Consider the following 144,179-nt stretch of genomic DNA (forward strand, 5'->3'; position numbering starts at 1 on the left):
ACTGCCGTTCTAGTGGTTTCTGCCCCCCTTGGGGGCAGACCAGCATAAAAATAGTAGGCTGATCTGTCTCCAAGGGGTGCAGAAATGGCCTGGGTACATGTGCCCCCAAAGTGGGGGGCGACCCTTGCCCAAGGCCCCCCCCATCCACTAACACACACACACACACACACACTATCCCTGGTGTCTAAGTGGCTTCTGCCCCCCTTGGGGGCAGGTGGGCCTAACAAAATAGGCCGATCTGCCCCCAGGGAGTGTAGAAATGGCCAACAGGTCAATGCCCCACCTTGGGGGGGCGCCCCATGACCAAGGGGACGCCCCCCCACAAAAATAAACAAATAAAAAAAAAATCACTGGCGTTCTAGTGGTTTCTGCCCCCAGCCTAAAAATAATAGGCTGATCTGTCTCCAAGGGGTGCAGAAATGGCCTGGGTACATGTGCCCCCAAAGTGGGGGGCGACCCTTGCCCAAGGCCCCCCCATCCACTAACACACACACACACACACTATCCCTGGTGTCTAAGTGGCTTCTGCCCCCCTTGGGGGCAGGTGGGCCTAACAAAATAGGCCCATCTGCCCCTAGCGGGTGTAGAAATGGCCAACAGGTCAATGCCCCCCTTGGGGGGGCACCCCGTGACCAAGGGGACGCCCCCCCACAAAAATAAACAAATAAAAAAAAAACCCTGGCGTTCTAGTGGTTTCTGCCCCCCTTGGGGGCAGACCAGCCTAAAAATAATAGGCTGATCTGTCTCCAAGGGGTGCAGAAATGGCCTGCGTACATGTGCCCCCAAAGTGGGGGGCGACCCTTGCCCAAGGCCCCCCCCATCCACTAACACACACACACACAGACACACATACTATCCCTGGTGCCTAAGTGGCTTCTGCCCCCCTTGGGGGCAGGTGGGCCTAACAAAATAGGCCCATCTGCCCCCAGGGAGTGTAGAAATGGGCAACAGGTCAATGCCCCACCTTGGGGGGGCGCCCCATGACCAAGGGGACGCCCCCCCCCAAAAATAAACAAATTTTAAAAAATCACTGGCGTTCTAGTGGTTTCTGCCCCCCTTGGGGGAAGACCAGCCTAAAAATAATAGGCTGATCTGTCTCCAAGGGGTGCAGAAATGGCCTGGGTACATGTGCCCCCAAAGTGGGGGGCGACCCTTGCCCAAGTCCCCCCCATCCACTAACACACACACACACACACACACACACACACACTATCCCTGGTGTCTAAGTGGCTTCTGCCCCCCTTGGGGGCAGGTGGGCCTAACAAAATAGGCCCATCTGCCCCTAGGGGGTGTAGAAATGGCCAACAGGTCAATGCCCCCCTTGGGGGGGCACCCCGTGACCAAGGGGACGCCCCCCTCAAAAATAAACAAATTAAAAAAAAAACCTGGCGTTCTAGTGGTTTCTGCCCCCCTTGGGGGCAGACCAGCCTACAAATAATAGGCTGAGCGGTCTCCAAGGGGTGCAGAAATGGCCTGGGTACATGTGCCCCCAAAGTGGGGGGCGACCCTTGCCCAAGGCCCCCCCCATCCACTAACACACACACACACTATCCCTGGTGTCTAATTGGCTTCTGCCCCCCTTGGGGGCAGGTGGGCCTAACAAAATAGGCCCATCTGCCCCCAGGGAGTGTAGAAATGGCCAACAGGTCAATGCCCCCCTTGGGGGGGCGCCCCGTGACCAAGGGGACGCCCCCCCCCCCACAAAAATAAACAAATAAAAAAAAATCCCTGGCATTCTAGTGGTTTCTGCCCCCCTTGGGGGCAGACCAGCCTACAAATAATAGGCTGAGCGGTCTCCAAGGGGTGCAGAAATGGCCTGGGTACATGTGCCCCCAAAGTGGGGGGCGACCCTTGCCCAAGGTCCCCCCCCCCATCCACTAACACACACACACACACACTATCCCTGGTGTCTAAGTGGCTTCTGCCCCCCTTGGGGGCAGGTGGGCCTAACAAAATAGGCCCATCTGCCTCCAGGGGGTGTAGAAATGGCCAACAGGTCAATGCCCCCCTTGGGGGGCCCCCCGTGACCAAGGGGACGCCCCCCACAAAAAATAACAAATAAAAAAAAAAAACTGGCGTTATAGTGGTTTCTGCCCACCTAGGGGGCAGACCAGCCAAAAAATAATAGGCTGATCTGTCTCCAAGGGTGCAGAAATGGCCTGGGTACATGTGCCCCCAAAGTGGGGGGCGACCCTTGCCCAAGCCCCCCCCCCATCCACTGACACACACACACACACTATCCCTGGTGTCTAAGTGGCTTCTGCCCCCCTTGGGGGCAGGAGGCCTAACAAAATAGGCACATCTGCCCCCAGGGGGTGTAGAAATGGCCAACAGGTCAATGCCCCACCTTGGGGGGGGGTGCCCCATGACCAAGGGGACGCCCCCCCACAAAAATAAACAAATAAAAAAAATCACTGGCGTTCTAGTGGTTTCTGCCCCCCTTGGGGGCAGACCAGCCTAAAAATTATAGGCTGATCTGTCTCCAAGGGGTGCCGAATAGGCCTGGGTACATGTGCCCCCAAAGTGGGGGGCGACCCTTGCCCAAGCCCCTCCCCCATCCACTAACACACACACACACACACTATCCCTGGTGTCTAAGTGGCTTCTGCCCCCCTTGGGGGCAGGTGGGCCTACAAAAATAGGCCCATCTGCCCCCAGGGGGGGCAGAAATGGCCAACAGGTCAATGCACCCCTTGGGGGGGCGTCCCGTGCCCAAGGGGACGCCCCCCCCACAAAAAAAAAAAAAATCCCTGGCATTCTAGTGGTTTCTGCCCCCCTTGGGGCAGATCAGCCTAAAAATAATAGGCTGATCTGCCCTAAAGGGGGGCAGAAATGGCCTTAAAAGACCCTTGCCCAAGGGGGCACCCCCCCATCCACTACACACACAATCCCTGGCGCCTAAGTGGCTTCTGCCCCCCTTGGGGGCAGATGGACCTAAAAAAATATAGGCCGATTTGCCCCCAAGGGGGGCAGAAAAGGCCAACAGTTCTCTGCCCCCCCCACATAAATACACATAAAAATAAAAAACCCTGGTGATCTAGTGTTTTCTGCCCCCCTTGGGGGCAGATCTGGCTAAAAAGTAGCCAATCTGCCCTCAAGGGGGGCAGAAATGGCCCTAAAAGACATGCCCCCCAAAGGGGAGCGACCCTTGCCCAAGGGGGCACCCCCCCATCCACTACACACACAATCCCTGGTGCCTAAGTGGCTTCTGCCCCCTTGGGGGAAGATGGACCTAAAAAAAATAGGCCGATCTGCCCCCAAGGGGGGCAGAAAAGGCCAACAGTTTTCTGCCCCCTTGAGGGGGGCGCCCCTTGCCCAAGGGGGCACCCCCCCACACATAAATGCACATAAAAATATAAATCCCTGGTGATCTAGTGTTTTCTGCCCCCCTTGGGGGCAGATCTGGCTAAAAAGTAGCCAATCTGCCCTCAAGGGGGGCAGAAATGGCCCTAAAAGACATGCCCCCCAAAGGGGAGCGACCCTTGCCCAAGGGGGCACCCCCCCATCCACTACACACACAATCCCTGGTGCCTAAGTGGCTTCTGCCCCCTTGGGGGAAGATGGACCTAAAAAAAATAGGCCGATCTGCCCCCAAGGGGGGCAGAAAAGGCCAACAGTTTTCTGCCCCCTTGAGGGGGGCGCCCCTTGCCCAAGGGGGCACCCCCCCACACATAAATGCACATAAAAATATAAATCCCTGGTGATCTAGTGTTTTCTGCCCCCCTTGGGGGTAGATCTGGCTAAAAAGTAGCCAATCTGCCCCCAAGGGGGGCAGAAATGGCGGTAACTAATTGCCCCCCAAAGGGGAGCGACCCTTGCCCAAGGGGCCGCTCCCCGCCAACAAGAAACAGGAAAGTAAACAAAAAAAATAAATCCCTGGTGTCTAGTGGGCATTCCTGCTGCCCGATCGCAATGCGATCGGGCAGCAGGAATGCTCAAAGAGACACCGGGGGAAAGGAAAAGCCTTTCCTTTCCCCCAGTGCCTCTTTAGACCAAACCCCCCACCCACCGGGAAGAGGAACTCACCTTTTCTCCGCTCGCCGCACAGGAAGCAAATGACTTCCTGTGCGGCGAGAACCCCATAATGAAGTCAGCGCGCGATCGTGCGCTGACGTTATTATGGGGGGTGGGGGGGTCGGGGTGGAAGGGGAAGGGCTTCCCCTTCCATCCCTGACTTTGGGGGGGTGGGGGGAAGCACACAGAGAGAGTGAGAGCGCTCCCTCTGGACTGTGTGCCGAGGACGTAGTGGTTACGTCCTCGGCACAGCAGCACTGTGCCGCAGGACGTAACCACTACGTCCGCGGCACAGAAGGGGTTAAACACCCACCCCAGACATCCTTCCTAAATTCAACCAAACATTTACAATGTGTGTACCTGGACCATTGTGGTCCCCTGACACCTGATAGTGCATACAAATAAATCTTAGTCGCTGTTGACTCATGCTCCAGATATCTATGGGTTTAGCCACTATGCTCGGCTGATGCTCAAACTGTTATTAAAGATTTGCAAGTCTTTATCAGCTCATATGCAGTTGCGGCTTTCCGCTTGTACCAGGGCCCTACTTTAACCTCAAGGGCTTTCAGGGACACCATGGCTTTGTTAGGGGTCCAATTGTATTATTCATCTCTGTTAAACCTGACACCCTTAGGGTGGTTACCCTCAATATTTTGCCTGCCTCCCTCCACTTTTTGACACCGTTTTTCAGATTTTAGCACTCGTCACACTTTACCACTGCTAACCAGTGTTAAAGTGCATATGCTCTCTCCCTTAAAATATGGTGACTGTCTGGTTGGCAGTCAGGTTACGCCCTGTCCAAGCAAGGACCCTCACTCTAGTCAGGGTAAAAGAGAATCCCCCTCAGTTACCCCCCTGCCTACCCCCTTGATTGCTTGGCATGAGCAGTAGGCTTAACTTCAGAGTGCTAGGTGTAAAGTATTTGTACAAACACACAGACAGTAACGTAATGAAAACACTACAAAATGACCCAGCACTGGTTTAGAAAAATAGGAAATATTTATCTAAACAAAACAAGACCAAAACTACAAAAATCCACAATACACAAGTCAAGCTATCAATTAAAAAGCAAAAAGAGTCTTTATATAGTTTAAAACACACGCTAACACTGTTAGCATGAAAATGTACCTTGGGTGCTTCAAAAATAACCCCGCCCAGGCAAGTGTGCATCAAAAAGGGCTTGCGATGCGTAGATTTCACTCACAAGCGAGACCTGGCGTTGTTTCTCCTTTCGTCAGGTCGGGGCTCGTCATTTCTTCTCTCCGCAGGAGAACAATGCGTCAATCCGGTCAGCACTCTTGGGTCCGGGCAGGCATTGCGTTGTCTTTGCATGCCCAGTGGTACTTGCGTCGGAAATCCAGCCGCACAATGATCTGAAAACCACACAGCGCGGGTTGCGATCTCCCAGCCTCCGTCAGCGATGCTGAGTGTTGTTTCTCCAGCTCCGTGTGTCGATTCTTCGGTCACGTTTCTGGCGAGCGCCGATTTTCAGCTGTGGAGCCGGTGGCACGCCGTTTCTTCAGCCACAGATCGGAGTTGTGTCGATCTTTTCCCCACACGACGCTCTGTGCATGGATTTCCAGTCTTTGCCCTCTTACTCTGGCAGAAGCAGCAACTGCAGGATAGCTCTACAAAGCACAGTCACAGGCAGGGCAGCTCTTCTTCCTCAGCTCTTCAGCTCTTCTCCAGGCAGAGCTTCCTCTTGTTTCCAGAAGTGTTCTAAAGTCTGGGTACCCTTCTTATACCCATTTTCTCCTTTGAAGTAGGCCTGCTTCAAAGTAAAGTCTCTTTTGAATGTGAAATCCTGCCTTGCCCAGGCCCCAGACATTCACCAGAGGGTTGGAGACTGCATTGTGTGAGGGCAGACGCAACCCTTTCAGGTGTGAGTAACCACTCCTCCCCTCCCTCCTAGTACAGATGGATCATCAGGAAATGCAGACTACACCCCAGCTCCCTTTTGTCACTGTCTAGTGTGAAGTGCAACCAGCCCAACTGTCAAACTGACCCAGACAGGGAATCTGCAATCAGGCAGAGTCACAGAAATGGTATAAGCAAGAAAATGCTCACTTCCTAAAAGTGGCACTTTCAAACACATTGGGGGTCATTCTAACTCTGGCGGGCGGTGGAGGCCGCCCGCCAGAGTTCCCCCCTCCAGGATACCGCTCCGCGGTCAGGAGACCGCTGCGGTTATTCTGTGTTTCCCGCTGGGCTGGCGGGCGACCGCCAGAAGGCCGCCCGCCAGTCCAGCGGGAAACCCCCTTCCCACGAGGAAGCCGGCTCCGAATGGAGCCGGCGGAGTGGGAAGGTGCGACGGGTGCAGTTGCACCCGTCGCATATTTCAGTGTCTGCTGAGCAGACACTGAAATACTTTGTGGGGCCCTCTTACGGGGGCCCCTGCAGTGCCCATGCCATTGGCATGGGCACTGCAGGGGCCCCCAGGGGCCCCACGACACCCCATACCGCCATCCTGTTCCTGGCGGGCGAACCGCCAGGAACAGGATGGCGGTATGGGGTGTCTGAATCCCCATGGCGGCGCAGCAAGCTGCGCCGCCATGGAAGATTCAGCAGGGCAGCGGAAAACCGGCGGGAGACCGCCGGTTTTCCTGTTCTGACCGCGGCCAAACCGCCGCGGTCAGAATGCCCTGCGGGGCACCGCCAGCCTGTTGGCGGTGCTCCCGCCGACCCTGGCCCCGGCGGTCAATGACCCCCATAATCTTAAAATCAACTTTACTAAAAGATGTTTTTTTAAATTGTGAGCTCAGAGACCCCAAACTCCACATGTCCATCCACTCCCAAATGGAATCCACACTTTAATCAGATTTAAAGGTAGCCCCCATGTTAACCTATGAGAGGGACAGGCCTTGCAACCGTGAAAAACGGATTTAGCAATATTTCACTGCCAGGACATATAAAACACATTACTACATGTCCTACCTTAACCTTACTCTGCACCCTTCCCTTGGGGCTACCTAGGGCCTTCCTTAGGGGTGCCTTACATGTAAGAAAAGGGAAGGTTTAGGCCTGGCAACAAGTGGGTACACTTGCCAAGTCAAATTTAGAGCTAAAACTGCACACACAGACACTGCAGTGGCAGTTCTGAGACATGATTACAGAGCTACTAATGTGGGTGGCACATAATTTGATTTATAGGCTCTGGCACCTCTAGTGCACTTTAATAGGGACTTACTAATAAATCAAATATGCCAATCATGGATAAACCACTCAACAATACAATTTACACAGAGAGCATATGCACCTTAGCTCTGGGTAGCAGTGGTAAAGTGCTCAGAGTTCAAAAGCCAACAGCAACAGTTCAGAGAAATAGGCGGCAGGAGGTAAAAATATTGGGGATGATCCTGCATAAACTAAGCCCAACAGTGACATTGGCTCATAACCAATTGGCTTATTTAATTTACTTACAAGACCCTAGTAAAATGCTCTACACGTGCCCATGGCCTGTAGATTAAATGCAACTAGTGGCCCTGCAGCACTGATTGTGCCACCCACATAAGTAGCACCTTAACTATGCCTCAGGCCTGCCATTGCAAGGCCTGTGTGTGCAGCTTCACTGCCAATTTGACTTGACATGTAAAAGTACTTGCCAAGCTTTAACCTCCCCTTTTTTTACATATAAGTGACCCCTAAGGTAGGCCCTAGGTAACCCATAGGGCAGGGTCCTATGTAGATAAAAGGCAGGATATATACCTATGTAGTTTATATGTCCTGGTAGTGTAAAACTCCTAAATTCATTTTTCACTGCTGTGAGGCCTCCTCCTTTGATAGGCTAACATTAGGGCTACCCTCATGTACTATTTGAGTGGTAGATTCTGATCTGAAAGGAGTGACAGGGTTATTTAGTATGGCCAGAATGGTAATACAAAATTCTGCTGACTGGTGAAGTTGGATTTAATATTACTATTTTAGAAACGCCACTTTTAGAAAGTAAGCATTTCTCTGCACTTAAGTCCTTCTGTGCCTTACAATCCATGCCTGGCTGGGTTAGTTGACAGCTCCCTTGTGCTTTTCACTCAGACAACCCCAAACACAGGATGATCAGTCACACCTGCACACATCTGCATAGTGAATGGGTCTTCCTGGGCTGGGAAGGTGGAGGTCCTGACACTTACATGTCAAAGGACAGTGTCCTGCCCTCACACAATGGACTGCCAAACCCCCTACTCGGACCCTGGCAGACAGGATGGAACTGAAAGGGGACCTTGTGCACTTCTAAGCCACTCTTTGAAGTCTCCCCCACTTCAAAGGCACATTTGGGTATTTAAACTGTGTCTCTGACCCTACCAACTCAGACAATTCTTGACAAGATACTTACTGGGAACTAGAACCTGCAACCTGCTAAGAGAAGCTACCTGACTGCCCAAAGGACTCACCTGACTGCTTTGCTGTAAAGGACTGCTGCCTTGCTGTTGCCCTGCTGCCTTGCTGCCCTCTAGCACTTCTGAGAAGTGCTCTCCAATGGCTTGGATTGACCTTGCCTCCTGTTTCCTGAAGTCTCAGGGCCAAAAACACTTGGGCCCTCATTCTGACCTTGGCGGGCGGCGGAGGCCGCCCGCCAAAGTCCCGCCGTCAGGTTACCGTTCCGCGGTCGAAAGACCGCGGCGGTAATTCTGACTTTCCCGCTGGGCTGGCGGGCGGTCGCCTTCAGACCTCCCGCCAGCCCAGCGGGAAAGAGGCTTCCACGATGAAGCCGGCTCGGAATCGAGCCGGCGGAGTGGAAGCTGTGCGACGGGTGCAGTTGCACCCGTCGCGTATTTCACTGTCTGCGCAGCAGACAGTGAAATACATTTAGGGGCCCTCTTACGGGGGCCCCTGCAATGCCCATGCCAGTGGCATGGGCACTGCAGGGGCCCCCAGGGGCCCCGCGACCCCCCCTACCGCCATCCGGATCCCGGCGGTCGGACCGCCGGGATCTGGATGGCGGTAGGGGGGGTCGGAATCCCCTCGGCGGCGCAGCAAGCTGCGCCGCCTTGGAGGATTCAATGGGGCGGCGGTACACTGGCGGGAGGCCGCCAGTGGTGCCGGTCCGACCGCGGCTTTACCGCCGCGGTCGGAATCCCCATTGGAGCACCGCCGGCCTGTCGGCGGTGCTCCCGCGGTCCTCCACCCTGGCGGTCTTTGACCACCAGGGTCAGAATGACCGCCTTAATCTCTGTAAAGAACTCCTTGTGCAGCAAAAAGCAACGCACAACCTGCCAGAATCGGTACAAAGCCTGCCCTGCGGTGAGAAAATCACTGCATCGCTGAACCAGAATGATGCAGCCTGGCTCCCTGAGTGGAAATCGACGCAGCACCAGCGTTGCAACTGGAACTTCAACGCACGGCCCAGTGGATCGACGCATCACTGAACCGGAATGACGCAGCCCGACTTCCTGTGAGAGGAATTGACGCAGCTCCTACCGTGTAACAGAAATTTCCCCTCCTCGCCCACCGGATCTATGCAGCTCCTGTGACTTTGTCCTGCATGCCCAAGATTTCTCTGCATCGTTGCCAAGGCGTCCAAATACTCCCAAACCCGCAGAGGATCTAAGCCTGTGCACTGGAAATCGATGCAAAGCCCTTGTTGCGTGGAAAAGCCAACCAAAGACCCCATTTCTAACAATCTTCATTTCATTGTGAGGGAAAAAGTGTTGTGGAGAGAATAAGCCCGGATTTAAGGCAATCATAACAGCTAGAGTATTAGGCACGGGTCATAGTTGGCTTAATCACCTGCATGGAGTCCAGAGAGCACTTACTAATCTTCCCAGAAGTTCCCAGGGGATCCAGGGGCGTACCTCATATGAATGCCTGTTCAGAACACAAATGTATGGTGCAGATCTTTACGGTCCTGGCACAGAGGTGGCAGATACACCTTTTGACATGAATGAACGTGTCAATGTCTTGCAAAACTTACAACAGTTCCATGATGACAACGTATCTGTCAGTGCCGCCTCCTTGGGAATAAGGGATGTACCAATAAAACCTACTGACTAGATTTCTAAAGTTGGGGATCTAGTGCGGTAAAAGATTGCTGTGAAAAAGGAGTTTGGTCCTTCCTATCATTCACCAGTTCCAGTCTTGGGAATACATGGTACCAGAACTGTCATTCTACCACCCTTGCCTGGTTCTAAAGAAAATCGCTTTGTCTCTATTGACAATGTCAAGCTACACCATATAGCTCATCATGTACAGCAGACCTAGAGAACTCCTGGGTAGCACCTGAATCCCTCTCACTACAGATCAAGATGTTCCTCTATAGGTTTTAAGCAGCAACACTGACAACTCTCCGAGCTTGGCGAGGGTGGAAAATGATCTTTCATTAGTACCATTAACTTCTGCGACAAGTAATGTCAACAACGTTGAGCGATTCTACCCAAATTCAACACAAACAGATGGTTTAGTCTACTATGAACCACTGAGGGAGACTTCTGCCAGCTCTCTCCTTCCAAACATGGCTCGTTTTTTTCACGAACTGCTTCTGGATATTTTACCAACATCAGTGACACTTTCACCGATTCAACTGCCTCTTATGCAACAGAAGACCTAAGCTGATAATTTGGCTAAAAATTAACTATTTTATTCTTCCATGGAACTATCTGTGGCTCTTATTAACTGTACTTACCTACCACCTTTGGATTGGGTTTGTCATCAGCTTCTTTTTACTAATACATGGTCATTACCTTCCTGAACGCTCTACAGTTGAATTGGTGGATGAAGTCCTAAAACCAAATTTTTCCTCCCATAAAGTCCACAGAAACTTGTCCCTAGTGAACATTTCAGCTATACCAGTTCCTGATGGTATTTTGTGGGATAAAGTATCATTTGATTTATATGGCCCTATGGAGTTCATCCAAATTTCATATGTGTTTAAACTTTCCATGAACGATGCAGTAACACCCGGAGTTGTTTCTGATGACTGGGATGTAAAAACAGCTGATTCTATGATGTCTGAATTGCAATATCACTGTATTTGAAAGTGAGGATGTTTATCAATCAAGAGAAAATTATGGAGATATGTTCTGTTATAATTATTATGGACATCATTTCATTCACAGAGGAAGTACCCCAAAGACTATTTTTTAAATTTTACACAATGGGATCACTGTCTGACTCCGCCAGTGGGGAGTTTTAAAATGTATTCTGAAACGTTTGCATATTTTTCTGGGCACAATGTGAAAAATGCTGAGTCATATTATTTTAATTTTAAATTGCCAGTGATGGAAAGTCAACATATTTTATTAACTGATACAAAATTGATTTATTCTGATTCCTTTGTTTTTTGGTTGGCTATAGAAGGCTATGAATATTGGCTGAAGTCGATTGACTAAAAAAGTGTGCGGTGAACTAAAAATTGGCAAATAAGGGGAACGGAAGCTTTATGTAGAGCATGACCGAAACCTGTTAAATTGTTATTTTAAATGAAACTGTACAGCAGACAAGTTATTTAGGCGTGGCAACAAATTAAGGATTTTAATGCGCCTCATATCTCTGACCCTATTTCAAATGGCAAAAATACATTCATGCAACTGAAGATCAGTTTGATGACTGGGTCCAAAATGGAACGTTTAACGCATCACTTTCACATCCTGGTGGGTGGTTATTGTGGCCTGTAGACACAAGCAGTTGTCATGCATGTTTTGTAATCTCCAAGGGGGGTTTTAGAACAAATATGCCAGACCCTCGCTATGTGTCATCAGAACATTCGGGTATAGTAACAACACACAGTGTAGGGAAATTATGCCAGCAATAGCTAAAGAGGTCCTCACTAGATGCTTTTAAAGAACACCTCAGTCTCCTGTCTAACAATACAGATTTGCAGGATTTCATGTTATGCCCCAGAGGACAACGTTGAAAGGTTTTCTTATATGCAGTATATAATGAAATTTGGAAACTTTCTTGACAAGAAGCTTCTGCCAGGTTAAGGCAGATAGATCAGGAACACTTACAGAAAGCATTAGCCATTGTAGATAATGGGATTAACACCTTGTCCGACCGCACATACACTCTAAACAACATTGTTTTTTCAGCAATAGACATATTGCAAATCGACATATCATCCTTACAAGATGGATAGAGGCAGCTAAGGTCCATTATGCAGTTATGTTTGACACTACAAACACTGAAAGCAGTTTGCGTTCCCTGGCAACATGTAAGTGCAAGGGACATATTTTCAACATTAAATGTAATGCAACAACAGCAAATAATGGCTAAGAGGGAAGCGACTTATGTCAAGTTAAACATTGAAAAATTAGAAAAATTGTCTTTTACTGTGGCTGAAATGCCATCTGCTGAATGGTTACTACATGGGGTTATTAATCTGCCTACTTCAACACTTCAATTCACATCCTGCTTGAAACACTTTCCAGTAGGCAGATATGAAAGGCTGGGAGATAGTTACATACATAAGGTGTGAAGCCTCCCTTTTCGTACAAATGTTTAAGTGGCATGAAAGAGGTCTTTCTAAGAAGCAGTGAATGCAGACTTCTGTAAGCTATTTGATGGTTTGTAAGCAGCTGTCCTTCCACGGGGCATGTAACGCTTTGGCAGCAAACTTAGCTCGCTAGCTAAAGGGAGTTCCAGTCCCCTTGATTAGACCTGCATTCCAGGTTCCCTCAAATGGAAGCTGTGAGAGCAGTTGTGGAAGGTGAGCTGGAATAGCTCATGTCATTTCAGACTCTGAAATTGTCACCTGTCGCGGGAATGTCCTTTTCCCCCGATACAACAGAGGAAAGTAGCAGATATTTGGCTTCATTTTGCTACTTTAAATGTGAATTTTGATAAGTTGAGCAGACTCAAGGTCTATTGTTTAAAAAAGATGTGGCGCTTATGTCTGCACACAAGACCTATTCAAGTTGCAAGGTCATCTGCAGAAATACAGTCCTTTTTAAGTACAAACTTTCCAAGACACTTTGGTGAACTTCTGGGATTAATATTTAATGCATCCAGTACTACTTGTGTTGCACATTTCTTTAAGGCTGTTGGTTCTGGTTTTGTTCACACCTTTTCCTCTGTATTTGGCTAAATACCGTCAGCCATACACTCAATATGTTTTAGCATTTCGGGGGATTTCTGATTACTCTGGCTATAATAGGTTGCATCCTGCTGTTGCTATTTTTTCTTCGTAATGGCTGTCCATTCACAACAAGGAGGACTGAAAGCGTTTCCACCATTGAAACCGTGTCGTGAACGCATGATGTAGTATTACGGAGCACCACTCCTGGACAAAATGGAGTGGGACTGGTCTTTGTCATTCAGACCGGTTTTGAATTGTGTACAGCCCGTTTTTCAATGTCTTTGGTGCGTTTTTGAATGTAGACAGAAAGTTTGTCTTTCTTTCGAACATGAGTGCACCTTGCTTTTCCTTGGTAACGATTTGGCTACCTCAGCAACTGCCGAAGTAGAATATGTGCTGGCTTCAATTGTCTTGGATATGATTGGCGATTTTAAATATTACTCTGACCTTTAGATTCGGTTTTATTGGTGCCACTGCTGATGTTTTAAATTGCCCCTTTTTAATATTCCACATGCTCAAGTGTCTTTTAACTTCTCAATATTGACATTCATGTATATATGCTTTTATGAATAAGTTTTAGTTGCTTTTATGTTTTAATTTTAGGCTTTTAACCACCTTTGAACTGGCAATGGGAGGTTGTTGTATGCTATTTTAGCCATGTTTTTAGATACATTATTTTGGCAACTAGGCCTGCCATTGTACACCTTAGCCCTGTTACATTTTATTCAGCTTCATTTTATTTTTCTAGCATGGGTCACATTTGCAATGCTGTTTCATTTTCTCTATGCAGTTATTCTTTCACATAAGAAAGCATTGCCTTTGTAGTAGGACATTCTTTTCACCTTGTGTTTTCCTCAAGACTGCAGCCAGATAGAGTTGCCAGGAAAGTGGTATGCTGTATCTCCAACATTCACAGAAACATACACATCCTTACATGGGGACATTTTCTCAGAACATTAGCTGTTTTATTATAAAACACTTCTCTGTCCCATACACATTAGAGGGAGATTCCAGCCAGGTGACCATGACTGCATGCTGATTGCCTTCACTACAGCTGCTTACTTAGACAACCGGATTACTGGCCTACATGTGGATAGTGTCTTTCAAGACAACAGGCGCCCTTGCTCAGGTATGGGGGATGATGTCTTCACAGGATGAAACCTGAAGGGTGGATTAGGGCTTATCACGCTGTGCTCTAACATAGCTTAGGTAGTAACCACAAATATTACGCATAGTGACAGTATGATGGGACTTTTTCTGTGTTTCACTCTTCTTTACACCATTTTGCTTCTATCGTGTTTTGCCATCCTAGTTATTGCAATTCATACCATTTTGTCTAAGATGTAGTTAATTCAGTAAACCTTATTGAACCATTCTCTGCCTCTGGTTGTCCTTGCATATGTGAGACTAATGTAACTGAGAGAAAAGGATGCAATCTGATCAACCACAATTCCCTTGAGGAGTACATTTCTGTCATGCGCTGCGTTGCCACAATTATCTCTGCTCTTGGGCAGAGATGAGGCACTGCTAGTTAGCTGGAAATCTCGGATTAGGCCAACAGTTGTCACATGCTGTGGGATTGGACTCAGTTCCCCACAGTTAGGTGATTTTGCCACCTGAATCCAATAGCCTCTTTGGGATAATGATAGCCTACGCAGCAACTTCTCCTCTCCCAGCGAGTTCAAGGAGGGATGTTCCTTTGATTACACCACCACAGAACATGTCTATGTCGGGAACCCCTGCAGCTAGGAATCCTGTCAGACCATCAGAAGAAGCTGGGTCACTTCATGATCACATCACCAGATGTGACCTTCCCCCAGCTGTTTGTCCCTATTTGGTTATATTAGTAGTCTACTGGGTTATGGGAAACTCTAGGCTCCAAGGCAATGTATTCTCGGAAATACTCATGCCAGAAGGGTTGGCTGGACTGGAAAAATGCAGAAGGTGTTCGACGATGACTGCATTATTGTCATCCTTAGGAAATCGAGAATGGCCAGGCACCTGACTGAGTCCTCAGGGCTAGTTTTTTCTCCCAAAGCAAGATACGGATCTTGCACCTTGGTTTATTTTATAAGGTTGCAGCCAGCAGGCTAAACCCCGTTCCCTTGCAGATACCCATTTTGTTGTGCTAGTTTTTAATACATTTTCCCCTTTGGGTGATGTGGCTGAAAACAATTGACTGAGCCCCCATAAGGCTCTAAGACTCTCTCCCAGCAAAGAGCCTGGGGCCTCCACTTCCCTTCCATCTTCCTTGGTCCGCATTAGTACCCATAATAGCTTAGCAGGGATAACACCACTCAATGAGTATACCCATACCTCCAGTGGGATCCTGAAGAATGGTGTGAAGATACTTTTTTGGAATGTGGCAGGTCTGCCTCAGTTCAGTTTGGTCCCTCAGGCGAGAGGACATAGGGTTCCAGGAATGCATGCGGGTTTTGCCAGAGGCTTGTTTTAGCTGCTTTGCTGTTTTTGTTACATACAAATGGCTTAGGTCTTGCCCTGTCTGCCAAGGTCTCTGATGCCCCCTCCATTGCTGGCAAAAAAGTTCCTGTATTATTATGCAGATGATGCCATTCTGATATTTAGAACTCCCAATGGCAAAATTCTTTCATGAATTTGTCACCTTTATGAGTTCCCTAGGTCTGGCCACCAATTGCTCCAAAACCTTCATCATGACATGTAACCAAAAGCAAACCAAGATGAGGGGTACTAGGTCGCAAGGCCATCCCCTGGCACTTAACCAGGATTTTTCTTACTTGGGCATAGTTTTTGACTCCAAGGGGAACTGAGGCCTTACAACTCAAGGTGCTGTGCACATTTTTAATTCTGACTGAATGCATTTTTAGCCAGGCTAGATGCATTGGAAACAAACCTGTGGCCCTCCCTATTGGAGGTATGTATGCGGAAATGTCTCTCCATTTTGATGTGTGGCACATGTACATGGGGCTCTAACAGAGTTTGCAAAATAGAGTACTGAGGAGACCTTTGGGAGTCCCACCTACCTGTTCCACTTTCATCTTGCAAGAGGAACCAAGGAGGGAATTTGTGGAGGACTCCATCCATCTTGCTCCATTGTTGCTATGGTGCCCAATATGGATCAACTCACATGCTTCAATAGGGAAACACTTCTAGATTGCCTGGTGTATAATAGAGGGCTAAACATTCCCTGGATTCATTATGTGCAGTCCGGGTTTGAGGACCTGTAAGTGTCGCAGTTTTTTCCACAGCCCTGAAACATTGTCTGAGTAAGTTGTTGGGCTTAATCCCTGTTTAAAAAGAACAGGTAGAATCTTAGACCCACAAAATAATCCTCTAAGACCTCTGTCAGAGAGTATGTTGCCCTGTATAACACCCCAGAAATGGCACCATAATTGGGGTGGATAGATTCTTCATGGGAGAAAATGATATTAACGCATTTCTGTCTAGGTTTTGTAGGATGGCATTTGAATTTTCCTTTTGGTCAGCCTGACACGGCTAGTATTGTGTATGCTTAGGGATACTCTATTGTGACAGTGATTTGAGAAAGGGAGCGTGTATCCCATATTTATCCCTGTGGGGGGTTCTTCTTTTTTCTCCCCTATAAAATTCTTCCATACCTCTGGAGTGACAGGTCCAATCTCATTCTGCCACTCCGTTACTCCTGTGTTGATTGTGTAGTATTTTGAAATGCCCTTGTGATGAAATCTTTCCACAAAGTCTGCTCTATTTTTTTTGTGTAAATTCTATCGGGACCTTACTAAAATGTATTTACTACCTATCATCAGGAAGCGAGGCATTTGCTTCTCCCTGGATACCCTGGAGTATCTTCAAGCCCTGGAGACTCTAACGATCTGTATTAATGTTTGCTCCTTTTTCAGACGTGCCACCAAAAGAAGAAATTCAATGCTGTTTTAACCTGTTTTAACCTGTTTTTAATTTTAGCATAGCAGTGTAGCATTTTTAGCTTCAAAAGGGATGCCATGAAATTAATTTGCACATTACGTAACAAAATACCATTTGATTTTTACTTGACTACCTGGGAAGGTGTCTTAAAGTTGGGGTGTCACCCCTCATATTTTAATTGCTGCTAATATTTTAATCCCTTTTTTTTTAAATTCCTTGCTCTGACTAGGGTGCCCATGTTGTATATAATCTAATGTAATTGTGATTAGTGATCTTTTTTTCTGTAATGTAGTGTGATGTATTTTTTTATATCTACTGCACTTTTATGACTACAGTTGTGGTCGAAATAAAGGTTTATATATAACTACAAAAACAAATTTTACAGTGACATTATAGTTAGGAATTAGCATTTAAAAACCTTAGAAACTCACTGAAAAAAATCAAAGGTTACAGGGATGGTATACTTAGGTTCTGAATTTGCACACAAAAAACATAGACATCCACGGCGGATCTGCGTTCCTAAATATTTACATTTCATATTCCTTTAATATCTCAAAAAATACTGAGCAGATTTACACCAAATACCAAAAAGGGCTCTTTCTGGATCATGAGCTACCTGCCTACCAAATTTAGTGTAATTACATCCAGCAGTTCGTGCTCTAGTTGTGGTCAAAATCCCTATGGGACATTGCATGGGGAAAATGCATTTTAAGACCCCTCCTTTGAGCCCTTGCTTTATGAATTAGCCCAAAACAGCAGCTGAAGTGAGTGGAAAATAGTTCGGAAAATTTCGTGAAGACTTCTCAGACAGTGTCAAAGTTATTGGAAGAAATGCTTTTTCTTTGGAAATTAGGTCCTAACTGTTATTACCTACTGCAGCCCCACTGCACCCTGGGAACAACGACCTTTCTGGGGGAAGATAAAATTATGATAATGTGGGTCATGCGGACTCCCCATGCCCCAGGGACTGCCACTTCCCCACAATCAATCAAGAATGTGGGGGGGTACTGTGAAGCGCCCCCCTAGTGCTTTGGGCACTGCCACTTTCCCAAGGCAATCAGTCAAGAATGCTGGGTTTGCTATGCGGGCCCTCTCAGAACCCAGGGACGCCACCTCCCTGGGCAGGCGCTTAAGAATGCAGGGGTGCTGTATGGGGGGACCACCACCTCTCCTGTGTAATTGATGAAGAAAATGGGTGGTGCAGAGAAGGACCCCTATGCGTTGGGAACTACCATTTTCCCAGGGCAAAATACAATTGCAATAACAGGGGAGATCCTGCAGACCACCTGGGGACCACCACCTCCCCAGGCCTAACTTTTCATAGTATGCGGGGGACGCGCAGCCCTGCACTCTGGCGACCACCACTTCCCAGGGCAAAGTACTATTACAATATTAGGGAGTCTGTTGCAGACCTCCGTCCTTGAGGACCATCACTTCCCTGGGGCTAAATCGAAATATGGAAGGGGCTGTGCAGGGCCCCCCTCTTTCAGTCATTTATGGGCCTGGAGACTGACACTCCTGAGGGTCAGCCACTGCTATCTCCCAAGGTGTCCACCACAGGTAGTAGCTTTTTGCTTGTCAGGAGCTGACAGCCCCTGCCAAGCTCCTGCCAATCAAATGCAAACATAACTCTGCTTTCAGCAAGCATGAGATGTCAAGCTGTTCCCGCTTGCTTAAAGTGAACTTTTCATCTCTTTCCCAGCCCACTAACATGCAGGTAGAGAAAATATTGCTCCTGCACACAGGGAGCTGCTATTTAAAGCAGCTCCCTGCATGTGGGAGCCATGCCAGCTCCCGCAGGAGATGGGAGCCAGTGGGACCATGGGGTCTTTGAGGCTTTTCCGCAGTTCCCAAAAAATTTAAGAAAAAAATAATCACTTTGACAAAGTTGCAGACATGCAAGTTCACTGGAGACATTTCCTGGCCGTTCTTTACACAGCTGTAGCCTCAGAGATGCTATATATATATATATATATATATATATAAATATCCAACAAGGTAACATTTACTAATTGTTCAGTAGAAAGTATTCCAGTTGGGAAGACATTCAGTACAAAACAGTGGCACCTTCTTGGTGGTGGGGTAGGGTCATTCTGGCACGATGCTGTTTCTACAGTAATTAAACCTCAACGGGAAGCACTCACAGATATAAACAAAGCAGGGGCTGAAGTTCAAGGTCCTCTTCTGTAAGGCACTAATCCTAATTTCCTGCACATAGTTTAGGAAAGGCAAATGTTTTTTCTCTGCATTTCCACCTTGAAAAATTATCTGTAATAATTGATGGAGGTGTTTGCATCCTTGCTTTTTTGAGTGTAATATCTCATGTTGTGACTCTGATGAGTGGGGTCTTACTTGTCAACTGCTGCTGATACCCAATCCATGCTGCATGGTCCACCAACCTTATGCACAGTTGGGTAGTTATAGGGGGTTGGCACTAGGGCCTGGCTGCTGGCTGTGCGCAGCGTGGGGATGGGGGATTATAGGGGTTTGGCTGCACCGCCACATATGGCCGTAATTGTACTTTGCCCCACGGAGATGGTGGTCCCCGGGGAAAGGAGGGTTGCATGGCTCCCCGCGTGCTATGTGATGTTAGCCCCAGTAAGGTCCCTGGCAGACACCCCTATTATTGTAATTGTATTTTGCCCCAGGGAGGAGGTGGTCCCCGGGGCTGCCATGGCTATTGAGGCCCCCCCCATATTTTTACAAGAATCTGCCCCAAGCTAGTGGCGGTCCCCAGGGCGCAGGGGGCCCCCTGCATATTAACATTCACTTGCCCCTGCAATGTGGTAGTCCCTGGGGCTTTAATAAACTGTAGGAAAGGGCCCCTGCACCCATACTATATTTTATAAATGCCCCCAGGACCTGGTCCACCCGCGGGGGCTAAACGAGAAGCCAGCGTCAGAGACTGAAATGTGTAAATATTCATAATTTTACAGTGATTTGGCTGTGCACCATGGGGGGTTGGCTAGGGGGCTTGGCCTGCTGCCAGGCTCTAGGTCCAACCCCCCCTCAGCAAGCTGCCAACCTCATGCCAGGCACAACCTTTGGTGTACACATCATAGGCTTAACTTTCAGGCCCCCAGGACCTCATCCTTGAGGCAAAAACATACATATTAAGCCCCACTCCCTGAGCCTTCATAGGCCACAGGGACCTCATCATCCAGGGCCTTTTTTGTTTAAAAGGTGAGGGGGCTGCACATTTGACGGGAGTCAGTATGGAGCCTTGGGAGACTCCACAGGTGAAAGAGATCTTGTGTGTGATCTGCATGTGCCCAGGTGAACAAATATATGTCACTTGGAATGGTAGAAGGAGAACCAATGAATCCAATTCAAAAGTCCAGGGTGCATAAGAGGGTGCAATGATCGACTGTGTCAAAAGCAGCAGAGAGGTGCAGCATTATCACAAAGCAGGGATCATCATCATCTGTGACAAGAGGTCATTGTCTATGATATGGATGGTTGCAGTCTCCATGCTGCACCATGATCTGAAACCAGGTGAATACTCATGCAGAAGATGGTTAGAAATGATGTGATCTTTAGGCTCTACACAAACTGATTTTCAATGATTTTGCTGATGAGCAATAAGTGAGTGATGTGCCAATAGTTGGCAGGTTCATCAAGGTCTAGTGTAGGTTTCTTTATGGGTGGGAGGATCTGTCGTGTCTTGAGAGAAAGTGACATTGTATGACCTTTATGAAGGTACCTCAATTTGTGTTTATGTTATACAAACACATGTGCATACACACTCCATGCTTGTCCCAGACATGACACAGGCAAAGGACCCTGATTATGGTAGACAAAGTGAACCGTTAACTCTGGGAAAGGTAGTAGTATCTTCCCCAAGAGGAGCTAAAGTAACAAGGCCTGTATCCCACCCAACAAGACATAAGCTGCCACCACTGTCACTTTCCCTTATGTTAGGTGGAAAGGGCACTGGCCAATTTCTCTCAAAGAGTAGGGCACATTAGGTGCCATTTCAACCTAAGAACTCAGCTCAATGATTCCATATGATGGGAGCATCCTAAATGGACTTGCATGACTGTTGATTTCGCTAGGGAAAAACACAGCAGTCATTTTGAAACAAACATTGACACAGCCAGTAGTACTCACCTGTGGGACCAATTGTCTTTTCAATGGCTTTTAGCCATGCTGTACATTATCAGCAAGATGCTATGCAGTGAGGCAAAAGTCTAGAAAAAAACAATTAATAAAAGGAATGATGAAGTGTGCTCTGTTATACATGGTTGTCTACAAAATGACATGGGCTCTGTTTTTATAATTTTATTTACCGATCCAGGATGGATCTTTAAATTAAACAAAAAAAGAAATAGACATAGCCCAAGCACACTTTTAAGGGAGCAATTTGCAGGCTGGTCCTCTGCAAACAAAAAGAATTAGGAAGACCAATGGTAGGAAGGGGTCGGAAAGGAGGAGTAGTAGTGTAGGAGAGTGAATCGATGGGGAGAGGGAGGGTGTGAGTTTGAAGCAACAGGAAGCAGATGGGAACATGACTCAAGGGAGAAGCACATGAGTGAGAAAGCAGTGTGAGGGAGGAAAAGCACACAATGTGGTGAAGAGGCGAAAGAGCAACATGAAGCTCAATGGAAAGGAGAAGAGAAGTACATGAACACGATGGCTGGAAAACACATGCACCCTCATGGAATATTTACTCAAAAAGTAAAGTGTAAGTCCTGAAAGGTTAGCATTAAAAGGGCACAAGTTTAAAAGCTAGGCTTAAGGGGAAGGACAAGCACGAATGAGTGAGGCAAATTCACAGAAGTCAATAAATAAAAAGCGAGCTAATGAGAGTGACAATAAGGCCAACCATCGGTAGGCAATGGGATGACTCTATGTCTACTATGTATTATAAAAATAGGTCTTTCACAACTAGACATCTTATGCTGTCTGGTATGAAAGATTTAAAGAGACACAGAGAAGGGTAGCATGGATCTCTAGAGTCATGCAGAGGCTTCTGTGTATCAAATAGATTGCTTCACATTGAGAGAAGAAATCCTGGATGACCAGTGAAAATAAGAACTACAGCACCATGCAATCACCAGGATGTGGAATTTCTGAAATCAGGAGACTAACTTTGCTTTCATGAGTATTATGCTACAAAATCAACAATGCAGTCTTTGTACCATTGTGGAACACTGCAATCAAAGAGATGATTTGAATATTAAATCATATAAGAAACTACTGCAAAAGCACCATAAATGATTACAACCACAAAAGAAGCCTGCAGGTAAACATGTAAAACAACTGACTTACCAACAGGATAGAAATGAAGTGGTAGAGGGCGTGGTCTGGCCATGACAGGTGATGGCTGGAGGGTCGTTAGAGGCAGTGGCAGGGCTTCTGAGGGTGCAGGGGTGCCAGCACCCATCACCTCCTTCACTGCTGTGTCCCGCTGATGTATCCAGTCCGCTGTCGCAGCCCCTGTGGACTAGGGGCTCTGACGCACTGGTTGACCCAACAGCAGCTGCATACCTGGGCCTACTGCCACTCCAGGAGCCATGGTCTGCCGTACCAGAGGTGGCCACAAATACCACATCCTCGCTGAGAGTGTTTGGAGAACCTTCCCTGGTGGTGTGCATCCCAGCCAGCACCCATCTACTGGAGAGGGGCTTATACCCACTGCCTGGCTGCCTCGTTCTCCTCAACGCTCATCCGGCTAGAAGACCTGACTGCTGCATGGATAGACCTACCACCTGCTCGTCTAGGGGTCTACAGCCTGGCTTGCATTTGTTGCAGGTATTGCGCAGCCAGCCAGACACCATGACGTGAGGCCCGCAAATTCCCTCCTGACCCTCGCATTGGACCATTGAACATGCATCCATCACATAAAACCTTAGTCCTTTCCTCCTGGTCCACGTCCACACAACTGGACATTGGAGGAGCGGGGCCTACCATCCACCTCAGGCCCACATGGGTCCACCCACTGGCCTATGCACACATTGGCCAGACTGTCATCCGAATCAACAGCAGCATGCTTGACTCCCTCTATGTTGCGATAAGGCTGCTGTTCCTGCCTCTGGAGCACTCCCTCCACTTACCCCTGCAACGCTAGGGGCCACATCTGCACCGTATGCCGCCCTCACAGAACTGCCCCACTCCCTAGCTATGGATTCCTTGTGCTCCCACTGTCCTCTTGCTCTGGGGTGGTCCTGGTCATCTCTATGTAGCTTTCCCCCTCCCTCCATTCCTGGACACTACGTAGCCCTCCCCTGTCAACTGCCGCCTTGAAAGCTTCTAGCCGTGGGGGGCATGTGAACTACTTTGGTTTCCTTTGCAATGCCTCACCATCTGGGAACCACACAACTCCCACTGCAGACCTGAGCCTGCCTCTCACTAGGAAGCAGACCTACACGGCTCTACCTGCCTGCAATGGTAGTGGGATCCCCTTGAACTGGTTACTCTGCTGTGAGGTGAGATAGTACCTGGTGGCCTACCCTCCACTGATGAAACATAAACTTGGTCTCTCCTCCGCATCACCAGCTGTTCCCTGTGTCCTTGGTGCCTGGTGATGGCTAGCTCCCAAACCAGGGGCCTGCCCACCCCCTCTCCACCCAGGGTCTTGGGCTACACCTCCTCCTGAAAACTTGCCCCAGTGATGCCCTTTGACAAATCCTCTGTAAAGTCTTCTGACCAACTGCTCCTCTCAGAGGCTATCTCACAGCAAAGTCCTATGGCTGCCCCGCAGACGTTGTCTGCCATGAAACCCTCTACAATATCTTCCTGTCTGACACTTAAATCGACTATGGAGCTCATCCTGCAGGAAGACATGGCAGTTGGCCACCGACTGGAAGGCATGGACACTAAAATCTCCGATCTTGCAGCTGATACCAAATCCATCCGCACCGATATAGCAGGATTCAAGGATAGAGTGTAGCGAGTGGAGTAGAGACTAGTGGCTGTTGAAAACCGTCTCAACAACATACCGTACAGGAACCGGGAGCTATTATACTTGCAGGACAAGCTTACTGATTTGGAAGACCAGAGCTGCAGGGACAATGTCTGCTTCTTTGGCTTCCCAAGGTATGCTGAAAGGGCGGACATCAATGCCTTTCTCAAAGGCCCCCTCTCCTTATGTGTTGGACTCACCTTTTCCCCTCCATTGGAGCTCCAAAGGGCCCATCATCTGGACCTTGCATGCCAGGCCATATCGGGATGACCAGGCCCTATTTTAGCATGTTTACTCCATCACAAATAGGTGCACCAACTCTTGACCGTGCCCAGGACTTACTACCCGTATGACTGTGAAGGTTGTGAAATCTGCAGAGCCTCTGATTTCTCATGGACACCAACAACAAGAGGAAGGCATTGCTGGCCTTCCAGTCCTGGTTCCACAAGATGGACATCCAATTTGGCCTGTTCAAATCTGCCCAGATGTAGATCACAAAAGATGGCAGGTCCAAGGAAATCTATGACCTGAATGCCCTATGTCTCTTCTCGTATGGTCTAGTGGAACATGACATGGACCTTGCTTCAGCAGATTCAGAGACTGCCTCTGTGGCTGCACACAGTGGCTGCTGGTGCACTGATGGTGCCCTCAAAAGAGGCAGAGACATTGACAGACCAGCCAGATCACAGGGTGACAGGGATATGGCAGCCATCACAAATAACCAGAGCCGGGACAACTCCCTGTCCCCATTGAAGCCTCCTAACCCAGATGGATGACCTGTACTCTCCGCTGCTGTCACTACTTACCCCTTTGCATCGACTGGGGTGGGCCGGGCTCTAGTCCTCTAAGTCCTGGAAGGCTGAGTATACTGTCTGAAGTTTGCATTTGTATCATTTCCCATATACAAGCTCTCTTGCCTGCAAGTTTAACACGTCTTCATATCATTGCATCTCACCATGCTTTTAGCTGTAATGTTTTTGCCACCTTTTGGCACTGGGGCATCCCCCCTGAAGGACATGGCTAGGCCTGCTTGGCTCTCTGGTTACCCAGAAAAGTCCCCAACCCCGGCCTTCCCTTGTTCTGACCTCTCCTTGACAACTTCCTTCCCTGTCCTTCCCCTGAGGGCTTCCAGCTCACTGGTACCTTGAGCCTACACCTGCAGTTCACAGTCTCCAGCCCTTACTGTGGTGCACCCTCAACTCAGCACTGGAATACTTTCACTCCCTCACCTCCATTCTCCACTCCCCCCTCCAGTGAGTTGATCACCCCCTGAGTCAGTCACAACCCTCCTTCTTTGTGCCTGTGGGGTCTCTACATACAACCACTCACTCTCTTCTCGCCCCTTACCGAATCACTCTATTTCTTCATTTCCACCCACTCCTCCCTCACACCCCGCGGACCTTGTTACCCTTTGCCAAGTGATAACTTACACACGTGCTGATGATATACCCTCCCACCTTAGACTTCCCTCCTCTCTGCGGGCTGTATCCTGGAATGCCCATGGTCTGATGCACTACATCAAGCATCAGAAGCTGTTCTCCTATTTATATGAAAAGAGGGTGGACATGGCCCTACTACAATAGATCTATCTCTCTCATGTGGAGTCTGAAAATCTGAACCAATACTGGTTGGGGAGGGTGTAGGACCATCACTCTTTTTGGTATGGTTAGAACCACTTTTTGCCTGTTTATCAGTGTGTTTAGACTGTCTCCACTGGAATCCTGCTAACCAGGTTTGGTTGCTTTGGTACTTCTAACACCCCACAATTGCCACACTGGTGTACTTCTGTAAGTCCCTAGTATATGATACTTATGTACCCAGGGCATTGGTACACCAGGGACCCCCCATGGGCTGCAGCATGTATTATGCTACCCATGGGTGGCCATGCAAACTATGTCTGCAGGCCTGCCATTGCAGCCTGCATGAAAAGGGGAATGCACCCTTTAAATGCTGCCCACTGCTCCCGGTCACTGTAAGTCACCTCTGTGGTAGGCCCTCGTAGCCCAGGGGTAGGGTGCAGGTGCCTGTGTGTGAGGGCACCCCTGCATGAGCAGAGATGCCCCTACAAACTCCAGTTCTAATGCACTGGACTTTGTAAGTGTGGGGAAGCCATTTTACCTGTGAACTGGCTTGTGGTCCAGCTACATAACTCCGAACCTAGGCATGTTTGGAATCAAACATGTCAGAATCATACTCCAATACTAATGCCAGCATTGGTGGCATGATTCCATGCACTCTGGGGGCTCCTTAGAGGACCCCCAGTATTGCTCCTACCAGCCTTTCAGGGTTTGCGGGCAGTCCACACTGCTGCAGCTCCTCATACAGGTTTCTGCTCCTCTGCTGCCATATCAGCTCAAGCAGGGGAAGGCAGAACAAAGGATTTCCTGTGGGAGATGGAAGTAACACCCTCTCCCTTGGAAATGGGTGTTACATGGCTGGAGAAGTGTAGCCTCCCCATGCCAACGGCTTGCTTTGAAGGGCACATTTGGTGCCTTCCTTGCATAATCTGGTTTGCACCAGTCCACGGACCCCGGGTCCCTGCTCTGGCACGAAAGCACACAAAAAAGGGGAGTACCCACTCCCCTGTCCATCACCACCCCAGGGGTGGTGCCCTGAGCTCCTCTGGGTGGCACCTTGATTCTGCCATCTTGAAGACAAGATGTGTGGGGTCCCTGGGAGCATCTGGTTGCTCAGGACAGGTGACTGACATCGGTGACCCCTATGATAGGTGGTTACCCTGCAGAGTGACCAACCCCTCTGGTACGACTATTAGGGATTCCCTTGTGGGTGAGTCTCCAGATTCGGTGTGCAAGACTCCACCAGGACTCCTCTGCAATTACCTCTTCTGCTCCTGGCCACCAAGACCGCAACTGGACTCTTCAGGAACTAAACTAGTCTGCAAATCCAAGACAACTTTGACTTGCAACATTGTTTTTTTGGCTCCTTCCAGCATCTGCAACATTTCCATGGCTCTGCATCCTCCGGGGTCAGCAAGACTTCAGCTGCACCAAAAAAGCAAGAAGGAATCTACCTTGGAGTAAAGGAGTCACTCCCCTGCATCTGCAGGCAACTAAGGCAATGACGACCAGCTGCTGGGATCTTCTGCCATCTGACTTCAGGAAGAATCTCCAGCACAGGTGGTGGGTCTGAGTGGTCCCCTTGGTCCTCTCTCTGTGATGTCTATCTTGAGAGACAGTGAGCCCTTGCCTCTCCTTGCAGGACAGTAGCCCTGTGTACCACGACTCTTGAAGTAACCAAGGCTTGTTGACTCTTGCTCCACTGGATCTTCAGGCTCCAAGTAGCCCCAGCCACCAGCAGTTCTTCCTTGCAAGGACAGTCTCACCTCTGCTGCTCCAGCGACATGGGACGCCTCTCCAGGTGTGCTGACTGGGCCTCACTGCAACTTGCTGTGCCTGCTGCCAGTGGGGTGCCTGTGGGGGCTGTGACTGCTTCTGAGGCTTTTCCAACTGCTTAGGGTCACCTAGGAATCACCTCCAAGAGTCGAGTCCCCTGGACCGTGCTGGTCCTCTTCAGCTCTGCAACTCTTATTTTGCTCTAACTTGCATTTTCCAAGGCTTGTTGGTGGTCCTCCTGACCACTGACCAACTGCGACCCGGCGACCAACGTGAAACATCATCTGCATGACTTCAATGACTTCTCTGCAACTCCTGGGCTCCACAGCTGATCTTCTGTCATTGACCTGTTTTTTTCATCCACAGAAGGATGGGTAGTGGCTCCTGCCCCAGCTAGATAATCCTGTTTGGACTGGACTCCCTCCCTTTCCTTTTCAGGTCCTTTTCTTCGAGAACCCACTATTGGCTGCACTGGACTGGTCCTGGTCTTACAACCTTCCTCTTTCTAAGTCCTCTTGTTGGCCCTTGGGAAGACCAGGTACTTACCACTGCTCTCCTGGTTGCAGGGGTTCACTTAGGCACTCACCTCTTGGGGTCCCGAGTTCTTCCAGATCCCCTCTAACTACTCTCTATCCCTGGGTGGGTGGCTTCACTTTGCATTCCAATATTTTAGTATATGTTTTGCCCCCCCCCCCCCCGCCTGGGGCCCTAACTATTTTTCACTAATTTTTGCCAATGATTGTTATTCCTATATGCTAATTCCTAAAAATTACTGTGTGTATATATATATATATATATATGCATATATATATATATATATATATTTCAGTGTTACTATAATAAAGTACCTTTATTTTTGCAACACAGTGTGGTTCCTTTCAGGTGTGATAAGTTGCTGTGTGACTGCTGTGATATTGCAAGGGCTTTACACTCCTCCTAGATAGGTCTTGGCTGCTCACCACAGCTACCACTAGAGATCCCTGGCTTTCTAGACTCTGGCCCTCGTTATGAAATTGGCGGTAAAAACTGCCTACCGCCGCAGTGACAGCAGCCAAAAGACCATCGCCGCTGCTACCAGCCGTTTGCCATATTATGACCACAGCCGGATTTCTGCCACAAGGAGGGCAGAAATCCTGCTGTGGCCATACTGGCAGATGGCGGTAAGGTGGCGCTGCTACCACCAGCAGCGCTACGCCAGTAGACCGCCACCAGCCGTATTATGAAAAATAATGCGGCCCGGCAGTGTTCTGCTGGCTGGAGCTGCTGGCGGTAGCAGCGCCTCGTCCTGTCTTCTTCTGGAAGACCCCCTGGATCTAAGTAAGTCGGGCCTCCAATAGGGGAGGGGGATGGGGTGTGTTATGTGTTTGTGGAGTGTGTGTGCATGTATGTGTGAGTGTGTGCGTGAATTCGGGTGTGTGTTTAGTGTTGATTGCGTGCGTGAATGTATGGAAGTGTGAGTGCATGTATGTATAGAAATCGGAATGTGTGTCTGCATGTATGTTTTGAAGTGTGTGCGGATGTGTATGTGATTGGATGTATGCATGTGTGTATGTACGTGTGAATGAGCGTGGGTCTGTGTGTGTGTGTGTGTGCATGGGGGTATGGTTGTAGGTGTGGGGGGGTGTTTGGAGAGGTGGGGAGTCTTTTGGAGAGGTAGGGGGGTTGGGGGCATCCTATCAGTAACAGGGAAGGAATTCTCTGTCACTGATATGGCCTACCACCATGGTTTTCATTGCGTTACGAACGCCACGAAAACCATGGCGGTAGGTGGGGTCATAATCCTGCATGCAGCACAATGGCGGCTGCCGGATTGGAGATGGTTATCTCCACCCCGGCAGCTGCTACTGTCATGGCGGTCGGAGTGGTACCACCACATTAACGCCGACCGCCAGGGTCATAATGATCCACACTGTCTCACTAACTAATAGGGGTTGCCTGGAACTTGTATAAGGTGCAGACACCATAGGTGTCAACCACACGCCAGGCCAGCTTCCTACAGAAGGTGCTCCAAAGAAACTGTCTGCTGTGCGTGCTGTCTACTGGAACATCCAGGGTCTGACACACTACATCAAGCATAAGAAGGTGCTCTCCTATTTATGTACAAAGTGGGTGGACATGCCCATACTACAGAAGACCCAAATCTCCCATCTGCAAACTGAGAAACTGCAGAGTGGGTGGGACGGTGCTCCATAATAGATGTCTGCTGTTGGAAGTGGTGGATCACGACCCTACGAGGAAATGTAGAGCAGCAATCCTTATTCGCAGGTCCCTCCCTGCCACAATCCTTAAGACCTGGTCTGACCCGTCTGGTCGCTATGTTTTCACCAAACTGAAGATTGGAGAATGGACGATCTGCGTGGGCTTGGTGTATGTCTCCACAGGTACTAAGTACCCTTTCTTGCTCCAGTTCAACTATCTTCTCACGGAAATTGGGGCCTCCCACTTCTTACTGGAGGGGACTGGAATCTGGCACAAGACGCTGTGCCCCCTGGGCATAGCTAATAATGTGGATAAGAATACTCAGGCAGACTTACTCGTTGATTATGGTCTGGTGAACCATTGGCGCTTCACGCACTCAGAAGACAGGGAATGTACCATTTGATCCCTGGTGCGTGGCACTCAGTGCAGGCTGGATTACTTCCTTGTTTCCCACCATGTAGTGGCTCTTACCCAATACTCCCACATACTGTAGGTAGCTCTCTCTGACCACTTCCCCATTCTGTTTTCCTTGGACCTAGGCTTTGTTTCGCCAGGCCTGAAGCTGTGGTGCCTGAATGTGTCTGACTATTGCATGTTGCAGGGTAAGTCTCAGCTCGGGTCGTATGTCTCCACATACCTGGGGAAAAATAAGAGGTCAGTGTCCTCCTAGGGAGTACTGTGGGCGGCCGCGAAGGCAACTATCTGGAGCCAACTCATGAGTGATGCAGCCCTGGCCAATACTCAGAGGGTAGTTTGGTCAGAGGGACATGGAGAGTGAGATTGTGACCCTCATACACCTTTACACCGCGTGACCCTCTCTCCCCACCTGCTGTCATCTGGAAAGGGCCTTAATGGACCATAAGGATACGTTCACATCCAAAGATAAATATGCCCTTTTGAGGCTCAAAGCCCACATTTACAAACAGGGTGAGAAGGCAGAATGTCTTCTTGCGCCCCAACTCGGCCAACAGGAGGCAGTGCTTGCCATTCCCCCTATACAGTATTCAGACGGCGTGGTTCTTAACTCTAGCACAAGTTATCGTTAATGAATTTGCATGTTTCTACATGATTGTCTGTACCCCAGAAAGGACAGTTGACCCAGAATGCTTGGAGGTCTTCTTTGCCAGCGTCTCCCTCTTAAGCCTCAGTGATTCTGGTAGGGAACTGTTTGCTAGGGAGATCAGCAAGACTGAGATCCGCAGGCCATCTCCAGCTTCCCCTACCATAAGGCCCCCGAGGAGGATGGCTTCCCCCTGAAATTTTACCCATGGGTGGGTGGAGATGTTGTTGATTCCCTCCATGACACTTTCCGCGAGGCGGATCAGACGGGCTCTCTCAGCGCTGTCTCCAATAGAACAGCGATGGCAGTCCTCCCAAAACCAGGGAGAGACCTCATACTCTGTGGGAGCTACAGGCCCATCTCCCCCTCAATGGGGACATCAAGATACTTGCAAGTGTCCCTGATTCATCACACCCAGGTGGGATTTGTCCCTGGTTGCTCCTCCAGGAACCACCTGCACACCCTTGCTCGTGGCTTATGGGTAGCCAAAGGCCAACAGCCTGAAGTCCTTACCCTTTCTCTGGACACTGAGGAGACATTCGACTGGATTGACTGGGAGCACCTTTTCATAACTCTGCACTGGTTTAGCTTGAGGTCAGCTTCATAGCTAAAGTGTTCTTGCTTTATGATTCCCCTACCACACAGGTAAAAAGCAGTGGCTTCCTATTGGACCCACTCCCAATTCGCAGAGGGACCTAGCAGGGCCTGCCTACTGTCACCCCTGCTGTTCCTCCTGGCTATGGAGTCCCTTGCGGCTTCCCTGCACCAATCCCCACTCCTCTCTAGGGTCCCTGTCCCAGGAGGCGAATCCACAGTGTATCCCTATGCGGATGATATACCTCTCACCCTGACGGACCATACCCGCTCCCTCTTGGTCTTGATGGGCATAATTGATGACTTTGCAACTCTGTTGGGCTACCAAATAAACTGGGACAAAAGTGAGCCATTGCCCATTTCACATACAAACACTTGCAGCATTATCCGGGTGTCCCTTTTGATGGAAGTCTTCACATCTCAAGTAGCTGGGGATTCTTGTTAATTGGGGCTTGGACCACTTTGTGTCAGCCAATCTTGACCCCCTGATCGTCTGCATGAAACTCAAATTTAAAATGTGGTCACACATTGAACTGTCCATGCGGGGCAGAGTACTGGCCGTACAAATGGTGATGATGCCCAGATTTACCTACATCCTCAGCATGATGCCCTTGCTGGACCTACTATCCTTGCTTTGAACTGTGGATAAGTCCATCTATTGTTTTGTCTGGGGCTCAGCTCGTCCCGGCCTTGCCAAGACCAAACGTTTGGTGCATCGCTCGTGGGGTAGCCTGGGCCTCCCTTCGGTTGAACACTATGTGTTGGCCCTCCATCTCTCCTAACTCACCTATATGCTTGCTGGGGTGCCACACCCACCTCAATGGACTATAATGGAATGTATGGTGCTATGTGGGACATGCCTACGTTACACTCTGATAATCCAGTCTGGCAGACAATGATATAATCCTAAAGGCAAGCCCATTGTCTCCTTGGAGTGGATACCCTCCTTCATGAGCATGCACCCCTGTGGCATAATGCCAGCTTGCGTATAGGAGGGAAGGTTTTCTCTTAGGCATGGTGGCACTTAGGAAGCATTGTCAGTCTGGGCCAAGTCATTGAGTGGAATGCCCTCATCCCTTCTTGCAGCTTTACAATGAGTTTGACCTCCTGCCACAGTAGTCGTGGAGATATCTTCAATTGTGGAATTACATCAATTGCCTTCTAGGAGCACGTCCCTGGACCCTACAACCCTCACCAGTAGTAGACCATCTCAGGATGTGGGGCTGCTTCATTAGGGTGATGTCTGCCTTTTGACAAGCCACCTTTTCTCCTTCCCTCTCCTCAGCAGCCTCCATGCTGATTGGCAGGCTAGTCTACAGACGGACTATGAGGCAGAGGATTGGATTCATCTCTTGTAATGTGACATGCCTGCCTTCCGAATATTTTCACATTGTAATCTTGGTTCCTGTTCATTGTTCCTGTCTTTCATATTAGCATTCTTCCAGGCCTATGCCCCACCTGCATGTCACATGTATTGTGGTCAGTTTGTGGACTTGTCAGCATCACATCCTCTAGGTGTTGGTTCTGGCAAAATTATTGCCCCCTTCCTGTCCTACTCAACCCTCCATCTACTTCCATTCTCATGGTGAGGCCTTTCACCTGCTCTGGGTGTTCTGATGGCACCAGCACCACACTTAAATAGGGCCCACTGTGAGAGGTACTTTCACAAATGGGCGCAAGGCTGTCATGTGTCTGATGTAAAGTTTCTGCCTGCAGAGCCGGTGGGTCACTGATGGTGGAAAAATTGAGGTTCACCAAACTCTAATAGAACAGGCAGGTCATCCATTTGGAAGACAGGGTATTATGCACATTTGTAACAAATAACCAAGTTTGCCTAGCTCTAACTGAGGCCCATTGTCCTGTGCTCATGGCTGAGAAGGGAGTTGTATAGGGAAGTCCCCTGTACATGTGGATATTGCCTGGCCACGTAACTTGCAGACAATATTCTCAAGTGCTTAAATGCACCTACCTATTATTGGGCAAATATACTCCCAGAAAAGTTGAACAAGGAGGGTCAAGGAAGGCGGCATTGGCTTTACATCTAAATATTTGATGTAACATAACAGAACATGGTGAAGGAGCCAGCATCGAGTTGCCCTGCCTGCTTGTAGTGCTTATCTTAGCAAAGTAGAATGGGCACACATATGGCACTATAAACAATCTTTGTGCTCAACTAAGGATGGGCAGTGCTGGGCAGGCAATACATTTGTATGTAGTAGGTACAGTAGATTGTGCACAGATAAAGCAATACATAAGAAATTACAGGAACTGATCAGCAGTGGCTCCTTCGCAATGGTGAAGGAGCGTCATGCCACTGGCTCAGAGCCAGCAGCTGAAAAATAAAACAACATTTTGTTTTATTTTTCAGCTGTTGGCTCTGAGCCAGCATGTGCAGGGAGGGTCGGGGCTGGGCCATGGGAGGGGGGAAGATGAGAGGAGTGCACTAAAGTGTGCATGTCTGTTTGGCCAGCCATTCTAGGCCAACCAAACAGGCATGCACACTTAGGTTTCTCCAACCCAGCTGTATTTGACAACCGGGTTGTAGAAACAGCACAGACTCCCTGTGCCTGAGCGAGCGGTTAACCAGCCCACTCAGGCCAATCCCTGCACTGCTCTCGTGCTTGGTAATAACATGAGAGCAGCACAGGGATTGCAAAGGGAGTCTCTCAAGCTGCCTGCACCAGGAAGAGGAGCATGAGGCGGCCGGCAGCACCAAGTAAGATTTTTTTTTATAATGTTAAAACCCTCCCAGGCCCGCTCACGTGCCCCCCCTTCCCTGCATGACCCACCCCTGTGCGCCCACCTCGCCCCCTCCAACCGCCCCACCACTTTTAATACATGTTGGCCGCCCCTAGAACTGATGAACTACGGCTCAGCATTGCAGACGAGATGAAGGGGTGATATTATGGGACATCTTCACCCTAGGATTTTGGCAATTGTAAGAACTGTGGGAATTCACAACTTAAGTTGTCTTTTTAATACATACTGGTGGAAAATCTAGTCAATTACAAATGCTTTTACTTAATCCAGTGCCACATGAGGTTTTTTAAAGACAATCTCTATTTTTTCACGCAAGAAGGAATCTCTGCAGTCATAATATAAATTCCGAATGAAACAAGCACCATTTGACACCAATAGCCAGGTCCAAAATGGAATCAACGGCATGTTTCTCCACAGCAGTTCAGTAGATATGTATCCGGCAATCATGTTGCAAATAAAAAAGAGCCTTTAGTATAATGATGTGTAATAAAAGCAGTGACCGATAGTTTTCATCTAGTTGTGTTGAGTTAATTCACGATAAAGTGGAGCGGTGGTTGGTTAAGAGATATGCTAAGTGATATCTCTTAGGACTGTTAACACGGTAGAAAAGTATTTCAGAGTCACATTTTAAAGCATATTATTTTAGACTGGTGTGTGTTTTCACCGTTAGCTTGAACTATATTTTTAAAGTGCTACATTTATTCGAATCCTTGACATTTGTTTGGCTGCTCCTGTTTCATCCGAAGAGGGTCTTTCTTGACAAATGTCAACTGAATGTTTCTCTATGCACCAAAGGTCATTTGCAAAGGAAAGGACACAGCCGGTGTAAGCCGACACATCAGTGTAGTCACCTGTAAGAAACGTTAGCCATTTTGATGCTGGGAGCCTGGATTTTGCCAGCCTGTGACCTTTTTTATTTTTCTCAACTTGCTTCTGTTCTGTTAAACAAGAAAGTGCTGTGACCCTTAATTACGGGCAGCTTCACAGCAGGTTGTGGGGAGCCTGGCTTGCAATAGTGTCCGAACTGTCTCCATCTGCTGCTGGCCTGCGTGCTTCCCACAGGGAGACCGGGCTAATTTTTCAGTCAATTAGCAGAAGGTCTGCCTTTGTTCTGCAAGTGCATCCCTTTCGCTCCCTCCCCCAGGGCTCTTCTTACACCCTGGACACTGCATTCAGATGTTGCGCTTTCTGAAGAAAGCATATCATATTTTATTTCTCGGCTGACCTCTGTGACATTGTTGGGCAAACGCTGTCTCGGGCAATCACGGAAACCTGCATTGAAAGTGCTCGGAGCACATTTTGATTCCTTTGTGATGAGCAATAAAAACAACTTGGCTTGACGAGACTGTTAGCCTGTTTGCCAGCTCGTTATCATTTCTTTTTTTTCTAAATTTGGAAAGCAATAAAGCAAGATCCGCAAAAAGAAAATGATTTTGTTAATACCAGACACATTAATAAGGTCGGATGAGTACACGAGCGACAACGAAGCAGTCATAAAACATTCTTGGGAACAAGTTACCTTTATATTGCTTTGAAATGAAGTGTGCATACTCATGAGTGTGGCGCTTTGCAGCTTAATTCGTATTAGCAGAACATGGCATCAGTAGTTGGTGAGCTTCGATGGTACACTATTTCAGAATGTATTTCAATCTTCTATTCAAACATGAGCACACCAAATGTGCTAGAATATTCAGAGATTATGTATTCATAGATGATTATGATTAATCTAGGGAAGGAGAATAATTTAAAAAATCAACTTTAAAAAATGATTGAACCATATTTAAACAAATGAACACAGAGGAACACATCTATCTATCAATCTATCTATCTCCACACACGCACACACACAAAACTGTGCCAACTGCTCCCTCTCTCTCTCTTTCTCTCTCTCTAACTCTTTCTCACACATATACACACACTCGCACAGGCTTACAAGCAAGGTCACACCTACTATTGAGGACAGGCATGGTCAGCATATTGTGGGCAATACGTCTCCACACACAACTCATGACAGACATAAATAGCTCCACAAACACATTCAAGTATACACTCCCTCTAACTCTCTCTACATAACAGGATATTTTGATGCTACTATATTCAGGACCACTGGGAAAATTATGTAGAAATACTAGCCCAAAGCATATAAAAGAGTTTTGGGTGTGGGAGTTATTCACTACTGAGCAGTGTCACTTACCATCGATGTATCTGTCTCAGGTCCGCTAACACTCAGCTTGGGTACCCAAGTAAGCCCTTTTCTACACTTAACTAGCTGCAGCACACACATAAAGGCCTCACCGGAAATAAAGTAGTGATGTTCACACTAAAGACTTCTGTGGTACCATGATGCCGAGCTTTGTATTAGGGTCATTATTCTTGGAAAACGATGGCACTCTTTGGGATTATAAGACACCCTCCCAGTTTAGTGTTGACCCTGGAAAAATGGTGTATATGTTCGACCTACTGAGAGTATGCATTCTTTGGCATTATCAAGATCACTTCTTGCTTATTTTTGACCATGCCATAATGAAGAGCATTCTTGGTGTACTGTTGGCATTTTAGGCATGATGGATGTCACACCTCACATAAAGCAGTGTCTGGTTATAATGGGGGTAATCTATTGTAAATGATGGCCATCCCTCACACGTGATAGTTTTACTTGGGCATGTATGGCAGAATCTGCCCTGCGTGGCATCATTAAATATTCCTACTTGAAGATAATGACAAACTTTTGTTTGTGAGACTAAACAAGTATTTATTAAATATGAAAACGTGCTACTTCAAAGCAAAACTATGTTATTTTCATAAGAATGACAAACCTTTATGGGTAAATAATAGAGCTTCTGAAAGAAAATTGATAATATCAAGAAACCTCTCTGCACAGCAATTTTTGTATATAAGATGGGTGTTGGTTACATTCAAATATGCACTTATGTCTGCCTATGCATCAAGGCTACTAACCTCATCTAGGCAAAATTGTCTCCTCTATGGTTGAATACAACAATCAACAAATGAATGTTAACAAAGTATGTTATGCAAACTGTCAATAGTGACAATTAAAACAATTCGATTCATTCTTAGTAACATCTAATCTTTCTTGAATCAGAAATTCGCAGTATTTAGTTCAAACGTGCACAGTTAGCAGCTGATGATAGATTAGGTGACAAGAGCCAAATTATCTAATTTTTACTAAAGAACCAGCCTTTACAAAATTGCAGAAATCTGGAAGCCTGCATAAACTACTAGAAAGACTGTCCTAATCCCCCTTAAGAGTTTGTAGAATAAGATCACCTGTAATCAGAAAATGACATTACTAGGCCTACTGTAGGAAAATATTGCAGTTGAGTTCTGGCATCACAACATCTACTGACCAAGAAAGCAACAGAGTGAAAACAGCTGCATGTGTGGAATTATAATGATGTTAAACAATTTTTTTTAAATAAATTAACTTTTTTTCCCACCAAAGTGAAGACTTATTTAGTCGGGTGGGCGGTTCTCCACCACCCCCTATGTGCTCTTCTTAGTCATTCACCATGGAGAGGTTCTAGTCCATTCTCAAATTCTGGTCTGGGAAGTAAATCCTGCTCTCACCTGCACCCACCAATAGCTCCAGAGAGCATTAATGCCTTGAACACCCATGCCTTGTCCCAAGCACATATGTAGTGTGTTATATGGACCATTCTCCAGGTCTGGTATTTTGTGAGCGCTTGAATCACTGCATTTTCTCACCATGAAAGGTGCCAAACAATGAAATAAAGGATGTTGGCATCTACAGTGGTTGGTGGTTTCAGAGGGAGGAGTCAGGCTACTTAATCCGTTCTTACAGCACTGCAAAATTCCACGGTCCCTGGTTGCAATTCATCTTCACATTATGCCACTGAGAAGTTTTAGGGAAATAACACACACCAATGGAGTGAAGAAGACATCAGAGCCCAGATGTGCAAATAAAGGAACATAACTCAAATACTCTTGGCACTCTCTCACTCTCCAATTCACACATTCACATTTATCTGCTCTCCACCACACCTATATGCATGAAGTCTCTCCCACAGACACACACACACCTGCTTTCACCCAACTCACACTCTCACACTGATACTCTCACATTTCGAATGTTTGTGAGTTTATATTCAGAGCACAAGGGACACTTAGTTGCTTTCTTAAAAGAATATGTAAGGATTTACAATGCATAGTTCCGTTGTGGTTTTAATGGTGCAGGTGGTCTGTCTTTTTTAATAAGAAACAAACGGCCTTATTTACGATGCAAGTGGCACATGGCGGCACAGCAAGTGCCTCGTCGCACCTTCCTGCACCACTGGCAAAGGACAGAAATGTACTGTATCTGTAAGATTGTTTATGTTCAGGAAGGATCACCTTCCTGCACAAAAACAATCACAATAAGTGATTTCCTCTTTCTATGTGTACTGCAGATATTTCTCCGTGTTGCTCTCATTTTACTCCACCCCTGAGGTGACACAGGAATCTGAAGCATTCCCAGACTTGTAAATCTGTGAATGAGTCGGATTTCCTTCAGTTCCATGGGTGTTGCATTGAAACACCTCAAGCAACACCCATGGAACGCCTCGTTCACGTGGTGCTATGCGTGAAAGAGGTCCATATTTACATGGCCATGAGAAGCCATGCAATGTGGCTTTGTGTGGCCTTGTAAGTGTGGGCTAACACACTGTGCCATCAGGGTGTAAAAAAAATGGCGCTCAAGTGGCGCAGTGTGCCACTGGAGCCTCGTAATTGAGGCCCAAAGTGCGTATTGTTATAATTGGAGAGAACTACCTATTAGAGTCCAGCAAGCTTAAGTATATACCTAATACATTTTAAAGTACTTGCGGCGTAGCTTTAACGGAATGCTTAAAAATCAACGTCAAAAAGGTCTTTGGAATAAGGGATCGTGTGGGGTGCACTTCTTGCAAGGAGTAAGTCTTGTAAATGAGTGAAACTTGACAGGTGCGCACAAAGAGTGTGAAAGGTCCTTCCCTGCCTCCGCGCCTCGTATGACGCTTTGACAGAGCATGTACTGTATCTTCCTTTCAGATGCTGTCCTTGCAGTATCAAACTTTTCAACATGAAGTCTCGGCGACGGCAGATAGAAGTCTGAATCAGCACAGAGCTGCTTCTTTCCTTTGCACGGCAGACATTCTGATGTCAAGCAGGTTCGCCATCCTGTAACCTTTAATCTGCTCAGCCTCTTACCAATACCTTCCTCCCGTTAATGAATGTCGCCTTCCAAGAGGTAGTCAATGAAATATTCACCGGTTCGGAGCTGGGGGTTAACAGATTTCTGAAAATTTTATTGCGTGACAGCCTGTCCTGCATAATCCCCTCAACTGTCTCATGTTCTGGGGCAGAAATGATCTTATGTGTCACTCTAATAGTCTAGAATTACACTTGTATCACTGTCACCGGCATATGGGCTTGTGTATACCCCTAGGCCCCGCTCCCCTCTCTTTCACGGCATTTAAAATGATAACATTTGGCCAAGTCGGTTTTGACAGAAAGAGAACTCTCTTTTCTGCATTTGTGACAAAGCTGGCCACCAGAGGCTTGACACGGTGCAGCCAATCATCATAGTCTGCGCCGGATAATGATAGTGGGTTTCACTCATCTTAATAACTGCCTGGGTGCTCTGGGAGGCCTGAGTGCAAGCCTGCACTTAATTATACAGTTCTCGTCTAAAGTGCTTTATTCATGTGAGAGGCCAGGGCTTAAGCTCTGCATGCGTTATCGGAGCCCCTCTCTCTTTTTCCTCCCTGACAAAACATATTGATTGTTGGACAGTCTGCTGGTGGCAGCCAGAACTTAAAAGAGAATAATGCTCAAGCTGAGAGCGGGTGCAACCTGCTATGAAAGGGGAAATAATGTGCACACTGAAGGGTTACGCCACAGCGGTACTCGCGCGCCTGGAAGCCATTTTATGCAGAAAACAAATTCGGGGAATGCTGCACGAGACGATGCCCGAGCAGGCCGTTTAAAAAACAAACGAAGCGGGAAAACTCTGGTTGGGTTATCTGACCCGCATACCTCCGTTTAAATGCATATGATTCACTTTAGAAGGTCGGAGTTACAACTTCAGATAGTGACAGGGTCGGTCCAAGAGACAAAATAGGACCTGGCACCAAATAAAAGAGCCCCCACGCCCAGTAGCGAATCACATAGCTTAAAAAGTAGCCAACATATTAATATTGCGGCATTTTAAAACTTGTAAAGACGCTGTGTAGGTGTTTTACGGGGTGGGGTAGACTGCATGCATTTGTGCTTGTTAAAGGCAATGTTTGTGGTAATAGGCTAATATTACGGAAATCAACGGTAAAACCCGGCCCACGAGATCATAAAGCACGCCCACCAATAGCTAAAACGTTGGTCCACACACTGACCTGTCATACCAGCCCTTCTGGCACTGCACGATTGCCGTATTATTCCGACTCCTATTAGTGAGGGTTAGAAGGGGAGGAACTGTGAACCTGAATACTGCACACTCCTGCGGTAAATTATTTACCATGCACTAAGCAACTACCTGACAAGCCTAGTAGTTGATGGGCGTCAATTAATATAACAAGGCGTGGAAGTGGTGCTGTAGAGGGGGGCTAATTCTGCCAGCATCAACAGTGCCCCCAGGTTAGCATTTCTATTATTTTTTTCATTTTTTTGTAATGGTTTAGATTTAAAGGCCATTGCAGCCAAATGTAGAACCAACAACCTGAAAACGACAATCCTGCATAAGGAGGGAAACCACGTTTACCGTACTTGACTTATGTAAGCAAGAATGCTTACAAGTGTGGGCTCGTTTCTGTTCCTTTTCAAGCCGTTTTTTACCATGTGAATTAGTATGCATTTCACAAAGCTTTTTTTAAGTGCCTCGATGTCACAAATTCACAGAGACTTGGTAGTGGATCCAGTGTGATGTTTCTGTGGTTCCTCGTGATAAGCTCTGCAGTTTAAAGCCAGCAACCTTTCAGTTTATGGGGCATGTGGGATGGTTTTATGGCTGCGTCCTAAGACAGTACTGGCTGCATCACCAGCCTAAGCCAGATATTTGAAATTTCCTTTCAAGAACAACCATTACAGTTTTGATTTTAATACCATTTCTTATTTGACAGCAGAGCTAGCCCGTAAACCATGGCCTCAAAGCTTGATCACTGTTGTAGAACACTCCCTCCTGACAGCAAGGGCGTCTTTTGGCTGTTTGTAGTGAACGTCGGTAGCTTGGGGATCTGGAAACAGACTTTGTGGAAACGAGCATGGCTTGAAGGAACCTGGGGCCACAGGCTGCTTCGTACTGTGACATCTACTGAGAATGTTTTTCTAGTGATAAGAACCCTAAAGGGGGGTTTTCAATTTGGAAAAAGTTTGTTGAAATGTTTTTACTTTAAATAGTAATGTAAATTATTTTTACGTATGTATTTTAAATGTATAACTAAAGAAGTCACATGCTACAGCACTGTTAACTTTTTAATTGAAAATTACATTTTTGTAAAATATATTATATTACTATTACAAAAAAAATATTTTTCTCAAGGTTAGATTAAAAAAAGATCCCGTTATACCTGACAGCCTTGGTGTGTTCTCCCCTAACTTTTTGCCTCCACTTCCCAGGTTGTTGATGTGTGCCAGATCTCTGTTTTTGTTATTTTTTTAACTCTGGGAACTTTACCCTTGCTGACCAGTGCTAAAGTGCAAGTGTTTCCTATGTGAAATTGTATTTGTAGTTGGCTTTTTCATCATTGGAATATTTAGATTTACCAGTAAGTCCCTAGTAAAGTGCACTTGAGGTGCCTAGGGCCTGTATATCAAATGCTACTAGTGGGCCTGTAGCACTGATTGTGCCACCCTCAAGAGTAGCCCCATAAACATGGCTCTGACCTGCCACTTCAGTGTCTGTGTGTGCAGTTTTTAAATTGCCAATTCGATATGACAAGTGTACACACTATCGAGGCCCAAACCTTCCCTTTTTATACATGTAAGGCACCCCTAAGGTAGGCCCTAGGTAGCTGCATAGGCAGGGTGCAGTGTATGTTAAAGATAGGGCATGTGCTGGTGTGTTTTTACATTTCCTAGCAGTGAGATCCTGCCAAATTCGTTTTTCACTGTTGCAAGGCCTATCTCACTCATAGGTTAATCTGGGGGCCTGCCTTTAAATGTCCTTAAAGTGCAGTTTCCCTTTGAGAGCAGATAGAAATGTGGAGTTTGGGGTCTCTGAACTCCCAATTTAAAAATGCATCTTTTAGTGAAGTTTTTTTTAATTCTCAGTTTGAAAATGCAACTATTAGAAAGTGGCCATTTTCTTGCTTAAACTATTCTGTGACTCTGCATGTTTGTGGATTCCTTCTCTGGGTCAGACTGACAGTTGGGTTGTTTGTGCATCTCCAGCAGACAGTGACACAAAGGGAGCTGGGGTGTAGCCTGCATATCCTGATGGGCCATCTGGGCTAAAGTGGAGGGAGGACTGGTTTCTTACACCTGAAAGGGCTGTGCCTGCCCTCACACAATGCGGTCTCCAACCCCCTAGTGTGAGTTGAGAGCCAGGCCTGGTCAAGACAGGATCCTGTAAACAACAGAGACTTTTCTTTGAAGTTGGGCAACCTCAAAGGCAGAAAAGGGTATACGTATTGGCCCCAAAACCCCAGACTTTTAGATTACTTCAAGGATTGAAGAGGAACCTCTGCCAGGAGAAGAGCTGAGGAGAAGTGCTGCCCCTGCCTGCGACCATCTTTTTTTGGGCTATCCTGCAGTTGCTGAATTTCCCTGCGAAAGGGGACAAAAACTGGACTTTGCTGTGCATTCTTGCTTGAGGGGTATCTCCCATGGCTTGGACTGAGCTTGCCTCCTGTTATTGAAGCCTCAGGGATAGCAAAGACTTCACCAACCAGTTTTTGAGTCTGCATACTGTGGGCTCTAGCTTGCCAGAGGCTGCCATTCCAGTTCCTGGGCCTCTGTAAGTGAATTTCTGGTGAAAGTCCTGTAAAACAATGCTGAACAACTCTGTACGACTTTGTTAAGGATGCCGCTGCCCCAGCCTGCGAAGCCACTTACACCTGGAACATTGGATCTCGCCGTGGTGGGATGACCTTCACCGTCAACGCAGGCCCAACGTTGCTGCAGCTGCTGATGTCTGCACGAACTCATGAGTTGAAGTGTCATACACCCGAAGTTCATGACACCTAACCCAATCACAGTGTTTGTGACCCTGAGACGTGATCACGACTTCATGAGGTCACCTCGCAGCACTGTGACTTCGCCAGACTTTTACGTTGCTTGAGGTGCCACAGGAGCAACTCCTCATAACCGACAACACCTCACCGCCACCTCTCCACAGCAAGGACCCAATGCCTCTTTTTGATGCCTCCACTGCTTCACCTCGCAGTACTGGAACCAACTCTGTGTTGGATTCAGTGACACCTCGCTCTCCAACTCCGGGCACCGGCATTTTTTCCACACATTTTGCTAAGGTACTGCATCTATGCGACTGTGTGGCTCCATAAATGGCCACAGTCCCGTCGCATTGTGGGAACCAATTCTGTCACGACACCGCCTTAACATCAGATTGCAGCATTTGTGCCTCTAGGCATGATTTTGGTGTTTTTAATTGCTAAGTCACATTTTTTAATTGTGTATGGTGGACTTTTATCATATTTGGTCTTGTTTTATTTAGATAAATATTTGCTCTTTTCTAGACCTGTGTGGTGTCTATTTTGAAGTATTTCACTGTATTCTTGTGTGTGTTGGTACAAATACTTTACACATTGCCTCTGGGTTAAGCCTTTCTGCTCGTGCCAAGCTACCAAGGGGGTTAGCGGGGTTAACCGGGTGTGTTTCTCCTTTGCCCCGACTAGAGTGAGGGTCCTTGGTTGGACAGGGGGAAGACCCCATTTCTAACATCAACTAAAGCAAAATAATTATTTTTTTATTATTCATTAAGAAATATTAAAAGTCATCTAAAGATTTAATTAAAAGTAACTTAATTATAAGTAATAACATATATTATTATGTTAGTTTTTAAATAGAAAAAGTTATTAAAATCTTTTATAGTTAAGTTTAAAATATGTACTATTTTAAATGTTTTTACTATTAAATTATATTTATTTATATTCTTGAACTATTTAAATGAATTTAGTTTAATTTAACATTATTTTCTATGGGGTTTTATTTTAAGACCTTAACTCCATTTATTTCTGTGGGAGGGTGTTTCAGTCCCAGTGCTTGCCCATGTGTGGTGCTGGACTAACTTCAGCTGAAGTAATTTACTACTGTTTTGGGTCTATTTTTGGCTGTAGGAACTTTAGAGGTGCAGTTTGTGAATAGGAATTGGTCTGCCATGGGTGGATGGACAACAGTCCCTAAACCCCTCCATTGCCCTCCCGTAAGCCCTCCTTTTGTCTCCTTATACTCCTCCTCTTGAGTAGTAATTACTCCCCATTTTTAACAGCTCCCTTTTTCCCTCTCAAATTTACTTCTAAAATGTATTCAAATCTGGTGTGGATAATCTGCACTCCGGACAGAGATCTCCCCACAGAAAAAGATAGAAGAGGCAGAGACATAAACTCTACACATAGGTTTGTGAATAGCATCTTGTAGTACATTTGGCAGTACTACAAAACTTACTACAAATTGCGGTTTGTAAATAGGCCTATAAGGTCCATATTTATACTTTTTTAGTGCCGCATTTGCACCACTTTTTCAAGCAAAAGTGGCGCAAACTTACAAAATACAATTATATTTTGTAAGTGTGCACCACTTTTGAGTCAAAAAATGGCGCAAATGCGGCGCTAAAAAGTATAAATACGGGCCAAAGTTTTTGATCAAGTAGAAGGTATGGTGCAAACCTTTTTTTGGTACAGTAAGAAGATCTGTATACATCTGTCAAAGTTATGCTTAATTAAGGAAGAAAGAGGGTTGGCCTTACCAAATGATAGATTACATTATTATGCAACATTTGTAAATATTACCACCAGATTTAATCTGCCAGAAAAAGACGCTAGTTTTGATAGCTCCATTTTACAGTTGATGTTCCATGAACTCGGACTAGATCTGTCACATTTTCCGAATAAAACTTGCAACCCAAAGAAAATCTGCTATAAGTTTATGCTACATTTACTTAAAAGAAAAGATTATTTTTTTAAATACATTTGAAAGCTCCCAAATTAATGATCGGAAAACATTGTAGGATTGTAAGGGGATATGAGCATTTTCCTATTCAAGATATTTTTTCTAATGTCTTTCATTGATCTTCTTTCAGGAGGAAAATGAAAACCCTGGAATTTGATTGAGCCATTGGATTCAGAACAAGTAAGTTGGTGCTGGCTTTCATTTGAACAAATGAAAGACACCTTAGAGTTGAATTTAGAGATCAACAATAATAATCCTGTGCGTTTAGAAAATAAGTTATTTTGAGAAAAATCCAAATATTTGGCAAATGCCAATGCTATACAATACTGTATGGTCAAATACAAATAACAAATATTGAATATTTGTTTGAAATATGGAGAATGAAGCAATAATTATTATTTAAAAACTAACGTGTAATGAACAATTAGAATGTAATGTCAATTTGAGAAGCCAATTTCATATGATTGGAATTATTTGCAAAATTGAGGGTATAATATACCTCAAATGTGTTGCATAAATGTAAATATAGCATATGGTATGGGATTGTCCAGAGCTATACACAATTTCGTGGAAAGATTTTTTTATTTTTAAGCATTAAAATATGTTCCATCTCACCTGATCCTCAGATTGTGTTATTGTGATCTTTTTGACAACTGCCTGGATGAATACGTCCAGTGAGGAAATTTGTATTTATTGCTATGCTTTTCGCAAGATACTTCATTACACAGCATGGACAAAAATTGCAGGTCTTTTTTCACATTTGCTCAATAAAATGCGTAAGGTTAAAAAGTAAAAAATATTTATTCAAATAGAGTATGTTCCACAAGTGAAGTCTGGGACATGTGGAAATACCTACCTGAAATAACAAAATACATCTTACAGTTCAGAAAGAATTGCAAGAAAACGAACGTATTAATTTTGAAATTATGTACTGAATAGAAATAATGCATGCTGAGAGAACAATATATGTATATGTTTTCTGATATTGTTATGATTATGTCAAATATTTTTTCTGATTAAAGAATAATAACCATTGATTATCTTCAAACTCACCAAAGGAAAATGCTGATGTTGCCAGTGCCCATCCCTACTATGTGCTCCAATCCTGCTTGATGCATTATTTTACCTGTGAGGCTTTCACATTTCTGTCATCACACCTCATATGGAATACTGAGTTCAGTTCAAGTGGACTGAAGTCTGAAATTGTAAAGGTAATGTACCCTGATGAATAGCCCAGTTATCTTGTGCCACATGTACACTTTCTTGCCACTTGAAGTTAACCCTGTTCTCTTTGTCATGGAGTGAGAAGTTATCTGATGGTTGTGCTGCACATGTTTTTCCTCTGATGGGAGGCTGTTCTGGTTGCAGAGGCATGCTTGGGTTTGGCTCGAACAGGGAGTTGGTTCATGAATGCTACTCCTCATTAGATTCAACTCAGTTGCCCAGTCCTCTGCTCTCTAAAGGATTACCCACAGTCTCCTTCTGTCTTTCTTCCATCCAACAACGAAGAGATATGTCTTATTGTTGGGTATCATGAGGCTTCCAATAGCACCCAATATTATGACCAATACTGCATAAGAAACCAGCACACAACATTAAACAACACAAGCATACAGTAAAGGTCAAATATGAAAAATAATTATCTATGAGCGTCCCAATAGCAGTCATAATTCAGCACCTTTAATTTAGTATGTATTTATACTTCCCTTACACCTTCATAACTCATTAGACATCAATCCACCGTAAGCACCACTCACACATCACAGCGCTAATGTCATGTAATTGGCAGTGGAAGTTTAACTCCTTCGCTGATTGGCCTTTACCCCCTCAGGTGCCAGGCCTTTTTTTGGCTGTTTGGGGAAGTTCAACCTTAGGCCCTCATAACGTTTTGTCCACATAAACTACCCACACCAAATTTGCGTCCTTTTTTTCAACATCCTATGAATTATAGAGGTACCCAGAGTTTGTGGGTTCCCCTGAAGGAGACCAAGAAATTAGCCAAAATACAGCAAAACGTTTGTTTAAAAAAAAATGGGTAAAAAGGGCTGCAGGGCTAGTGTTATTTTCTCTGAAAATGGCATCAACAAAGGGTTTGCGATGCTAAAATCACCATCTTCACAGCTTTCAGGAACAGGCAGACTTGAATCTGAAAATAAAAATTTTCAACACAATTTGGCATTTTACTGGGACATACCCCATTTTTATTATGTTTTGTGCTTACAGCATCCTTCCAGTTAGTGACAGATATGGGTGTGAAACCAATGCTGGATCCCAGAAAGCTAAACATTTCTGAGAAGTAGACAATATTCTGAATTCAGCAATGGTTAACTTGTGTAGCTCCTACAAGGTTTTCCTACAGAAAATAACAGCTGAAATAAAAAAATATTGAAATTGAGGTAAAAAAGCAGTCATTTTCCTACACGTTTTAATCTGTAGCCTTTTCCTGAAATGTCACATTTTTGAAAGCAATGTACTGTTACGTCGCTGGACTCTTCTGGTTGCGGGGATATATAGGGCTTGTAGGTTCATCAAGAACCCTAGGTATCCAGATACAATAAATGAGCTGCACCTTGCAATGGGTTTTCATTCTATACCGGGTATACAGCAATTCATTTGAGTGAAAAATTGGTATCAAGAAAACCTTTGTTTTTCCAAAATGGGCACAAAATAAGGTGTTGAGAAGCGGTGGTTATTTGCACATCTCTGAATACCGGGGTGCCCATACTAGCATGTGAATTACAGGGCATTTCTCAAATAGACGTCTTTTTTACACACTGTCTTACATTTGGAAGGAAAAATGTAGAGAAAGACAAGGGGCAAAAACACTTGTTTTGCTATTCTGTGTTCCCCCAAGTCTCTCGATAAAAATGGTACCTCACTTGCGTGTGTAGGCCTAATGCTCCTGACAGGAAATGCAACATGGACACATCACAGTTTTACATTGAAATCTGATGTGTCTTTCACAAAGTGCCTAGCTGTAGATTTTGGCCTCTAGCTCAGCCAGCACCTAGGGAAATCTACCAAACCTGTACATTTTTAAACACTAGACACCTGGGGGAATCCAGGATGGGGTGACTTGTGGGGCTCTCACCAGATTCTGTTACCCAGAATCATCTGGAAACCTCAAACTTTGGCCAAAAAACACTTTATCCTCACATTTTGGTGACAGAAAGTGCTGGAATCTGAGATTGGCCACGTTTTTCCTTCCACCCAGCGATCCCCCATGTCTCATGATAAAAATGATACCTCACTTGTGTGGGTAGGCCTATGGCCGGCGATAGGAAATGCCCCAAAACACAACGTGGACACATCACATTTTCCCAAAGAAAACAAAGGTGTTTTTTGGAAAGTGCCTAGCTGCGGATTTTGGCCTCTAGCTCAACTGACACCTAAAGAAACCTACCGAACCTGTGCATTTTTGAAATCTAGACACCTAGGGGAATCCAGGATGGGGTGACTTGTGGGGCTCTCACCAGGTTCTGTTACCCAGAATCCTTTGCAAATCTCAATATTTGCCCAAAAAACACTTTTTCCTCACATTTCGGAGACAGAAAGTTCTGGAATGTGAAGGAAGCCACAAACGTCCTTCTACCCAGTGTTCCCCCAAGTCTCCCGATAAAAATTGTACCTCACTTGTGTGGGTAGGCCTAGTGCCCGCAATAGGAAATGCCCCAAAACACTATCTGAACACATCAAAATTGTCAAATGCAAAACTACCTGTTTTGCGGAGGTTTGGGGGGGAGGAAGAGGGGCAGCTGTGTTTTTGTTCCTGGGCTCAGCTGCCATCTAGGAAAACCTACCAAACCCAGACATTTCTGAAAACTAGACACCCGAGGGACTCCAGGGAGGTGTGACTCGAGTGGATCCCCCAGTGTTTTCTTACCCAGAGTCCTCAGCAAACCTCAAATTTAGCTAAACAAAAATCAAAATTTTCCCACATTTCTGTGTGGGATCACCGCACCGGGATACATTTCTTACCACTCAATGTTCCCCTCAGTCTCGCGGTAAAAATGATACCTCACTTGTGTAGGTGAACCAAGTGCCTGTGACAGGGAAGAGCCAAAAACATGTCAAAATTGAGGGGTCCAAAAGCAGGTCCAAAAGGGCAGTTTGAAGAAAAACATTTTTAGGCTGACAAACGGGGCAGAATTTTTATCGGTATAGATGAGACAATGCTGGGTAGTTGAAATTTTGTGGATTCCTGCAGATTCCGGAAGGTTCTGTCACAAAAATGTGGAAAAAATGTGTGATTTCCAGCAGAGTTGGAGGTTTGCAGGGCATTGTGGGTAAGAAAATGGTTCAGGTGCATGTGAAGCACACCACCCTGGACTCACCCAGATGTTTAGTTTTCAGATATGTCTAGGTCTTGTGGAGTTTTCTAAATGGCAGCATCCCAAAGTCCAAAAAGTGCAGCCCTCGCCATTCCAAGTGGGACGATTTTGAGAGTTAGCCAAGCTCTCATGGCCCAAATGTAAAACCAAAACCGAAAATAATCAAATGTCCTCTTGCTTGCCATGGGATAGAAGAGGCAGAGACATAAACTCTACACATAGGTTTGTGAATAGCATCTTGTAGTACATTTGGCAGTACTACAAAACTTACTACAAATTGCGGTTTGTAAATAGGCCTATAAGGTCCATATTTATACTTTTTTAGTGCTGCATTTGCACCACTTTTTCAAGCAAAAGTGGCGCAAACTTACGAAATACAATTATATTTTGTAAGTGTGCACCACTTTTGAGTCAAAAAATGGCGCAAATGCAGCGCTAAAATGTATAAATACGGGCCAAAGTTTTTGATCAAGTAGAAGGTAAGGTGCAAACCTTTTTTTGGTACAGTAAGAAGTTCTGTATACATCTGTCAAAGTTATGCTTAATCAAGGAAGAAAGAGGGTTGGCCTTACCAAATGATAGATTACATTATTATGCAACATTTGTAAATATTACCACCAGATTTAATCTGCCAGAAAAAGACGCTAGTTTTGATAGCTCCATTTTACAGTTGATGTTCCATGAACTCGGACTAGATCTGTCACATTTTCCGAATAAAACTTGCAACCCAAAGAAAATCTGCTATAAGTTTATGCTACATTTACTTAAAAGAAAAGATAATTTTTTTAAATACATTTAAAAGCTCCCAAATTAATGATCGTAAAACATTGTAGGATTGTAAGGGGATATGAGCATTTTCCTATTCAAGATATTTTTTCTAATGTCTTTCATTGATCTTCTTTCAGGAGGAAAATGAAAACCCTGGAATTTGATTGAGCCATTGGATTCAGAACAAGTAAGTTGGTGCTGGCTTTCATTTGAACAAATGAAAGACACCTTAGAGTTGAATTTAGAGATCAACAATAATAATCCTGTGCGTTTAGAAAATAAGTTATTTTGAGAAAAATCCAAATATTTGGCAAATGCCAATGCTATACAATACTGTATGGTCAAATACAAATCAAAAATATTGAATATTTGTTTGAAATATGGAGAATGAAGCAATAATTATTATTTCAAAACAAACGTGTAATGAACAATTAGAATGTAATGTCAATTTGAGAAGCCAATTTCATATGATTGGAATTATTTGCAAAATTGAGGGTATAGTATACCTCAAATGTGTTGCATAAATGTAAATATAGCATATGGTATGGGATTGTCCAGAGCTATACACAATTTCGGGGAAAGATTTTTTAATTTTTAAGCATTAAAATATGTTCCATCTCTCCTGATCATCAGATTGTGTTATTGTGATCTTTTTGACAACTGCCTTGACTAATACGTCCAGTGAGGAAATTTGTATTTATTGCTATGCTTTTCGCAAGATACTTAATTACACAGCATGGACAAAAATTGCAGGTCTTTTTTCACATTTGCTCAATAAAATGCGTAAGGTTAAAAAGTTACAAATATTTATTCAAATAGAGTATGTTCCACAAGTGAAGTCTGGGACATGTGGAAATACCTACCTGAAATAAAAAATACATCTTACAGTTCAGAAAGAACTGCAAGAAAACGAACGTATTAATTTTGAAATTATGTACTGAATAGAAATAATGCATGCTGAAAGAACAATATATGTATATGTCTTCTGATATTGTTATGATTATGTCAAATATTTTTTCTGATTAAAGAATAATAACCATTGATTATCTTCAAACTCACCAAATGAAAATGCTGATGTTGCCAGTGCCCATCCCTACTATGTGCTCCAATCCTGCTTGATGCATTATTTTACCTGTGAGGCTTTCACATTTCTGTCATCACACCTCATATGGAATACTGAGTTCAGTTCAAGTGGACTGAAGTCTGAAATTGTAAAGGTAATGTACCCTGATGAATAGCCCAGTTGTCTTGTGCCACATGTACACTTTCTTGCCACTTGAAGTTAACCCTGTTCTCTTTGTCATGGAGTGAGAAGTTATCTGATGGTTGTGCTGCACATGTTTTTCCTCTGATGGGAGGCTGTTCTGGTTGCAGAGGCATGCTTGGGTTTGGCTCGAACAGGGAGTTGGTTCATGAATGCTACTCCTCATTAGATTCAACTCAGTTGCCCAGTCCTCTGCTCTCTAAAGGATTACCCACAGTCTCCTTCTGTCTTTCTTCCATCCAACAACGAACAGATATGTCTTATTGTTGGGTATCATGAGGCTTCCAATAGCACCCAATATTATGACCAATACTGCATAAGCAACCAGCACACAACATTAAACAACACAAGCACACAGTAAAGGTCAAATGTGAAAAATAATTATCTATGAGCGTCCCAATAGCAGTCATAATTCAGCACCTTTAATTTAGTATGTATTTATACTTCCCTTACACCTTCATAACTCATTAGACATCAATCCACCGTAAGCACCAATCACACATCACAGCGCTAATGTCATGTAATTGGCAGTGGAAGTTTAACTCCTTCGCTGATTGGCCTTTACCCCCTCAGGTGCCAGGCCTTTTTTTGGCTGTTTGGGGAAGTTCAACCTTAGGCCCTCATAACGTTTTGTCCACATAAACTACCCACACCAAATTTGCGTCCTTTTTTTCAACATCCTATGAATTTTAGAGGTACCCAGAGTTTGTGGGTTCCCCTGAAGGAGACCAAGAAATTAGCCAAAATACAGCAAAACGTTTGTTTAAAAAAAATGGGTAAAAAGGGCTGCAGGGCTAGTGTTTTTTCTCTGAAAATGGCATCAACAAAGGGTTTGCAATGCTAAAATCACCATCTTCCCAGCTTTCAGGAACAGGCAGACTTGAATCAGAAAACACAATTTTTCAACACAATTTGGCATTTTACTGGGACATACCCTATTTTTACTATGTTTTGTGCTTACAGCATCCTTCCAGTTAGTGACAGATATGGGTGTGAAACCAATGCTGGATCCCAGAAAGCTAAACATTTCTGAGAAGTAGACAATATTCTGAATTCAGCAATGGATAACTTGTGTAGCTCCTACAAGGTTTTCCTACAGAAAATAACAGCTGAAATAAAAAAATATTGAAATTGAGGTAAAAAAGCAGTCATTTTCCTACATGTTTTAATCTGTAGCCTTTTCCTGAAATGTCACATTTTTTAAAGCAATGTACTGTTACGTCGGTGGACTCTTCTGGTTGCGGGATATATAGGGCTTGTAGGTTCATCAAGAACCCTAGGTATCCAGATACAATAAATGAGCTGCACCTTGCAATGGGTTTTCATTCTATACCGGGTATACAGCAATTCATTTGAGTGAAAAATTGGTATCAAGAAAACCTTTGTTTTTCCAAAATGGGCACAAAATAAGGTGTTGAGAAGCGGTGGTTATTTGCACATCTCTGAATTCCGGGGTGCCCATACTAGCATGTGAATTACAGGGCATTTCTCAAATAGACGTCTTTTTTACACACTGTCTTACATTTGGAAGGAAAAAATGTAGAGAAAGACAAGGGGCAATAACACTTGTTTTGCTATTCTGTGTTCCCCCAAGTCTCTCGATAAAAATGGTACCTCACTTGCGTGTGTAGGCCTAATGCTCGTGACAGGAAATGCAACATGGACACATCACATTTTTACATTGAAATCTGATGTGTCTTTCACAAAGTTCCTAGCTGTAGATTTTGGCCTCTAGCTCAGCCAGCACCTAGGGAAATCTACCAAACCTGTGCATTTTTAAACACTAGACACCTGGGGGAATCCAGGATGGGGTGACTTGTGGGGCTCTCACCAGATTCTGTTACCCAGAATCCTCTGGAAACCTCAAACATTGGCCAAAAAACACTTTATCCTCACATTTTGGTGACAGAAAGTGCTGGAATCTGAGATGGGCCATGAATTTCCTTCCACCCAGCGTTCCCCCATGTCTCATGATAAAAATGATACCTCACTTGTGTGGGTAGGCCTAGGGCCGGCGATAGGAAATGCCCCAAAACACAACGTGGACACATCACATTTTCCCACAGAAAACAGAGGTGTTTTTTGGAAAGTGCCTAGCTGCGGATTTTGGCCTCTAGCTCACCTGGCACCTAAAGAAACCTACCGAACCTGTGCATTTGTGAAAACTAGACACCTAGGGGAATCCAGGATGGGGTGATTTGTGGGGCTCTCACCATGTTCTGTTACCCAGAATCCTTTGCAAATCTCAATATTTGCCCAAAAAACACTTTTTCCTCACATTTCAGAGACAGAAAGTTCTGGAATGTGAAGGAAGCCACAAATTTCCTTCTACCTAGTGTTCCCCCAAGTCTCCCGATAAAAATTGTACCTCACTTGTGTGGGTAGGCCTAGTGCCCGCAATAGGAAATGCCCCAAAACACTATCTGAACACATCAAAATTGTCAAATGCAAAACTACCTGTTTTGCGGAGGTTTGGGGGGGAGGAAGAGGGGCACCTCCGTTTTTGTTCCTGGGCTCAGCTGCCATCTAGGGAAACCTACCAAACCCAGACATTTCTGAAAACTAGACACCCGAGGGAGTCCAGGGAGGTGTGACTTGAGTGGATCCCCCAGTGTTTTCTTACCCAGAGTCCTCAGCAAACCTCAAATTTAGCTAAAGAAAAATCACATTTTTCCCACATTTCTGTGTGGGATCACCGCACCGGGATACATTTCTTACCACTCAATGTTCCCCGCAGTCTTGCGGTAAAAATGATACCTCACTTGTGTAGGTGAACCAAGTGCCTGTGACAGGGAAGAGCCAAAAACATGTCAAAATTGAGGGGTCCAAAAGCAGGTCCAAAAGGGCAGTTTGAAGAAAAACATTTTTAGGCTGACAAACGGGGCAGAATTTTTATCGGTATAGATGAGACAATGCTGGGTAGTTGAAATTTTGGGGATTCCTGCAGATTCCGGAAGGTTCTGTCACATAAATGTGGAAAAAATGTGTGATTTCCAGCAGAGTTGGAGGTTTGCAGGGCATTGTGGGTAAGAAAATGGTGCAGGTGCATGTGAAGCACACCACCCTGGACTCACCCAGATGTTTAGTTTTCAGATATGTCTAGGTCTTGTGGAGTTTTCTAAATGGCAGCATCCCAAAGTCCAAAAAGTGCAGCCCTCGCCATTCCAAGTGGGACGATTTTGAGAGTTAGCCAAGCTCTCATGGCCCAAATGGAAAACCAAAACCGAAAATAATCAAATGTCCTCTTGCTTGCCATGGGATAATATGTTTTAGTGTGCGGGGAGAGAGCTGAAAGACTGTTAGCCCCTTCAGTTGGGGTGGGAGCATAACCATGCCCATACTGGTTGGTAGCCACCACCAAACTATTTTTTTAAATTCCCTGGCATCTAGTAGACTTTCTGCCCCACCGGGTTTGGATGGGGGTAATTGCCCCATCTGACCACTGGTGGGCAGAACAACTTTGGCCCCATTTATTTGAGGTGGCGGTATGGCTATACCCCCAACCTCTTTTTTGAAAAACAAATCTTCCCTGGTCTCTGGCCGGCTTTCTGCCCACCTTGGGGGCAGATGGGCCTTCCAAAAATGGGCTGATCTGCCCCCAAGGGGGCTGATGTGGCCAACAATAATGGGCCCCCATGAAGAGTGACCCTTGTCCAAAGGGATGCCCTCCCAAACAAAACACACACACACCAATCCCTGGTGTGTAAGTTGTTTCTGCCCCCTTTGGAGGCAGATTGGCCTAATATAAATAGGCTGATCTTCCCCCAAGGGGGGCAGAAATGACCTAAAATAAATTTACCCCCAGGTGAATGACCCTTGCCTAAGGGGTCGCTCCCCTTGCATGAAAATGACGCAAAAAAAAATAAAAATCCCTTGTGTTTAGTGGTTTCTGCCTCCCTTGGGGCAGATCAGCCTAATTATAATAGGCTGATCTGCCCCCAGGGGGCTCAAATGGCCTAAAAATATTTTGCCCCTGCTTGCCAAGGGGCCACTCCCTTTATGTATAAATATATATATTTTTTTAATTCCCAGGTGTCTAGAGGTTTCTGTCCCCCTTGCGGGCAAATTGGCATACTAAAAATAGGCCGCTCTGCCCTAAAAGCAATTTTGCCCCCAGGGGAGTGACCCTTGCCTAAGGAGTCACTCCCGACATGTAAAAAAAAAAAATTATCCCTGGTGTCTAGCGGTTTCTGCCCCCCCTGGTGGCAGATCGGCCTAATTATAACAGCCCGATCTGCCCCAAGGGGGCAGAAATGGCCTAAAAATAAATTGCCCCCCTGGGGAGTGGCCCTTGCCCAAGGGGCCGCTCCCCTCATTCAATGACCTAAAAAAGAAAAATTCCCTGGTGTCTAATGGGCACTTCTGCTGCCCGATCGCAGAGACATCAAAGGAAAGGAAAGGCCTTTCCTTTCCTTTGTTGCCTCTCTCGGCCCCTCAACGTGATCGGAGGAGAAATGCTTTTGTACTTCTCCTCTGATTCTACTGGAAGCTCAGGGGTAGGCCTCTAATGAGTGAGCTGATGTCATCAGACGCCAAGGGGGTGGGGGAAGAGGAAGCGAGGCACCGAGGATTGAGGCTCATGGGTAGAGCGCTAGCACTCTCTCATGAGCCGGTCCAAGGATGTAACTGTTACGTCCTTGGCGCCTCAGCACTGCAGCAAAGGATGTAACCATTATGTCCTTGGCTGCGAAGCAGTTAAACAAAGATCTGTCAATTCCAAGTATAGGAAATCTTGCAGAGCAGCTTTCTGCACATTTCATGAGGCCCCTCCGTAATGCACCAGTCTGTACATTTTAAATCCATAGTAAACATAATCTCTATGTATGATGATGTGAGAGCACAATGCTTAGAATTATTGTTACCACTACAGGCTTATAAATTACTCTGAAAAAAGGTGCACACTGGAAAATTTTGAACACCAGTGACAATACAACATTGTGGCCATTCCTGGCATAATGCTGACCATTGCATAACTTAGCAATCCTTGACATTGTGAGTATGAAACATTTTAGCAATGCTTTGTATGTAGTTTGCATGCTGTCACATATGCTATAAAAGCCACTACTGTGTTTAAACCAGAGACATTCATGGAGCTAGAACAAGAGATGGAAGACAATGACCGCCGAAGAGAAGTCAATCAGGTCAGTCTGAACTACAGAATCTTATCATAGGGCGATAGCACCACTAGTGCTGATCAATACTAACATGACATACTGGTGTGCAGTCTTTGGTTGAGAGTTGAAGGAAAACCAGTTATTCTGTCAATAATATTGGTCAATTTTATCAGCTGCCTTTCTGATCAACAGCACCATGTTTGTCCTTAACTGTTCTACAGTGAGGTTTTGAGCCCACTATCAGTCCGGACTCAATGGCAGCTTCCACTGAGAAACCAAGCCACAGTTCTTCAATAGGACTTTATCATCCATCCGAACCCCAGGGTTCTGGTGGTATGGTGACATTACCCAACTTTAAAAAAGAAATGTTGTGTTAGCTTTGTATTTTGATAACAGGAGAAATGTGAATCATACTTGAGCATTTCTTCAGTGCAGGCTGTAGAGCATGAGCCAAAATAGAGCTAGTTTGTGTGATGGTTTAATGGCTATTTGAAACTTGGCTTAAGGACTAAGGAATGTAGGAGGCTGGCCTGGTGGGTGGTGGGTACCAATGATACTTACACCTTATACCAGGCCCAGTTATTCCTTATCAGAGTAGTGTAGGCAGTGTCTAGAAGCCAGGCTCTCTAGAGGTAGCTGTAGATGAGCAGCCAAGGCTTATCTAGGAGACATGCAAAGCTCATGCAACACCACTGCAGTCACACATTACTCACACACATGAAAGAAAACACTCAGTATTACTTAAATAAAGGTACTTTATTTTGGTGACACAAATACCAAAAATACCATACAGTCTATACTCCTTAGGAGGTAAGTAAAACACAAATTACATACACTAGTAGGAAGAAATAGGCAGAAAAACAGTTTTGAAAACAGCGCAAATAGTGAAAATCACAATAGTTAGAAACTGGCCTAGAGGGAGCACAAACCATATACTAAGAAAGTGGAATGCGAATGTCAGTCCCCCACCTAGGCAAGTGTAGTGTGTAGAGGGCAGCTGGGAGTACTAGAAAAGCCCAAAGGTAAGTACCACAACCCACCCCAGGAACCAGGAAAACAAGAGTAAGTCACAATAAGTTTCCCAGATCACACACAGAAATGAGAAGAAGAATTATGCAAAACCCAGAAGAGACTGCAAGTCACCAACAATGGATTCCTGGACAAGAAGACCTGTGGAAGAAGGGGACCAAGTCCAAGAAGCACAGAAGAGTCCAGGAAGAGCAGGCGCCCCTGCTAACCCGGATGAATGTCCAAAAGGGGAACCACCAGAGGAGAAGAAAAGCCAGTACTGCACCCAAGAAGATGAAGTCAGGTTTCTGGAGGGTGCAAATGATGTCCCATGCCAGATGGAGGATTGCAGTCTGGTTTGTGTCATAGGAGTCTGCCAACAAGCCTTAGCACATGCAAAGCTCGCAGTTAGCGGAAAATGATGCTGCCGGGGACCACGAAGGGCCAGGTGGACTCTACCCAGAAGGGGGAGACAGAGGGGGCCCTCAGCAACACAGGGAGCCCACTGACACCAGGCAGCACACACAAGAGTCCCACAGGATGGGGACAAGAAAGTTGCAGAAGAGGCCCATGCAGCAATACGACAAAGGCTCCCACGCTGCTGGAGCACCACTCAAGAAGCTGCATTGCAGGATATAGTGCTGGAGCCGGAGCTTCAAGATACATGAAGATCTTGGAGGAAGAATGCCAACAAGCCTTGGCAGCTGCAAAAGACGTATTAGATGGGGGTACTGTCTTATGTGTGGAGGCAAGGTCTCACCTCCAAGTTGGACACCTGGAAGAGAGGACTATCAGGACCACTTCAGTCTACTTCTTGTAATGCAGGATCCACACAGCTCAGCAGGAGAGGGGATTCATGCAGCTGGTGGTCGTTGCAGTTGGTGCCTGCAGAAGCAGGGGAGTGACTCCTTCACCCCAAGGGAGATTCCTTCTTCCTTCTGATGCAGGCTGAAGACGGGCTGTCCTCAGAGAATGCACGACCAGGGAAATGTTGCAGTTGCGGGAAGGCGCTGGAGATACAATGTTGTGGGAGGCGTCTTGTGTCTTGCATCTTGCGTCTTGCTTCATTGTTTCAGCTTGTAGGGTCCTGAAGAGTCCAGATGGAGTTTCCTCGGTCAGAATTTGAAGTGGAGGATGCAGGAGATTCCTGCTGGAGACTTGTCATCTGAATCTGAGGAACCACCCAAAGGAGAGACAATAAATAGCCCTGAAATGGGGAATGGACACTTAACCAAGTAAGCAACTATCAGGGGAGGGCTATGATGTCACCTGCTTGCACTGGCCACTCAGATGCTCCCAGAATTCCCTGCCAACCATTAATCCAAGATGACAAAACCCAGGGACCCTCTGGAGGAGCTCTGAGCACCACCCATGGGTGGTGATAGACAGGTAAGTGATCACTTCCCTTTCCTTATCCAGCTTCACATCAGAGCAGGAACTGGGGGTCCCTAAACTGGTGTAGACTGGTTTATGCAAGGAGGGCACCAAATGTGACCTTCAAAGTACTTCCAGTGGCTTGGTGAGGCTACCCCTCCCAAGCTTGTAACACCTATTTTCAAAGGGAGAGGGTCTAACACCCCTCTCCCAAAGAAAATCCTTTGTTCTGCCTTCCTGGGCTTGAGCTTTTCAAGCAGCAGGAGGGCTGAAACCTGTCTGGGAGGTGTCAGCAGTTTGGGCTGCCTGGAAACCCTCACAAGGCTGAAATGGCAATAAAAGGGATCCTCTATGGAGCTCCCAGAGTGCATGGAATCATACAACCAATGCTTGCAAAAGCCTTTGTGTATGATTCCAACATGTTTGATGCCAAACATGCCTATGTTCGGAGTTACCATTATGTAGCTGGACATAGGTAGTGACCTATGTCCAGTACACGGGTAAAATAGCGTCGCCACATTCACAAAGTCCGGGAAAATGGGCCTGGAGTTCATAGGGGCACCTCTGCTAATGGAGGGGTGCCCTCACACACAGTTACTTTTCACCCAGCCCTCTGGGCTTGAGGCCTACAAAAGGGGTGACGTATAAGGGACCTGGTGTAGTGAAAAATGGCAGTGAAAGGGTGCTTGCACCTTTTGGACAGGCTGCAATGGCAGTCCTGCAGAAGCCTTTGCATGGGCTCCCTATGGGTTGCAACATATATGCTGCAGCCCATAGGGATTTGCTGGAACTCAATGCCCTGGGTACCTAGGTACCATATACTAGGGACTTTTAATGGGGCACCTGTGTGCCATTTATGGATGAAATACAAAGTTTTGGGAGAGAGAGCATAATAACTGGGTTCCTGGTTGGCAGGATCCCAGTGAACACAGTGAAGCACACTGACATCAGGCAGAAAAAGGGGGTAACCCTGCCAAGACAGAGGGTACTTTCATACACTACTGGCCTAATTTATGAGAAAATGGTGCAGCGTTGTGCCACAAGCAATTTTGCTGCACCTAGCTGTGTAATTTCCAAAACGCAGGGCTGAGCCATATTTCCCAGTGTACAGAGCATCTCTGTGTTTTCTCCTTTAACATCGCTAAATCATCTCCTTAGCCCCAACGCAGCAACCCTTAAGCCATGGTGCAAGGATGCCTGCAATGAGCGGGTGACTGGCTCCTTCTATGTGTGCTGCAGAATATAGAACATGTAGAAAGAGGAAAAAACTAGAAGAAATAAATGTATGCCTCATCATTGGGCCACTCTAACCGCACCCCTAGGGAGGCATTAGTTTTTGGTGCTGCCTCTGGTTTACGTTTCCTTGTAAATCTGGGACAGTGTCAAAAAGCAATGAGTGTTGTGCAGGTACGCCCAAAGCAACACCAATTGCACTCCCCTTTACCACAGAAATCTGCATCGGGCGACCCATATTTACAAGGCCACATTTAGCCATGAAAAGTGGCTTAAGGCTGCCTTGTAAATATGGAGCAGGACACAGGGCCAGCAGAACATGGCAAAAAGTGACTCTTCAGTGTAGCAGGGGGCTTGTAAATTAGATCCTAAGTGTGTTTATTGGTGATAGCAGCCAACAAGTTCTGTAAAGCAAAAAATATTGCAAATAACATCCATATATGATTTTCATACCTTTTGAGCAGCATTCTCTTCTGCGAAGATAGGCAGAGGAATGTTGGGCAATCCATTTGTATGCACAGAAGTGCTCTTTTGCAATGAGCAAGACGGTATTTGCAGAGAGTTGCCATGATTATAATGAACAGATCAAGAACAACATGGGGCTATTTCATATTAGTTACTTGCATCTCACAGACTTTTGAGCTCTGAACAAAAGGTCCTCTCTGCGTTAGTGTGCATTAATCCCTAGCAGACTCTTCGTGATAAACTAATAAGGGGTTTAAGGCACTGAGACTCATGGCATGTGCAAATGCAGTTTGCAATGAATCAGTGAGGTACCGAAGGATAAGAGAAAAGTGTCTCATAATAAATGTTATCCACACGATCCTCTGTGGTTCACAGTTTCTTTGTAGGCACATGCATGATTCACAGAGTTGGAGAAACCATGTTCCTGTGTACTGCTGCAGTACGCTGACTTCTGAAATATTTCAATAATGCAGAACACGTGGCTCCTTGATTAATATAGTTGAACATTTGTCATACAGAATTTGCTGTTCATACTATTTTTTCAACTGGTACTGGTTTTCCGTTTCCAACATGGCTGGAATGGAAATTCCGAAGTAATTCTGGAGAAAGTTAAGCCTCTTCTCAGAAAATGTTTTTCGAATCTGTCCCTTTGCTTTTTTAGCAAATCATAGTTCATTTCCATTTAGTTCCTCTAATTGTAATGGAGACATGGGTTTAGAAATGGTTTGTGATTCGTAATTTGGAACGGCCATTTTGTGGGCATCCCTTCCAAAAGCGATCAGCTCTTCTGTGTACCACATTTGCATTCAGCAGTGTAGTATAGGACTCATCATCAATCCTTGTTTTGGGAACTAAAATAGTAGTACTTAGATCGGTTTGCAAATAATTTTCTGCTCACAAAAATTGTGTGCACATTGCGATCGGTTTTTACGACTAGAACATTTATAAGTCTGGCCTACAGTTGGTCTCAATTTTTCCAATATTCTCAAAGTTTTCTTATCCACAGCCACCATCAAGCGTCAGATCGTTAAGACGCCAGTAACTATCATTAAATAACAGGTTCAACAGCCTTGGAACGTGCGCATGCGTCCACTTTGAGTGCACCAAAGCCGACCCTGAAATGGAGTTACTTCCATATGTTAGCTCTGAGCCTCTCAACTCGGTGATAATGCCAGTAGGTGACCTCTGTGATCAATATAAACATTGCACTGCAGTCAGTAACAGTGTGCTATTCAACCCGATATTGCCCAAACTTACGTGGCAATCAAATGTTCCTACGAAGGTGCGACCTTGAGAAGTAGCAGCCAAATCCCTGAAAATTCATAAACTTTCCTAAGATTGAAATTGTTTTTTTTTTGCCATTAAAATGCCTTCACTAACATAAAATGTCACTGCTTTTTATTTTACAGTGGGGTCCGAGAGTGGAAAATGTACCTGTTTTGCTTTCATATATCGTTGGTACTTTTGACTGATTTGATTGTCTGTGTGTTTCCGGAGTAAACCCCTTGTTTTTACATACTATAGGCCGGATTTATGCTGGTTTTGCACCGTTCCAACACCACATTAGCATCATTTTTTTTAGGTTAATGTGGCGTTGGAAAGGGAAAAACACCACGCCATAGTTACAAAGTGGCGCAATGCAAGCATTGTAACCCCTTGCACCACATTATGCCTGCGTCAGGCATAATGTATTCAAGGGGGCGTTCCGGCGCTGGCGGGGACCGTAGATATGGTGAAAAGAAATCTATGAGATTCCTTAGCGCCATTTTTATCAGCATTTCTTATTGCCTGCTAACTGTAAGACGTTAAAAAGAGGCTCTCATTGATTACTATGGGCCTCTGGGTGCTTTGCAGGATTAGCGTCATATTTTTTATGCTAATCCTGCAAAGTGCCATACTATCATAAAAAATTATGATGCTAGTCCCCTAACTACCACCATGGTGAGCCGTACTTAAATACGGTGCTACCAAGGTGGTGCTAGTTGGGCGCCAAGGGGCACAAGAAAAATGGCGCTGCATTAGGTGCAGTGCCATTTTTCATAAATATGCCCCTATATGTTTATGTTTCTAAATGGACTTAATGACGTTGCAATTTTGACAATAGCACTCCATTTGTAATGCATGGAAGCTAGAACTCTCTCCTATGTGGAGTTAATAAAATTATACCTCACATTGCAAAGTCTTTCGTAACATCACAATATTGTGTGAAATTTGGTTACAAAATACATTTGTTCCAGAAGTCAGAATTATGAGACTTAAACCCAGCCAACTACTGGAAATGCTATTTAAAATGTGATTTCCCTTTGTTTATTTACATTTTACCTCTATACCACTGTGCTATGGGTTGTGTCAGCATGACGTATAGTGGCAAGGTCTAATAATCAACGATATCATTCTGTTTAACAGTATGTATTTACTACTCTATGATAAATGATAATTTGTATATTTGTTAAAAATATGACAAAGCAGAAACACTTGGGCAATAAACATCAGTTGTGACAAGCAGTGCCGAGAGCATGATGGTCATATTATTTTTGAGGTGCTGAATGAAGGTTTCAGTTATATGTATAGCTACAAGACTGACATTAAAAATGAGTCAGGCATTGGTGCCTGAAGAATGTGGCTACATTAATTCTTAGACCAACTGTGTCTCATCCGCTATGGCGGAGGAGCGCCACCCCCCGCCTACAGCAGCAACTGCAAAACATTAACAATAAAACGATAATAAACTTTTTTTATAATCAATTTATTTTTAAAGGGGATAGGTCATGGGGGATGACAGGCACTGGGGAGAGTGGTGTTCACTCCCCTCAGTACGCATGTGTGTTTGGCCAGCCATCTCGATATTACCAAACAAACATGCGCACTATGCTTTCTCCAACTCGGCACTGTGTTGCCGGGTTGGAGACAGCAGGCCCAGGCTCCCAATCTTCCCGGGAGCACAAAGTCAGGGCGCTCGGGTTAATACTAATGCTGCCCTCATGCATGAAAGCAGCAGTAGGATTGGCTGCAGGGCAGGATTGGAGTTTGTGCTTTGGAGCCTGCAGTCCAGTCGAGACCCAAGGAGTGTCGGTGCTGCAGATTCAAGATAAATGTTTTAAAAAATATTTATTTATTTTGTTTTGTTCAACCACCCCCGCGCTGCCACTTTGCCCCGCTGCCAGCTGTGACTGTCTTAGACCCTGCAGGCCAGCAGATACCACATAAAAGCTAAATACTTCAGTGATTAGCAGATATTGGACTGTAAAACCCATTCCCCTTAGATATTAGAATGAAAACCCCTTAGAGAAATGTCACATCTACAATGAATAGCAAAATAGCGAAGTACTGATATTCACCTGCAAGTACACAGGTTATTTTAGATAGGCAGCTGAGCAAAGACAGGATTTGCAGCAAGTTTCGGCGTTGTCAGGCATTTAATGCCTTTATTGGAAAAATAGAAAACCTCTTCTCAACAATTGTTTGAACTAAAAATGTAAGGAATGGATGAATGTTCTTAGGAATAGAGTAGTGTACTGAATCCTGAATTTATGACAGAGAATTAAATGATATGAATCATTGACACACCAGAACTGTCTTGTGTCTGTGATTGTTCTAATCGCTTAAAAACATCAATTTCACAAAAATATTACAGGGCACACAACCTTTTTTAGAATTACTCCGCTCCACGCCATCACAGATCTGGGAGTGTATGTAATACAGTCGTAGTTCAGAAGAACACACTTGTTCAACTTCATTCAAGTACATGTAAAACTGTATGTTTTCATTTTTAAGGTGAATTAAGCCAAAGAGTAGTCATGTTTGCTAAACAGACTGATATATTTCACTCCTCATATAGATTTTACAGGACAGAAACAGTGAGCATTGTGTTTTATCATTGTGCATACATAATTACAACAGCAACGGCAAGCCTAACACATAAGAATTCAATGTTTTCTTTGTTTTAGCCCTCATTAAAAGACAGGACGTTTCTCAAATAATGAGCTTAAGAAGTTTGTTAGGATACAGCACAAACTCAACATGCATTTCTGTTTTACCCAAAACGTGATTGCACACAGTTCATGCTTGTACTGTGTGATTTTTGTGGATCCTTGTGCTTTTTCCCTAGAAATGCCCTGTCAAATAATAGAACAGGTGGCTAATTCACACAGATATATCATATGCTTCTCTTTTCAGTGAAGTCAAACAAGATGATATCTTTTTTCTTCCACCACTTGACTCGCTTGTGTCAAAGATATTGATAGCTTTTAAAGGTTCAAGACATATTTTGACAGACCCGATGTATCAATATCTCTTATAAAGGCTTATAAAGTATTCATGTCAGGAGCCCCCAAAAGCAGTAAATAATATATCTTTCAGTGAAAGCTTCGTATTTTTAAGAACGTATATGTAGGTGTTTTGTAATGAAAATAAATTTGCTGGAAAGATGTGGTCAAGAAGGTGTTGGACACTATGGTATACATCTTGATTAAACTGATGTCAGTGTAACAAAAACGTAGTTAAGAGAACTTTCCGAATCGGTCTTTTCTGAAAACTTCTAAATGTGAGTCATGCATAGTTTGAAGTGTATAATTTTATTTCATTGCTTTTGAGATTAGCAAAAGGAGCTTGCTACAGTTCCTTCCTATTGTTAAAAGAGAACATTTGCAGTATACAGTGGTCACTAAAACCGATCTTCCTCACTTGCCTGCAAAGTGATGCTGCAACAGTCTGGAACATATCGTGAGTTTTTTATTATTACGAGACCCATGCATCTACTCTAAAAGTAAATCTATGTTGGGATGTTAGGAGTATTGAAAGCAGCGCTGAGCTTTTGCCCTATCCTCATTTCGCACGAGGCACAAAGCTGAGAGCAACCAAAGCTCCTTGCTGTGCTCCTACAGGCTACATGAAGTGTGAATGTATGATGCACCTGCCTCATTACCATTTCAAGTCAATGGTCTGATGGGACATCTCCTGATACCACATTCAAACAACTGAATTGTGGCACTGCGTTCACTATATGAACAGGAGCGGTTTGCAGTATTGAAAATGGGCGGGCGGTGTAAGTGCAGATGGAGGGTGATTAATTAAATAAAAAGAAAAGTATCTTCCTTCACGACTGCACTGCTCCTCTTCTCTGCCGACAGCCTGCAGACACAGGCTCCCAGCCTGCCCTGCGGCCAATCCTGAAGCTGCTCAGAGCAGTGTCAGGATTGGCTGGGAGCTCCAGTCAGGGTGCTCCCGGGCAGACTGGAAGCCTGTGCAGGCTCTCTCCAGCCAGGCAACTGTGTTGCCTGGCTGGTGAGACCCTACTGTGCATGTGTGTTTGGCCGGCCCGAGAATGCCGGCTAAACATTAATGCGCAGTGAGGGGGAGTGCTGTGCACTCCCCCTATGTGCATGTCACAGCCTGTGGCCCTGCCCCTTTCACCAAAAAACGATAATAAACTATGGGCCTGATTTATGGAAAGTTAGGTTCGCCATTGTATCTTTTTTTGATGCAAAAGCAGCATAAACTGAGGACCCAAGCTCCAGGGGCCCCCCTCAGCAAAGTACACTGTACACGGCAGCGGGCACCTGGCCTGAGAACTCCCGACTGGGTAGGGGAGGAGGCCCCTCTGGGTACTTTGCAGGGGGCCCCCCTCAAGTTTCGTGACGCCACTGGTTATGATACATAAGTTGTGATAGCAGCAGCCCTATGAATGGTGTGAAGCACTAAGTTCTGGTTAAAGGAAGTACATCCGGCACTGTGTTATGTATCACAGTAAACAATGGAAGTGATTTTTTTTTCTCCAAAAGGTACTCCTACCTTGGTGGAGAATTGTGTTTTAATATCAAGTTCTTCGAAAGTGAATTTCATCCAAACTAAGCCTATCATTCAGTACAGGAGATCCCTTACACTGTTGAAAGTACATATCTCATAACCAAACTATCCTTGGGACACCTACCTCAAAGCTGAACTGAAAAATCAAAGCCAAACTTATACACTGCTTCTTACATGACATTTAGAAGCTTGATGAATATTAGAATTGTATGGAACTTTCTGGATACTTCACATGATATGCAGAAATTCCTGACCAACCATGTGGCAAAACATATGAGTGGTACTCGTGCAACAAAGCACAAAATTGGGTCTAGAGTTCCATTTTACCACTGTGCCATGTGGAGTGAGATAATATGCAATAACCATTCTCTGCAAGACACAACTCCAACTTTTTCAATTTTCTTAATATGACAAATTACCCAACAGTTTATTGATTGGATGTGGTAACGTAATATATAGATGCAGTGTTAGATACAAATATCATGTATTAAAGATTTTTTACAAAAATATCATGCCAGCGGGTGCAGATTTTTTTATTGGTGCCAGTTTTTTATAGACCAAATTTTGAACACAATATATATAAAATAAATAAATATTCACATCATTAAATAGTCTGATATTCCGACAATATAATTGTGTTACTACATCATTTTTATTGAGTCCAAAATAAGTTTGCAACCCATCATGTACTTTACTATTTAGCAACAATAATAGCCTAGTTTACACATATAGGAAGATGAGGAGAGTTATTTTGCAAGGAAAGAATGTTCACACTCTTTCCAGCATACCTCAATCTCGGCCAGTTTGGAAAGACAAGGAGACAATCTTCTTCTTCTTCTGAATGGATGAAAACAAAGAGGGAGTACAAGGGGATTGTCTAATACAGTGATTGAAGTTAAGGGTAGGAGCAATACATGGTCTGATTAATAGGAAAGGTCAATTAAAACAAGAGGTCAATATATTATGGAGAGCCATGAATATGGCACGGTCAAAAACTGTCCAGAACGCAAGGAGCACTTCTTCCATTTAGGTATAAGAGGAAAACAGTGTGTGTTCCTTCAACATTGCATTACTAACCAGGTTTCTATCCTGCTCATTGTTGCTGGAGCTCAACATTCATAAATCATATGGACAACGTAATGAGTGGTATCTTCAATGGTATTTTGATTCTGGCATGTTGAAGTCCCTCTAAAGAAGTTTGTTAAGGTGAGTTCCGTTTGTTCTAAATTAATCAAGCTAGAGATTACCTCAGTCATCTTCATATATGCTCAGTTGCAGGCTGCATTTGGAATTTACCAGTGAGTCAGCTAATGAAGAAGCTGTTTACCAGTTCCTTAATGTTCCAAGCTGTTTGGTTTATGCACATTGTGCTCATTTATCCCCCTCCCACATAGAAGGCAATATTGCATGGAAAATTCCATGATTTCTTAAATCAATTACTCCCATTATAATGCGAACATTAGTGAGGATGTTTGGGTTGAGTGCCTAAGGTCACATCTCACAGGAAGCATAGCTAAGGCAACTTGCCCAGAATAGCCCAGGAGGACCACAGGCAAGTATTGCCATTTACGCCTCTGGAGTACAGTGATAATCAAAATCAACCAGAAATCCTCATCTAATTGTGTCCACTGTCCAAATGGAATGCCTCAAGCTGTTTTTAAACAAAATGCATCTCAGTAGGCTAGTTTGTTTGGCTGAGATGTTCAAGACCATTGTGGCAGAAGGGACCACTCTGGGAAATTGAAATGTTCAATTATTCACCCAAATTTCAAAGGAGGAGCCTCCATGTCTCCAAGCAATTATTGTCTAATATCACAGCTGGATGTAGCTCTTAAGAATTGTTCATCACTGCTGCTTCAAGATCTAGCAGCGTGTGAGCTAGACACAGGCATGCTACCTCTGAATGAGATGGGGTTTATGAAGAATCAAGGAATGTTAACTAACCTTATGTACAGTAGGATTAATCATGAGTGAAGCAAAGGACACCAGAATACCATTGTATTTGTCATTTGTTGATTTTAAAGCAGCATTTGATCATGTCCCATGCAATAAACTGTGGAAAAAGCTTAAGCAGTGGGGAATCCCACATAACTTATTGAGGGCAATTAGGCTGCTTTATACGTACACTTGCTTCAAGATAAAGGTTGAGGATGGAACCCATCTGTTGAGAGAAGTGAGGACATTGATTGGCCTCAAACAGGAGTGTGGTCTTGCACCTCTTCTATTCAATTTAAACATCTCAGACTTCTCCCCAGCACTGAATGAACTGACATCTCATTCTCTGAGTCTTGGTGACCTCTTGTTGTCAAACATTCTGTATGCAGATGACCTGCTCCTGATAGGACTGCAACGACTAATCAATCATTTACCAACATATGCAGATGACAATGGGTTAGAGATCAATCTCAAGAAAATAAAGGCAATTTCACAAAATCAATGCATTTCAAACCAGCGCATATGGTACCTTAATAGAGCCACTATAGATGAGACATCAACCTATGTTTATCTAGGTGTTAATATATACTCAAGGCCCTCATTTGCACATCAAAGGGAAGCAATTAAAGGAAAGGTCCTGACTCTAGATTTTGCATTTTCAACTTTAGCTTTGGGGTCCTACCCTTCAACCTTTGGCTGAAATAAATAAATCAAGGTTCATGCCCACCCTCACATATGGAGGTGAACTAATGATGGGATCAGACGTTAGTGCACTGGATAAATTTGTAACAAAAACTTTTAAGCAAGCTTTTCGGCTGCCGAGATCATTGTTACCTGCTCAAGTCAGGCTCGAGTTCTGGCTGATATGGCAGTCCCTCACAAGGCCTGGAGCATTTATAAAATGCTGCCACAAGTTGAGGTCAGCCTCTAAGGGTTTGCTAGCAAACTTTGCTAGGTCTGAAATTAACCTTCAAAGAAGAAAGGGCGATTATAAAGAGTACCTTGATGACAGCACAGAAACATTTGGGCTGGGTGAGCTGTGGGAGCTAGACACAACAGAACCAGTGTTTAGGAGGATGGTATACAAAAGTATTAAACTACAAAGTTGGATAGAGGATAAAGGTACGATGGCCAAACGGACACACAGGTGACTGGTGCTGAATTCCTATGATGATCAAAAGGCCCGGCCTCTCTTGGAAGCTGCCTACTCCCTGAAGGTCGAACAAAAGTTATTGTTGATGAGATTGGGAGAGCTACTCACCCTGGATTTTAAACCAAAATGTCAGGAAGTGGAACAATGGGGGGACATGAAGTGCCATTTATGCCACCAGATAAATATGACACTGCTGCATGTCTTTGTATCTGCCCCCATTTAGGCCAACAGCTGAGGTCCCTGTTAAGGAAGGAGTTCAAGGCATTGGAAATTAGGGCATGTAGACCGGCAGTATTAGAATCGCTGAATCCAAAGAATATGATGCTTAACCTCAGACTGTTGCAGTTTTTGGACATCTCTAAGGACTTTGTTGTGGAGAATAGCACTGTTCAGACTACGGCAAAGATTGTCACTTAGGATCTGATGGGTATCCCTTATGGGAATCGTAAGGAAGGCCAAAGGTGGGAGCGCAAGGGCATTAGTAAGATAAGGAGATCCAAATTCACTACCCAGCCAATGTTAAGGTCATGTTACCAAAGGCCTGTGGCTTAATGTTCATGGGCTGTAGAAAGTCAATTCTGTTTACACCAAGTTGGGCTGCTAGGGATGTTATACACTTCTCTCCTTTAGGGTATTCCAAACCCTTTTCCCCTATCTCATCTTGCTGAGCATCTGGCTCACCAGTGGGCCTTAGATATGTACTTGGGCATTTATACATGTTTTAGCACGAAGGGGAAGTACTTGATTGGTCTTGTTTAGACCATGATGGACTGCTAGGAAAGTAGCAAGCCTTCTTTAAGGATGCTTTAAATACCTATCCTTCCATGCTGAGTGTCAGCTTCCCTACAAGTTTTATCTACACCTAGGCACTTTTCATTACATGTTTGTACTCACGGGCAGGGATTAGCTAAACTTGTTAACACAAGTTACTACTTGGAAGTCAACCCTGCTAAAATCAGGTGGGCTGCTAGGGAAGTAGCAACCTTTCCATTAAGGTGCTTCAAGTTTCTATCTTGACTTGTGGGTACCAATTATATCACAACTTCCACAAATGCACTTTGGCACCTAATGCATCCTCTAGATTAGTCAACTTTGTAAGAAATCAATGTGGGCTTCCAAGGAAGATGCACGATTTCCTTCCTGATGCTTCTAGCCCCCTGCCCTACCTAATGGGTAATAATTGTATTTTAAGTTCCATATGCACCTTGGCACTTTCCGTGTCTTTTAGCATTTAGGGGCTGCAACTAGTTAGTCTCGCTAAGAAATGCACCTTGGCACTTTACACGTGGTGGGCATATAGGGCTTACAATAAAGAAGGTCCTTTTAATAATAAAAGCAGGTTTTATATTTGGATGTTGTTACTTCACATTGTTTGTACATTTGTTTTGTATTAGTTAGTATTGCGACATTGTGTATGTTTCGATGTTTATGATTTTAATTAACTAATTAACTTATTAACTACCTGCCTACTCCCATTAAATACTCTTCTATCATTAGCAAGGTTATGCTGCTAAATTAATTCGTGTGCACTAGAAAATGTATCAGAAATCAAAAGTTCACTAATAACGTGGTCCTGAAGGCTGAAAGAACACATTATTGTATTCTCTCGATGTATTTTATATCCCATAATTGGTTATCTTTCTTCTGAATTGATGCAAATGATTAGATAATTAGATAACGATTAGCCACATTTTCCAAATGCTTTTGACAAAAAGAGACTGGTTTCAAAACTTAAGGCATATCTAATAAATGTAAGAGCTTTGCCTAAACATAAATTTGAGCTTTGAAATCTATTGAATGACAATCTATGGGATGTTGTCGAACTCACAGAAACAAGGTTAAGTTATTAAGCTAGCCATTGCAGGGGGTTATACTATCTCACACTTGACTCGTGACAATTGTCCGGGGGTGCAATTTCAATAATATACAGCTCTAAATTTCAATCCTCCAAAAAAATACCTAAAGGGACTGGAGTTGGCTAAGGGGTTTGTTTCATCAGTTAAAATAAATTAACCATTTTTCTTTGTCATGGGCTTTGGTTTATCAACCACTGAAACACATCCCAACATTGTTTGAGGTTCTAGCCAAAGGCATTGCACAATGTTTCATGCAATATGCATACTTTAAGGTTCTTGGGGGCTGCAACTTTTATATTGATGACCATAATTGCAAGGCTGCAGCACAATTAGTTGATAATATGTTGTATTTTAACTTATTCTGATAGCTGAAGATCCCACACATAAAGGTGGCCATACACGTGATCCTATATTAACTAATGTTCTCTAATTAGTAATGGAAAAATGCCTTCTGTTAATTTGGACAGACCGCTTTTTATTTATATTTAAATGGACAATATCTGATATTCAGTGAGAGGTAGTTAGGCAAATCAGCGTCACTTTCTCTTGGCATCATATATCAGGTGCAAATTCATAACAAATCTGCTCGCATATCAATATTAATCAGTCTGATGGAATTGAGTCCTCTAATTTGGTTGGCCCTTGTTAAAGGTTTCAATAAACTGGCACCTACTAACAAAAGAAGTTCAAAAAAAGAAATTCCCTTATAACAACTTGGTTTTTACTGACACTGTGGCATGAAAAACTGAGATACAAACAATTGGGAAGAGACATGTGAATACAGATGTGCGAGACAAGGTAATCTATATAATCTATAAAACAGCTCTAAAATGTTTCTGAAAAATATCAAGAAGGCAAAAAAAGATCTATTTACAAAACAAATTGCAGAAGCAGATAATTCTTCTACAACTATTTTTCAGATTGTGAAAACATTTTTAAACCCAAAATCCGCTAAAGAAAAGATTCCTGCATCCCGGTCGCTTGTGGATAACCTTTTTTATTTTTTCATAAGAAGGTGGAAAACATCTATTCAAGTTTTGAAGGGATAAGAACCAACACCAAAAGTGCATCAATTTTTGATTCCACCACAGATTACACTGGATCTCATCTCACAGACTTTGTTACTAGCAGATTCAGAACAGACTATTCTAAAACTTAAATCAGGTTCCCTTAAGCGATGTGTGCCTTCCTTATATTTTGAATCAGACAGCACCTTCATTTAATGTTTTGGTTAAATCAATAGTCAGTTTGACACTTAATCAAGGAAAAATCCAGCTGTCAGGAAAAAGGCTTTTGTTTCACCACTTCTATCCGTCAATCGTGAATAAGTATAGACCCATTTCTTTACTTCAAACAATGGGAAAATGTTGGAAACTCTGGTGAATGCTCAGATTACCAGTCATATAGAAAAGAATGGTATTCTTCAGATGTCTCAATCTGGTTTTAGAGCTGGGTTTGTACTGAAACAGCATTGCTATGGTGTCCCCAGCGGCGACTGACAACTATGAGGAGTAGTGTGGGGGCAAATTGGTGATGGGTGGGTGCACTCTTCTAAGGCTAGTGGAGACTATAAATAAAATGAAATAGTCACATACCTTCCTTGCTGCGCTACATGTCCAACACCATCCTTACTCTGGTCAATGTTCTTCTTCTCTGTCCCCTCTATGCTCCATTGTGGGCTCCAGTCAAGACCCCTAACCAATCCTGGTGCTTCTCTCATGCTCGTAGTCGGCATGAGAGAAGCGCCAGGATAGGAGTGAGCGGCCTCACTCAGCACTCTCAGCACTCTCAAGGGGACTGGAGGCCTGTGCTTTCTCGTTAGAGAGTTTTAAAATGCGCATGTCTAGCTGGCAGTCGCAAGACAGCCTGTCAAAGGAGACGTATGCACTTAAACCTAAATGCACAGCCCGTCACTCGCTCCTGCTGCAGTAATGGCCCCATCCCATCTGACACAATTTTATTTGTCATCTTGGGGGATTTTCTGGGGGCATCTTTGATAGTGGGACAACACTCCTCCACTCTAGTGGAAGAGCCGCTCCTGGATGTCTCATAATATTCTATTGTGAAAACTGGAGGAGGTGTGCATCGTGGAAAAAGCCTGGCAGTGGATAAACTCTTCTTTGTGAAATAGGCAACAAGCAGTATTCTTACCACCTTACACTTCTTGTTTTAGCGAAATAAGATCTGGTGTTCCACAAGGATCAGCTCTCAGTCCAATTCTGTTTAATGCATATATGGCTCCATTGGCCCTAGAATTCAGCTGTGAGGTTCAACAGAGTATATGGCACATAGTGATGCTTGCATTTCAACAACTGTATGAGACTACCATTGGACATTTTCAGGGATGTCTCTTAGCTTTAGCAAATTAGATGCGTAGCAGCTACATGCAGGTGAATTCAGATAAGTATAAAATATTTGTCTTTGGGAATGTATCTCAATTGGACATACATAGATTATGGCCTGCTGAGTTGGAGGACTTGCAGATTTCCATGTCAGTGGCCAGGAATTTGGTGGAACAACTGGACACTAAACTATCACAGGTACAGTTGATTGCAGTGGTCTGTTTTTCCCTATTAAAATCATTAAGCAAGACATTAAAGTTTCTCCCAGTTTCTGCTCAGGAAGACATTGTGCATGCCTTAAGTACAATTGAGCTGGATTATGCAAATGTACTCTACCTGGGGTACCAAAGAAACTATTGAATAGGTTGCAAAGAGTACAAAATGCAGTGGCAAGATTGGTCGTAAATATTCCCAAAAGGCAGTGTGTGTGAAATGGTTTGGTGATACTTCACTAGTTACCAGCCAAGCATAGAATTAAGTTTATGACAGTAATGATTACACAAGGGACCATACATCAAAAAGGTCCATTGTATATTCAGAAGAAAGTAAGAAAATATATACCTCATATGACACTTCACTCAGCAAACCAAAATCTTCTTTTTGTCCCTAGGATACATAAGGCTAGAGCAGACAGGAGGTCTTTTGGTTTTCAGGGTGCAACGCTTTGGAATTCTCTGCCAAACTATCTTTGAGGAATAGTTTTAGAACCTGTTTACCAAGCTAATCTAAACACTTTTTGTTTAGAGAATTGTAGAGAATTTTAGATTTTAGGTAGAAGAGTGCAACTGATGTAGTTTTTATGTATGTTTGCCTAGTGCCAGGACATTTCCTTTGGAAGCAGCTTTTTATAACTCAGAAATCTTCTTCATTCATTCATTCATAATTTAACATGTCTTATTAATGACAAATATGATGTTAATGTTTAGATAAAAAAAAAAAAAAATCGCATTGAACCTTTACAAATGAGTACATTTTAAACAGTATAATGTTCAGCAATCAGCCCTGTTTGCATTGCCTCAAACTATGATATAAATAGGTCTATCTAATTCCACGATGATCAACATTAACCATTTATTAAACACTTTGGATTATGTTAGGCCTTGACATTGTATTGTTGTCTTTAGAACCTTCACTACTTGACAATTTGTACACTGTTGCATATCTGAACTCAATAAAATAATCTTGATCTTACCTTACCATAACATAGTGGCAGGATCTCACATATGTAAATTTCTACCAAAATCATTCAATCCATCTGTTTTATCTGGATAATACGGACATTGCCTGGTCTATTTTAGATAAAGTGTTCATTTCATAATTTATACAGATTTCATGATTTATAGACTGAACATTGGTCGTTTTATGACAAGTTTATTCTTTTCCCCCCTTGTTCTATATTAATACATGCATTTGTTTGTTACATATATTACAAAAGGACACACCTATGATTCAAATGTAGACATAAATAGAAATTAAAAGAAATATATGTAAAACAATGTAGTTACATATTACACAATTGAAATGGTCAAATTCTATAAAACAATAAAACTATATATCAAGGGATATTTCTCAAATTAGTTTGTACATATCCCAAATAATTCCCTCTGTGACTGGCATTTTCAAAAGTTCAAACAGGTCGTCCTGGACTTTGAGCATTTTGCTCTTCTTCCAGTTGTGCTGGTCTACTCTTTTACCATGTGAAGTTACTGTTTGAATTCACATGTTTTTTGTTGGATATCAGATGTTTAGACCACTGAAAATAGTCAATTGAGATTCCTACCTTTTCTCCTCAACTAAAAATATTCTTTCCTAAACATCCCTCCACATCTTTGAAACTCATGAATGTGAAAAGGCATATGGGCATTGCACGCTTTCCTTTAAGGGACTGCTATCAATTAATATTTCCATTACATTCTACATATTTCACTGTGAAGGATCCCCGGGGTTGTTAGAAGTGCACTATTCTGTTGCTTTAACCTATCAGCAATATCAATGTTCATCTCTAGAAAGCATGACTGAATTTTATTCTATTCATTAATGACTTTCCCACATCCAGATACTCCTTTCAATAGGTCATGCTCTTTCCAAATGAATCATTTTGTGTAAGATCAATTGACCGATAGAATATAGACATATTAACACACTGAGGCTCTGATTGTTACTGTCTAAAATATTATTGTGATGTGTTAGCCAAAGGATATGAGTTTAGTCAAATGCAGTCCAATGTAACTCATAGTAGATCTTTAATCTTTATTCATTCCAAACTATAGTTGGGTTTCAAAAGTGTAAACAGGAGTATGCTTAGGTCTCCATGAAACTGGGAAATCTTAGTAAATCGTGTTCTCTCCCATGATCACAAATGTATTTTCATATCATTAACCTTGAGTAAGCAATTGCACCAAACTGGAATTAAATATTCAATTAGCCTTTTTTTTCCCTTTATTCTCTAAATATCCTCTCTATTATTTTTTAAGCTTTGCAACTGAGGTATCAGCTAGGAAACAAAATAAGATGAGACTGAGTGCAACATATCTTATACCAGTTGAACCTAGATAGGTGTTTTATTTCTTGTGACCTTATCAGTTTGCTTGTGTGAGATCTGTAAAGTCTTTTGTGATAAAGATCAATATTTGGCAGACCAATTCCTCCTCACAGTTGAAGAGTCTGCAATTTCTTCAATGAAAACAAGGGGATTTTGCTCTCCTATATATTTAATGAAGTCATATATTCTTGTAAAAGGTAGTTCACTTTTGATGAGTAAGGTTTAATGCATGTGTAGCCATTAAAATATAGGATATCTTAGACGCAGTCAGAGGTAAGAGAACTGCACACTCTGTTGCCAGGATTGGAAAGCTAGAAAAGAAAAGGCACAACAAACTGTTAGCCATCCTTTCCTCGCACAGACAATAACACCATTCTTTATCATGTCAAGTGTTTGTTCACTTCTTTGTAACTTCACCCAGACGTGTGCTCTAACCAAGAAAAATCACCCTGTGTGATAAGAGATTGAGGAAAGTAAATAAGTGGTACAGTTTTTAATATTCTGTCTCATGAGAGAGAATAATTGGTAGGAGATTAGTTACAAATAACACTCTCCATCTAATTTCCTTTACTCGTTTTTCATTAGTTCTTTCTAAATCACACTTCCAGGCTGGTTTCTTCCACCTCAAAATGAAAGTAACTATAGATTGAATGATGGTCTGAATTGGTCTGAGCGTTGGGGCATGATGGTGAAGAAGGTGACAGAAATGGCCCTTGGCCAACTCCCTCTTGAGGCACTCTTGCTAAAGTTTCTGCCATGATAAGACTTTGCTCCCTCTCTCGTCTGACCTTATTTTATCTTATCACACTGCTGCCACCTAGTTTTTCCCTTTTCTTTTCATTATTAAATCAATTGTATTTTAGGTGTGAGATTATGCTTCATGTTTAAAACATGATTTTCATGTTTTAAAATAATTTACAATATTAAATATTATTACACTATGATAATACTGATACTATTACTAATTCATCTACTAATAAGTATTATTATTTTTATTGTTATTATTATTAGGATTATGATGACGATGATGATGATGATTATTTTTTTATATTATTATTATTATTGTGGTGATTATGATAAGTAGCACATTCAAATAGATTTACTGTCTCTATGCACTCAAATAACAGTTGTTTTCATATGGTACATAATCCAGTTAGTTTTATTCAGTAAATTTGCTGCTTTTTGAAGGTGTAGTCTTCAAGCTGCACACACAGACCTCTGCAACAGATCCATACATCACTCAACTGCATTACTGGTAAAATTACATTCGATTTCTTTTAGTGTACATCTAAGTATCCTAATTATTGAACATATCATAATATGATAGAGTATTAAGCAATCAGTTACTTCTCTTCTGCAATATTGTTACATATTTATTATCCCTTGCAATGAGGCACAATTAGTTATTTACTTGGCCTGTATCACACCATTTTATCTTGCCTATAGACAGCTTTTAGCTTTCTGTTGTCAAGGGCCTGCTGCGTGTACAATGCCAGTGCTTAGAATGGGCTTTAGGCAAGCCTATTGCTTACCAATAGTTAGCTTGTTTGTCAATCGTACTTGTTTGCTTCTTATTCAATGACTTTCCTAGTGTTTGCAGTGTATCTCTCTGCTCTGGTGTGTATCTTCATTACCATTTTGGATGATTTGCATCCTAGCATGTCTCTCATCAAGAAATAGTTTTTTCCGTTTCTTGTTCTCAAACCCATATGCTTCTTTCTTCCACGCATTCCCACTCCTTGCGCTTTGTGTTGCTCTCTGCAAAGTCACCCCATTTACCTTTCCCCCTTTCCTCATGGGCTTCAATGTTGCCCTGCTGTCTCTGTATCATTTATTCTTGACCAGGCAGCTGTAATTTGCTGTTGGGGTGCTCCTTTCTAAATAATGGACTTTTGTATCTTTTTTTTATATTTTGTTAATTTAGTCCTCCAAGATGTGTTTCCTCTATGTTCAAACAGTAAATTAAAAAGAAGAAATGGCAGCCACAACATCATGACACACATGTGCATATGCACATGCGTTACACGTCATCATGCTAAGGCAGCCGCATGACGGGTGACGTAGGTGTGTTTATTCATCATCACGCTGGGTCTTTCTGTTTTCTTTCATTTTCTTTCTATTGGTCTGTGCTTTTCAGCATCAGCAAACAGTTTTTCTTCTTTTTGCTGGTAATGCACAACATCTGCAAAAAAAACACTGCCAAATCCAAAAGATTAGGACCATTGGTTTTGCCACTGCTTAAGTATTGTTCCAGTGTTTTGCTAAAATGGTTCTCTGAATCGCTTTGATACTTTGGCAGTAGGTTGTAGCTCTAAAATTGCTTGCGTTTTCTTAAGGAATGCAGTGTGTAAAACAGGCAGATTCCTTCTCTAGCATAGCGTCTAATGGAAGGGGTATACTTTTATTTTTTATCACATACCTCCGTATACAACACAATTCATAATTTAACACATCAATAAATGCAGGTAACATTTTGATCTAAACTGGAGGTATATGTATGTGTATAATGGAAAGTATACATATAGTGCAAACTTACCTGGGAAGTAATGATAGGCTGCATAAGGTGCAAGGGCCCAAATGCATGATTCAGATTGTTCACGAGATACAGGTAAATGCTGAAGTTTAATGAATGGGAGCGAGATAATGCTCCTTGAAGAGAGCCTTTTCCTGAATTACATTACAGAGAAGGAAGTTCTTTCCTTCTCACAGGTCTTCGTCTCCATGAAGATCATGGTCCAAGAAGATTGGCCACAATGGAGTCCCCGATACTGTGAAAACTCCCTGGTAGCCTGGGCCTCCCATGAGTAATACAAATGTAACAGATTAATATTCATGAATTCCAACCGGAATTTTCTAAATTCAGCCCTCAGTTATCTTATATGACTAATCATATCTTCATGTTCGTTCTGTAAGCAGGTCAATCAAAAGATGAAAAGAATTGGAAAAAAAAGAGTGCAAAAAGAAGGCAGAGCTATAGGATAGAGGGATGCTAAAAAAAAGACACCGCAAAGTAAAAAATAATGAACTAAAAAAAGAAATGAAATAGCAAAGTGAAGAGGAAAAATAAAAGACCGAGACAAAGTACACCAAAACGTACCAATAGTCTCCTCTTTACTCAATAGCAGGTGAAGTAATTGTGGTTTGCAGGAAATTGTGCTTTTTACAGAAGGCGCATAGTCTCCTCAGAGAACTGTCAGTAGGTGTCAAATGTTCAAAAGTTTTACATCAAAAACCATACCTGAACCTTCTGCACCAGCAATCTCGACACTGCATCTGCAGCCAGCAGTGACTTTCTGGGGAAGGTTAGAACATACGCTCATTGAAAGCACATATTACATAATTTATCTTTCAAAAACCTTTTGTAAGGTATCACATGACAGGCCCCACTTAAGCTGAAAAGCCACAGGGACCCGGGGTGGTTTGTGAGGACAACAAATTGATTCTGAAATCATAAGCCCTATCGCTAAGGGAAAAGCGTCTGAAAGGAAGGCCTGGAAGAACTGTTTAGCAAAATTCCGAGCCCCCAGACTGCAAATGCAAATATGAATAAAAGCAACTGCTGACAAATTCCTTATTTCTGTCCAAAAGCACAGCTTTTCAAAGCACAGTCTCTAAACAAATGTACACTGAATATAAAATTACTTGGACATTTAACTGTCTAAATTCTTGTAATTAATTTCAGGCAGCCAAGGGGGTCATTAAAGAATAGCCGATAGACCAATTGGGTGGATTCCTTCTTATGCTTCTAATAAAATCTAAAATCAGGCCCAGAGCAGGAAGTTTGGGATTGTTTTTTTCATATGGAAGATGCAAGGACCTGGTTTGAGGAAGCATGAGGTTTTAAACTGCCTTTCACCAACCGCAGTTTTGTCAGCTTAAAGTTCCTAATTTCTTTGTTTATCCTTAGATTTACATCTTCCTTGAGAAGCCCTATTAAAGCTTCTCTTGTTTATGAGCTAGGTTTTGCCAAATGAGTGCACAAGGCTATGAGATAAAACGCATAAAGCGTATACCGGTATTGGCGGAGCATTTTCTCCTGAAATGGATGAAAGTTAAAGTCGTTAAATGGCTGCCATTACTTTGGAGAGGGCAGCAGAAGGTCTCTGTGTTGGTCACTGAATGATATAGTTCAGACATCTATGCCCTCTTCACGAGTTGGCCAAACATTCGTTCAGAGATACTAGAGGGATGGAATCTACATTACTAGGAGGTATCTCTGCACCAAGGTCCAGCATTATGTTTGTTTTTCCTTGGAGTGGAGAATAATTGCTTGGGCACAGAGTTATTGAGTGCCTTACTGGGCAGTTGTTTTGATTTTCTTGACAAAACCGCTGCCATTTTCCTCCTGCTGTAAGAAGGTAGAATGTGTTGGGGGGCGGTGGTGGCATGGGATAGAGCACAGGTGCAAGGCACGTTTTTGACTCTCTAAAGGGAGCATTAGCTGCTCCCCTGGTTTGCTGAAGGTGGCAAGAAGTGCAGAGTAATCTTAAGGATTTTGGGGCCCTGGGAAAGACATACTTTAGGGGCCCATGTTCAGAACACGTTTACATTTACTATGCATTTTCTGCTAATTCAAGCCCAATGATGCCAAATAATATTGACTAATACATTCAAGGTTGAGATTGAAAAATAGATGTGAGAGACTTGCCTGCACAATTGTCCATTGTGCCCCTGCCTTTAAACGTCTCCTGGACAAGGGAGCCGGGCAATGCTGTTGACTGTAGCCCATGTCTGGCAACTAATTTGACCATATAAGTGACCCTGGGCCTCCGGCAAGATCTGTCAGAGATTTTCTACTACAAGGTGCAGTAAGAACATCACTTCCCAGGGTCGCAAAGGAAAGCAACCAGCATCAAAATTAGCAGAGTTGTAGGGGGCGTGACTTCTCCATGATGGAAAATATTTTTCCATACACAAAAAAATGGAAAAATGCATTTGAACAAAAGAAAGGCGTTTCCTCATGTGCCATTGTCAAATATACATGATTTCGGATGCACAACTGCATGGTTGTATGATGGAAATAATGAAGGCTTTCAAGACGTACACCTGGAAACCTGCTACTGTAGCAGGTTTCCTAGCATACGCTGGAAAACCTTTGTGGATCTGTAGGAATTTGCCCTCGTGGCAGGTTGTAAATCTTAAGCAGATTTCTGATTTTTTGTGTGAATTAAATCATGAGTCTGTTGCCATATACTTTTATCTTGTTGTGCTTCAGATTGTAAATATATGTATGTTAAACACCGAACAAAGAATGTGTTCTCCAGTAATACCCAGTTTGCACGTTTCCTTTGTCACTCCCTTTCCCATCCTGGTTTCTATTGCTAGCGCTCCTAGTCCTTAGTAAGTAAACTTACAAGGGGATGCGCATAGGTTGATGAACCTTTTAATTTGCATGGAGTATCCTAGCTATGTAGTAATCGATGTCCATCAATAATCAATGCATAAAACAATAATTACTAAGGAAAGACATTAGTCATCAGTGAATAAAGTCAACATCTCATGAATAACCACAACTCAATTATACGTTTTATCAATTTTTATTTCCCTATTTATTACAATACTAAGTCATAAGGTTAATTCAAACTTTATTCAATCCACTCAAGATTAATTCATTAGTGACCACCAATAACATAATCTAATTAGAATTTGAGAAAACATACGTTCTAATGCCTCGACATAAGCCAAATACAAAGAATAGGTTGACATGGGTAGCAGAGTTCAACAAATCAGTCCATCAATCATTTGTCGCAGTATATGCCAGCGTCTCAGAATAGGAACCCTACCTAACCCTGATTAGCAGTAGCATGTGGGACTTCATGCGAAAACAATTTAGAACATGAATTTGGAAAAACGTCTGGCTAAGAGAAAAACTTTAGACAGCGCAGTTGGTGCCCAGAAAGAAAAGGCATAAAAGTTAATCAGTCACATTGTCATAGCTACCTATTCACAGAATGGATCAGCAACAAAGTCAGTATTCGTCTTCAGGTCATCAATCGATCAGCAATGCAACAGGCTCTCAAGAGCATGAGCCCAAGGACAGAATCACAAATCTTTTCGAATGTCCACACCTAACCTCCAACATCTAACATCTGCATCAGTTCTCCCTCTAGATCTGAAGTTTTCCCCCTTTGTCACGACATTATATTAAAGTTGCCCAGTCCATCCCCTAATTCCTAATTGGTAAATTAATCACCCTATATGACGCTAGCCAATGACTTCTATTTTACAAATCTATGAATTCTAATATTTAACCGTTCTCAGGTTGTCGATTGGTTTATGGTCCGATGTCCTCATCTTCCGGATCATCATCTATACATAATGTTGCATCTTCTTCTGCAGTCAGTGTCTCTATTGTTCGAGTCCTGGGAAAGTACATCTCGTCTACTTTACACCGGGTTTGATACAAATTTGATTCCGTCATCGCCTGTCAGTCGATTCATTGCAGAAAACTCTAGCTAAGCAGATTTTATTAATGCGAGTGGTTCAGGTTCAGTTCAACACATCAGCTTTTCTACATTGCATGATTATTCAGTTTCTGCATGAGGCCTGGCAAAACTAGGCCACAACTTCAGCTAAGTTAGCTCTACAATATAATGCAAAACATACGTTATATCTCTCTATATGACATATTACTACATTATATTTACACATTTTCAACATTTTCACATATTTTTAGTCATTTTAGTATAATTCATGAATTATGATAACCACTCTTCGTGGGCACAGTTTCAAACATGCACATTATTTTTCTACATTAATTTTCTCTAAAATGCATTATTATTATTCAAAATGTATAAACACTCATTAATAATTTTAATTAACATATCTGCTTCAGCACTATCATTCACTTGCAATGGCATCCCTTACACCGGGGCATCCAACATAAATGAAAGATGGCTGGTTTAATCCCCACTTTTCTTGATAACTACATAAAATAAATGTATTTACAGTGGCCCCTATTCACAAAGATACATTTATGTGCAGAAAACTCTGTGCAAGGGACCCTATTCACAAATGCCATGTTAGACAAAGTAAAATATTTCTATTTATGTGATTATGTATAGGCTCTCGTAGTAAATGTGGGATGGGCAAGAGGGAGTCCTGGGAGAATTTTGGGTAATTACTAATAAATGGGCAGAATCTACAGATATGAAAGAAGGGGTTTACTGAAGAACAGACCAATACAAAGAACCGACAAATGAGTAAAACAATTTCAATTCCCAAAACACACACCTATATCTACTGCAGTATTATTATTGACAAAATAGGCTAAAATGTATTTTCTATTGGAGTAAGTCAAGCACCACACATGGCAACCTACTGGTACTGCAATACACTTTCTGAAAGTCAATGGGGGCAGCACATAACGGTAACGCTAACAATGTATATGAACAAGTAAAAGATACATAAAAATAAACCTAATTTTAATTTACATCCATTTCAAAATATTTTAAATGTTAAAATATTTTGTCAATAATTTTTCTGGATATTTGATAATTAAAAAAACATTTTGATTTCATTAAATTATATATTCAATTCAAATTAATTAAAAAATAAAAACCATAACTTGCAACCAAGCTTACCATACATTTAATACACTTTATACTGTAAAAGTGGGATGCATCATTACAGTTATAATTGATATATATAAATTATTTTTTAAAATAATTTAAAATTAAGGCATTCTTTTAAAGTAAAATTAAATAGAGCATAACATTTATCATCTGCAAGCATCCTACATAAAGAGGAGTTATAGCATGTTATATATTTTTTAATTAAATAAATAACTGTAATTTGTTTAACTAAAAGGAATATATTTTCCTCTATTGTATTCTTGGCAAGATGTTCACCATGGTGGCAGGGCTCTCTCCAAACAGTTGGGGCATTTCCTTTAGTACCTTCATTGTTGCATGTTGGGTCATAGGGGTCCCTTTCCAGGGATTTGAGGGTTGGAGGCTCCCACGTCTAAATCTAGGCAGAGAACTCCACTAGGAAATGTGAATTCCATTGATTAGTAGATTTCAGTATAGGCAGAGATCTCAACATGTGTAGTACTCTGTTTGTGAAGCTACCTTTGTGAATAGGATCCCTTGGAAATCTTGATTAACACCTTGACAAAAATCTCCTCATAGCAGAATACAACTTTTCCTTAGAGAGGCCTCTGTCAACAGTTAGACTTGCCGGTCTCTATCCCCTCAAATGAAGGTCTTGAGACTGCTTTCAAGAATATATGACTGTAAAGATGCTAGTAGTTCTTTTACCTTCGTGTGGAGCTGTCCTCCACCATAGTGCATAGAAACTAATGGGAAAATAAATGCATTCTTGCAAGCATTTGCATAAATTAATATCCATTCATTCCAATAAAAAAAGAAAAAACACCTTTCCCTAAGTCCTCATCACCATACCACCTCACAAACTCTAGATCCTATAAAACTTTAGATCATATTTAATTATATTTAAAATGAATGTTTTTATTTAAAATATTTGTAATTAATATGTATTAACTACAGTGTTATTTACCCCACCTACCCATACACTTTCCATATATATTATTAGCTTGTTTGTAAGTTATATTAAGTAAGTTAAATTGATTTTAATTTGTTACCATTTTAATTAAATTCAATTAAAATAAAATGTACTATAATGGTTACAAATATTTTTAAATATAATACATTTTTACTCTGTTTAAAAAAAATCTAACATTAAAAATATTTAAAAATAAATATAACAAAATATATTTAGAGGAACATGTTGTTGTTCCAGTGGTTGGCTATGAGTGGTGATTTGCATATGGCTTGGCTGGGGTACCTTTAATCTTGTTTTGCCCATAGTACTATTGCAGAAGATGTGGGTGTGTATTTTGCGGATATGGATGTGTATTGGGTGTATGTCTTCCTCATTTGTGGGTTTGTTTTGTGTTGGCATGCCCCTTCCTAAACCACTCCTTTAATGTCCTTCAGCTCCTCACACTTATAAGTCATTGTACACCATTTTCTCATCACTCTCCCTTCTCCCTCTCACAGTTATGGTTAAAATCTTCACCTCATGTTCTGAAAACCTGCTGCTGAGGTCTCCTCATGGAAAAGTTAGGAGAAATGGCAGTGGAGATCTCTGGCTCGAAGTTTGTGAACTGCATTCTGGAAATCATAAATAATAATTTGCCTTTTGCTTGCTGCAACATTTACTTCGGCCTTCCAAGTGATTGGATTTTCCATTTCTGGATTATTCAAGTGGACATGGTCATACAAAATGAAAGTCATTGTAATATTCCTCTGGCACTATATTCCATCTTTACAGGAATAGTTTGGTGGAGTCAATGCTGCAATTTCTTTGGGAATCTTGGCAAGAATTGTTTTCCTCCCACGCTGCAATCCTTCCTGAAAATCAATAATATTTTCATGGACAGTTCATCAGATTTTCCATCATCCACTTTGATGTAATAATCAGTCATAAACTCTGTATTAAAAACATTAAGAATGATCACCAATGACAATAGAAAAGAGTCTTCCCTGCTGAGCCTTATAGCAGCATTCAACAGTATTGATCATCTTTCCTTTTAAATTGTAACAGCACTGCTAGAGCTAGAGGGACAGCTCTGGTAAGTGCTGCATACTTTCTTTTGGATTTACACCAAATACTGATTTTGGGCCTTTTCAATCCTAAGTTAAATTTCCTCTGTGTGACATCCCTCAGGTGTCAGTTTTTCATCATTTGTCCATAGCCTTCGCATCCAGAGATTCATTCCTTCAGTCTCACTTTCAGTGCAAACACCCATGAGCTCCAGATTCTTTTAAGGCTACACAACTACCCAAAACAATATTTTTCAGACCTCTGCAAATTTCTGACATTATTCCATCATTGGATGTACAACAACTGACTAATGCTAGATTCAGATAAAGTTGAAGTGTTGTTCACTAAAAATGGATGCAAATTTCATTTCGTCATTTTCCCTCTCTCTCTTTCTCTCTATTACAAACTTGAGGCATTTACTTGGCTGATGACCTAAATCAAATCCCTCCATCAACTCAGCTCAACTTCTGGTCTTTCTACATTTGCACTATTAAAGGATGATTTCTTACTTGGTATTCCAAATACAATGACTGTGATTTTTGTCCTTATTTCAACACAATGTGATTATGGAAGCAACATTCCCTGCCATTAAACCACAACATTCAAAGACTCCAGCATGCTACAAGGTGCTTATGGCTAGCACCTAGGAAAAGTGAACTTGCCAGGCTAGCCCTTTCTGCCCTTCAGTTGCTGCCATTGGCAAAAGTGATTCATGTTAAATCCTTCTGCAATACTCACAATGCCATCCTTTGAGCTAAACCAAATACATCCACTGTAACCCCTTAAGGAACCCTCTTAGGAGGTCCTTTTCTCCATCCCATGCTTCAATAAAACATGAGCAGAAGACTGTGGATTCATGGTATAAATATTGAAATTGTGGAACTTTCTGCCTTACTTTCGGATTAACTCTTCTCATCATGTGTCTTTCTGTAATGTTTTAAAGACTTGCTTCTTACAGCTGTAATTCAATTGGCTCAAATGTGCTACAGACCCCCCGTAGGAAAGTGAAGTATTTTACAGTGAAGCTGATTAGGTCACACTGTCAAATATTCTCATAATAACCCAAACATGGTCCTTTGGATTTACAATAATAAACCCCTAGCTCAGTCCTGGTAGTGTGGCACAGAGCAGTCAAGCTTTACTAGAGGAACTTGTGTTAAGCATTTCAGAGTACCAACATGGATGTTAAGTAAATGGCATGACTCAAAAGAAATCTGACACCAATTCATAAAACGAAAGCAGATTCCTATATAAATTTAGACTCCAAAATTAACACAATCAGATCAGTATAACCAGAGTTATGGATTTTAGAAGGGAAAATAAATCAGTGCAGTTCACTACATTCAAACGTTAACATTGTGATCAATGGAGAAAACAGCTAGTGACAATTGGTCACTTGCAGGTCAAGTCCATTGGAAACTGGGGTTAAGGTGATGCGAGTCCCAGGACCAGGGTTCAGCAGCCAGTACAGTTTTACCTGGCTCATAGGGCTCGGGTACAGAGTTTCCCAGGCTGTCCTTGGTGCTGGAAGAGGAGGCTGCAGGTGCTGCACCTATGATACCTGGTCACTTGCAGGTCGAGTTCAGGGGAACCCACGGGGGGTTAAGATGGTATGGGTCCCAGGACCAAGGTTCACCAGTTTCTACAACTTTACCTTTACTTATGATCCGGGTGCAGAATGGTCCTGAATGTTCTTGGTCCTGAACACGGTAGCTGTGGGTCCTGTTTTTATCATTCAGATGGTGCTGGGGAGGACACAGATGCAAAAAAACTCAACAATAGAGCCACTGAGGTGAATTGTTAAAGGTGCTGCTGGGCTCCCTTAAGGTGCAGCATCGATCAAAGTTAGTAATAGCCTGGCTGACCACCAACAAACCTTTGCCAGTGGCAAACACACTGTATGGTTACTTTGACATCCTGGAGTCTGGGGGAAAACAATAACCGCCTTAAACTTGCTGGAGGTCATTACTATTCCCACAATACACAAGACTATTTACTTTTGGGTGTTCCCTCTGCAGGCCCGATGGCCTGTGATTCTTTTGTTCGGGAATGTGCTTTCACCTGTGGGCTGCAGAGGACTAGTAACTCTCGTTTATGGGAGTTCTGGGGTTGCTTTTGGTGCCCAGAGAGGTCCCTCTTATCTTTGGAACTAGTCTTTGGTCTGGGACAAGTAGCAGCCATGTAGTTTCAGGGCGATTGCCGCAGGTGTAGAGTATGATGTCTCTGGCCAATAGGGTACTAGCCCCAATGGCTAATCCACCCCTGAGGTGACCACCTCTGGGGGGGGTGTCACCTTCTCTACCCCGAACTCTCTCTACTGCTCCTTTTCAAAATAGCAGAACCCACCCTCAGCTGTACAAATCAGATAGCCCATCATAGTGAGTGTTCACATCTCCTAGCAGGGGGGCAGATTCCTGTCTTCCTGTTGTGGCAGCAACTGCAGGCTGTAAGCAGGGGCACAGGAAATGGTAGAGCAACCAAGTGGGCAATCTCTAAGATAGCCATTTGAGTGTATGTCACATTAAATCTGATGTCATAATCACAAGTTTAATGAGACAAGTTTTTTGATACCAAACATGACATACCTCAGTTGGACCATAATCGGTTTGGCAAACTCAGGATGCGCAGGTGCCAGCCATGTTAGCCTATGGCCTCCTGACCACTTATAGAAGCGCTTAATCGATGGAGACTACCATAGAGATATATAAGCTTGCACTTCTACTTCCACACCTTTACTCTAACGCACCCTACTTCCTGGGCTCAGGAGGCCTACCTTAGGGGTGACTGGCATATATTAAAAATAGTGCCCTGATATTGCCACACATGCTGAGGGCGAAGTCAAGTTGGAGTAGTTTGCACTGTTCCGGCAGTCTGCAATGGCAAGCCTTCTGTTGTCTGTTTACTTGGGTCAGTCAGGGTGTCACAAACAGTACTTCAGGCCCTAGTGACCCCTTTAACTCCCATGCCCTGCGTACCACTAGTACCATTTACCATGGACTTGGAAGGGGGTTAAAGCCCATGTACCAGGTACTTTTAGGGGTGGTTAAAGTCCCTGCGAATTGGTGATACCAATTCACATTCATCATATTTAGGTAAGGATCACTGACACTGGGGCCTGGTTAGCAGGCTCCAATGTACTTTCAGAGTCGAAAACCAGCTGCTTTTAGTCTAAATTGAGGCACAAGTGGGGGGAAACCTGCAGAAAGCCTGTTGTCCTACACTCTCTTGTGGTTGGTAAAAGGCCAGCCTGGTGGTGTACACTGAAAATAAAAATAACAAAAGAAAACAAATTGAAATAAACTGTGACATTTGTAGCTGAAGAATTCCCATGCAGGACAACCAGCCAAGAAATACCTGGTATTTTAATATATTGCGTGGTAGACTTAGAAACACCTTCCAAAGCTTTTCAATAAAATTACTCATTCCCCAGTTTAGGAAATCCTCTACATCCTTAAAAAATAAGCTATGATGAATGTGCATGTAGTTGCTTATAATGATTTTTCTCTGGTGGCTGAGCCCTGAAACTGCCATGATCTTTTGCCTGCAAAACAAACTTCTTTGATGTGCAGGAACACCTAGACCTGGCAAACTCGTTGTGAATTGGGTCAAGTGCGTTTACTTTCTAGGCTTGATTGAAAGGTGTTTTACTCGTACAAGCATTTGTATGTCTTTCCCTCTAGTAAATTATGTATCAGTGGATATTCCTGTTTTTTCTAGTTGTGCTTTTAATCCATTGACCTTCTTCATGCTGTTTTATTTGTTCAAGGATAAGCAAATGCAACATAATTACAATATAAACATGCTGCATTGGAAAGATTGACTCATACACTACTAATGCTGTTGGGGAAGCATTAATGCAATCCCCTTAAGTAATTCTTTGTGCCCATGGTTGAAGCAAATACTCCATATAATCGGCAGAAACATAGAATGATCAAATTCATAAACCATTCTGAAATGTACTCCTGTATGAATATTTTACAAAGTTTTCCATGACTCCTACTGGAAATCTGCGGTGGGTGCAGATGTCCAGGAGTAGTTCGAGAATTCTGTGTGAAAAAAACATACTCCCAAGTGTAACCATTTTTCATGTATAAATGTAGCAAGAGTACTTTATGAATGATTGAATGTGCTGCACAAATGTAATTGCACTTTGGAGTTTATAATTGTAACTTTGTTCCCCCAGAAAATATTTTTCCCTGTGAGATAACCCCACCTCCCATGAATTATATGGGGTTTGCGATCTATGAATCAGAATTACCCTCTCCCTTTGCCGAAGTAAAGCTCCTACAATTTTAAATGTGAATATACCAGCAAAAGGTTTGTGAATGTCCACAAATGTGAGTGTGAACATTACCTTTTACTCATGTCCTCATTCTAAAATGCCCATAATCACCACTGTGAAAACATTGATCACAATTAAAATGATGGCATACAGCTATAAATGTAAGTGTGAGTAAATTTATTTCTATCTAAGAGAGCAATTTCTGTTTAATTAATATCAGACGTGAATTTGAAAAATTACATTATGTCTGCAGCAAAGTCATACTTTCATGCAAAAAGTTCTGTAAGCCGTATGTGATAATGAATAACGGAGCAGTAGAGACTGAAGCAAAGAGGACAATTAACAAAGGAATTTTTAGCTGCAAATGTAAGTATATTAGCAAAAGTACCTCCACTTACCCTACACATATAGGGCCAGATTTAGAACAAACTGGCGCTGCATGGTGCTGCCCCAAAATCAGTAGTGCTATGCCCGTTTTGAAACTCAGGGATGTGCTGTATTTCCCAAAATACAGCACACCCCTGTGTTTCCCCCTGCGCTGGAGCTAAATATAGCTGCCAACGCCGGCACCCTTGCACCATAGTACAAGGGTGTCTGTGTTGAGGGGATTGATTGTTTATGTGCAGGAAGGTATTCCTTCCTGCACATAAACGATCATTCATGGTGGTTTTGCAAAATGCACCACACATAGAAAAAGCAAAAACAAAGGGAAATTATAGCATTTCTCCTCGTTGCACCATGCGAATGCCAACCCTGGTGTGGCATTTGTTTTTGAGGCTGTGACAGATTTACTGATTCTTGTAAATCTGGGGCAGAGTCAAAAGTATTGGGTGTTGCGGTGGAACACCCACAGTAAAACCCCCTACATGTCCCTCTGCCGCAGAAAAGTGTGTCGGGATTTTTACAAGGCAGCATTAAGCCTTGTAAAAATTGCGTAATGCACAGCGCCATCGGAGCATCACCAAAAAGTCACAAAAAGTGAGGCTACGGTAGCACTATGGAGCTTGTAAATATTCCCCAATGAATCCTGACAGGCATTACTATGTTTGATATTGCACATTTCTCTGCTTCATGATCAAAGAAATGTGCAGTAAAAACTCTCACTCCATGGCAGGAAATGGGTGAAAAAAGGTGTGGTTAAACTGTTTGGTTTGTCAATGCCCACAAATTTGTATGTTTCAAGGAATTCGCAAACTCTTCTAAACCTGTACATGGTCAGAGATGTACTAGAGCAGAGAAGTGGAGTAACTCTCCTTTCAGTTTGGAAGGGAAAACAATTGCCAACAAACTTGGAGGAAATGTAGGGGAAGTGGTTTCTCTGCGGGGAAAAAGTTTTCGACGAAAAAGACTGTTAATTTGCAAATCGGGCACCATTTACAGAGTGCCTTAGTCTTCACTATGTATAGAATTCCACAGTGGTGAAATGGAAGCCTATAAGATATATTACATGGCATTCCCAGTGGTATGCTTGGAAACTTGCGCATGGCACAGCTTTCTTACCTACTAACAAACGTTTGTGAGTTCCAAAGCATAGTGAATCAGCACTGTTTGAAAGAGTGCTTTAAGGCAGTGATTCCCAAACCTTTTGACTTCTGCGGACCCCCACTTTGTCATTATTGGAACCCAGGGACCTCCACTAAATCATTATTGGAATCTGGGGACCCCCACTGAGTCATTACTGAAAGCTGGGGACTTATTCTGTTAATATTAATTTTTTCAAGCTGTTGCGGACCCCCAGACGTTCCCGGACCTCAGGTTGGGAACCACTGCTTTAAGCAGTTCACATTTACTCGCTTATTTTTCTGAATTGCCCCTTGACATTGGGGCTATTGTGCATAATTATCTAGTTCATTTTGAAGACCAGCAGGTGGTATTAAAAAACATTTTAAAACTTGAAATAGATTGAAAAGGAATATGCAAAACAGGTTTGAATCTACTATCAGACAAGCTAGCATGAGGCTAATGAAATTTAATTTTGACTGCTTTTATCTAATGCATAGTCATTGGGTGACATTCTGCCATCACACAATATATATTAGTATGCGACAGAAAGAAAAGGTATACAGAAATAATCTGAAGCCCGTTGATTCATTCACAAATATATCAAAGTACGGAGGAGAAGTGATTTCCAATTTACTAGATTGGTAGGATTTAGAAATAGCTTTTTATACTAAATTGCAAACTTTCAAAATCTACTAGAATCTCTTCACCTATGGATCACCTGTGGGTGATGCATATTATATGTTTTGAGTCAGAAAGCTATGTGGACCCTAAACAAGTGTCAAATTAAATGTAATTGAATAATGGCACTTCTTGGATTTTCTGGACATGCTTGTATGCAAGTCCAATTGATAAAAAGTGGAAAGTTTTAAATGGCTGATAAAAAATGTCCAACAAGATCGCAGTAGTCTGAGGTGATGAGAGGACCTAACTCTTTTCCCATCTATAGGGTCTTACTTCTTAGATCTTTCTCGCATAGCAAAGTGATTGAAAGTGTCAATTGTTAAGTGATAAAATGCATACATTGGCAAACAAAAAATTGAAAGAGTGAGTGAATTATTGCGATTTTGGGCTGTTGTGATTATCCAATATTTAGAGCCTTCTTTTGATGTTCACGATTTGGAGAATGAGGCAATCTTCAATATGCGGGTCCACCTGAGAGATATTCCATGAAGCAGTTCTATGAATCTCTATATGAGCATCTTAATTGCCTGCTGAGTGACACACTGTGTTCAAATGCGTGCCTTGATGACTTTTCTTGGTTGTTGACTTTGGTATGTTAAAACACACCATGACCTTAAAGAGAACTAAAGGGCTAATGCCTCCCAGGGTGTAAAATTCCAATTTGTGCAATAATTGGAATTTTGTGGGCTTTTTTTTTTCAAGAGGCTTATCACCAAGATTCACTTACCCTAGAACTGTTGGCAAAAAGCCTGGACTATGACATGCACAATGCAATACACAATGCACTCATACTCTTAGTGCATGTGAAATTAGCATATGAGCAAAAATGCTCCAACCTGAAATCATTTTTTGGGCACAAATAGAAGTTTTCACCCCAAAATCATCGCAATTGAATGGCGTGATGATGGTCATCTAAGTAACTTTCTAAGAACAACAGCCTTTTTTCGCTGATAAGTCACCTTCTGTACCATTACAGCATATAAATTCTCCAGGACGGTGTTCATGAAGGCTTTCTATTTGCGTGGTAATGCTGTCAATGTTCTGTTTTTTCTTGAACTGTAAGCTGTATTTGTCACCATCGACTATCCCATGGTATTACCCCAGATCTTAAAGGTATGGCTCATCTTCCTGAACTAGCATCCCCTCTTAGTGCCATGAAATGTCATAGTATCTGTAAACATTAGGCTGTAGTGCATTTTTAAAGAGCAATGCTAAAATTTATAGATGCAGCAGAGGTCATTCAAGTGACTACTTGGATACTAAGTCCACAAAAAGTAAATTGGAGTCTGTTTTTTACTTTTAAGAGAATATCTACTACCTCTCCTCTCAATCTCAGTGACCGCTCTCAGAGCAACCTCTTTTAAAGGATGGGATCCCATCAGATTCATACTAGAACCCTTGCCGCTGCACCAACTGCAAGGTTTTCAGGAAAGATCTGTTTCTATGGTTGTTATTCTATCTTCCCTGGCAAGTAGTATACAGTTAAGGATCGCCAGTTTCTTGGGAAGTCTCGAAGGTGATATCATCTATGGAACTGACTCTTTCAGTATGGCATCCAGGGTAGAATCCTGAGCTGTTTTTTCTTGACCTTTTTTGGTTTTGGATGGCATCCCTGTGACAGTTTCAGTAAACAAATGCAAACTGGCTGATTTTAACATAAGAGTTTTTTTTAAGTCCTGTCTCAGGAAGTAGCTCATACTTCCATCCCTAGGCTCTGATAGCACCCTAATAAATGCAAGGGATCAAAGGTGTTGTTCTGTGATCAGTGTATTGGGTTGATACTGTAATCAGGAGTCCAAGGCACACCTCTGAGATTGCCACACAGGATCATTCCATTACCCAGGACCTAGACAATCCAGCTGCTCAAGATGTATGTTATGTTATAGTATACAAATTTATACAGCGCACTATCACCTCAAAGGGTATATTGATGCTGAACGGGGGTGAGCCTAGGCACACCTAGAGCTTAGTGGGACTACTCAAAAAGCCAGGTCTTCAGCTTTTTCTGGAATTCAAGAAGCGAGGAGGAAGCTTTTATGTGTGTCAGCAGGCCGTTCTATGTGTTTGGAGAAATGTAGAAGGCTTGACAGTTGGACCAAGTTATCTGTATGCATGGGATTTGTGCAAGTAGGAATCTGGATGAGAAAGGTGTCTGGAGGGTTTGTGAAAACGCTTGTTATGTAGTGCCTTGAAATGTGGCTGAGAACCTTGCAATGTGCTTGTTTGTAAATGAGGAGCCAGGGGAGCTTTTCCAGGCTTAGTGTTATGCGAGTACAGCATGGAAGATTAAGAGTGATTCTGGCTGTTGGGTTCCAAATGGTCTGCAGGCCTCTGGTGAGTTTTTGTTGATTCCAGTATAGGTGTTCCCATAGCCCAGCTTACTTGTGCCAAGGGTGTGGATAGTGGTTTTCTGGGTTCTGATTGGGAGCCATTTGAAAATCTTCTCTAGCATCTTCATGGTATGGAAGCATGATGTAGTAATGGCATTGACTTGGGTGGTCATGTAGAATGTGCTGTCGATAATGATTCTGAGGTTCTTGGTGTGTGTGGTGAGAGTGGGAATTGGCCTTAGCTCTGCTGGACACCAGGTAGAGTCCCACAGTGATTTGCTCTTCCCACAATCGTGATTTCTGTCTTGTTGGTGTTCAGCTTTAAACAGTTGTTTTTTATTCAGTGGGTGATTTCAGTCATGCAGACATTGAACTTGATCCAGGTACTGGGCATCAAGCCTGTGACACAGAGAATGAGTTGTGGGTCATAGGTGCACGATAAGACCTTGATATTATGAGAGCAGATAATGCTGGCTGGAGGTTTTATGTATGTATTGAAGAGGGTCAGCCTCAGGGAAGATCCTTGCAGAAATACACAGATGAGGCCGTGGCATCCAAGGTGCACAGTAGCAGACTGACTTATAGTCAGAAAGACTAGATCCATTGCAGTGCGTGTCCTTGTGTTCCGATGTCATGTAGGCATTGGATGAGGATGGGGTGGGAGACTATCATACCCATTTCAATATTTATGCCCTGGAACACCAGAATATGCCTTCAATGGTGCTCCAGAACTTATGTTTTGGACAAATCCTTTGTTGGAGGTCATCCTACAAATAGAAGCAGTGTCCTCAGCATGAAGGAAAGAGTTTGGACGCATGCTGGTCCCTGTGTGTTTTGTGCCACTGGCTATTACTGTAGTGTTGTTGTAGGGGCCTACACCCCTTCTGACTCAGCTTTCCCCTGGGCCAGGTGAAAGAAATATGCAATCTAGGCACCTTGCAAGCATATGTGGAGGCTGCAGTCTGGAAGAATGTGCAGAATCTGCTAGAGTCAAAGCTTTACTCCATTACAGCCACATATTAGGTGCTCAAGTCCTCTGTCTATGCCCACTAGTTCTGCTGCATTTGGGTGGCCTACTACTGACATCTGCCTGCATTTCAGGTGCCTGGGAGATCCTCAGAATTACCCAGTGGTTTGAGGGAGGTTCAGGGCCTCCAGAGCCCAAAGGAGTTCATGGGAACTACTGCTTGAGTCTAATTGCCTGCTCTGAGTATGTCCTGGATTGTGGAAGAGCAGGCTGCCAGAGACCAATGAACTCCTGACTGCCAGGTAAGATCGATCTGGGAGTGGATTGGTCTCCTACTGCACCAACGGCCTCTGTGCACCTTTACTGTGCCATGGGATGTGGCTCTGCACTTCCGGTGTACCTGCAGAGTGCTATTACGAGAGCTGCATCAATTGAGCTCTACAGCAGTGCTGCCATTTCCCTCAGTGGTTAGCTCTGCCCTTTCCTGCCATTTGCTTATAATATTAGATTTTATGATTACCTTATCTAACTATATTCCATTTATTGATCTTGACAGGACTGAAATATGAGATGATGTCCACAGAATTTAAAATCATCACCTATAGGTAATAGCAGATACAAGAGAAGATCATTGATTGACAGGGGGCTTTATCTGGAGTTTGCCGGATGCGATCCATCGTCACAAATTTGTAGGGGTGGGGAGCAGAGTTCTTCTTCATGGAATTCTAAAAACATTGAAATTCTGCAGAGTTCAGTATGTGGTGGAACACCACCCAGTCCAAATTAAAATACCAGTGGTGCCGGTAAAAAAACTGGAGTTGGCTACCCAACCTGAAAGCCATTGCTTGCATATTTTCCAAAGTACAAAATCTTTCTGTGATATGATCGTTTTTTATGGTACACGCAACTGAGATGGCCCATCTGGTTTTATTGTGTTTTCTTTACACAGGTGCAAATTTAATTTACTGTAATATATAATTTGCAGCTTTATACATTTTGGGTAACTGTACCTCCCACACTTCAGAGACGTATCTACAGCACTGCCATTTACGGAAAAGGAACATTTAGGTTCAATGAAGGCTACTTTCAAGAGGACTCACTGTGTGGTCCTTCACAGCTGCTGTTTTATTGGGAACACAGGAATCCTTGCACCATCCTGAAAGATGTCTGCATTGAGGGATTGTTGATTGTTTATGTGTGGGAAGGTCTCTTCCTGCAAATAAACAATCACCAATGGTGATTTGGCACTTCTGTTTGTGCTGCAGAATGCAACACACACAGAAGTGCCACAGCGCTTTTTTAAAATGATTGTTTATATGCAGGAAGGGACACTTCCCACACATAAACAATCATGTCTGGCATTTTGCTCTTTCAAAAAATGAGGAGGAATACAAGTATTCCTCCTCATTGCGCCTTGCTAACGCCACGCCTGGGGTGGCGTTACATTTTGGCGCTACCTCAGGTTTATGAAAACTCGGAAATCTGAAGCAGCATCAAAATGAAATGAGTGTTGCTGTGGTATGCCCATAGCAACACACACAGCATGGCCCTTCAACGCAAAGGGCTGCGTGCAAAGGGGCTATATTCACAAGGTGGCATTAAGCCACAAAAAGTGGCTTAATGCCACCTTGTAAATACGCCGCAGGACTTTGCGCCACCAGACCTTCACAAAAATTGATGCTCTGCTGGTACTAGGGGCTCATAAATATGGCACTTGGGTGTCCTTGTATACATTGGACTCTTTGTATCCTTATATGTCACCAGGCTGCATTTTCATGCATACCTTGTTCTTGTTAAAGAGTGATGTGCTTTTGACTGTTTGGGTTTGTTTTAAGGGTGGGTTTGTTTTGAGGGTGGAGTATTAGTACACCAGTGAACTCTGCTCTGCCGGCAGCTGGCAGTTTTTTGGCCAAAGTCCATTCTCTGTTGGAGCCCAAAGTGCCAATAACCCGTAAACTCCACCAGCAGAGTGGAGTTCAACGTCCAACCCTACAAATTTGCAAGATATCATGTCTGCCTTATTAGAAGTGCATTGTGCCTATGGTGGCTACCCAACTGTAAGCCATTGCTTACATGTTTGCTGAAGTGCAAAATATTTCTGTGATATAAATTGAAGGAAAATCTGGTTGCCTAGTTTTGTATGGTACAAGCAGCTGAGATGGCCTATCTGGTTTTATTGTGTTGTCTTTACACTTGCGCACATTTTCTGTAATATGTAATAAGCAGCTTTATACATTTTGGGTTCCTGTACCTCCCTCGCTTCAGAAACCTATCTACAGCACTGCCATTTGCAGAAGAGGATCGCTTAAGTTCAATGCAGGCTAGTTTCATGAAGGCTCACTGTGTGATTCTGCGCAGCTGCTGTTGTGTTGGGAAACCCTCACCCATGCCTCAATACAAATTTGCCGGACGTCATGTCTGCCTTATTAGAAGTGCATTGTGCCTATTTCACTTGTAATATGGCACACACCATGTCCTCCATATTTGATGGACCATCCTTTCCACCAAATTCTTAATAAGCCCTGAGTCATCCTGCCACAATTAATGCTCGTATGCATACTTGTGACAGTAAAGTGAATTATGCCCCACAGAATGCTGATCCATTAAAAAACACACTTTTCCAAAATGAAACCAGCAAATGATTCTCAACTGAATGCGGTGCCAGGTTTATCGAAGAGGTCCTTCAAAGTCACTGTTGCAGTACTTGACATCCAAAAACTTTAGGTTCAAAGGAGCAGTGTAGGGAAGGTGTGACAGTGAGATAGGATTCTAAGACATTCCTGGGCAAACCCCATTTATTGTTCTGTGCACAGTGAAGGCATATGTCCTATGAGTAGCATTTGTTGGTAAAGGGTGGTGACAGCTTCAGAAAACTTAATAGGGATTGATGAGTTTTTTTATGATGGTTGTATTTACTTCTTACTGCTTCATCCTGTTCCATGGCCGTCTTATTCTTCAGTTCAAGGACCTCATCATACACGTTTTGAGTCAGTAATTTACATTGAGGAATGCAAATATATGGCTACATGGTCGCAATTCCGAAATTCAGACTTTTATTGACCCCAAATCATACTTATTCTCGCACAAAATCTGAAAGTTTGTCAGAATTTGCACCATAATAATTGAACAAGCATTGGCAAAGCCAACATGCTTTTCCCATGCAAGGTCTATTAGCTTTGTCAGTGTATTTTATGCCATTTTTAATGGCACTTTTAACACCTGCTCAAGAGCAGGCGTTAAAAGGGGCCTTCCATTTTTAATGGCACTTTTAACACCTGCTCAAGAGCAGGCGTTAAAAGGGGCCTTCCATTCTTTAGAATGGGGCCGTGTGTACTCTTCAACATTTTGGCGCTACTCCTGCCGAGTACATTAATAGTGTCATGAAAAATGATGCTATTGCCCCCTACCCTGCACCATGGTGTGCCGTATTTTATACACGTTGCACACATGGAAGTGGTAGGGGGGGTCTAAGGGTTGCAGGGAAAGTGGTGTTGCACTTGGTGCATCGCCACTTTCCATAGATCTGCCCCTATGTGTTTTCACAGAGGTGCTAATTGGTAATACTGCTACAGGAGGCACTGAAACCACCACTGTAACAGATGTTAGCATGTCGGACACCAGGCAGTGCCCACTCCTGTGCAATTGGGTCTTGATATCAAGTTTACTCCCCCTTATGAGGAATTGAATTACATAAATGCAAGAAAGTGAGGGGTTTGAGTAAGAGTAAGAGAGAGGGAGAGAGAGAGAGAGAGAGAGGAGCACACGTCTGGCAGGAAACTCAAGAAGGGTAGAGCAGGGAAGGCGCCTCAGGAGCAGAATTCACAGCTCTTACTGCTTTTCTGGTTGATGGCAGCCTCGTTTGTTGAAAGGAAGAGGGGGCACTCCAAAGGGAGGATGTTTTCATGAACATGAGCCCTGCAGGTCTGGGGGGCACAATGTAATGGTTGTTTATGAGTCTGGAGCATAGTCATGTGACACAAAGGGAGCCCGCCCTCCTCCTCAGCCCTGCATGCCAAACCTCTTGACCCCGCCCTCCCACCTCACTGACCTGCTTAAGAAACTGTTAGACATGTCAGGTCCTGGTGTGGTTTCCCATGTCTTGGCTTCTGACCTTCAGTTTTGATCTTGTGCTGAATTTCATTTTTGATGGCTTTAGGAAAACTTTACCAATGCTGACTTGTGCTAAAGTGCAAGTGCTCTCTAGCTAAATGTATTCATGATTGGCTTATCCATGATTTGCATATTTGATTTACTAGTAAGACCTAATATATTGCACCATGTGTGCCCACCAGGGCCTGTAAATCAAATGCTACTAGTGGGCTGCAGCACTAATTGTGCCACCCACATGAGTAGCACTATAAAAATGTATCAGACCTGCCACTGCATTGTCTGCGTGGACAGTTTTAAACTGCTATTTTGACCTGGCAAGTGCACCCACTTGCCAGGACCAAACCTTACTTTTTACTGCATGTAAATCACCCCTAAGGAGCAAGACTTGGGAAGGGTGCAGTGTATTTAAAAGATAGGACATGTACTGGTGTGTTTTACATGTACTGCTAAATTTGTAAATGTCTCACATAGGGTAGCATGGGGATTGCTATGAAATATCTTTCAAGTGTAATTTCCCATTGGGAGCAGATGAAGATGTGGAGTATGGGTCTCTGAACTCACGCTTTAAAAATACATCGTTTTTTTAAAGTTGTTTTTTAAATTGTAAGTTTGAAAATGGCACTTTTAGAAAGCGGTCAATTTTCTTGCTTAACCATTTTGTGCCTCTGCCTGTCTGTGGAATAAACGTCTATGTCAGGATGACAGTTGGGGTGTTTGTGAATTCACTCTAGATAGTCACACAAAGGGAACTGAGGTGTGCCCTGTGTATCCTGATGGGTCTTCCTGAGCTAGAGAGGGGGAGGAGCTGACACTTGTACATGAATAGGGCTGTGCCTGTCCTCACACAAAGCAGTCTCCAACCCCCTGGATTGTTTCTGGGGCTTGAGCAGGAAATGCAGGGTCTTGAGCATTACAAAGACTTTCATTTGAAGTTTGCCTACTTCAAAGGCAAACATGGGTATATGTACTGGATTCTGACCCCACAAAGTTCGAATCCTTCTGGACTAAGGAGATTCTGCCAGGAAGAAGAGCTAGATGCTGTAGGAGGGACTGCTACTCTGTCTGTTGCTTTGCTGGTCTTCTGCTTGCTGCTTCTATGCTGGGAGTGAAAGGACTGGACTCTGTTGTCTACTTCCTGCTTTCTAAGGCTCTCCAAGGGTTTGGACTGAGCTTGCCTCCTGTTAAGAAGTCTTAGGGAGATCAAAGACTTCATCTGCTATCACCTGCGTTCGCTTCCTGAGAATTGCCAAGTGTTGCCAAATCCAGGTCCTTGGCCATGTTAAGTGAGTTCTGGTGTAACTAAGAAGAAACCAAGTACATCGAAGCCAGAACGATTTCAGAACTGCCGCCGCTGTCGGACTTTGTGCCTCTGCCTGCACCAAAACTTTGGTCCCCACTGAGTGGAATGACTACCACCAACATTGCAGGCCCATTGCTACCGCAGCACCTCTAAAGTCCTACCTCAAGATGAGCATGAGTGCCGTGTACCAGATGTTCAGGACACCTAACTCCGCCACAGGACCTGTGGCCCTGTGGTGTGATTGTGACACCATGAACTCATCGCCTTGCATCTTGATCTGTGGTATTCATCAAACCCGTCAGATCGTGCGGAACGAATGCCTCCGCCTAGCAGTGAGGAACCAACACCTCACTTACCTTGTAGCAGTAAGGAACTGATGCCGCAATGACTCTAGCGATGCCTAACGTCCCCGACTCGATGCAATGTATGTCTTTCTTTGTTTTCCAATGGTACTGTTCCTTTGCTCGGTGAGACTCCTTGACAGGCCCGCACTCCCTCACGGGTGAGGAATGGCTTCATCAAGATATCATGATAGTCCCAATTAAAACTATTGTGTTTCTATGAGCTTTACTGAGATTTAGGGCCTGATTACAATCTTGGCAGATGGGATACTCTGTCACGTATGCTGTATTACAAGTTCCATTGTATACTATGGAACTTGTAATACAGCAGGCAGGATATCCGTCATGTTTGTGACAGAGTATCTCATCTGCCAAGATTGTAATCAGGCCCTTAATCTTTAATAATTTGTATTGTTACTTGTGTATGCAGGATTTTGCAACAAAAGCGAGAAGGGTGGAAAAACAAAGAATGTGTATCGTAAGGTGGTGGTGGGGATTGAAAAGAATGGACAGAGGGTGGGTTAAGAAGAAAAGCTCAGATGATCAGAGAAGGCCTGGTAGGAGGGGGAATTTACCTAGTTTGACTGAGCACCTCATGGATGTACTTCGCTCAACCCTGTACATCATGAAAGTAAACATAAAAGTTCCTTTGGAAGCATATAATCAGTGGAAGGACGCTGACCATTAGCCATTGGCAGTGACCGGAAAGAGTACTTGGTCTTGACTCCACACAGAGGTAGGGTGGCAAAGCAGCAAGCAGCAAAGAGAAGGAAGTGAATGCAGGCGACATGCTGGCCAATCAGAAGCAAAGAAATTTGAGCAACATTGGTTAGATCGCTTAGATTGCTTTGTGACATTATTACGGCCCCTTTAATAGGGGAATGCCCCCTTTGCATACATTATGCCCAGGGCCAGCTTTAGCGCTGCTGAAGCCCTGTGCGACAGTCTTTTTTGGAGCCACCCACCCCATGACCACATCCTCGGATTCACTCATTACCACCCAGGGCAAATGTGCCCCTCATCTCTCCATTGCCCAGTATCGTAACAGAGGCCCCTTCAGCCCCTACTGTGCAAGGGGCCCCAAGCTCTAGGGGCCACTCCTCAGCACAGTGCACAGTGCAGGGGTGGCAGACCCCTGACTGGGTCCATGGAGGAGGGGGCCCCCTGCTGGGGTGAGGGGCGAGGGGCGTCCTTCAGTTTCATTAGGCCACTGCCCCAGCCCTCCTTTCACATACATCCAATTTTTTTGAAGCACCTGCAAAGGTTGGCTTTACTAATACACAGCTATCCACATAAGATATTGTTCTGTTCTATGCAGCAGGCATATTAGCCTTCTACGCTACGTTATTGCAAGTCAAAGCTGCACTAGACAAAACTCCCATCTCTCTCCATAGTAGGCACATTAATCACAAAATGTATCTTGACAATTGTTTTCTGGAGGCTGGACGGACAAAGAACTTTTCGGCCGGTGCTTTTAAAATTGCAAGTTTTGCATGTTTTTGGTCAACTCAGCAGCCCCCCTGGGTTCAGCACCTTGTGCAGCTGCACCACTCGCACCGCCCTAAAGCCGGCCCTGATTATGCCTGGCACAGGCACAATGTATTGCAAAGGGTTACAAATTGGAGCAATGCATGCATTGCGCCACTTTTAAATTTGGCTCAGTGGTTTTGGTCTTGTTGGGCCACATTAGTGTAAAACAAATTACACCAATGTGGCGCAAGGAGGTGCTAGTGGCTTTTAAACCTGCCCCAGAGTATGACCCGGTTCCCAATGAAGGAGACTTGTGAAATGTGACTTCTCAAATGCAATAAATCAGATGCTGCTTGGGAACAGATATAAAAAATTGTGGCCCTCAAAACAGGCTGCTGCCCGCTAAGTTGTAACTGCCGCGCGCTGCCAATGCGGCTGCACTTCCACAGTGGCCATCACAACATCCCCGCTGGCCCGGCGGGGATGTCGGCAGCAACACAGGAGCCGGCTCCAAATGGAGCCGGCGGCGTTGCGGAGGTGCGACGGGTGCAGACAGTGAAAAGCTCCATGGGGCCGTGGCAGGGGGCCCGCGACTCCCCTTTCCACCAGCCTTTTCATGGCGGTTCCTACCACCATGAAAAGGCTGGCGGGAGGGGGACTCGTAATCCCCTGGGCAGTGCTGCAAGCAGCTCTGCCCTGAGGGATTACAACCGCCGGGACCAAAGTGGCAGCAAACCGCCGGTCCCGGCGGTGTGACTGCGGCGCTTCCGCCGCGGTTGTAATACACAGTATTGCACCGCCAGCCTGTTGGCGGTGCAATCTGACGAAACAGCCCTGGCAGTCTTTGACCGCCAGGGTTGTAATGAGGGCCTGTGACATTAACATATTTCAACGAGCATCGATGTGACTTGAGAATAAAAAAATAAAACAAATAGAAGGGCTAATTTTTTCTGAATGCCTGGATTACTGAATACTAAAGCTACCTAGTCCTAATTCCATCTCATGTCTCTTTTTTTCACTGCCTTACTTTTTCTTTCTCTATATCTCACTTTTTATTGATGGTTTCTCCCCTTGTCATTGTTATCCTATCTTTCCTTTCTATTTTCGCCTCTTTCTTCCTTTCTCTCTCTTGTTCTGGGCCAATGTAAGATCATGAAAATAAGTAACGTGTCCCAAAAATTATTGTTGAATACTTCAACCTGCCACCACGACACAAATGAAGCACAGGAATTGCCTCCACTCTGCCTAATTGTGAAATTTGCATCTACAGGAATGGTTTATGGCAAAATAATTACTGAGGGATAAGAATTAAAGACACCTTAGCCTACTCTCCTTAAGGTGCGCCAGTGATTTCAAGGACAGTAAATTGTACCATAATTTAATAACAAGCGGTTTACTCCATATATTTTGCACGTTTTGTACAGTAATGTAATACACTGAAAATCTCATTACACCCAAATATATGTTTTATTTGCAAATACTAGAGTGGTTCATATCTTGTATAAGACAGTTGATAATGCAGTTTGGAAAACAATCTCATCTAAGCACCGGCTGCATTGAAATCCCATTGCCAGCCCTTTAAACACTGTAAATCTGCTATGTAAAACAACCATCCTGTATAACTTGTAAGCTCTCCACCCTTCTTCGTGCCACTATTTTAAATGGTAAAAATTTCAGTCTTCTTGATTTTCTTACCTAAACATTTTACTTTAACTATGTGTCCTCTAAAGTTGCAGCGTGTTAATAGAGGCATTTCAGCTAAGGGAATTGAATGTACTTTTAACCCCATTGCTATATACACCACCTTCACTGCCTTAATCCTAAGAGACATCTACCAATTTAATGGTATGTTCAAACTTGAAAAAATCGCTTTCATGCTTAAACCTCTTAAAGTCACATACTGTGAATTTCTCATGAATATACAATTGGATACTATGGGCCATATTTATACTTTTTGACGCAAAACTGCGCTAACGCAGCTTTGCGCCCAAAAAATTAGCGCCGGCTAACGCCATTCTGAAGCACCATGCGGGCGCCGTATTTAATCAATGACGTTAGCCGGCGTTAGCCGCTGGCGCTGCCTGGTGTGCGTGGAAAAAAACGACGTACACCAGGCAGCGTCGGCATAGGGGGATATGGGGCTTGGGCGTCAAGAAATGGGGCAAGTCAGGTTGAGGCAATTTTTCGCCTCAACCCGATTTGCGCCATTTTTTCCGACTCCCAACCCCCATAGAAATGACTCCTGTCTTAGCAAAGACAGGAGTCATGCCCCCTTGCCCAATGGCCATGCCCAGGGGACTTGTGTCCCCTGGGCATGGTCATTGGGCATAGTGGCATGTAGGGGGGCACAAATCAGGCCCCCCTATGCCACAAAAAAAAAAAAAAAAAAAGAAAACACTTACCTGAACTTACCTTAATGTCCCTGGGATGGGTCCCTCCAGCCTTGGGTGTCCTCCTGGGGTGGGCAAGGGTGACAGGGGGTGTCCCTGGGGGCATGGGAGGGCACCTCTGGGCTCTTTCTGAGCCCACAGGTCCCTTAACGCCTGTCTTTTGCAGGAGCGAAAAAACGGCGCAAAAGCGGCCGTACGTAATTTTTTTTTGACCCGCCCACTCCCAGGCGTGAATTTTGCCCGGGAGTATAAATCCGACGCACATGCCTCGGAGTCGATTTTTTAGACGTGAACGCCTACCTTGCATCTCATTAACGCAAAGTAGGTGTCCACGCTAAAAAATTACGCAAACTCCATGGACTTTGGCGCTAGACGCGTCTAACGCCAAAGTATAAATATGGAGATAGTTTTGCGTCTAAATTGCGTTAAAAAAAACGACGCAATTCCGGGGCAAACGGAGTATAAATATGCCCCTATGTATGGGACGATATATTCGACTTCATGAATGCACGTGATATTAATGAAACTGCTGGAGAACTGTAAATAGGTGGATTTGCACAGACCGGCTCTCATCTATTCTTTACCAAAAATAATATTTGAAACTGTTGCGTGTTAGCTTGCGCTGATGTATTTTCACACTTTAAACGATTCTCACCCTGTTTAGGAGGGCTGCCAGCTCAATTTGCTTTGAGTAAAATTCACGATAAAAGGCATATATTCAAAGTGTGTAGAACAAGATGGTTGCAATTAGTAATTTTATTATTACGTATAGAGGAGGAAACTGAGGAGCATGAATCTAAGTGTGAGTTTAAAACCTCATCACTTTAAGTAATGCGATAAAGATGCATCAAATTGAAGCAGAAAATTACAGAATTTTTCACTGAAGTAATTGCCTTGCTTTCCGATGAGTGGTATGTGTATTTTTTCTCTATACTGGAAGTTCCTGCTAGTTTTATACTGCAAGGAAGACCTTGAGGGAAATAAATTACGGGTTATACTTAAGAGTATCTAACTATAAAGGAACCCAATAGCCAGGAAGGATCTATTCACAAATGCTTTAAGATCTCTGTGTGATCTAGCTCAGGACCCTAATTCTAAATTCTGGGGTCCGATTAATTATCCTTCTCTGTTTGGAAGAGTGGGGAGAGAATGCATCAAAGTATTCATAATAATTTCAGTGTAACTCAATAGTTACACATTCAGTCTCAGAGACCAATATATAGTTCAAAGGTCTTCATTTACACTCAAAGCCAATCTGCCATATATAAGTCTAAAAATCATAGTACAAACATACAGAATAACAAAAGGTGAATCCAAACATCACACAATATGGAACTAAACTAACATACAAAGGACCACCAATTCAATAGCAATAATGCTTAAAATGAAGAAAAACAATTAATGCATAGAGTACAACTCCAAGTTCTGCTGCCTGACCATTAATCTAAATCTCTAACTGTGCTAATATTCTATGGTTTCAGCAAAGCAGTCAGCACAACAGAACTGCTGAAGAAGTTTCCATCAAGAGAGGTATGGTGGCATGAAGCCACAAAATTAGAGTTCAAGATAAAGATCTTAGGGCCAGATGTAGGTAGGAAAAAATGAGCGAGTCGGAAATTGCAAGTCGTTGCGACTCGCAATTTCCGACTCGCTAAATAGTATCTAAGAAGAGAAAGCGACTTCATTTTGCGACTCGCAAATGAAGTTGCACCGCAGATTGCGAGTCCGCTGTTTGCGAGGTCACTTTTTGCGACCGCGCTAAAAACGAAAACGCAAATTGCGAGTGGGTGTCAGAAATTGCGACTGTGTTGCAAATTGAATGCAGGTGCAGCAGAACACTCTGGAAAAACTTCCTTGCTCTTGATGATGACATCACAGCCAAGAAGTTTACTAATACACCTGGGAGGAGGGAGGACCACACCCATTTTAAACTGCTGAACAGCCAACAGGAGGAACAGCAGCTACAATGGCAGAAACTCCTAGAAAGAGAAAATTGAAATTTGCTGAAAAAGAACTGGAGGTGCTGACTGAGGAATGCTGCCAGCACCACGAACAACTCTTTGGGAGGGCAGCCCTCAGTGTGCCAGAGGTGGAAAAAAGACGGATTTGGACTGAAATACAGGACAAAGTCAACTCCATGGGTGTGAGCCACCGGAGTATCGAGGAACTGAAGAAACGGTGGTATGACCTGCGCTCCCGGACCAAGGAGAGGGTGGCAGAGCGGCTCCGGGAGATGAGGGGCACTGGCGGGGGACCATCTACCATACCACCACCCACACCCTTGGAGGAAAGAGTGGAGGAGACCTTGGAGCCAGAGGCAGTGTCCGGGATAGGAGAGGCTGGACACGTCAGCGCCAGGACCATCAACCGGTGAGTATCATGAGACATGCATCTACACCCATATCTGCCATACCCCCACCCACCTAGTACACAGCAGCATGCACAACCAAAATAGCTCCATTTCAGAGTAGCAACCACCTGCATGGTGCATTATGGGCAATGTAGTCAAGTAGGCAGTTGATAGGCAACAATGTCCCTCCAGTGGCACAGGGTGAGGCAGGGGACACCTCCATGTCCGCCGCTGAGGCTGCACTCCTACGTGGTCAGCGCCTGCAGACAAGAGAGATAATAATTGTATCAGGGGCCATGCGGCGCATGGAACGCAACCAGACCACAGGGCTGCAACTGGTACACACTGAGCTGCAACAGCTAAATACCCATGTTGGTGACCTTGCGCTCTCAATGAGACAACTGGTGTCAGAACTTATCACTGAGAGAGAGGGTGCAAGGCGCCATGACCGGCAGCTCATCCACCGGCTGGACCGCATGTCTGCCTCCATTGTCCAGCTGGCTGTTAACACCACTGGGCTGTCACGGCACACGGTCAGCCTCCAGGTGGACATGGGCCACTTTGCCAGCGATGTGGCACGTGGGCTGGGATGTATCAGCCACGCAGTAGATCTTATGGAGGCATGACAGGTGGCTAGGGGCGCGGCAGACACGCCGCAGGACAGTGAGGAGGGCTCTACCGTTAGCAGTGTCTCAGCCACAGACACCAGGGTGTTGCGCAGTGGTAGCGCACGGCAGGGCACTGCAGACGCACCAGGAACCAGCCATGCTGGGCGAGCACGGTGTAGAGTGTGAGCTACGCACTGTCCTTGACTGGAGGCACATGAGATTAATGTGTCCTGATGCCAGGTGGACTTTTACAGCCCCTGAACTGTAGTTTATGTAAATAGCTTTTTGGTGCACATTATTAAAGTCCTTGTTTGTTCCACTTCACACCTGGACTCTTTGTGTGTGACATTAGTGAGTGTGGTGTCAGTTGCCACGTACCCTCCAAAGTATTGGTTTGCAATGTGGTCTCGTCTCTGTCTGCCTTGATTTGCAATGCTTCTATCCCCATGATGGCGATGTGGTAGCTCTTGCTCGTCATCCTCCGAATCTGGGTCTTCTGGGGTGAGAGGTAGCCCACGTCTGGTGGCAATGTTGTGCAGTATAGCGCATGCGCCAACGATCTTGAAAGCTGTTATTCGGGCATACTGGAGGGCACCTCCACTTCTGTGGAGGCATCTGAATCTTGCCTTCAGCAGTCCAAAGGTCCTCCTACGTGCACTGTTGTATCGCCTCTCTGTCTCATTTCTGGGTGTTAAGTACGGGGTAAGTATCCATGGTCGTAGTGCATATGCACTGTCACCTGTTTGGTACAAAATGTACAATGTTAGCTGGGCATAGATGGGTTCCACATTGACCTGTGTGTATGTCTTCAAGGTGTATTCAGCTATACCTAGAAGGTATCCGTCTCCAAACTCCCCACGTTCTAGGCGTTGGTGTATCCCACTGTGCCTGAAAATGTAGGAGTCATGTGTACTCCCTGGAAATTTGGCAACCATGTCAGTGATAACATAATGGGTGTCACATACCACCTGGATGTTCAGTGAGTGGGTACACTTCTGGTTGCGGAACAGATATTCCAGATTTGCAGGAGGGCATATTTGTATATGTGTCCCGTCTACACACACTATTACATGGGGGAAGTTGGCAATCCTGTAGAATTCCAACTTGGTGCTGTTGATTTCTGCCTCATTCCTGGGAAGGTATATGAATCTGGACATGTGTGAGAGTATGGCATCTAGGAATGCTCTGAAGAACCGTGAGAGTGCACTTTGGGATACCCCACCTGCCACGGCAATGACCCCCTGATAGCTACCCGAGGCCAAGAGGTGCAGTGAGCATAGCACTTGCACATGTGTGGGGATGGCGCTGCCGCGCACAGTCTGGCGTTGAAGCTGCGGATTGAGTAGATCTATTAACTCTAGGATTGCTGCACTGCTAAGTCTGTATTTAGCATATATCTCCTCCTCAGTTTGTTGGAAAAGTGTCTCCCTGGTTCTGTATATCTTCTCCTGTCTCTGGCTCCTCCTCCTCATCTGCTGTGCGGCGTGGGCTCTCCTCCTCCTTGCTATCACATATATCTCCGCCATCTTGAGTAACCCAGGTGTCTTCTGGGTCTCCTTTTATACTTTGGTTCTGGTTACCACCTGCTCTCAGTTAGTGGTAAATTGGAAGTGCAAAATGGGCTTTTTGCGAGTAGTCGCAATTTGCGAGTGGCTATTGCATATGGTTTGCGACTCGCAAATAGCGACTTCCTATTTGCGGGTCGCAAAATGGGGTCGCTATTTTTGCGAGTCGGTAATGGCTCGCGTCACATTTTGTGAGTCGGAAATGGGATTTTTGCATCCCATTTCCGATTTTACGGGGTCGCAAATTGCGTTTCGGGCCATTTGCGACTCACAAAAGTTTGCTACATCTGGCCCTTAGTGAGGTCCGCTCTCAGCTAAGGGCAGAGGGTATCTGAATATTACTGCCAAATAAACCACACTTAAATCCCGTATTGGCAAATACCTTTCCCAGTTCGAAAATATGACCAAAAATTATCCTTCGTTTAATTAACATTTAAGCTTTCTGGCCTTTTGGCGTCGACCTTGGTACACCCTTGCACTCTGGAATATCACAAGAGTTACAGCTGCCACCCCAGAATACTCATCACAGCCTTTATAAGCATTCCACTGGACGTTTCTTATCATCTCAAACAACGAGCTCCCTATTAACTAGGTCTCAGATTCTGACACCTTCAGCTTTAGAAAAACATTCAAAAACAGACTGCAAATTGAAGGTTAAAACCCAGAAAAATATATGGGCCTTCACTCCAGCCAACTAACTAAACATGAAAATACTCTTGGGTTATTAAAATTTCATCTGTCTCTTTTATCAAACACATGGTGATTATAAAGAATAACATTTCAAAAACACTACAACATAAAAATTATTTCAAACAAAGATAAAATATGGCATACATAAAACATTGGGTTCGTCAGTGTTCTTGTTTCATATATTTTACTGTGCACCACATTCCAAACACAATTCTTTTAACTAAGTAGAAAAACAACCACCCTTTCATTTCACATTTTAATATGCGCAATGGCACAGTCAGGCAATGCTCTCTCAACCCTCCCTTTGATGCTTTTTAGAGTCATCATAAATCCCTTTCAATCTAGAATCAGACTCTCTAAAACCTGATTGTCTAGAACAGTTTTCGCTTTGACTACTCCAGATGTTTTATATCATTGTAATATTTACACTGACTATCTTCCAATTCTACGTCTGCTCTTTTTCTCTTCTGACCTCTCTGGATCATTCATCTTTGAAATATTCTGTATCCAACCAACAAGGCAATTCCCACTATTGAAATAATAAACAATGGTCTCAACACAAAGCCTACAATTCCACTTCCTGAATTCCCAATTCACTTGCCTATAGCATAAAATCCATTTCCAATTGTCTCTCATGCACCAGTCGCTTCTAACTAAGTCAAATCTTTTGTCAACCCTAAAATGTTCTGGAATTACTTCACCAAGTCCTTACTTTTATCCGGAATAAAGGTACAACATTGTTCAACCTTCAACATCCAGGAGACTCCGCCCTCTTTTGTGAGCAACTCGTCTAATGCAAGTCGATTTTCTGAAACCATCGATCTTATTGCAACCATCTCATTATTTACAAACAACAGAGAGTTAGGTGTGATAGTAGCCAGCTTATCAACTATTGTAGACAGCCTTCTAATCTTCAGGTCATGCATAATCACACATACAGGTGAAGTCAGTGCACCAAAAATATCTCCCACTATTTCTGCAGCACTAGCTCCTCGTCTATCCCTGTTTTCACCTTCCCCACAAGATCATCAAGATGCGTCTCATGGTAGATCTTTGGAAATACTACTACTAGATAACACATTCCATGCAATCCTTTCTACACACCAGGAATCACAGGATCTTTACCATCCAAAAAGAGTTCACTCTTTCCTCTGACATCAAAAACATGCTCACAATCACTCTTCCCTCTGAACAAACGATCAATATAGCTCTGTTCAATGTGTATGCACATTTCCCTTTATGTTGCCAGTCTAAGGTTAAGGCAGGTAAATTCCCTTGCACTTGGTGTTCTATTTCTTCCTTCTTCCATCTGTGTTGTGTTGCAAGACCTTTATCTGATTTGAATTTAATTTCTAATTCCCTCCTTCGATGCTTCACTGAATTTAAAAACTTATTTTCTATCTCAGTCATTGAATAGGTCAAATTGTGTCTATGTGCATAGACAGCTTCTAAGGCTTTAAAGGACACAAAAGCTTTTCCTGCAATCTCCACACCTTTAAAATATGGGTTCTTATTCAGGTGTTTAAAAAAAGGAACTTCTGGCAACAGCAAATCATAATTCAAATATAATATTGAAAACTTCCCTCATTGTAAAATATACTCAGTACCAAACTACAAGAAATACCATATGTTCATGGGATATGATGATATGTGATGCCTTATGACACAGAAGTGGGTAATTGTATACAGGCATAGCAGCCTCTGGCACTCATTACATTTGCATACTCATACAATAGCTTAAAATATACATTATCCGAATAATCTCCGCTAGGCTCATCTAAGTCAATGCTTTAACATCTAACATATAAACATTGTTGTACCAATGACTAAGCGCTTGTGGGGGGACACAAGGAAGTAACTTCTTCTCTTCAGAATGTACTGAAGAAAACACTCCTATGAGGTGTACTACTAATACTACAAAATAAATAAGGCACCTATTATGTATGTACTCCAATTTTTCTTGTTTGGTTCCATTTTGTCGTTACAATCATATCTATTATTAAAGCAAATACTGTGTCAGCAAGATATCTTCATTGGTTTCACTAATGCGAACAGCAACAGTGTTCAAAGTTCATATAGCAACAAAGTATAAATCTTCGTGAGGCTTCCCTACACCTACTCTGTGTTCTTCAAAATGACAACCCTCTTTCTTCTTTTACTGGGGTGGCCTAGGAGACATTCCAAATTTTCTAACCTAATCAACAAAGATGTCTCTAGCATCTACACAAACCAAGTTAATTGTGGGCAGTGAAAACTTGAAATACAACTCAACCACTTTGTTCAGTTAATGGAGGTTCAGCTGAACCAGTATGTTCCCACAAACATTCCCAGAACTCTTTATCTGTGACTGTGTTATTTGGGAAGTTAGCCCACTGTGGTGAAGAATATGTACCACTAGGCACACTTGTTCTCGATCATCTTAATGCCACTCCTTCATGATCACTTTCACTCAAATCGGATCTTTCAGTTTCTTCAGAAATAGTTGGTGCACATGTTCTTTAGGCAGACTTACTTTCGCTCTTTCTTTCTTTATTTCTGGGACATCGGTCTCCAGCTTCCATTCAGTTTCTTCGAGCACTAGTTCCTTCTTCAGGTTCTGATTCTGAGTCTGACTCATTTACCACTGGGCAAGATTTATTTGCTTCTATCTTGATCTCAGATGTGACTTGTTCAAGACCTCCTTCATCTTGGTCTAGTGGTGGGTCTGACTCAATCTGGTCCCCAAAAGCCTGTATGCCCTGATCTTGTTGGAGCTCTCATGCTAGTCTTCTGGAGCAGGCATTGACACTCAACTCTGTGAGTAAGGGAAGCATGTATCAAGTTGGGGAGACCTCCATACTTTTAAGCTGTCATTATTACTAGGATCACCTGTTAGGGTCCATGCCAACGAGGTTCCAAACACGGCTTCTTTATCAGGACCCAATAGCCTGGATTAAGGTCATGGCATTGCTCTTGATGCAGAAGTGTTGTGGCTGCTCCAACCTGATGAAACACAGAATGCACCACATCGGATAGTCCTTTGCAATAGTCTAGGACCATATCATCAGTAATATTCACAAGTGCATTCGCTGGCAGTCTCATCACCCTCCCTGTAATGATTTCATGGGGAGACAATCCATTCTTTTGATTGGGTACACTCTGCAAACTCATTAGCACAAGAGGCATAACATTAGTCCATTTCAATGAGGTTAAAGCACACACTTTTGCCATTCTGGATTTCAGTGTGCCATTCACCTACTCCACAAGATCTGCAACCTCAGGTCTGTAAATGCAGTGCCATTTCTGTTTGATTTACAGTGCTGCGCACAGCAACTTCAGGGCCTCATTTTTTAAATGATTCGCTCAATCTGTTTCTAAAGAGGTTAGGATACCAAAGATCGGAATGATTTCCCTCAATAACAGCTAACTACTGTTAGGCTATCACTTTGCTTAGTTGGGTAAGCTTCAGCCCAATGGTAAAACGATGCATGCTACAACCAGAACATACCTCAATGCATTGCACACACATGCACCTCAATAAAATCCATTTGAATTCTGTTGGAAGGTCCTTCTGGCCTTCCTACATGACTCAGTGTAACTGCCGTTGTTTTCCCAACTTTGTTCTGTTGACACATAACAAATCTGTGACACAATGTTTCAGCCATCAACCTAAGCTTAGGACTGAACAAAGTCTGTCTATACAATCTCACCATAGAATTCCTCCCAATATGAGCCGGACCAAGGAATTAACTAGCCATAGGAGGTAGCAGACTGGCAGTACTGGTCGTCCAACCATTTAAAAGTAATTTGTCATCATCCTCCTTCACAACCTGCTCTAACCCAACTCTGTTGTTCTTCTACAGACACTTCCTCCTGAATCCTTTTCACTTCATCCCAGGTATCAACTGCTGTCAACAGAAGATGAAAGGCATTATACTGAATCAAAACTGAGCTGCAGGCACGACTAAGGATTCTAAAGATTTCTTTCAAATCTGAATAAAAATAGATGGGCATTCTGTATTCCCTTGTGGGACACAACACCAGGTTAACAATCTGTTTTTGAGCAGGAATGCAAAAAAGGAACGAACTGTCCTCATGCAATGGTATCAAAGTGAAGGCCTGAGACAAATCAATGGGAGCCTCACATGTATTCCGGAACAATAACACAGCTGGATTTGGTCCCACTGGATAACAAGGAAAAGCAACATTATGAATTTTCCTCTGATCCTGTACAACCCTATATTCGCCACTTGTTTTGTGAAGACCCATAGTTGGAGAGTTACAAGGACTACCCATCATCTACTTCAGAATTCCCTGCTGTATCATGGATTCAATCACAGGGGTTATCTCAGGAAACATTTCTGGTGTCAAATTATATTGTGGGGTTCTTGGGAATCCAGCATTAGACTTAACAAAAATCCAGAAAGGCTCTGCACCTTTCTGAGTCTGATATCCTTCCCCGTAAAATCCCACACCTCATGTTTGACAGTTTCTCTTAAATCTGGAGGCAAATTATCAAGTGTTAGCAATGTCATCATCACGCAACACATCTCATTTTTCATCAACTTAAAGGTAGCATCCTCATCATGAGTTTGCACTTCTTTTCCTGCTGGGGTGCAAAAGATAACACAATTGAGTTTTGTAAGTAAGTCTCTCCCCCAAGAGATTCACTGGGCTTCGATCACATTTGATAAACTTATGTTTATCCTCAAAAGATCCTATTTTCACATTAACTGGGGCAGTTTCTTGTGCAATCATTTGTTTATTCTCCACACCAACAACTTGGACTGTTTTCCCTGATAGGAGTGGGGCTGGGACTTCCTCTGTTCACAAAGTAGAATGAGTAGCACCAGTATCGACCAATAAAGACACAGGATGTCTATCCATTTCACTATCTATAAATTGTCCGCTCTGGCCCACCTCTAAGGCTGTGCCAAGTACACAGTCTTCCTCACCCCTCAGGCTCCATCATGCTGACTGATCTGTGGCATTTCCATCATTCAAACTGAACAGGAGAAATTGTTGAAATGGATTATCTTGCGTAAAACTCTTGTTTGTTCTTGAGCCCTGATTCATCTTCTGTGGTAATTTAACATATCCAAACAAACACAAATGATGGACGGAATGCTGAACCAATCAAACATTCACCCCCAGTCACAGATATGGGTTTAATCCATATTTTTTTTTGCTCACAATGCCACCACAGTTTGGACCCAGCCATATGCAAATCCGTCTTGACCCTGCTCCCCCATGGGAACAGTCGAACCCGAACTGCAAGGCCAAGTCCTCTCTGGACCTGAAACAGTCATCCTGGGACCGAGTTCAGGGTATTGCCCTTCATCACCCAGGCTAGCTTAAATCCAGTGGCACAGTGAGCCAGGGACCCACGTCTGGGCATACCCGGTGCACTCATGGCGACAAAAGCAAACAAACACAAATTATGAACAGAATTCAACAGCATTTGGCTGTAAGGTTGAGGAACTTGCATTATTGGGGCTGGGGCACAATTAAATATTTATTTTGAGGTCTCCGCACACCCTGCATCTGACTTGAATCTTTATTCTGAGTAGGCAAACATTCAGCATTTTGAACCTGGTTAGATGGATTTGAACGTCATTCCCACTTCCAATGTCCCAACCTATTGCTGATGTGACATTATGTAGATCACTTTAGACTAGTTACATCTATCCCTAAACCCAGATCCGTAGGGGCTCCTCAACCTCTACCCTGCAAAGGATTGTGTGGTTGCTGGTATATACCTTGCATTGTGCCCATATTATTTACTGATAGGGGTGTCTGGCAACTTCTTGGTGCATCTTTCATTGAGGAAGTTTTCAGTTTTCCCTTCAGCTTTTTCTGCTTCATCTCTATTTCATCATGGCAATATTGTGCATTGCATAATATTTTAGCAATTGATTTATTCTGCCAACAGATCAAATGTTGCTGGATCATCACACTTATCTCTGGCCACAACCCTGTCACAAACCTTAACGCAAAATCTGCCATATCCTTTGCCTCTAACGTCTCCATACCACTGTTGTGTCCAATCCTACTGTCAATTTTGCTACATCCAAAGCTCTTTTTCTCTTTGTCAATGGAAGTGCTCCCTGACTCACTTCTGTGCTCATACTCTATTTAGATGGAGTATTTCTATTAAAGAATTGTACTGAATTGTCTACCTCCTTGGCAGTAATAGATCGGGTTACTACAGGAATCTTAGGAGTAGAATCATTTCCCTGAGCACCATTACCCAAATTCAAAGGTAGTTCCCATACAGGAGTAGTATGAGTGGGATTCTTCTGATATGTAACTATGGAAGTGCATCTCGATATATTCAGAGCTGTATCTGCACTTGCTGCACATGGAGTGCTTGTATGGGTAGGAATCAAAGGGACAAATTCTCTATTACCTGAACAATTTGGGACGTTTATTGATCCCACAACACTATTAGGTACGGACAAATTGTATGTATTTCTATCAGAACCTTCTAATTTATACATAAGAACTACAGGGCCAATAGTAATTGATACCATGAGAGCATCAACAGTACTCACAGTGGGGACAACTGGGACACGTTCTCTCAGACCCTCACTTTTAGGTTTGCAAGGAACACTGTAGGAATATCCTACAGGACTAAAAGCTCTCTTGTCTGGAGCCATAGGAAAGGAAATTATGCCACTGCCTCCAATACCTTTGTTCCCACTCTCATCTCTAGCTTCATTATACGGGGGTGGATGTTCAGACAATAGCACATCCCAAAAACTATTTCTAGAATCGTTATCATCATCGTCAATGCACATGTCATTGGGCTCCTTTTGCTTCTTCTCCCTTTGCCATCTACTGGCCTTTCTTTAGCCTTCTCCCTTGGTCACACCTGTGGTCAAAGCCAGATACAGCTTAACCCTCTCTATCATATCCGTTCTCCACCTTTTCTGTTCAGCATCCCACCTAGCTTATGCATAAGACTGCATAGCTTTCTTCACCCTACCTTAGTATCTCTCCCTTTCCTTCGCATGAGCTGCACGTTCCCATGCATTAGGTACCTTGTATTGTGCAGGACTGGAAGGTAGCTTCATTTCATTCAGTACCCTACTCAAATTTTCAATATTCCTCAAGTTAAGTGTGCCATGTTGTAGGAATCTCAATGGGCCATCCTTTTCTGTGATCTTGTACCACTGACCAAGCCAAAGACATGTATGAAGGCCTACACATATCGCTATATAAGGACCAGGGGATCCCAGGGAGAGGCCACTTCACCTTCTCTACTAGGAATATGAGCATCACCTCTGCACAAATCTTGCAAGACTTTAAAACATTTCATTTTTCAGCAGTTTTCACAAGACCTCAGTCCAATTAGTACAATATCGTATGCACACTTCCTTGCATCAACGCAGCCACCAATCACAGTGCGGCAACATATGACATTGTCCACCAATAACAGTGCAAAACTACACCAACCGACCTCTACCAGAGCAGTACACTGTGACGTAGACTTTGCTCCTCACAGCATCACCCCTCATTTATAATCTGCATGCACGCTCACTCCTCAATAACACACGTACAAACAGAAAATATAAAATATTTCTCTGCTGTACTAAAACAGATAGTTTCAAACACACAAGAGAGTTTACAACCACTTTCGATGAAACTTTGACCTGCAGGATGTCAACGAGGTCAGTATATCTTCACTCTGTGCATTATGATCCACCATACCAATCCCCACACATTCACACAAAGTAAGCCACTGTCTTAACTATTTCCTTGACTACGTCTCACAATGTCATAACCTCTGAGCAGACGATATAATATGTTGTCTTCTACACCTTTTAAACTATCCCAGGATCTCAGGCCAATTCAGACCTGGTGACTTCTTCAATCTCTGTTATAGATCATCACATTCACACAGAATGCAAAAACATCTCCTCAAGATACCATCACACAGTTGTTGCAAACTAACTTCAACTATCACAATCTGCAACCACGTTAATACTCACTCACCCGCTGCCAGCACAACTCTCCCCTGAATCACCACAATTCCGCCAGTCTTCCAAGTCTGGATGCAAGCATCTAAAGAGGACACGGGGGACCATCTGTTCTAGAGCCTAATTCCTGTTATCTTCAGTTGGGAAAGAGAACCATCCTCGTTGCTACCATCTGATTCATGTCTGGGCCTTTATTCTAAAATCGGGTGTCCAATGAACTTTTCTTCTCTGTTCCGAAGAGTGAGGAGAGAATGCATCAAATTATTCACATTAATTAAAATGTAACTCAATAGTTACACATTCACTCTCAGAAACCAAAATATAGTTCAAAGGGCTTTTTTTAGACTCAAATTCATTGTATAAATGTACAGAAAAACCAAAGGTGAATCAAAACGTTGTACTATTTGAAACTTAACTAACATAAAGGACCACTAATTCAATTACGATAATGTAGAAAATGAGGAAAAACAATTGATGCAAAGAGTTCAAATCTGAGTTCTCCTGTCTAATCATTAATCTGAATCTCTAACTATGCTAATATTCTATTGGTTCAGGAAAGAAGTCAGCATGACAGAAGCTCTGGATTAGTTTCCATCAAGAGAGGAATGGCAGCATGAAGCCACAAAATTAGAGTTCAGATAAATATCTAAGTGAGGTCCACTTTCAACTAATGGCAAAGGGAATCTGAAGCTTACCACTACCTAAACCACACTTAAATCATGTTTCTTCAAAGGATGAGCTCATTGGCAAATATCTTTCGTAGTTAAAAAACATGACCACAAATTATCCTTATTTTAATTGACCTTTCGGCCTTCTGCTTTCTTGCTCTAAAAGATTCAGAAGATTTACAGCTGCCAGCCCAGGGTACTCCTTAGAGCCTTGATAAGCATTCTGCCGGGCTTTTATTATCATCTCAACCAATGAGCTCCCTATTAACTAGGTTTCAGATCTTGACACCTGCAGCTTTAGAAAAACATTCACAAGCAAATAGCACATTGAAGGATAAAACACAGAAAAATATATGGGCCTTCACTCCGGCCAACTAATGAACCATAAATACACTCTTGGGTTAATTAAACTCTGTATGTCTCATATATCAAAACCAGAATGATTATAAAGAGTAATATTTCAACATAAACATTCTTTCAAACAATGATAAAATATGGCATACATACAATATTGCATTTGTCAGTGTACTAATCTCATATATTTTACTGTACACCATGTTAAAAACACAATTCTTTTAGTTAAGTTGAAAAACAGCCACCCTTTCATTTCACATTTTAAGAGGCGTAAGGGGAAAGCCAAGTTACGCTTTCTCATGTTTACTTACATAATATCTTTGCATGTATGCATACATATAGTTTACAAATGCTCAGTTTTTAAAGCATATTCACTTTTCACACATGATATCATTATTCATGCCAGAACATATGCACGTGATATCATGGGATTCATGAATATAGGTGACCTAGACCTATGCACCTGAATTAAGTTGTTTCACATTGTGTAAAAGATGCTTGTTGCGGGGTAGGAAACTAGGAGAATTGCAGTATGCGTTGACACACACATTTCTTTACTGTAATACACACATTTTTCGGGCACATTTCTCAAGGTTTTGCCCAATTAGTTTAATTATTGTGCAGACTGATGTGCTTTGCCAAAACCCCTGCATCCCTTGTACCTGATACCACTGGGTGTAGTATAGATTCCAAGATAATTTTGAGAAATACATCTGCAAACCTTTCTCATTGCCCAAAGAGTTATTTCTTCGTGGGTCTCCACCAATTTTGATTTGCTTGTGCTCTTTCCCTACTAAAAAAATACACAATTTCTCCATCTGGTGGGATGGTCTTCTGCATGACTATGGAGAGCGTGCTTTCCCTGCCTTATGGTGATCTACAGACAAACTTAAAAGTTACTGTATGGGTTCTGGATTCCTAATAGGCACGGACGAAGTTCACTGGGTTCCACTCTGTGGAATTCCATTGAGTTGATTAAAAACTCAGTGGAATTCTGCGGAGGCAGAGTTTCATGGGTCGCGGAGTCCTGCCTGCACCCGATCTTGGAAGCCCTAAGCAGGGTCAGGACTGGATAGCCACATTCAGGAGAGGGAACATTCAGGGGAGGGCTATAGGCAGTGAAAGCTGCTGTTTCGGGCCTCTTGTGCACCGGCCTGTCCCATGTGCACTGCACACAGGACAGGCCAGAGCACAAGAGGCCTGTCCCATGCGCAATGGCGACAGTAGACTGACAGTGGTGGCAGCAAAAAATCTATGGCCAGGGATATCTATATCCTTATATCCTTGGTGGGGGTCTACTAGCCACCCTCCTGATCAAGTCTGTGCAGTCTTCTTTGCCTGGGGTCCTGTTGCCTTTTTTACCTGGGATGTGTGTTTGAGAGGCAGAAGGCTCTATAGGGAAGAATGGTGATGTGAACCATTGTGTTTAATGTGAGCTGAGCTGTTCTAGTTGACATTCCAGCTCCCCTGTGCCCCTCCCTATTCTTTGATGAAGCTTGGTGGGCTGGGGTAGACACTTGCTCTTATCTGTGTTTAGCTACCCTAACACTTCTAAGAGGGATGATGGTCAATGCCACCTGGGCTGGAGTTAATTAAAATTTCTCTCTTGAGAATAGCCTAGGCTGATACCAAGAGCCTATCTTGAAACCCAGTAACTGATTTATACAAGTCTTATACACGCAGTGAGCATGACACAGATAGGCCTCATGATTGGAGGGGCACCTGGGGTTCAAAAGTAGCAGACCCTCTGATTGGATCAGCCTATCAATCAGAGGTGATAAAAGTCTGGGCTCAGTGGTTGTTCAAGACTGGTCTTTGGTTCTAAAAAGCATCTACAGAAGCTAGCTGTGGGCCTGTGGGGTAAAGGCAAGGAAGCTTGCTCACTGCCTTTGAGCTTGAGAGTTCTCTCTGTGATGGATGGATTCTGCTGTGAAGGAATTTGCCAGCTGTGAAAGAGCAAAAGGATCAATCAGCAACCTGAATGCAAGCCCAAGCAACATCGGCTTGGAAGACAAAGAAATTGCAAACAGCTGCTCAAGAAAAGGAACATTGCAGCACATCAACAAAGGAAGACGGGGACGCTTGATTCCACTAGCCTTTGAAGCTGAGGTAATTTCTGCCTGACCCCTCTCCTGTGCTGTTGTAACCTGGGATACTTACAGTTACAATCTGTAGTTGAGGAAGAGTGTCCTGTGGTAGAGCCCCCCTACCTTTCTCTTTGTGATACATTTGGGTACCAAGGTGTACTGACACTCTGGCAAGCCAAAACCCTCCTACAGCTAGCCAGTGCCATTGGTCTAGTGGGACTCCAGTAAACTGTGCCAATACATCAGGCACCTGTAATCAAATCCCTGAGGCCACCAGAGTGGTGTCCTTGCTAAGGACGGAGGGCACTTCTGTTCTTTGAATTGAAGGTTCTTGGGCTGGTCTGGAACATTTGACTTCACAACAAATGCTGAAACTACACCATTGCCATACAAGGATTGGTATCATGGCTCTAGCGAATGAGAGCAACCCTGTGCAGCATGGTCTGTAAAATGCAATGCTAATTGTGTGTCTACATACTAACTTTGTTTGTATAGTGCTTAGTGTATAGGCTCTATAATACTGTTTGGGGTCAGAACCCTGTCCCAGGGGTTTGAACAGAATTCTAGTTTTCACTGTGTATCTTAGTGTTATGTGTAGTATATTTCTCCTACATGTATTAAAGTACTTTTATTTAAAAAAAGTAAAGCATTGACTAGACATTGATCTTATTAGCTGGTAGCAAAGTGTACCTGTATTCTGAATATCTAAATCCACCTAACCTCCTTGAGTAAGCCCTGGACTGCTCTGCCTCGCTAACCTGAGAGGGTCAAGTGCTAGAGAGGAGAACTTGGTTATCCAGTTTTGGGTCCACTAGTACTGAGTCCTCAGAACACCAGCTGAGGACACTCCAGTTGATGCGGTTGGAGCGGGGTAGCCCCTGAGTGCCCTGGTGCCCAGGAAACCAGGTTTAACACCACCCATGTAGAAAGGATGTGAAAGTGAAGTGTGCATAGTTTATGCATGCATTGCGTACATTATGTATGCAGATACACTAGATCTTTGTAAAGCTCATACACAGTAAATATTAGTGCACTGTGCTTATTTGTATACATAACCCGCACTTATGCTGTGAAAAACATTTGTAAATAAACTCTACCAAGTCAGGGTCTGTAGAGAAACTTTCAACTATACTAGCAAAACGGTAAAGTAATTATGGGAAAATGGACGGTGAAGGCTTCTCTGAGAAAGTGTATATCATTTATTGTCTTAGCATTGTGAAGGAAATTTGAGTTATTATTTAAGCCTGTGTAAAATTGCCCAAACAATACATGGAATGTCAAAATAATTACATGAAAATGTGCACTTACACAAGACATTTTTTATTCTCAACAGCTTCTCAGGCAAAACTGAATGCATAAAACCCAATTAATATAATGTGCACATTTTGTGAAACACTTTTCTACAGGCCTAATAATGTTCTGTGAATCTTAATGTGTATTATCCTTTATGAACACGGATCAAAAGTTGTAATGCTAAACTGGGTAATACGAGTTAGCAATGACTAGGAAAACTGGAATAAAAGACACAACTAGAGTTACAGAAGTGTTCAAATGTATCAAAGTATAGGTAATTATATTACAGTTCTTAGGGCCTGATTTAGAATGTTTTCTATGGTATTTAGATTTCGGTGGATGGGATATCTGTCACTGTTGCAATAGAGTAATTCCTCTGCTGAAATCTAAATCAGGCCCTTAGTTATAATTTAAAGTCACGGTATTTGCCTTTTCAAAGCACAATAAACAAAAGATATTTATATTACCCAGTTTAATGGCTATCAGTTTATTGGCCTTGAAAGGAGTTTTTTAATTTATGTATTTTTAAGCATTTATATAGTACGCTTAGATCCAATATATGCTAAGGCTCTTAGCATTGAAACAATTCACAGAGATTAGGGTACTTCAAAAAAGGGTACAACCATCAGCTAGAGATATTGATCAGTTTAGTTGGTGATGTTCCACGGACAGTTTCTGCCCGCCTACAAACTTGGGGCTGGGTTGGGACTTCATCTCCCAGCCTACAGTTCTCTCAGGAAGATGGGCCCTGTATGAACTCCATCAGAAGTGCTATAAAGGTGTAAAAACTCTTCCCCAATGTGGGTTGTTCCACCGACAGTTCCTGACTGCTGGCAAACCTTGGGGTGGCACTTCATCTCCCGGCCTGCTGTTCTCCCAGGAGGGCGGGCCCTGTATGAACTCCATCAGATGCGCTATAAAGATGGCAACACTCTCCTGCAGCGCAGGATGTGCCACAGACAGTTTCTGCCTGCCTGCCTGCAAACCTTAGGGCTGGAGTGGGACTTGGTTCCCCAGCCTGCTGTTCTTCCAGGAGGGCAGGCCCTGTTTGAATTCCATCAGACTCGCTATACAGGTGCAAACGCTTTCCCACAGTGTGGGACACACACAGGATTACGCCTGAGTGAAGACCAGGCTAAAAGCAGGCCTATTTTTGCCCGCCATTGACCGAAAGAGGCAGGCCGTGTCACCTCTCTTGGCCAATCAACAATGGCATAGGCTACCTTAGAGGCCTTCGTGAAGCCCTTTTAGTTCGGTTGGGAGGTAAGACAAAAACTTGTGCCTGAATTATGGGGAAAAGGAAAGCAAATTCTAGCTGCCAAGGTAATGGTCTTTCAGCACCCAAGTCATCTATTAAAGATTACCTGTCTACTGTAATGGGGGTCATTACATCAGAAGTTGAGCAGGTAGAGGAATGGATTTACAAGTGTAGAAGCAGGCTCAAAAATCCCCCTTGGAAAAACAGGTGATTAGCATCAACAAGGGCCTGATACTCCCAGTAGTCATTTTGGATAGTTTGGAAGCCTTGCATCACATGGTGGTGGAGTCGTATTGTTGTGTAGCCATTTTACTTATAGCTCCATGCACGTTATTTTAACACACTAGGCTGCTGTGAACTTCAACCTAGATATATTTTATTCAACTTCATTTTATTATTGTTACAATAACCATTTTTACTGTCTTGTTTTATTTTCCGTTTATCTAACTGTTTTTTCCAACACTTTTGTTCTTAAACAAGACATTCTTGATCACTCTGTGCTTCTTCCAAGGCTACAGCATGGTACATTGCTGGTGAAAGTGGTAGAGCTTTAGTCTCCAACCTTTGTAGAAAATACACATCCTTACATAGGGTAATTTTCTCGGAACAGAGATTCCAGCCAGTGAACCACGACTTTATGCTGATTGCTGAATGCTTCGCTACAGATGCTAACGTAGACCAGAGGCCTTTGCTCAGGTATGGGGGTTGATGTCTTCCCAGGGGAACCTGAAGGGCAGAATTAGAGCTTAACATGCTGTGCTCGATCATAACCTAGGTAGGAATTAGTCCATCGATTATAGTGACAATATGATAGCGTTGTTTTTATGATCCACTCTTCTCGTCACAATTTTTATACTGTCATGTTGTGTTGTCCTGGTTATTGCAGCTCACGCTTTGCTATCTAAGATGCAGTCATTTTGATTAAACTCATTATTGAAACATATACTGCTTCTGTTTGTCATTTATGTATGAGACAAAATTGTAAATGAGAGAAACGGATGAGACCTGAGTGACCACAACTTCCCTAAGAAGCCAAGTATGTCATGCACTTGGCTGCCCAGTCATCACTATCCTTGGGTAGAGATGAGACACCACTAGTTGGCCGGAGCACAACTTGGATTGGAGTGACAGGTGTCACCCGCAGTGGGGAAGACTTAGGGGGTCATTACAACACTGGCGGTCCAAAACCGCCAGGGCTGGAAGGACGGAAGCACCGCCAACAGGCTGGCGGTGCTTCCCTGGTGATTCCGATTGCGTCGGAAGCGCCACGGGCGCACCACCGGGGCCGGCGGTTTCCCGCCACAATGGCCCCGGCGGTTGTAATCCGGCAGGGCAGCGCTGCTAGCAGCCTAGGGGAATACGAGTCCCCCTACCACCAGCCTTTTCCTGGCGGATTGAACTGCCAGGAAAAGGCTGGCGGTACGGGGAGTCGTGGGTCCCCTGGCCATGGGCAGTGCAGGGGCCCCCTGACAGGGCCTGTGCAGCTTTTCACTGTCTGCTATGCAGACAGTGAAAATCGCGACGGGTGCAACTGCACCCGTCGCATGGCCGCAACACCGCCGGCTCCATTTGGATCCGGCTCCTGTGTTGCAGCCGAGATCCCCACTGGGCCGGCGGGCGGAAACCAGGTTTCCGCCCGCCTGCCCAGCAGGGATCTCCTGATGGCCGCGGCGGGAGTGCGGTTGTCCGGCGGTCATAATGAGGGCCTTAGTCTCCCACACAACGGGCGATTCTGCCGCTCAAAATACAGTAGTCTCTCTGGAATAATGAGAGCCTATGCAACAGTATTTACCTGGGAAAGGATAATTTCTCGCCACTTCATTTAGACCTACTAGTGAGGAGCCCACCAGGGGGGAATCTCCTGTTGTAGTGAGCCCTCGTATAAAAAAAAAGAAGGGACGTAAGGCACAGACCCCCCAAAAACCAGACCAAGGCTGCATAGAGCCCGACAATTGAAGGATCCAAAAACAGTCACCCGAGGTACAGACCCAATAACAGATCAGGACATGAATAATGACATCCCCATGAATGATTTTCTCAAGCAGTTCCTTTTAAGAATAGAGGACACCCTAAATGACTTTTGTGGGAGGTTTGAAATTAAATTAACATCTTTAATTAAAAAGGATTTGAAACCCTGGATTACTCATCCTTCTCCTACAATTATTGTCTCTGAGAACACTTGCATGCATCATACTCAGTCAGATCAGCCAATGGGACAGCCTCCACCGTGCAGAAAAAGTACATATGAGAGAGACCTTATACCTGCTGTGCTTAGTCAGGATGTGAGAGTCACCCACGAGGAAGGGAATGATTACTCAAAGAAAAAAACAGATGTCATTGGTCCAGGTCATGATTCCATTAGAGGGTCAGAAAGGCCTAGTCATAGATGCTTACAACTTCTGCCTGCTTGTTCCCCATATGTAATTGTATTAGAGAATGTTCCCTTATTGGGGAGGAGGGGTTTGTGAGAATGATGATTTATTAAATCAAAAGGCTGCACATTGGCTATGGAACAAATCAAGGGTCCACATGGACTCGAATAGCCATTCACCCAAAGTCTCAAATTCGTCGTTCACCCAAAGTCTCAAATGGAAACTGTGTGGTAGCCAATCTTAGAGATTGAGAAGCTGTGCACTCACCGTTACTGCATCTACTGTCACCATCCAAAAACCATGAGGGAATATGTGCAAACCCACTTGGCTACTTTTATAAGCCAGAATTTGTGCATGCTGGGAACCCCACTCATACCCACAGAGCTGGCATCACCTCCCCCAGATTTGCAGTGAGAGTATAATGTTCCTGTGAGTTCACGTTTCAATCAAATAAACAACTTGGATTCGATAGACTAGCTACTCTGGCCAGGGTTGATTAATCTGCGAAAAGGGGAACTGGCCCCTCTTACCAAATAAGCTTTATTTCATGGAGCATAGCAGGTGCCCGTAACAAAATACGAAATCCTGACCGGCTAAGATTTGTAACTTCCTATGATATCATCTGCTATCAGGAAATATAGGCAATAGTGTCACATTGTCACAGACTGCTCATCTATCCTCTGCGGGGAGAGCAAAGGGTGGTCTTTCAGCCTTCATGTCCATCCAACTTGAAGGCACTAAAACCAATCTTATAAGGTCTTCACCCTTTTTCCTGACAGCATTATCAACATTCCAAAGCAATCCAATATTCTTATAATGCAATTTTAATACAACATTTTTAATCAAAGACTGTGCAATGTGGTTGATGAACTAGATGGTTTCTTAGAGGTTTTTAGTTCACAGTTGACCTGCAACGTTTTGATAGTTTTTGATGGGGGATGTCAACATCTCACTATGCCATCTTAGTGGGAATAAAGTGTTTGGGTTTTTAGAGAAAGAAGAAGACTGATGACACTTTAGGCACTTTTAGGGAAGCATTGAACACTTGCATTTTGAAAATATTATCTTATAGTTGAAGGAGACATAGTCGGTAGGACACACAATGATGTCCCTACTTTTGTGGGAAATAATGGTAACAGCAAAATCAACTTAATTTTAATCTCAGATTGAACACTTCCCTTTTGTGTCAGAATTCAAAAGTGTCCGGAAGTGCAACAGCAATCATAATTGTTCTAAATGTCCATGCAGGTCAAATCTTTGGGAGGGGGAATAAAGGTTATAGCTTTTGTTTAAGAAACAACAGCTTGTGATTAAATGGGAAAAAGTAAATCCTGATGCTTTTAATCAAAAATTGTAAAAGGAATCCTACAGCTCATCTTAAATTGCCTAGAAGAGGACCTAGACCATCATTCTAAATTAGCTGGGTTTAAGAGCCTATGCACATCAGAGTCAACTAATTTGTTTACTACTAAGGTCAGTTTGGAGTCCAAACCACACAGTTTGTTTAATAAAGCCTGCACCTGTGCACATAGACACCTGAAAGCCATCCTGAAAGTAAAACCCCAAAAGTGAAACATGTGGGAGAAGCTGGGTAAGCCTACAGGAAGGCCATAGAGGAAAGAAAACAAGAAACTAGGAATAAAGTCTAGGAAGCTTTTATATGTGCAGCAAACGCTAGAGACAGCTCTAAAGTCTGGGCAGTTGTTAACCATCACTTTTTAATTGATGCAGAGGCCCCAATGGTTGAGTATGTGATCATGGCTAAACAGTGGGTGTCCATTTTCAGGACATTTTCAGTCTGACACCAGTTTATCACACACTTTAGAGTCCCCAAATGGTGTGATTGTGACGGACAGGAAAAGTGGCAATAATATGCCCTCTGTGAAGTGACCCTGGCAATTAAACAATGTGTTTCAGGAAAAGCACCAGGGCCGGACACATTCCTTGTAGATTTTTATAATTCAAACATTCATGTGTGGGCCTCCTTTTTAACTAATGTTCTGAGTGGGTCCAATACCAGCCTCGTGGAGGACAGCTATTTTCAAAAAAGGAAACAGACCTCTACCCTCTTGCTATAGGCAAATTTCCCTACTGGATTCTAGCATAAAATGTTTGGGGAGACTCACCTTGTTGCATCTTGAATCCTGGACCGCTGAAAACAAAATCATATTGGAGGCTCAGTTTGGCTTTAGGCCAGGCTTTGGCACAGCTGAGCAGGCATTAAACCTATATCTTATAGTGGGGGAGTGCGTGTTAGCCAAGATGTGTACCTTCCATATGAAATTCATAGATTTAACATGTGCATTCAACCTGGTAATTAGGGCAAAGTTATGGCACAAAATGGAAACCTGGGAATGGGTTCTGATTTGTTGGATCTCATTAAGCATCTACATCATGATCTCACAATATCATTGCGCTATGAGCCACAGAGAGAAACAACCACTCAGATCCGCTCTTTAAGGTGTAGGTGACAGGGGTGCACCGCTTCTTGTTCTTCTTTTAAATAAATAGAGTCAGTAAACATCTCATAGGAACAGCCAAGGATGTGCCAAAGATGGGGAGTCAACCTATACCCCTCCTGTTATATGCAGACAATGCAGTTTTAACCTCCCATACAGCAAAAAGTCTACAGACATTGTTAGATTCTTTCTTTTTTTAAATGGAGTCTCTAGATTTAAAAGCTGTTTTTTCTAAAACATATGTCATGTCCTGTGGAAGACCAAATATAAAAACAAAGGGGCATATTGATACTCCGTTTGCGCCGGAATTGCGTCGTTTTGTTTGACGCAATTTCGACGCAAAACTAACTCCATATTTATACTTTGGCGTTAGACGCGTCTAGCGTCAAAGTCCATGGAGTTAGCGTCATTTTTTAGCGTGGACACCTACTTTGCGTTAATTATATGCAAGGTAGGCATTCCCGTCTAAAAAATCGACTCCGAGGCATGTGCGTCGGATTTATACTCCCGGGCAAAATTCACGCCCGGGAGTGGGCGGGTCAAAAAAAATGACATACAGCCGCTTTTGCGCCGTTTTTTAGCGCCTGCAAAAGGCAGGCGTTAAGGGACCTGTGGGCTCTGAAGGAGCCCAGAGGTGCCCTCCAATGCCCCCAGGGACACCCCCTGTCACCCTTGCCCACCCCAGGAGGACACCCAAGGCTGGAGGGACCCATCCCAGGGACATTAAGGTAAGTTCAGGTAAGTGTTTTTTTTATTTTTTTGGTGGCATAGGGGGGCCTGATTTGTGCCCCCCTACATGCCACTATGCCCAATGACCATGCCCAGGGGACAGAAGTCCCCTGGGCATGGCCATTGGGCAAGGGGGAATGACTCCTGTCTTTGCTAAGACAGGAGTCATTTCTATGGGGGTTGGGAGTGAAAAAAAATGGCGCAAATCGGGTTGAGGCGAAAAAATTGCCTCAACCTGACTTGCCCCATTTCTTGACGCCCAAGCCCCATATCCCCCTACGCCGGCGCTGCCTGGTGTACGTCGTTTTTTTTAACGCACACAAGACGTCGCCGGCGGCTAACGCCGGCTAACGTCATTCAATAAATACAGCGCCCGCATGGCGCTTCAGAATGGCGTTAGCCGGCGCTAATTTTTTTTTTACGCAAAACTGCGTTAGCGCAGTTTTGCGTCAAAAAGTATAAATATGGGCCAAAGTTTTCATATGGGGGCAAAACTTTGGAGAAGTGAGTACCTTTAATTTCCTGGGTATTGCTTTCAGCTCATCCCTTTGCTATAATGCACTTATTACTGTAAAAGCACAGCACCTGGGAAGGAATATGGAGGCCTTTTTCAGATTTGTTCCTAAATTGAAAAACAAACCCATCAAAGAGACGCTTAGGCCCAGATTTATACTTTTGGCACAAAACTGAATGCGTCAAAAAACATAGCGCTGGCTTGCACCATTCCAGGACTCCAGCCGGGCACCAAATTTATGGAATGTCGCAATCCGACACAAAGGGTGGGCTAGCATATAAAAAAATTATGTTAGCCGGGTGGGGGTGGCGGTATGGGAGAAGGGGGCTTTGCACCAAAAAATTATGTTGGCTTGTTAGAGTAAAAAAAGATTACTCTAACCAGCCTAGCATAATTTCCTGATGCAAAACCATCAAGACCATGTGACTCTTATAGAAGACAGGAATCATGCCCACCACCCCAATGGCCAGCACAGGGGACAAGGGTCCCTTTGGCATGGCCATTGCACCCAGTGCCATGTAGGGGGACCCATTTCAGGGCCCCCTATGGCACTTTAAAAAATAAAATAAAATACTTACCTGTACTTACCTGCACTTACCTGTACTTACCTGGGATTGGGTCCCCATCCTCCGCTGTCCCTCTGGTGTGGGTGGAGGTGTCCCTGGAGCTTGGGGAGGGCACCTGTGGGCTTATCCCATGGCGTTCCACCATTGAAATAGGCCCACAGGTCCCCTAAAGCCTGCCCTGACCCAGGCGTTAAAAAATGGGGCAAAGCAGGCTTTGCACCATTTTTTGAGACCTCCTCCCTCCCGTGCACCATTTTTGCACGGGAGTATAAATATAGCGTTAAGGCCATAGAGTCATTTTTTGCACGGGAACACCTACCTTGCATCTCATTAAGGCAAGAAAGGTTTCCACATCCAAAAAATGACTTTAACTCATAAATTTGGTGCTAGACGGGTCTAGCGCGAAAGTATAAATATGGAGGTAGTTTTGCACCGAATTAGAGTAAAAACAAATAATGCTAATTCGGTGCAAACAGAGTATAAAAAAGCCCCTTAGATTGTTTCTTTGTTTTGTCCCATGGGCGTCCTTGACCTGGTCCTAAAAAGGGATGGTAATGTGAAAAATTATGCCCCTGGGATTCCTAATGATCAAAGGGTGGAGGATATATCTGAGGTGGTAGGGGACCTTGTGTAAAGAGGGGTGGGTACATGGGATACATAGTCCACCATCTCCCTGATCTGGAACCTGCCCTCCTGTTTCTTCTATTTTTCCATCTACCCGAATATTGTGTCCTCATATTAGAGTCAGAATTAGTAGAGCCTGAATCAGACGAGTCGGAGTCAGTGTTGTACCCTGGGTTTCTTTCTGAAGAGACATAAGCCCTCATTATGATGCTGGTGGTCTGCGGTTATATGGTGGAAAGTACTGCCAACAGGCTGGCAATACTTTCCACCATATTATGACATTGGCAGCGGAGAGAAGAAATGACGCACGCCAACTCAACTGAAGGAGAAACGACGCACGGTCTCGCTCGTGAGTGATATCAACGTATCGCAAGCCCTTTTTGACACACACTCGCCAGTGCAGGGTTATTTTTGACGCACCCAGGTACATTTTCACACTAACAGCATTAGTGTTGTGTTTAAAATTACATGAAGACTCTTTTTGGTTTTTAATTGATATCTTGACTTGGTTATTGTGGATTTCTGTTGTTTTGGTCCTGTTTTGTGTAGTTAATATTTTCTATTTTTCTAAACCTGTGTTGTGTCATTTTGTAGTGTTTTCATTTAACTACTGTGTGTGTTGGTACAAATAATTTACACATCGCACTCTTAATTTTAGCCTACTGCTCATGCCAAGCTACCAATGGGGTGAGCATGGGTTAGCTGAGGGTGATTCTTTTTTACCCTGACTAGAGTGAGGGTCCTTGCTTGGATGGGGGTAACCTGACTGCCAACCAAAGACCACATTTCTAACAGGCGGTATGTACCGCCAGCCTGTTGGCAGTACTACCACCACATTTACACCGACCGCCAGGGTCATAATGACCCCCTTAGTCTTGTTTAAAGGAATAATGTGTACTCTAACAAAATACAGTCCTTTCAGGAACTTCGGACACATACTTCTGCCGGGAGAATACACATACCATAATTTTCAAAGGGCACATTCCCAAATTGATAAAGATCTCTGCATACGCACACCACCATTACAACACATGCAGGCAAACACCACATAGCACTAACCATTACCATACACACACCACAACACTAACTGTTACATCACACATACTTCAAATATCACACAGCAGTAACAATTACAATACACACGCCACACAGCAGTAACCATTACAACACACATTCACCTGATTACATATAAGAAAGCAGAATATTGAACCCTCCTACAATACTAATGATCCAAATGAAAGAATGAGAAAGTTGTCTTTAGACTCAGATGGAATCATCAAGACAACAGCATTAATTATTCGAATCTCGATGGTGCTTTGAAGTCATACTAAAGGCAATACAGCTTTACACAAATTCAGCAACAACACAGCAAATAATATCCTTTTTTCTGTTTATTGACTAATGATACATTTTCGTAAAGTTAAAATTCAAATGCAAATCATCTAACTAATTATTTCCATTAAAAGTAAAATCAACTTCAAGTTATGAAACAGAGGCTGCATTCAAAAGAAGCGTTGGAATTTTTCCATTGTTCTGCTTCTCAAATCCTTAGCAGCCCTTTTAACATCACGCTAAATGGAAATAGCAAATGCCATTTAACCTCAAACCAAGACACTTGTCTTCACAAGCATCTTGGTTTTACTAAGGACAATGTGTTTACTGCTATGAAATATTACTACTATTTAGAAGGAAGTCCAGCAAGACAGTGGTAATTCAGAGGGCAGTGGATTGAAGCATCCTGAGACTTCTACATCCCCATTAAAGGCATTGAAATTGAATTGAGCAGACTCATAATTCCATTCAGTCCTGTTCTTTTGCTTGGAATATCGCCAATGTGACAATCACTTCTATTAGCTTTTGATAGTTAAGCCTTAACGCTGGGAAGACTTTTTCGAAAAAAGCTAGCATTCTTTTGGCTCCAGGGTCTCTAGTTATAGACCTATCATTACAAGTGTAGCTTTGCTCCTCGAACAATTTGAATGTACTCAATTTATGAGTCTCAAATAGGCTTTCAGGCAGCGTCCAAATCTACTGTACCTTCTTGTTCTGTATCTTTATTTATCACCCAGAGTCTCAGTGTACCTTCTTGGAAATGAGTCTGTGCAGCAGAGCAGCAAGGCATTACTTGGCAATGTTTCTGAATCGAAATTGAAGCTTGTTATGTCCTTTTTTTCACATAATTCCAGAGGTTTTTTTTCAATTGCTGGGTATGTTCGGTAATGAAAGAAAAGTCCTTGTATCACAGCGTTACATTACTGACACTACACACTGTCAGACAGGAAGTGTGCACACGTTTCCAAATTAAAAGAACAATTGTGCCTTGAAGATTAGAAGTGTTAATTTAGATCTTTTTCTAAACAGACTTGGCATTGTTAAATAGAAGGGGATAATCACTTTAAGAAATATTTTTATTATTGGACTAGCAGCGATTACGTTTCTGCCTGCAGTACTAGTACGAGTCCATTTGGGAGAGATGTGAAAAATCTGTTTGCCTTTGCGTGCAATACTTTTTGTAAATATGTTTGTGAATGTAAGTGCGCACATGTATGATTGTATGTGAGCGTATTTGTGCCTTAGTGACAGGGTGAGCAGTCAGTCACCAGTAAATAGTGATAGGACCTAGCTTCCATGGGAAAAGCGTTTTTTGTTTTGCTAATAACATTAGGGCCGTTTGACAAATCTTCACAAAATTTTCAAAACTAGTGTGCTGACTAGCTGCTGTCTGGAAAGTTTTGGGGTGATCCGTGTCAAGCAGGGGCAGAGAAAAAGTTAGGGTCCCAAAATACATTTATCCCATGAAATTTCGTAAAAGGATTTTAAGCAGGACTAAAGCCTAAACCACTTAACAGAATTACGCAAAATTTAGCAGAAAGCTACTTTTAGAATGCTTTTTGCAGTTTGTTGTAAATCTGTTCAGTCGTTTTGGAGTTATTAATGCAAAAAGATTTATGTATATCTAGAGACCGAGATTTGCCACAAATCGTCCTTGGATCTTGGTGGATTCTCAGATGTACCCTCCAACAGCAATGCCATTATTGGCTGGCCGCAACCTGAGAGGAAAGTTGCAGCTGCCAGTTTGCTAATCAGGACTCGGTTACTAAGGGGAAAACTAAAATTTAAAAGGGCCCCCTAATGAGCAAGAAATTGTTTTAAATGGATTTGTGTAGATTCAGGTGGATCCGCGGATCCAGACCTAAATTTTAAAAAAGCACATACACCCACACACCTACTGGCACTCTCACTCATACACCCTCTTACACATCCACACAACCACTCACACACCCAAACACCCATACAGCCACTCACACACCCACTCACAGACCCAAAAAGCACTCGCACACCCACTCATGCGCCCACTCACACAACCCCTTACTAGTCGCTCCAAGAGAGAGGGACTGGGGTCCCCAGGGCTTGGAGGTCCCAAGGGGACCCTTGTCTTTTTAAAATATTTGCCCCATGGGATGGTGGTCCTCGGGGCAGCAGGGGGGCTGGGGGCCCCCCACATATAAAATAATGAAAGCCCTGGGGAGGTGGCTGTCCACAGGGCAGCGGGGGCCCCCTTATATTTTTGAAAATGAAATTCCTGGGGATTTGGTTGTCCCCAGGGCCACCAGGGGGCCATGGGCCCCCTCATATATAATAATGTGAGCCCTGGTGAGGTGGCAGTCCCCAGCGCAGCGGGGGCGCAGACCCCTCTGTATTCTTTATTAAATGAAAGCTCTGGAAAGGTGATGGTGCCCTGGGCTGTGGGGGGGTGCGGGAGACCCCCCCCACCAGAACTAAGGGGCCAGGGTGTCTCTATCCATGCTCCTTTTATTTATGTTTTACTCTTTTACTGTGCCTCGGCTGAAGCCGAGACCCAAGATAGCTGCCAAACCCTCCTGGGATGAAGTGTTGGCAGCAAATCAGAGCTGTGCATTTCACTGCATGAGCTCGTGTTTGTTCCTGAATACTTCGCAGCCAAAGATACAAAAATGTGAATTTCCCTAAATTTCTCAAAAACTATTAACGGATTTACTCTTACGCAAGCTTTCTGGTGTAATTCAGTTCAGTGTTTTGGACTATAGACGTGTCTGAAGAATCATATGGGAATTAACAGGGGAAATGCAGTGGGCCATATTTACACTTTTTGATGCAAAACTGCGGCGAAGCAGTTTTGCACCAAAATTTTTACCGCCGGCTAATGCCATTTCTTAGCGCCGCTCGGGCGTCAAATTTATACTTTGATGCACGGCGGCGCAAACCACTGGTGTGAGTTATTTTTTTACTCAAACCAATGCTATGCATCATAAAGGAAAACGACGTTAACTCAGCGAAAATGACTTTGATCCGGTTTACGAGACCGCAAACCGGAAATGCTCCTTTTTTTGATGCAATTGAGTCAAAAAGCAGCACAATCACAGCAAAATGTGTAAAGGAGAGCCAAAATGGATCCCAGAAGCTTTGAGAGACCCCAGGAAGATGACAACCAACCAGTTACCAGCCAGGAGGACCCACACAAGACCCAGGAGAGGGACAAGAAGAAAATGAAGTGTTGTTTCAGTGCTGAGGAGCAGGAAATACTGGTGAAAGAGGTGACGGATCACCAGCACCAACATTTTGTCACCTCTAAATTGCCAATTAGTAGGAGAGAGGCAATTTGGCAACAAATTGTTGACAAGATAAACTGTCTGGCAGAAGTATGGAGAACATTCATCCAGTGCAAGAAACGCTGGCATGATTGCAAGTGCAGGACCAAGGAAAAGATGGCCAGGAACCGGAAGGCAGCACTGCAGACCCTTACACAGATGCTGGGTAAGTGGCATGGGGAACTAAAATGCCTATTTGTTAACTGTAAGCGGGGGGACATACCTACTATACAATGCATGGAAGTCATGATATTCAGGGAGTGGAATGGGCAAAGGGGCACAGCACGGGGGCATGCCAGTGCTATACATAGTATATGCTAGGTCTCAGCAACATATAGCTGAATGTGAAATATCAGAGACTGGGGCAGTTCCACATTGTTAAGTGTGGTGCAAGTGCCATCAGAACACCAACATCCAGTGCAAGGCCACAACATGAGAATGTATGTAGACGGAGCATTGAGGAGGACAAGAAGGTGGCAACATCCAATTTAGGCAGAACTTACACCTAGAGGATATGACGCAGACAATTCCCCAAGATGCCCACACTACATGTGACATGCAGGTGAGGCATAGGCCTGGGAGAATGCTAATATTAAAGACATGAACAATGAACAGAAACCAATATCACAATTTGCAACTAATAGGAAGTCAGGCACGTCACATTACAAATGCCACAACACAGACACACTAATTGTACTATATCTCATTGCAGAGGACGATGGCTCTCCTGGGAATATGCCTATCCTGGACTTCCCTGATGACATGGATGACGAGCTGACAAACATCAGCCAGAAGACCCTCCAAGATGTCCTTGGAACTCTCCAGACCCCACCTTCAGTTGTGAAGAGGAGCCCCGAAGTAGCAGCCATCACAGAGGATCCACCCACAACCCCAACTGTATGACCTGCCAGCTCTAACCCAGCTGAGGACTCTGACGACACTGGCACCAGCTTTGAGAGGGCTGTAGTTGGAGTACTGCAGGAGCTGGCCAAGGAGGTGCGGGTGGGGATGCAAAATATGGCAGGCAGCCTAGAGGGGGTGCATGATGTCAACTGTAGAACAGGCAGCAGCCATGCAAGGGCGAACATCAATCTTGCAAGAACTTCAACAAAGTGTGAAGGAAATCAGCACAGCAGTAAGGGAGTTGACACAACACCTCCAACAACAAACCTTTCAACGCATGCATGAATACAATATTGACCCCCTCAGGGCTGACCTGGCTGCCTACCACAGTGATGTAGCTGCTATCCTTAAGAACCAGCAGCTCCTCATTGCTGCAGTATTGCCCTTAATAGCCCTACAGTTGGCAGCTACCGGGATTTCTGACTCCACGTCTTCAAACACTGAGCTGTGTGTTGCCCCTCCAAACCCACCACCACCAAGGGCAAAGGAGACAACACACACATCAGAAGATGAAGACGTGGAACAGAACACCTTCACCCGTAAGAGTACCCAGTAGCACTAGTCCCTGCCACATGGGCACTTATAACCAAGGTCCTGTGCTTTGTAACATGCCAGTCTTGCAACAGCTGCTCACAAGCACTGTTCTCCAGCCCACTGTTTACCTTGTCACTATGCCCTGTGATTGTCTCTTGCTACCTCATTGGCAATTCATGTCCCTCTGCACTGTATGACACTTTACCCCAGCATGTCCAATGACATGTCCTTTTGCACTTGTGTGGGATCACAATGGAAGGTGCCACACTAATGGACTCACAATCCTGGACTATGTATAGCACTACAACACTTTAAAATAAATAGCACTTATACAACCACTTTGTCTCTGTGTAATGTGACACATCAACCGTGAGGGAGATTAGTGATGTTTGCCTCATGTCAATGCCTATAGAATATCAATACGTCTGCCTGAAAGATTGTGGGATGATAACTATGCACTGTGGTCTGGATTGTACTATCATCTGTCCTTCCTGGGTGTTAATTCTGAAGCAAATAGAAACATTACAGTATAATGCTGTGTTGGACAGAATAGGTCTTCTTCAAGAGATGTCTAAGCAGAAAATCATTCCCTTCAAATTTTTCTTCCAGACCATCTTTACATACGTGACATTTGACTCAAATATTTCCTCACACACACCATACAGCAGGAATGTACGTGCATGAGTGTACATACAAATAATTAACCTGGCTGTGCAATGTAACAATGATAGGTGTGAGTTATATATACTATACTACATGAGATTATACCATCACTCACCTCATCAGGGTTCACATGAACATCAGGCTGCAGGCAGACTTAACACAGTGTCCTCTATACCAAATCTGGTCTCATAGTATGACAGATTGAAAACATACATTCAAACTTAACAACATATTGGGAACCATAGTAACCGTGAGTGGTGTGTGCAATGGATGGCAGATTCCTAGCGAAGTAGCTTTGGTGTAGCTGCCAATGTGACAGCTCAGTTGGGATTTGGATGCAGGATGGAACACAAATGCAAACACTAAATTTACACTTTTCATCCATGCCAAGGCCCTGATCCCCAAGCATATGACACATACTGTAAAGGTGTACCTACATATTTATTAAACTGTAAAAATAGGATGCTAAAACTAGGGGAAACACCTTAACTAACCTAACCTATCCTAACTACACATTACCCACAACTGGCCCTAACTACCCTAAGCTAAACTCACTTATCACATTTAACTAAACACTCTAAACATCAATCCCCCTTACATGACGTGACACATGGTGGAAAACATATACTAACCTAAACACATACTATCTTATACTATAGAAATACATATGTTTTTGTTTTTTTATTTAATACACAAAAACCCCAACATCATCCTACACCCACCCACCCACAATAAAAACACATGTAAAAATATACCCTCCACCCCCAACCCACTAATACTATCTAAACTAACAGCCTATTCTAACCTAACACTAAGCCCACTAATCCCACTAATTAAAAGAACCAGGAAAGAGGAGAGAGGGGAGGGAATCATGGGTGAGGGTATCAAAGTCACAAGTTCGCTTTCCACATGGTTTTCTTAATCACACGCACCCTCTTATTTATCTGCGACACCTCATGCTGCAGCCTGTCCAGTCTGCGCAACATCCGTTGCATTGCACGAAATTCACCATTGTCAATGACTGCAGCAGGGGTGGTCTGTGTGCCAGTAGTGGAGCGTTGTCCAGTTGGTGGGGCCATGCTTGGAGGGGGAGGTGCAGGGGCTGCTGTCAGTGGTCCCGGGGTTGAGGATGTTGATGGTCCTGTAGTGGTGGCTGTCATCTTTACTGCCACCTGGGTCGTAGTGGTGGTGCTGGTGGTGGCGACTGTTGTGTACACAGAAGGGCCCCCTTTGGCAAATGCCCTCCACACCCCTGAGGCTCTTTCATGGCGATAACGCTGTGCCATGTGGCTGAACCCAGACTCTACATCCAGAATGTGGCAGTAACGCATCGCCCTCCGCTGAAATTCACAGGTCTGGTTGGCATCCATATTGGTTGCTGTTAAAAAAAGATATTGTGTGATACAGCTACTGATGAGAATCAGACAATACATCTAATGTAGCTGAAACAGGCCATATCACCGTACAGATCACAGATTGTCCCTGAGGAAGTACATGCCAACGCAGCCTACACATGTCCTATCTAACAGCACAGCAATGCTCAAAAGGATGTGTACATACTTAATTGCTCTAAGTATCATTGTTCTGCCATAAGTCACATAACAAATGCTGCAAGTCCTCCACATGTGACAGGCCAACTAATGACTATCTTCTGGATTACAATCAAGGGCCACAAGATCTGTGATTTGTAAATGGAATTGCCAGGATGGTATGTAGTTGCGAATCAAGAGTGGGTATCCTAGGTTGGGACAAATGATTTACGGATTTACATGTCTGTGTACTACACTTGGATCCTCACACCTAGGTACACATATTTCATAACCCTAAGCCTGTGCCTCGGGGGGGATGGACAAGCAACACATACTTTCAAACATCAAGGACAGCCAGGAAGCTTTGGACAGCTGTAGATGGGTTTAGTCAGTCCACCACAGGTAAGGAGGGTGTCCAACTAGGATAGACACAAACATTGGATAATCCCATCCACCTTTATGTTTGTAATTGCAGACAATTGTCAACATCATTTGATACCAACAATAGCTGTCCTACAATAAGCAGATAGGTGCAAGCACCCATCTGGGCCTGTGCTGCATGCACACCTATGACATTGTACTCAAGTGCCACATACACATAGCACAACATGTGAAGCTAGATGCTGCTAGGAAGTCAAACATACAGTCTAACATGTTCATTGGTGAACAGCAAGGCTCAAGTCTGTGGGTAATACTTTGGCATCCCTATTCTGTGATATTCAGGGTATGACTTGCTGACTAAATCATGAAAATGACCCTTTGCAAATTTTTCTTTACAAGAAATGTAACAACAAATGTCACCCTATTCACATGGCCATGCCTACAGGGCTGCACTACAATCCCAAAATATGACTCTACGCCACTGATTGTCCAACTCAAATATTGAAAAAAAAGTAAAACTCCAGTCAAGTTACATATCATATAATGTGCCAGCACATCATACCTTGCTATGTGTCCAACACACAGGAATCAATCACACAACAGCTGCAAACACAACACAGAACTGAAATATCAACACTTACTGGATATGTCTGGGTCCGCAAATCGAGCCACTTCTTGGATTGTGTAAGGGGCAGGTCCACCTGTAAAGCATGGAAGAGTGAACTGTGCTCAATGTCTGTGCACAGTACAACACTTTCAAGTAAAATTACTGTGTGTGACATTATATCTGAAAGTCCAGCCCCTCAGGCATGATGATACTCCAACATACATACCAATGCAAACATGCATAGACCCTGCCACTCCAGTGAGTGATATACACACATATGCACACATGCAGTGGCCCTAACTATCATGTGGTGACAAACACGATCCCTCAATTGGTTGCAGACTCATTTATGGAGTGTACTCCATTTCATCAATTGTTGTGATCAGAGACATGCAAAACCACATTCCTGGTGCACTGCAATACTAGTCACCCAGGTATTGTGGCTTGTGCATCAAGGGACAATCAGTTACTGTGTGATGCTCATGTGGGTTGAGTTAAGCTCATGTTTATTATGCTTTCCATGGTCTCTTACATGTGGGCCTGTGTTGTGTGCAGGTTACATATGCTACATTTAGAGTGTCCCCAAAGCCACATATGCCCCCTATGACTCCATAATGGCAGCGATCCTGTGCGTTACTCAATGATAATCTGACGCTAAACATGGATTGCCCATTTATCTAAATTAATACAACAAATAAACATATGCTGACAGTGTATATTTTGTTCATCCATGACAGAATGCATGGGCACAGCTGCAGTCATTGCACCTGAAATGTGTCACTCATGTGTACCCATATTCGGTTTTGGAATTCACAGTTAGCCACATTCATCATCTTACATTTGGCAAGTTGGGAGATCAGCGGGTGTACAGCAAACTGACATTGTCCCATTATTGAAACATGGTTTAACAAATGTCCTACTGTTTCAATCATGATGATGTAGGTTTGAATTTGTATGTTCCTTCGAAATGGCAGCAGTCACAGGAATGCTGGTCTTCTTATCTTAGCATACACTCATGACTGTGATAGCCTCCATACTGGGAAGTTAGCTATTGTACATCTGCTGCACTAGATCAGTAGGGGTGTAACAAACATAACTTGCAAAGTATTTTAGAACTTTATATGTATGATGGAATTGTTCAGGGGTCCCTTGCACAACATCATGCAAGTAATACATTGTGACCATGCATTCCCCAACTTTAGGTATCCCATGAGGACCCAATAACTTATGAGAAGTGCATGGCTATGAAGTTACACAGATGGCAAATGCATCAGCTCAGTTCCATCTATTGTGCCTAAAACCAATTTAAAACGCACAGCTACAATGAACAGAGGGCCAGGGATATTTGTTATCCCTCAATTTGTATAATTTGCTTCATGTTTTACGCTACAGCTATGGATGTAGCACCAAACATTTAGATAAGAACCCGTGTGCATTATTTTTGGCATCCATTCCTAATTTAATTGCGGCACAACTGCGTCAAACTATCAGCTGAAGATATTACCTGAGCCTAGGAAGAAATTTGTACGTATGGGCTAGAATACAGTTCAGACATGTATTCAAGATATTTGGGGAACACATTAATTCCTTGCTTTAGCTTGTGAAAAACATATTTTTCCTGGTACACTCACAGACCATGGATAAAACATATGTATGAGCCGCATTATCATCATCTATTGATGTGAAAGCAGCACTAATTTGCATGATCAAGTTGTGCTTTGTAAGTTTGTGCAGCTGTTGCATCAACAAATAACTGTAATATGTAGCAATTATTGTATAACTCAGGGCCACTGTATGTTTAACTTGCATTCCCCATGTCCAATAACATTGCCTGCAGCATATCTGCAAATCTGCTACTGTCACCACAGAGCATTTAAATGTGCACATTACTCCTAATTGTACTCACCAGCAGGGCCACCAATCACAACACCCAGGTGGTCCAGCAGGTTTTGCTCTCTGGCAACAAGGTCAGACCAGCAGTGCTTCAGTTGGTGGTCGTTGCGCGGTGTGTTAAAAATGTGACGCAGATGGTACAGCACCTTGAACCACCTGAGCCTCCGCGCCTCTGTGTGATACCCCTGTACCACCCTGCCACCTGCTTCAATCATCAGGGGGAGGAAGTGGCACACAAGCCAAATGAATGCACCCGTTCCTCCTCACCCATTCTTCCCAGACGTGGCCTACCCAACATGACAGGAATAATAGTAAAAATAAAGGGTACACAGAAAAATAAAGGGAAAGGAGGGAGGAAAATGAGAATGAAGTAACTCACAAACAGCCCAACTATCCCCAAACTAACAAAACCCACTACAGACTCCAAACAGTACAAAGACATAAATAGACCCCAAATATGACAAATAAACATTTACAATGAACAACTGAGACAATTACAAATAAAACAGATCACAAATAGGATGGCATACCGGAGACAAAGGCACAATTGGGACAGACAAAACTCTAAGCACAGCCACAAAGTCTAGAAAAATCCCAGACTGCAAAGTGAAAGTGAAAGTACACCCACTGTACCATTTCTGTAAACAGGATATCCTATTACATCACTTCCTGCCTCAAATGCGATGCGTTTTTATTATGATGCATCAAAATTTTATGACACTTACAGTCTGTGCATCAACTTTTTGACGCAAATGCTTAAAAATTACCCCGCATCCATAGTTCAAAATATTTTTCATTGGTAACCAATTTCATGGGGTACAGTGTAGGAATTACTACTGTGGACCATGATACTCCAGTTGTTGCACCGGATGAGCACTCTTCACTGACGCAATAGATACCCAAACCTTTCGAATACAAATTAGTATTACCCAGTTTGAGCAGGTTGTGCGTCAATAGAGGATAGCAAGGCTACGCAACTTAGTACATTAACTCATTGCCTGTGTGTCAATGTCTGTGAATTGGCTATTTCAATTTAAGTTGGGCCTCTGTTTGAATGTCACAAGACGTGCTTGTATGCATGTGTTGTAAATGTTGTAAATGTGGATAACCTTCACAAACTATTCAGTGTAGATATGAGTCAGGATATGTGTTAGTCATACACGTAGCATCTAATGCTTTGTGAACTGCACTGACTTTTGGGACAATACATCTCCCATGACAAACTATGCACAGGATAGATAGAGGACAGTTGATATTGGCAATGAGTAAGCCATCACACGTACAGGAATGTTGGATACCACAGCCTGGTAACTAGTTTGTATACTAGCCATGAGTTAGTTATTTGAAAATGATTTGTAGGTACAATGTTTGTGGCACAGAGTCACAAAACAATCCAAAAATGTAATGTCACTCCACTGTTTGAGTCCTATATATGACCTATGTTTCTCGTGTGGCAGTGGAGGACCAGCAGACCAAGCTGCATGTGTTCACATATTTTCTGTGCTTAATTGCACAAAGGTGTCCAGTTCAAGTGTGTGGCCATGTGTACTCGGTGTCATTATTGTCCTCCTGTTGTCACTGTTGAGTGCATGTCTACCCATGAGTCTGTGGATCCATTCCCTGCATTAACAGAGTATCCTTCAGAGCAGAATTGACCAAAAGCCAAAAATAATTGACAAAACACATGGGGATATTTGAGCTATGCCACTACAGAAGCTTTATGAGGCTGACAACAGGGTAACCTTGGTGTGCTCACAAACATAATGGATCAGTAAATAGAACCCAGCAGCTTTCTTCACAACATTTGTACACAGGGTGGCCTCTAAAATTCTCACTGCAACAGGGAACATCAGTGCCTCTGTGCTGATTAATTTCACAGCTAGTCACCACGCAAACACCATCATTGGGTTGCAGCCAATGT

The sequence above is a fragment of the Pleurodeles waltl genome, chromosome 2_2, assembly GCF_031143425.1.
Source record: "Pleurodeles waltl isolate 20211129_DDA chromosome 2_2, aPleWal1.hap1.20221129, whole genome shotgun sequence".
Taxonomy (NCBI): Eukaryota; Metazoa; Chordata; class Amphibia; order Caudata; family Salamandridae; genus Pleurodeles; species Pleurodeles waltl.